Below are 121,589 nucleotides of genomic sequence, written 5' to 3'. Positions count from 1 at the left end.
AACACAAGAATCCCATTTACACGGCTGTTGAACGTCTCACTCCAGTTTGAAAATCTGTCATTTAAACTTGGAAACAAAGTTTAATGAGGACATGCCCTTTTTAAAATTAGCATTAGATATTCCTTGTGACATAAAATTAACATTTAAAGCTGCAGTATGTCATAATTCTTATTTATTTATTTGATTTAGATTTTTTAAGGAAAGGCAAGTTTATATAGCACATTTCAATGGTAATTCAAATTGCTTTACATAAACAGGAATAAAAGAGACAAGTATAAGAAAACAAAATCAAATAATAAAAGTGACTAAAACAGATAAAAATGTGTTAAAACGGTTTATAAAAGAACGAAAAAGAAAAGAAAGACATAATAGTGCGATCTGTCAGACGTAGCACAGTGCTCATTCAGTAAAGGCACAGCTAAACAGATGTGTTTTCAGTCTTGATTTGAACATGCCCAATGTTGGAGCACATCTGATCATTTCTGGAAGCTGATTCCAGCAGCGGGGGGCGCAGTAGCTGAGGGCAGATTCACCATATGCTTTGACTGAACTTTTGGAATTTCTAATTTACTTGTTCTAAGTGATCTGTTAGATTTGTATTCAGTGAGCATATCTGTAATGTATTAAGGTCCTAGTCAGGCCATTTAGTGATTTACAGACAAGTAATACTATTTTAAAATATATTCTGAATGTAACTGGGAGCCAGTGTAAAAACCTGAGGACAGGTGTGATGCAGTGGCGTTTTTAGTTTAAATGGCACCCTGGGTGACCACCCCCTGCCCAAAAAAAAAACAAAAAAACAAAAAAACTAGAACCATATAGAAACAATGTGGTTGACTTTTTATTACACCCACTGGAACATGTAATTGTTTCAAACAAACAATTCATACTGCATACAAACAAACTGAAATGTTACTAATATTTCACTACATCTGGACCTTTCATGCCTTTTTTTTTTGCTGCATTATATCATCATATAGTCCATTAAATGAACCCAGGGGCATTTCTAGACACAATGGCCATGTCCCCACTACCCAAAAACATATATTTTAATGATTTATTTATTATAATATAAATCTATTTATTTTCTTATACTTTATACTTATACATTATTACAAATAAATACAATTATTATTATACAATTATTATTCTAAAGGCTAAATAACAGAAATCAATCCTAAATGTAACTGGAAAATGCTAAGATCACTTTAGCAAGAAATTAGCAAGAAATCTTTTGCATGAATATTAATGACAATACTATAGAATACAAAAAAAAAAATATGTTTTATGTAATTATCTGTTGTCTTAGACCTGACTCATGGCTGAGAATGATTTACTTCCCTGACTCACCATCTCTCCTTTCTGCTTCATAGCCATGATTAGTCAAAATAAGATCATAATCTAATTATAACGTTAGTTTTGTTGACTCGCAAAACTCGCTGTGTACTGCCACCTCTGCATAAAAGTTACTCCGGTTTCACAGCGCATAAGCGGTGTGCATTTTATCGGCGTACATATGAACAACCTGTATTCGGAGCAGAGAAGTTAGGCAGTTTTCTGCGCACATTGCTTTCACCAGCGTTGTTTCGGTTGCACATAAAGAATAACAAATTTGCACGTACAAAAGACGGCAAATGTGAATGGCCCCTAACATCTTTATTCAGGGATTACCACTCTAAATTAATACACTTTCATAAAGTAAATCGTTTTTACTAGGGCTCGTCTCCCCGTGCCGCCCCGAGCATGATGTTTGTTTCATTACATCTGTACCCTTAGTAGACTACATCACATGCAAGGTAACAGCTTTCCAGCTTTCTTCAAAATATCTTCTTTTGTGTTCAACAGAAGAAAGAAATTCATAAAGGTTTGGAACCAGTTGAGTGTTAATAGAAAGTGAGTTATTTTTCATTTTAGGGTGAACTATCCCTTTAACAAGTTTAGAATAAATTAGCAATATCATTTGCATAGTTTCGACTTGATAAATCGTTACATTGTCACTACTTGCAGCGTCGTTTTTTTTTTTTTTTTTTTTTTTGGTCAGTGAATCACAAAATGATTTAAATATTCGCCTAAAAATATTCTACACAATGTTTCATGCATCAAATTACCCCAGCAGAAGCCTTATTTCTGATACTGTGGAGAGGAAACTGTTTACCATAAATTTCCAAAAGCAGGAGTTTCGAAAGTTCACAGAAAGGATGAGTCTTTCCATGGGAATCCCTCATTACTCATGAAGTGACTCTCATATACACACCCAGACTGGACCAGTCAGACCCGAAGAGCGATACACTTTTGCTCATTCAGTGACTCAAACATCAAAACTCAACGGCTGTTTTTTTTTTTTTTAACTGAATTCATCACATTCCATAAATTCGCTAAATTTCCTGACCCGGTAGCATTTTGTGACCCAAAATACATGGTAACAGTGAGTAACGAAACTAGATTATCAGGTTTGATCAGACAGGTTTATATGGCAAGCTATTTTAACATTTAAAAAAAAAAAAAAAAAAAAAAAAAAAGAGTACCCGTTTTCATGATACTATGGTGCTTGTTCTTCAGGTACTAGGACACTTTGTATTGTTTTAGAAGTAGCTGCAGCATTGTTTTGAGGCCATTCTGGTATTTAAAAAAAAAAAAAAAAACAGAGAGAGAGAGAGAGGGAGAGAAAAGGTTCTACTCGAAGACAATAATTCTTACTAGTAATTATTACAAAGGTAGTTGTGTCAACTGGGTGGTGCAGTGTGTAACGCTGTCACCTCACAGCAAGAAGGACACTGGTCCGAGCCCCGGCTAGGTCAGTTGGCATCTCTGACTGAAGTTTGCATGTTCTCCCCATGTTCGCGTGGGTTTCTTCTGGGCAGTGTTGCCAGATATGTTTTCCAGCCCAAAAGCTGTCCAAAACCCACCTAACGCACAAAAAATGCCCAAAATATTAGAATATTGTATTTAATTTCAATTTATTTAAATCTAAATTAACCTAGTTATTTTAACTGTCACAATTTTTTAAACAACACCAGCATTTACAGAACCACAACATCATCGGATCACATCGAAACACTGCCCCCCTCTCACCCACACATTGCCCTTATTGCTGTGTAGATTATACTACCTATTAGAGTATTTTGCTTTCGAAATGGGGTATGAATCTGTCCCATTTGGAGTTTTACATTCTTTTATATGTAGAAAATAGTTTGGTGCTGCTTGTCAATCAGACAGCACTTCTATGTTTGTTCTTGCTGTCAATTGTGGAAAAAAAAAAACAATCAATAAGTGCCATGATAATCGCTTTGAGTTTATCTGCATGCACTGCGTGATGTGCATGCACGCGAAGAGAGTCAGATTTGTCCGGGGAGTCAGATATTAAAACAATTTTCCTTCACCTCCTCTTGCCCACGCCATTTGCAATATGCACTAGTCACTACTAACTGAATGGAGTAGGAGCACACAGTTATATTTTGTAAAAAAATAAAAAAAAATTGCATATAAAATTTGTTTCAAAATCACCAAAATTTTTTCAAACCGCCTGTGCCATTTGGTTGGAAACCTCCCTATCTGGCAACACTGCCTCCGGGTGCTCCAGTTCATAGGTGAATTGGGTAAGCTAAATTGTCCATAGTGTATGTGTGTATATCCTGGTCATCCAGGTTGGGGGTTGAGCGTTGGACTAACGACCCACCTCGTAAAAATTTGATGTAACGAAACACCAACATGGTACACGCAAATATCAACTTTGATATACATAGCCCAGGGAGTAAGTTAGTTGTGTCAACTAGTAGTACCTAATAAAGAATAACTTGTATCTGCACTCACATTTAGCAGACACTTTTGTCCAAAGCGACTTACAATTCAAGAGGCATTCAGCGAATAAACAAGAAAAAAAAGTGCGTAATTCTACAAATGAACTGTTTAATGAAGTGTTAGAGTAAGAAGAGGGAGTGTTTTTTTTTTTTTTTAAAGAGAGAGAAGGGTGTTTCTACAGGTAGTTTGTCAAGCCCACTCATAAACGCACAATCATTTTAGAGATGGAGTGTTTGTACGAAAATATTTGGTGCAAATCTGTAAAAACTGCTGCAAGGGTCAGTTAGTGTCAGAGAGATGAACAAGTGTGTTTTCTACAGGTGGTTTGTCAAGTCCACTCACTTCTGAGGCACACTCAGATTTCTATTAAGTTTTGAGTTTGTTGTGTGGTGTGGTTAAGGGAAGAGAAGATTATTATTATTGTACTGTACCTTAAATAGGTATTCTACTAATTTCTAATGTAGGGATGCTCACTTAGGTTAATTTTGCATACCGACAACCGTCACTCGTTAACCGAATATTAATGGTTAACTGGTCAGATTAATATTTAATTATTATTTAATTAAATAAACAATTGATGTGTCTATTTTGTGTCTGACACATTAAATATTGCATTTGAAAATACTGATTTTAACATGTCAACAACAGCATACAGAACATCAGAACATCTTCAAGCACCTGCAGCGTTTCTAACAGCATAGAAAAACAGAATAAACTAAATAAAAAGAATCAAATAAATAGTCCTGCCCTAGATATTTTGCACTTAAACGACAAGTTTAGATTACAAAACGAAAACACTGACTGAATCCTTTTTTAAGAACTGGTATATGCTGTTTGTCCAATCATGTCTTTTTTTTTCTTCCGTCAAATAAAAATAGCAGTCAAATCGATCACTCCACAGAAAATCCGCCTCTGCTTTTATTTGATTTAAGAACTGATGTACGCTTTTTCCGCTCAGAGTTTACTTTATTTCAAGTGCGAGCACACAGCATACAACGGCAAAAAACGCGAGGCGTGCAGGGCATCGCGAAACACTCACAGCCGTTAGTAAACCATTCAAAAGATGCCCCTCTCAACACAAAAAGCGTGTTCACTGTGATCGGCCCCTGATGCACCCAAACTTAAAAAAATAATAATAATAAAAATAAAAATAAATTATATATATATAATATTTTTTAAATCATTTAACTGACTTTACCATTCTTCAGTTAAAAACGCACCCTTTCAGTTAACTAAAACAGTATATTCAACTGGTACGAGTATCAAGTGAGCACTAGTATCTACAAAACTATTATGCAATGTTATAAAAATATGTATGAGTCATAACTGGGATTCTTACTAGTCAAAACTCAACAGTGGACATCTCAGTGACAATAATACAAAACTGAAATTTAATCAACAAGTAATATCTATTGAATAGGTACTAATATGCAAGGAGGAAAAAAAATTAATAGGAACTAGTATCTAATAAAGGAGTACTAGTTTCTTATTTACTACTAGTGTGAAAATGTACCAGTATATTTTACTTACTAGTACTTAAATTTAGAATGTTGCTAAAGAATAAGCACTAGTAGCTAACGAGCAAGTATTAAATAGGAAACTACTAGTATCTAAAACATACGGTTTGTTAAAACAAACATTTAGTAGCACGAGAATAGATTAAAAAATTATATAGGTGTCAATTTCAAATTGTTTTTCAGTCATCTTCCACCTGTAGAAAAGACATTCCTTTATTGCATTGTCACTCAGTAACTCGTTGGATTGCAAAAAATGAAGCACACAAAATGAGCAAAATCTGTTTGATTATATGTGAAATAATACTTAATCATAAAACAAAACATTTCAGTATAGCAAGTTTAAAGTGTCAGAATTATGCTTAAAATATTGTTTACATTCAAATCACTATATTATAAAGCATGTATAATTTTGACTGTTAGTCTATTTCAATATCAAGCTTTTACATTACATTTTAAAACAGACAAACTGAACTCTAACACCAAAAGCATCTAAACGTGTGTGTGTGTGTGTGCGTGTGTGTGTGTGTGTGTGTGTGTGTGTGTTCATTAGTTTGTTTAGAGCACACATTCTTCAGTGTAGCTCTTACCAACAGGAACAGACAGACACCAGGTGTCAGTTGGTGTACAGAATGTATTCGAGAAAGGTTTCAGGATACACTCGAGTGGAATTGTTGGCAGGAGTCCATCATAAGCTCACTGTAGGAACAAATGTGTCAAACAAGTAGGAATGGTGAAAGCATCTCTTTTAAAGGTGGTTTAATGTTGACATATACAACCACAAAATGGCTAAATTGTGAGAAATCGTTGCGAAATTACAAAGATCTGAAATAGACTACAAATATCCTTTAGAAAAAACATCACCTAATAAAACATACAGCCAGCTTCGGCATGACCACATGCCAAAAATATACATTTTTTTAGTTGGTGTGTGTGTGTGTGTTGTTTTCATGAATATACATTTTTACATTCCATTTGAGAAGTTCAGAATTGCTCTCAACTTTGAGCTGCCCTCTCCAAAATGATAACCTTACGATTCATATATATATATGTGTGTACAACCATTGTCATAACATACAGCAGATCCAAATGTTCTAAAAACACAGTATAAAACTATAACTTACATTTCTTGTTGACGATTGGAGTACAAGGATGCTTTTACAGCACGATTGAAAAAGAGATTCGCAAGATATGAATTAATCCAAGCCTTCTCTCATTTTGACTCAATAAAAATTCAAGTTCATTAATCTGTGCTCTTGATGGCCATGTCTTTATTTTAAATCCAATAAAAAGGGTGGAAGATCATTTGGCAGGAACGCTTTGGTTGGTCTTTTTTTGTACCTGGTTATTGTTTGGAAGCCCTGTAAAGATTTTAAGGCATTAAAGGGAAATGCAAGAAATAAATATTTAAAGAGAGTTCTGTTAGAGCTCGCTCTTCATTCAAGATGCATGTCTTACGGTGTGAAGAATTCAATTTAACGCCCCGTTCAAGTTCAGTTCTTCAGTTGTGTGTGTCTGGCCTCAAAATCTGAAGACATTAGGCACATATTAGTCAATGAAAGCAGAGAATGTGTGGAAAATTGGAGAGGGGAAGCTTCAGTTCATCCATAAGTTTGTAATGGTCACCAAAATTTGTGTCCCAGTGCTCTGACCATAAAAAAAGCCACATCCGGCTACCAACACTTCTTCATCTAAGTTCTTGCCAATCCATCAGACAAGTAAGAGCTTTATAGGACAAGTTTCCTCCGATACGTGCCCATCAGAGAGGGAGCTGTTGTTCAGTGTTGAGTATGTGTGTGAATGGGGCTTACGAGGATCTGGGTTAACACCAGTCGGCGATGTAGTCAAAGTCTGCAAACATGTCCTGTTCGCCGAGCGTCAGAATCCTGGGCTCTCGAGGGGGAGTCAGTATTGGTGCCTCTGAGGTGAATTCATCGTCAAAGTTGCTAACATCCTCGCGGCTTGTGATGGTCGGCACAAACGGAGGCTGGATCTTCTTTGCCAGCAGTCCTGACCAATCCATATCCTGAGGGAGGATGAATAGAAGCGTGGTAAGGACTTTATCAATGACATGCGAATGTGCTGCAGAAAGAAAAAAAAAACGATGTAAAACAGATGGCCTACTCTGAAGAACGGATGCCTCTTTACTTCCTCCGCATCTCGTTCTCCTGCGCCAAGACGCCGCTCTGGATTTCGCCTTAACAGCTGGATAAGGAAGAGAATGTTTAGAAACATTAGTTAGCTGGATAATTCATCTGAGAACATACGAGTGGGATTACAAAAGAGAAGCATCTTTTCTAAGAGAGCCGTGTTGGGATTTTAAGGATTGTCATAAAGAATAAGATGAGGTGTAGTTTGGGACAATGGTTAAGAGCAGAGCAGGACACGTCCAAACATACCCTTCTCATTATGGAAATGGCTTCTGTGGAGAGATACTTGGGATAGCGAACTTCATCATTAACTATACTGTCAAACACCTCCTCTTCATCATCACCAGGGAAAGGGGACTGAGAATTAAGAAAGAAATGACCGGTTATCACACAATCTCTCAAAGTCATTTACTTTACTTTTTTAGTACAGAGGTATCTTTGACACTGGCATAAAACATATAAATACAATATACATATACTTATATGTCTCTAAAACACCACCCCAATTTGAAAAAGGTCAAAAACTAATTGTGAATATGCATACAAATCCACACTAAACCTGCAAAACACCCCAATTAAGGATTTGGTTCAAATAGCCACTGCCAATGGAATACATGACCATTTTTTATACTACTACTTTTTAACTAACGCTTAGCTTAATTTATTTTATTTTTAGAATAATTATAACATTAATTAAATAATTGTAATATTACAGATAAGTAAATATCAAAAACATAAAATGTTTTGAAACAATATATATATATATATATATATATATATATATATTTTTTTTTTTTATTTATTTATTTTTTTTACATGCACATGACTAAACAATAGTCTATCAGCATCATAGGACAAAAAAATAATTTTATTTCAGTGATTGTAGTTAAAAGAACAGTTCAACTTTTTTTGTTTGTTTGTTTTAAGTCACCTAGAATTTAACAATTGAGTTTTACCATTTTTAATCCATTTAGCCAATCTCCTGGTCTGTTGGGAGCACTTTTAGCTGTTATTGCTCAAAAAAAAAAAAGGTTTTGATAATTTGGTCACTTTATTTTGATGGTCCGTTTGTTACATTACATCTACATGCCAACTAATTCTCATTAGATTATAAGTAGACTGTTAGGTTGGGGTTAGTGTAAGTTGACATGTACTTGCAAAGTTTTTTTATAGTCAGTTAAATGTCTGTTGAAGGAGCAGTATCAACAGATATTAAGCAGACAGTCTACTAATACTCAAATGGATCATCAAAATAAAGTGTTACCAATAATTTAAAGCTTAGCCCTTCTGTAGTTACATTGTGTACTAAGAACAACAAAGTTCTTATTTTCTAGGTCGATATGTCAAGGAACTATATTCTTATTTTGGCGTAATAGTCAAGGAACTTTGCTTCCGCACTATAGCTCCACTAGGCAAAATGATATTATGCAGCACCTAAAACTAGTCTCCAGCTAGGCAAGCAGGTAACAATGCTGCATAATGTCATTGCTGCCATACAAATGGCTGCCGCAGGTGCAAAGCGTGAATGACTTGGACTACAGATTCAAGAAAAATAAAGGTTCTATATAAAAAAAATTTGCCTACATGACTGACCTGTGGGTGAGTATACAATTTTGGGGTGAACTACTGTACCCCTTTAAAGGCCTTTAAATTATGTTAAATCTAGCTTTATCTCATCTAGCTTTATATATTGTTAGTTTAGCATCTGCTAAATCATCTGATCTACTGCAGATAGGAATATTTAGACATTCATGACTATAGTTGCAGATGCTGTCAAACTGCTCTTGAGGGTTCACAGACTATGGCAAGCCATTTAAACATTTAATCTAGTAGTATTATTAGGGTTGAGCGATGGCAACCAATTTGGCATTGTACGATGTTTAATGTGAAACATCGCGATAGACAATGGCATTGTTGACGTAGGCGGCGGTAAATGTATTATTTATGAGTAATTAATTAATTAATAACAAATTAATTATTTGTAGCCTACCGTTTCAACTACCTGACCCGCATGGTCTTTGTTTTACCCATAACCAAATCATAAATAAATAAATCCACAAAGTTACACACAAATTAACACCTGTCAATTACTTTTTCCGCTGGACTCTGGCATGAATAGGCAGAGTGATCTGTGGCGTTATAATGGCGTCCACAAACTTGGTTGCTAAAAATGGTGCACAACCAACAGGAACCAACCAACAGTATTTGAGGTTTATTATGAAATTACTAAGTACAAGAGTAAAGGTGAAAGATTCAAGAAGTGTACTGATGCTGTGACACGTTACCTGATAGATTCAAAAGACAGAAGAGTTGTTAGATAGAGACAAGATTAATTAAATATCACGTTTAACAACTGTAGTGAGACACCATCCAGCGGTACATCCTTGATAAACTGTCCAACATGCGCTGCTCTCTGGGGTTTTGTGCTCAAAAGCACCCGCTGACTGCTGGAGCTCAGATGCACCTGTATGCTGCAGCACATGACAGTGTCCGTGTGTGTGTGTGTGTGTGGTCACGTGATGTGCATTTTTTTAGCAGTATAGTGTGGAAGGAGGGCTTTTCAGAAATGCTAGATGAAACGCCAGTGTGGATGTGCATCGTTTTTGTTCTAATATATCGTGATTATTATCGGTCATCGTAATGGACGATGGCATCGTCTATCGACCCAACCCTAGTATCTTTTTCACTATGCTACTTGTACTTAAAGATACTAGTATCACTTCATTAAGAATCAGTATCTCCAGTAACCTCTCATTATGTACTATTACCTTTTTAAAAGATCTTATTAGTTCCTATTTATTAGATATTGATAGCTTCTCAAAAATACCACATGAGCTCCAAATGTGCAATTGCAAGATTAAAACAAACATGCAATCTAACACACACAGATTGTGTCTGTCCCTGATCATACCTCTCCAACCAGCATCTCAAAGATGAGCACTCCAAGACCCCACCAGTCCACCGCTCGAGTGTATGACGTCTCAGTTAAAACTTCAGGTGCCAAAAACTCAGGAGTGCCACAGAACGTACTAGTACGGTCTTTAAAGCCCATTCCTGCATGACAGATGCAAAAAGTTACACTCGCAGCACTGATAAACAATTCTCAGAATCAAGGGTAACATAAATCCATTATCTACCTTCTTTGCAGAGACCGAAATCTGCAATTTTGACATATCCCTCAGTGTCTAGCAAAAGGTTATCTAGCTTCAAATCCCTGTAGAAGAAAGTCCACAATAGTCACATGCAGTTCATAAAACATTTGTAATGCCTTCTTTTTTGCATTCTGGAGTGACACGTACCTGTACACAATTTTATGGTCATGCAGAAACTGCAGCCCAAGGACGACACAAGCAGCATAAAAACTGAAGACATATAAATATTAGATTACAATCTGAAATTATGTTTTTATTAAGAGAGAATCAATGGCTGCATTTACACTGCAAATATCTTATTACAGTTTACAGAAATCTCTAATGAATAATCTTCAGTCATTCACTATGAGTGCCACAACTGACCCTTGAATTGTGGACGGACTTTCATTAATTTATTTATCTAAAAGTCAGCAAAAATACATCCAACATCAATCAATTAGACAGAATAAATTAATTAAATACTGCAATCATATACAAAATTTTAAAAGTATTCCACATCATCTAGTGAAGTTTTTTCCCCTCTCCGCTGTCGCCACTGGCTTACATGGTTTGGGATCTGTAGAGCTGCACATCGTTGGATTTGCTCTTCAGTGTTTGGACTCTCAGTAGTGATTTTTAAACCACACTGAACTGAACTGAACTTAAACACTGAAAATTGAACTACACTGTTCCAATTTACTATGACCTTTTATGTAAAGCTGCTTTGACAAAATCTACATTGTAAAAGCGCTATACAAATAAAGGTGAATTGAACATCTAAATACAGATAAATAAATGGGCTCTCGTGCAGATTTTTGTTTACACGTGTAATAAATGCTGATCTGTGTTAGATGTGACCAAAACATGGACTTTTATGTGCCAGCATCAACACAGCCAATTGTTTTAAATACAATTGATAGCTAGTATGTAATAATAAATGTATAAATAGTTAAACTAGCACAAATTTGCAATATTTTAACAATTATAACACATTCATTCCTTTTTGTGTGTATTTTTTAATTGGGTTATATTTTATTTATAACTATATTTTTATCCATTCATGAAATTACAAAAGCTTATTTATTATGTTAGGTTTTTATAGTGTTTGTTTGATGTTCTTTTATGTTCTTGCTGGATCCGATGTAACATGATTTTGTTCTGCATTGTGATGTTTTGAATGACAACAATAAAGGAAACTGAAACTGAACAGAAAACTTTAAAGCATCCCACATCTAAATACAGACAAATAAATAAATTGGCTCTCATGCAGATTTTTGTTTACACATGTGTAACAAATTCTGATCTGTGTCAGATGTGACCAAAACATGGGCTTTCATGTGCCAGCATAAACACAGCCAATTGTGTGAACATGTCAGCAGCAGCAGCAGCAGAAGTACAAAAGCATATACGAGTTACTCACACAGAGCGCGTTTCAGAAAACACATCTGCATGGATGTGCATCATCAGGTCTCCTCCAGCTGCGTACTCCATGACAAAACACACATGCTCCTTGGTCTGGAAACAAGCAAAGAGGTTCACCAGGAACGGATGCCGAACACTGTTCACAGTCTCGAAGATCCTCTTCTCGCACATCAGGCTGTGGAGAGATAATAATAGATAGTGTAAACTGACAAGTCCATTTATCTGAGTGAACAAAAAGTAATGCTTCACCTTATATCTTTATAAGCATATGGATTAGGTCAGATTTTAAAACTCAACCAAGGAATCGTGCTTATTGAGGATCATTTAGGAGAATAGTTACTAATCAAATACACAAGAGTTAACCAAAGAAATATTTTTGTTATTTTGAAATATTTATAGGAGCATTAATTATATAAGTACAGATCATTATAAATAAAAATAAAAATGGATAATATCTGTTGGTAAATGTATCCCTTTATCAGGCAGAGAAACAGGAGATAACTTTACTGACACTGATATACTGACAACTACATATAAATCCTCATAAAAACTCAGAAGTCTTGCAATAGCAGTAGTAACAGCATACAATTATAACAGCAGTAACACAGTTTGCCTAAAGAGTATTCCAATGAGTGCTCTTTAAATAGTTAATATTATACTAAAATGCATGCAATAAGGTTCATACAGTGCATTCAGAAAGTACTTATAGCGCTTCACTTTTTCCACTTTTTTTTGTTAGAGCCTTATCCTAAAATGGATTAAATTCATTTATTTTCTTAAAATTCTACACACTATACCCCATATTGACAATGTGAAAAAAAAAGATTTTTAGAAATTGTTGCAAATAGACTCAAAATAAAAAAACCTGAAAAATCACATGTACATAAGTATTTACAGACTTTGCTCAATACTTTGTTTATGCACCTTTGGCAGCAATTACAGCCTTGAGTCTTTTTCAATATGATGCCACAAGCTTGGCACACCTGCCTTTGGGAATTTTTGCCCATTGCTCTTTGCATTACCTCTCAAGCTTTATCAGGTTGGATGGGAAGCGACAGTGTACAGCCATTTTCAGATCTCTCCAGAGATGTTCAATAGGATTTAGTTCTGGGCTCTGGCTGGGCCACTCAAGGACATTCACTGAGTTGTTGTGAAGCCACTCCATTAATATTTTGGCGGTGTGCTTTGGGTCATACGTAACGCCTCGCATTCACTCCAAAGAGTTCAATTAACTAAAGGCTGATTTCTGCTTCTGCATCAAGCACACGCGTATGCTATGGTGCAGCCCCATAGTATGCGCATGGACGCATAGCCCTCGCTGTGGCCATCGGCAACGCTGATGCGCGAACCTCAAAAAATGTAACTACACATCGCAACAACACGTAGCGCAAGCTCTGTGATTGGTCGACTTGGTACGTGAAAGGCATGAACCGTAGGTCACACTGATCACTATAACCAAGGCTTAAGGCCCTTCTCCCCCCATCACTCAGCTTAGATGGCCAGCCAGCTCTAGGAAGGGTCCTGGTGGCTCCAAACATCTTCCACTTATGGATGATGGAGGCCACTGTGCTCATTGGAACTTTCAGAGCAGCAGATATGTTTCTGTAACCTTCCTCAGCCTTGTGCCTTTATCCCAGCCTTGGTCTACAGACAATTCCTTTGTCTTCATGCTCAGTTTGTGCTTCGACATGCACTGTCAACCCTGGGATCTTATATAGACAGGTATATGCCTTTTCAAATCAGGTCCAATCACCTGAATTTACCACAGGTGAACTCCAATTAAGCTGCTGAAACATCTCAAGAATAATCAAGTGGAAACTGAATGTACCTGAGCTCAATTTAAAACTTCACGGCAAAGGCTGTGAATACTTATGTACATGTGATTTTTCAGTTTTTTTTTTTTTTTTTTTTTAATTTGCAACAATTTCAAAGAATCTTTTTCACATTGTCATTATGGGGTATTGTGTGTGGGATTTTGAGGAAATTAATGAGGCTGTAACACAAAAAAAAATGTGGAAAAAGTGAAGCGCTATGAATACTTTCCAGATGCACTGTATATAGTTTACAGTTAAGCAAAATGTATATCAGTAAGAAAACTAATACAATTCATTAAAAAAAAAAAAAAGATTTTTTTTTGCCACAAGAACTGCAGGCAAGGTATTTATGCAAAAACTGTCTATATTCAAAGTACAGTTGTGTTAAAAGCGTTGTGGCTCCAGCATGTCTAGAGTACAGCTCTGACTCTTCTCTGCCTTTAATAATAACAGGAAGTAAAACAGTAGCAGAATAGTCCCCGCTGTATACAATTACTGATGCCTCTACAAATGCTTCAAAACATCCGCAAGAATATTATACAGCTCATTTATTCCACATAAACACGTGCGCAGAGCCTTTACCTGTCCACTTCATCCCTTGCAACGATGTCGCCTTTTTTCAAAGCTTTAATGGCAAACATTTCTCCAGTGGTTTTGTAATCGGCGAGTAAAACCTGTTGAATAAATAAAAGTTATGAGATAATGAAAGTGACTCACACAAACTGGCAGTATGTAGCGATAATCTAAAATACTATCTATGCAAATGGTCAAATGTATGGGGCATTTGCATACTTGTAGAGCTTGCCTTTTTGTACGCATGAAAACATGACGTTTACCTTTCCAAAGTGGCCACGTCCCAGAACGGCTACACATTTAAAATCTGACAAACTGAACTGAACTTCCTCTTCTTCCCTGAAGGCACACACACACACGATACACAATGTAAGATAATACTGTATGTATTTGTTAATTTATTAATGTATGTTAACTATACAGTATTTTGAATTATTGACATTTTTTTATTTATTTAGGTCATACATGTTTAAGTTCATTTAAGTTCAAATGACTTGTACAATCGATTCAATTCAACATGAAAATGGCACATGCATTCCAGTGTATTACTATATGCATTACAATATGCATGTTTAAACAGTATCATCATGGTAATGGGAAAGAGAATACCTTATTTCAGTTTTTCGCTGAATTTCAGTCAGTTCCAAGCCAGGCTGCTCATGTTCAACCAGACTGTCATAATCTGGTTTTGCTACTGTGTTGTTCAGGAAGTCAAAGGTCGCGAGGGCATCCTGTAAGCAAGAGGCACTTAAGAGTCTTTCCAAACCAGTGCAAGACATCTCCTCTTACTGAAACTACTGGACTTACAGGGACAGTTCAGCCAAAAAATGAAGATTTGTCACCGTTTCCATCCTCTAATTACTGACTTTCTCATCAAATATGTTGTGGATTTTGTTGCAATTATTCTGAATGGTAGTTATAGACAGTCAAGGTCCAAAAACAATAAAAAAATAAAATAAATAAATAAAACATGATTTAAAGGGGATCCATTATGCAAAAATCTATTTTATTCTGTTTAAACAGATGTGTGACAACAGTGTGTGAATATATGTTGTTTAATTTATTTTCATTTATGTGGAGTAAGAGGGTTTAAAACTTAGTTAAGGTTATATAATATAATATAATATAATATAATGAAATATAATATAATATAATATAATATAATATGGTTGTATAAATTATTTAGATAGATTGTTGATTATTAGATGAGTGTCAGCCTGATTGGATTGAACTTTACTTTGACAACTTTTAAAATTAAGACCTAAAGTGATTTAAAACCTACAACACAATATTTTTTTCACAATAAGGCCTAATTTTTTAAAAATTTTTTATTTAAGACATTTTAAGACTTAAGACCCCGCGGACACCCTGTTAAACTTTTAGGTTTAAATCAACATGAAGGTAAATAAATGATGAAATCTTCAGTCAAACTGTCCTTTAATACAACTAGAATCCTTTACCTGCACCTCTTTCCCATCTGAGATCTTATCCGGTGGAGCGGTTTCCCCAATCTCCACTTCAATAGAGTTTCGTTTTGAGGGCGGTGTGACTGCTTTATCGAAGTCTAATTTGGTCACAGTGGGGTCGCTGAGGGAGAGAAGACAAATCACATAAGTTTTGACAACATGCCAGTTTCCATTTTAAACAGTTCAGCAGCCTTGTTTGGGGGTCTGGAGCTTTACGCAGCATGCAACAGCTACTTTATTAAATGCCTACACTGGGTTACGAATCAAGAATGTCAAGTTATCTCATTATCTAAATATAGAGCACCAATTACGTTCCCAGACAGATTAGTCATTGTTTATCAAAGACTGCAGAATCATTTAAGATCTTTACGCTACTAGATGTTATTTTAGGAAGCGAGTGTGTGTGGATGAGCTGGAGTGAATGTAAAGACTTGTGCACCTGGGTAGAGAGTGGGCATCTGGGTGGCCCATAGGTGCTGTTTCATGGCTCAACGCTGAACCCAGATCAGCCGCCTGAGGACTGAATGAGGTATTAATTGACGGAATGGCTCTTCTCACCAACCTGCCCCAGGTGGCGATGTTGATGTTCATCTGAGGGGCGCGCAGGAACGTTTTACCTGAGAGGAACAAGGTTTATGCATGAGATAAAAGAAAGCAGAAGTTTGATGCCAATATTATTAGGTATTAAAGACCATATATCCCATAGTGGGAAAGGAATTTATATGATCTACGATAAATTCAATTCAGGTTCATTTGTATAGCGCTTTTCACAATAATTATTGTTTCAAAGCAACTTTATAAAGTGTAAATTATTGTATTACAATCAAAATCAGAGTTAAGATTAAGGTTATTATCATAATTTTTTTTGTTACTAATAAGTAGGGCCAGACAGAATCTGTTGACATTTTTTAGCTATTTCTGCAGATAATTTTTTTAAAAGTCTGCGGATTTATGCTGAATGATTTTAGGAGTATCATAACTAAAAACTTCATATATAAAAAAAAAAATAATACCTTTTAAACTTTTATTTAATGTTTACAATGCAAATCCAATTAGATCCGCATTATTTGGTAAATAAAGCAAGTCTCTCATATAATATATCTACTAAAAGACAGAAAATATTACTTTACAAACTGGATTGTACATAAATCATATGGACATTTTAATATTACTATTATTATATCACAATACTTTGTGAAATTTATTTAAAAACTGAATAAATATACATTTACATAAAAAACAATACATGGACTCAATAATGGGCTAAAAATCTGTGGATTTCTGCGCGCGCAGATTCCATGTGGGCCTACTAATAACTTTAATTAACTAGCAACTAATACCCTTCAACAGTCACAGTTATATAGTAATTATAGTTCACCTGCAGTTATAATAAACCAATCACAAGCAAAGTTCAATAGATTAAAGCAAAGTTCAATACAATGGAACAAATAATAAAAGTGAAGTTTTCTGGTATGGTCTAAGAATATTCAGGTAGAGAAATTTAATAAATCACGGTAAAAAACACTGTATGGTCTTCATTGAATAAATAATGTAATATTATGTATAATTATTAAAGTTACAAATGGTACAATTTATTGTGCCTGTATGTTTTGTTCCCTTGAAAAACTCACAGGCCTTAAAACCACATGCAGATGATAAACTTTCACTCCATAATGTTTAAACTGCAGTGATGATACAAACTAAACATTTTAGACACAATATAGTCTGTATTATTTTTGTTTCATCAATGAACTTATTTGAAATAAAGCTGCAGACAGGGACTTGCCATCAACTACAGGCAGTTTAATCACATATATCAATCACAAGCCTAAACAATAGCATAAAATTATTTTTATATAATTATTTTCAAAGATTTCCAAAAATAGAGATATAATTGCTTGCTAGTAAAACAAAACACTACTGCAGACATGCTCTACAGCTGTACCAAAGAGTTTTATTTGACTTCATTTCCTCATTTTAGCAACAATCTGAAACAACGTAGTATGTAAACCTAGATGATGCAACTCCAGAATGCACTGTGACAAGCAATCATTACAGACAGTTTAATTAAAATGCTTAAAGACATTAATGCTACATAAATCGATGACTTGATAGGATTTATGAACAACTTGAATAGACTTGTTTAGTGTATATTTGGTGTTAGTTAATCCACACTGTTCAGAGTACTATAATCTGAACAGATTTATGAAAACATGTTTTTTTTTTCCATTCATTCATTTTTAGCTTGATAAATTTATCATATGCGTGAAAGCGGTTAACAATAAGCTATGATGTTTATTTGCTGATTTGGAGTGCGAAATGTAAGCAGGTTAACAAGTCAGCATACATTCATTTGGTTTTCCTTGGTTCTTTGATTATGTACGTTTGTTTTGTTTGTTTGTTTGTTTTTAAAGACTTTGTTTATCATAATTTGTAAATAGCCAAGACAAATTGTAAATTATTCATTACTTTGCTATAATTATTTATGTAATATTTAGCTTGGTGACCCTGGTCATTTCTGCTGGATTTTACATAGGCAATAATTATTTTTTGTATGTTTTCTAAATGGTGCATTCTTATCCTTAAAAAAGTGATTCAGCATCTCTACTATTTAAACATGCAATTTGTGAAAATCTGATCAAATTTAAAACTTATAACCATCAAAAATCACCATATTTCCAGCTCATGTGAATGAATGTGCATGTAATCACTTATGAGCAGGGCCAGACAGAATCTGCAGTCATTTTTTTTTACAATCAAAATAAAATAAAATAAAATAAAATAAAATAAAATAAAATAAAATAAAAATAAAATAAATATATTTTTTAATGAATTTAAAAAAATATTCAATTCAATTCAATTCACCTTTATTTGTATAGCGCTTATACAATGTAGATTGTGTCAAAGCAGCTTCACATAAAAGGTCACAGTAAATTGGAACAGTGTAATTCAGTTTGTAGTGTTTAAGTTAAGTTCAGTTTAGCTCAGTTCAGTGTGGTTTAATAATCACTACTGAGAGTCCAAATACTGAAGAGCAAATCCAACGATGTGCAGCTCTACAGATCCCAAACCATGTAAGCCAGTGGCGAGTTTACAAATATATGTAAAAAAACCCCTGCAGATTTACGCAGAATGATTGATGAATGAGTGTATGAGCTAAAATCCTAAAACATAAAATAAAATAAAAAAGAATTTAAGGTTTACAATTAAAATCCAATAAGAATCACTTGTTTGGTAAATTAAGCTACAGCATATCTCATATAATACATCCAGTAAAAGACCGAAAGTATTACTATACAACTTGTATCGAACATAAATTATCTTTTAATAACAACACTGAGATTCATATAAAAAAATTGAATAATAATTATTTACATACATTTACATAAGGGATTTTTAGATTTTAGATTTCTAAAAATTTGAACGTTCTCAGCATAAACGAGTACACCCGCTTTGGAAAGTGAATATTTGTATCCATTTCTCAGTGAACATAGCCGATCATTTTTGGTTTTATTAAACAGTTATATTCAATCAAATAGAGTTTGGTCATCTAATAGCTTTAAGAATAGAAAGATAATATATTAAAAGTCAAACGTTATTGCAAAAAAATACATTTTGTATATTTTTATGTTTCACTAGATTTTTCCAGTTTATTGAAATGTTATTTAATATTTTCCCCCAACATATTCCTCTCGAGTGTACAAATTATAAACTGTGATGTAATTATGATTAATATTTTGTTTCAGCTCTAGTTAATGATTAATCTAATGTATATGCACAAATATATTATTGTAAAGCATCTTATAGAAAGTATGAATTGACAAAGAGACGTCTATAGGGTGTGTATTCATTTATGCTGAGCACTGTATGAGGTTCCATTACTTTCTGAAAAGGCTCCTCTAATGTAGGGAGTAGGCTGTTCATGAGATTCTGGAACTCAGCCTAAGTCTCTAGACCAGCAATCCTCCTCCTCCTTTGTCTATAAACGGTTCAAAGGAGTTCAAACAAGAAGGTCAAAGTTCATTCTGACATCACTGTGTAAACACTGGCCCCACAGAAGTGCAATATTGAACCACAGAACTGTGTCAAGAGTAGCCTGCTCGATCTAATCTGTTTGAGAGAACATGTCAACCCTTCTCAACACCGAGGCACATTTGCCACTTCATAATCTTACCTTGCTGTTTGGAGAAGATTTTCTTTTGTCTTTGTAGTTTGGGTCGCCTCTCAATGACTGGGTTAAAAAATGTAACCTGCATCCAAAAGGTGGAAATAATCTTAATAAAAATGTCCTCAACAAGGCCATCAATCTTATATAATGCATGTTGGTTGGTGAAGAAAAAAATTAAGCACCTCGGCAAACAGTGTTCCTTGAGGTTCCAGGTAGAGGCACATGCCATGCCGCTGGTTATCCAGGAAGTCCTCCAGACGTAAAAACTTCACTGCACACAGCGAGCGCCAGTCTCTCCAGTACACAGCAATTTCCAGCTCACGAGACTACAGGCCAACCAAAACAAAAACAGAACAATTAATACAAATCAAAAGCACGTAGCTGCTTTTGAACGCAAATAGTTTGCAAAGTTTGTCAATTGGAAAAATAATGATATGATATGATATGATATGATATGATATGATATGATATGATATTTGGGAACAGAACCAACAAAATTATGATGATTCCAGAAAGGGTCACATGACACTGATGACTGGAAAAATGGCAGTAAAAAAACAAGCAAACAAACAAACAAACAAACAAAAAATAAATTAAATATATATTTAATATATATTAAATGGAAAACATTATTAATATAATATTCTACTAGTTTACTATTCTATAATAAAGGTTATAGAAAATATTTATTTATTCATTTATATATTTATAATTAATTGAATAAATACATCCTTGTGGAACAGTGAAGACATTTTAATAAATAAATAAATAAAGACAGGGTAAATAAATAAATAAATAAATAAAGTTTTCTTTATTCAGTCTATCAGGCCAATTAATAGTATAAGGAAAAATGGTTTATTGCCAGTTAAACATTAAAAGGTGTGATTAATGATCAATAATAATAGTAAAGCAAAACAAACAAACAAAATATAAAAGTAAAACAATCATGTTTCTCAAAAATAAATAAATTAACTTTAAACTATTTAAATAAACACTTTAGAAAAATGAATTAAATTTGTATTTAAAATGAATAGATAGAAAGCTTAAATAAATGTACATGTCAAGTTTCAGATGTCATTTTTATTATTGAATTAATTTAGATTTAACATTGTGTTTTATTCATATTCTAATTCCCCCAAAATAACACAGTACAGGATTTCATATCAATTCATAAACAGTAAAAAAGCTGCCAGACGAGCTAAAGTTGAACATTTTAGAACAGAACACCCTGCCGTTCACGCAGCGAGCAATAATCTGCATTATGAGCAACAGTAAGAGTGAAGCTTGCCCCCTTATGAGTACTATTACACTTCACAGCCAAAGGTTTGACATTTACAGACCTTTTACAGGTCTTTTTAGAGTCTGTCTGCCATTGCACAACTGCTGATTAGAGCTCTCACGTTGCCTGCCATGAGATTAAACGCTTAGGCCGTCGCACAGCCAAAAGCAAGTCCAAACCCACAGACGTGTGTTTGTAAGTTCATTCAATAATCAACTATCATAAATTAAAAAGACAATTTAATAACAGAGCCAGCAGCCCTACAGGAATCGCTAATAAAGTAACTGAACTATTTCCAATGTTTTCCCTAAGGAGTCAATTATTTCACATTTATTTAACCCTTGTCCATCAAGAAGAAACATGAGCCCCTCCATCAGAAGAAAAAATAAAGAGTGTCTGAAAGGAACAACTGAATCAACATATTTATTAATGTGGACAAAGAAAGATATGTTACAAAATAAACTATAAATAATAAGAAACTAATGCTAAAGGGATAGCTCATACCACAAACGTACGTATTTACGTCATCATTTACACATCTCCACTTGTTGCAAATGGTTTTGTTTCCTTCTCTGTGAAACTCAAAAGAAGATATTTTGAAGAAGGTTGGAAACTGGTAGCAATTGACCGGCACAGTATTTTTGTTTTCCTGCTACAGAAGTCAATGGCTATTGGGTTTCAATTTTCTTCAAACTATCTACTTTTGTGTTCTGCAGGAAAAAAAAATAATCGTATTTAGATTTTAAACCACTTTAAGGTGAGTACATAGTGAGCAATGCCGACTTCAGACTGCTAGATTTTTAAAGTAGTCGTTTCACAGATGTTTTCACACTGCATGACTATCTGGTCTAGCATTTTGTCCCTGCTTTGTTTACACTGCAGGATGGATCAGCAACAGGGGGTTTCACACTGCATGATATTACAATAGAAAAAGGGCAGACGACTTTGTCTTGGTCCCCAAACTACAGTACATCTCTCACAACCAAACACATGCAAGAAGTGCATCATGCACAAATCAATGCACACTCGCCGACAGGTCTAGATATTTAGCATGCCAAATATCTAACAGGTGTCGTCGACTCATCTGCAATTCTCTCAGATCGTGTCTTTGATAGTTCATACTGTGTGATTGTTACTCGCGTGAACGAGCACCAATTTGCCTGTGATTTCAGGCATTTGGTGAGTCAAAATTGGGGCTAAAATCATGCAGTCTGAACTCGGCATAAAGTTTCAGATTTGGGTGAACTAGCCCTTTAATTGCAAACATACTAGAAAGTAAACTGTTACACTGGATGCTGAAGGCTATAATGAAGATCAAATTCCAGTTTCAGTTCTCAGGTGCTCTTTTACCCTACTCTACAGATGAAACAAATGACAGATTTATGGAGAATACTCCTGGTTAGTTCTTGGATGGGAATGGTTTTAACCTAACCTAACCTTCACACTGTAGAAGAATGAAAAACAATTGTAATAGAAATTTGGATGATGAAAACCTCAACATACTGTGAAAAATAAACATAAATGGGCTATTTTATGGAGTAAGCTGAAATCATTTGTGAACTCTGAAAAGTAAAAATGCTAAAATAGATATATAATACATTTCAGTCATGTTAAATCCAATGCGAGTGTGCATGGTAGGGCTGTGAGATTAATTGAAATTGTATAGAAAACAAAAATCATGAACAAGATAAAGTATTATTGATTATTATTTAATTTGCCCAAAAGATGTGTTGCAATGTAATTGTAATGAAATCACTTAATTAAGGCCCAATCCCAATTCTACCCCTTAGCCCTTCCCCTTACCTCTAACCCTCGTTTTGCGCGTTCACGTGAAGAGGTAGGGGTGTCCCAATTCTCTTTAACTTGAGGAATTAGGGCTAAAGGGAAGGGGTAGATAGCCCTTCGAATGGAGATTTTTCAGGACCACACTCAAAACCAAGTGGTAAGAAAATTTCCCAGAATACACCAGCCACAACAGCAGCATGGCTTCACCCGGAAGTAAGGAGATCCACAATTTAGTATAGTATTTTTGTCATTATTACGAATTTTTACGACAAGCAAGCATATGTTTTAATACATTCATAATGGCGTTCGTGTTTTACCGTCATGCTTTTAAAAAAACTAAATTTCACTATCCATAATAATAACTCCTGTATAGTATTCCCACAACATTCTGACACTCAATGACACTCAAACACCCTGTCAGAAAAGTCTAGTAGCTGGGAATGGGCTTTTTACAAAGTCTACTATAATGTTAATGTTGTTTTTCTTGTGTTTACATAGATGAACATGGCCACGGTGTAAATGCACAGTACAGTTACGATCTTATTGCCACATTATATCATTATGATAACATGATATTGTTGCCTTCAGTGATTTCCTGAAGATAAATATCAATAAATAACACAACTGGAATAACTACAGCAGTCGTGATCATCAATCTCATATGAAGCATGAGATTATGATGACATATGATGACGTGTGCAGGTGTTGTAGAGGTGTCCCATTTCTTAGGGGTAAATTTTGAAGCCCTTCCCCTTCATACTCTGTTTTAAGGGCCAAGGGGGAGAAGAAGGAGTAGGGGTACAAAAATAGAATTGGGATCGGCCTAAATGCACACAAAGACATGATATCAGAGTGAAAAAGCAAACATTTTACAAGATAAAAAATATATTAAAATAGTTTAAAGAATGTTGGTTAACAATACCCATTAACTTACGATAATATTATATGGAACTTAACTGTCTGAATATTGAAATTCTTCAAAATATAACATAATAATATTTCTGTTCAACAGAAGAAAGAAACTTGCATAAGTTTGGAACAAGCAGAGGGTGAGAAAATAAATGATTGGGTGAACTAACACTAAGCTTTGTTATCAGCAAGTTGTCTAATATTTGTTACTACATTCATACATTTGCCAAAATATATTTGCCAAAAGTTTTATTGGCATACGGTAACAACAAGACATTAGAGGAGATCAGGCTAGTGTTTTTGACCAGTTTTCTTTACATTTTTATTTCTATTGCTCTGTTCTCTGATTTCTTTTTATTTTCTCAGCACTGTATATCAGCATTCAGGTTTTGTAAGAGTTACAAAATTGCATTCTTAAATGTACAGACAGTCAGGTGAACAAATTTCGCTCATGCACAATTCTGTCTTGTAAATTTCGAGTCCCTTGACAAAAAAAAGGAATAAACGAAACTAAGTTTGTTCTGCAAGAGTGTGACTCAAACATAAAGCCATCATAGAACAGGAATTATATACAGAATGTACATACAGTATATGCGAGCGCAGAGATTACAGATGACTTCTGATCTGCCTTGTGAGACTTTCCATTAGAACTGGGTAAAATCTGGGATTAACATTTCAAAAGTTAATTGAGAGAGGCTGGAATTGAGAGCATGTGTGCATATGTGTGCCCATCTACTCATATGTTGGAGGGGATTATGGGATAAGGCTGTGGTTTGACAAGTGTGCTTTTTGAAATTTTTCATGCATTACCCGGTCAAGTTCCAGCGTGAACTTCTGGTCCCAAGATTGGTTGCTAACTGGCTTCCAATGGGTCTGTCCCACAACTGTGTTGTCCAGCTTCAGAACGGCACTGATTTCATCTGCCATACCAGCACAAAAAAAAGAAAGAAAGAAATAAAGAACAGATACATTTATTAGGGATACATTTATTAGGGATTACTTAATACATTTACTTAATGCAATCTTGTAATCTGTAATCTAATACTTTTTAATTCAAGTATGAAACATTAAAGCTAAATCCTGGTACTGTGTATGCGATTAAATTAAGTTAATTAATTTCTGTAGAACAAGTACTTTGAATTAAATCTCAAGAATTTGAATTAAACTTAAAAAGATAAATAAATTAACATTTTAATTGTGAATTGTGAATTTAATCTGAAAGCCCTACATACAATATATAAACTATAATAATGAAAACCTATATGGTAAGCTTCATGTATTGTAATGGTAACACTTTACAATAAGGTTATATTAATTAATATTAATAAATGTATTTACTAACACAAACAAACAATGCATTTACTATATTATTTATTAGTCTTTGCTAATGTTAATGAAAAATAGTATGTTAAGTCATTGTTAGTTCATGTAAACTAACTCTGCATTAACTAATGATAACAAGCATGAATTTGGATTTTAATAATGCATTAGTAAATGTTGAAGTGTGATCAAAAATGCTGTACAAGAATTGTTCATTATTAGTTTGTTAAATGATAAAACATTGTAGTGTGACCAGTTTAATTGAATTACTTTTTAAATAAGGATTTCTGCTCAGTAATATTGCATTAATTTTAATTACAAAAAATACAGTAAACACTTTTATTTTACAGCAATATTACAGAATAATTATTTTCTAGCTCAATACATTTAAATAAAAATAAACTAAAAACACTTTCTGGCTTGTCAACTGGCAGTCACTTAAGCCAAATGCAGTCAGCAGGATATTTCTTGGCTAAAATCCGGTGGTTCCATGAGCCAGAGATCATTAGAACAAAAAGAGGTATGCAGTTAAAATGTTTGCTAGCTAGAATTAACAATTTTTTTCCAGTATAGCCTATATTAGATAGCATAAGAGTTCACTGACAGAATTGAAAATGTACCTAATTAAGTTTCGAGCATACTGACTGATAAGTTCTGAATAACTTTTACTTTCTGCAACCATTATTTAACCATGTATTTGGACTCTTAGATCTGTGTAAATTAATACCGTTTCAATTACTGTTGTATTACTGTCATGATCTAACGAAAAAGACTGAGCAGGCCCTTGGAAAAAAATAAGCAAATCAATGCATAAAATCATTAAATCAATTTATTTGATTCATTTCAGGCTTTAGTAGTGTGTCTAAAACATATGTGAAAAAAATACAGCTTCTGTTTGTCTGCCTAGTGCTCATTATAGGTTATGGAGATTCAGCTTTTTAGTCAGTGAAAGTCTCAGTAGCATTCCATCCAAAGATATGAATTAGTCTTATGCGCAAAACTAGAATATTACACGAAAGATTTCTGAATAAAGCAAGTTTTCCATCCGATGAGTCAAAGAGAACAAAATTGGCACTTTCTGATAAACTGGTGTAAAAAAATAAATAAATAAAAAAGAAAAATGGAATTTGCTGTGGTAGGAGAAGCCACTTTTTTCTAATAAATTACCACTGCATCAAAAGATGAAACGCAATGAATGTGCGGTGGCTTATGAAGGTGCAAGAGTGCTCTTTGGTAGCCTACACTCTTAAGACAATTCTGTGAGTCTTTGGCTGCAGGATTGTAGTATCACCAAAACAACATTTCAAATGTTGTACAATGTGTGTTGGTCGCTGGTTTGTTCATTAAAGCCGTCCCATCAAACCCATTTTTTGTCCCATTATTATGCCCATTTTGACTTTTTTGATGCATATGCTGAAATTTATTTGGCAAACCTTGTAGTATAAGCAAATATATTTTTCTTAATGTATAAAAATGTATTCTACTTAGTTGTGTGCATACATTTTTATGCACATTTTGAAAATTGATGTGCATCTTCATGTTTCTATAAAGCATTATTTCAGGCGACATTCCAAAATCCACAGAATAATAGGTGGATAGAAACATAGCGAGTTTTATATTAAAAGTGTTATAAATAAAGAGTCACTTTAAAAATAACATTCAAGATATCTCAATGCAGATTACATGTGTCAACTCATATTGTTTGATTTGTTCCTAAGTTCTGATGTTAACTTCGGACATCGGCATATAAAAGAAATGCAAAGCCACTCAACTGGACAGATCATCAGACTTTGAGAGGGTTCTGCTGCTGCCAGATTTGTTCTTGTTTCCTCGGCTCATAAATGAAGAGCGTGCTTCACTAGGGCTCCAGCCGGGCAGAGAAACAGATGCTGTCTTCGAGCGACCCGGGACGTTCTCCAGAAGGTCCTGACAGCCCATGAGCCTCACGTCTAATGTGCCTGTGGATTTACAACAGAAACCCTGCTCAGAGCCAAAACTCTGCATGATTCGAGATGTAAATCACCAAACACATCCATTCTGATTAACACAAGATAATAAGTGTGCAAACAATTACAAGTGTCTATTTCAAGACACAAGCGATGGTTACAAAGCCTTATATGGAAAGCACTATGGGTCTATAATGGCAACGTAAGCCCTCTCGTTCTCCTTCAGGGTGAAGGTCAAAGTTGTGTGTGATAAAGCTAAGGGTGGGGGAGGGTCTGCTGAGGCTGTGTGTGTTGACAATGTGAAAAGACGAATGTAGTTTCTACATGCCTATAGCAGACAGCTGTTGTTCACCCTGCTAAAATAGGGCTGAGTGTACAGCACCATGTGTTGGTACAAAAGAATACAGGGCCTGTTCACACTGGACGCTGAAGTGAACGTGCAGAGAACAGATTATAAATTAAAAATGCATTAATGAATCCATTCACAGAAACAAAACAATTATTTTATTAATGAGGTATGTTTTCTATCAACAGGTAGACAAAACTAGACATCCTGTGCAATGCAAGTGTGTGACAAATGTACTCCAATACTGTTGGGGGCACCATTTAAAAAGAACCCATTAATGAACTGTAAAGAAGAAACTTCTTATTGGCTTAAACCATGGTCACACTGGACTTTTTGTTCATTTGACTTCCCTTCATATACATATGAATTTCGAATTTTGTGGTAGAAAACAGATCAAATATGTTCAAGTAAGATTAACTCTGACTTGCATATTTGAACAAACACAGAAATTGCACATATTAGCAGTTCTGTTTTATCCTGCCGCTTTGTGAAGCACCGTCACAGATTTAGCATGCTCCAAGTCTGGCTGACTTGGTTAAGCAAAAGTATCCAGAAAATACTATCAAGGTAGTATGAAGCTAAGTAGACTGATTGATTTCTTTGCTTCATACTACCTGGATAGCAGAACGACAGTGCTGAAGCAATTGCTATTGAGAGACTAATGCGACGCAGCCCAAAAAAGAAACAAATCTTTTATTATACCAGTCGATCTCTTCAGTTCTTTTGGTTCTGATAATGTGGGGAAGAAACAACACTGTTTTATCAAATTAAATACATTTTAGGGTTCAGTTATAATGCTGCTCTGTGCAGTCTAATAAAACGCACAACATATTAAAGCGTCTTTGGTGTTTCTCTGTATTCTATATAACTAAAAAGGAAAATGGAGGGTGTGTGATGTCATTAGCATGCCGACACAGGACCATTACATTCATTCAAACTACTTATTTCTCTGGATTAGAACATTCTTTAAAATGTTTAAGATAGTAAAAATACAAAAGTCAGCAATGTATGTAGCACTTTTCTAGTGTTTTTTGAATATTTTAATCAACAAATCTTACAAATTGTGCCTATATTTTCAGCTATTACACATTAAATCAATGAACATGCATAGAGAACATCAAATTTTATTAATTTTATATGCTTGACACAAAAACTAATTGGTAAGCTCAAACATATTTGATCAACAAAACAAACAAACAAAAAAAACTTTAGTTCTTACTCAAAACTATTCTTTTGAACTTCTACTGGTCATATTAATTTTCTTTGAATTTATGTTAATAAAACATAAAATTGCTCAGTCAATAAGGTTGTAAAAAGTGCATTTCTTTTACAAGACATAAGAACATTTTAAGTATTAAGGCATAATATAGTTCTATGTAAATTGACTTTCAAAGGAGTGAACAAAATCTCTCAGGATTCATTAAACATATGCTGATTTGTGTTTTGAACACACCAATCGTTTCTTTGATAATTCACCAGTTCATCGGTCCTTCTACTATGGCTGTTTACAAAACTTGAAATAATAATTGTTTTACTTTATGAATGCCAGATAATTTTTTAAAAATCCATCACGAACTGCACTGGAATACATTTGATTTTAATTCGGCCTAATAAATACTAAGTATAAATGGTTTTAAGATTTACTTCACGTTGGCGCAATAGCCTAGTGGTTAACACGTTGACATATGGTGCAGTAGCACGTCAGGGCATCCCGAGTTCGAATCCCGGCTCGAGGACATTTCCCTACCCTACCACACCACCCCCCCCCCCCCTCTCTCCATCTTTGCTTCCTGTCTTCCAAGTGTGAACAGGTTTTAGGCTATCATTTCTAAAACCCAGCTGAAATGGTACCAGTAAACAACAAGTCTTCAAATCCCCTGGTCTATCATGTGACAGTGCAGTATGTGTGTTTGTTACCGGTTAGGGCAGCAGGTTTGGCCACAGTGCTGTACTGGTTGCTGGTGGACATGATGCTTTGGCGGGGACTGTTAGGAGGGGAGGCCACCATTGCTAACTCCTCCATAATCAGATTGCCCTTTGGATGATTTTTGGGCAGTTCACTGAGCCTCTGCTCCAGAGAAAACTTCAGCAGGTCCAGCTTCTGACTAGACTCATTCAAGCGGGCTTGAGCCTGCAAGACAAAGATTGAGTGCTTACAAATATATACAGACATACAGTGCTCAGCATATATAAGGTCACCCCTCACAAATCTATCTTCTGAATTAATATTTTTAAAGGGAAGCTATTCAATATTATATTTGTGCATATATAATCTGGAGCTTATCTAACAAAATAAGTTACGATAACTGTCCAAAAACGAGTACACCAAAATTTATGTTAAAGAAAAATATTAAATCCAAATTAAGAAAAGAGTAAATTTTAGTTTTAGTTGTATTTTGTAGGTTGTAACTTTGTTTTTGCAATATTTTGCTTGAATTTAATTGTTTACCTTTCAATTTGTAAATATGTTTGGTGACTAAAATATTATTTGAATAAATATATCTGTTTAATAAATCTGTTTTGCTTAAATACACCAAAAATACATTGCCTATACTCACTGAGAAATGAATAAAAATATTCATGTTCAAAATGGGGTGTACTCAATTATGCTGACCACTGTAAATCTGGATGCAGACAACAAAATCTCCAAAGAAATGCTTTAAAAGTAAAGGTTTGGAAACTGTAATGGAGAAAAACGGTGGTACATGTATGGACATATGCCACAGTTCAACACACTCATTATTAACTTGAGAGCCTCAGAGATCAGGGATTCAAATTTCACTGGTGACAAATGCTGTTGGATAAGAAATGGTATCAGATAGCTATCTCCTTCTTAGTTTTGTAGAAGACACTCATGTATGCAATTCGGAATTAATTTTTACTTGTCTGACAACAATTAAAAGGAAAATCTAGACTATTCATTCATTTGATTAATTAATGACATTAACTCATTTATATATTTAATGAAAAATAATAATAATGTTTAACACAACACTTATTTAAGATGAAAACAAAACATTACTTTTTTGTGTTTTACATGAAAATACTAGTTCATGCTAAAATCCAATAGGTCTTTTTGAATTCACGAGTGAAAATAAAACAAAACAAACATTTTTCTCTCTGAGGTTTCTCTCACATATCCACTATTCTTATACACTAAACATTTATTTCTGTCTATCTGTATGCACGTAAACAGTAAGAATGTGGCTTACTGTAATTCCAATAAGTTATGTAAGCATTTCACTGCATTTCATACAGTGTATGACTCTGTATGTGACCGACAGAATTTGAATATGAAAATGTACAGCTATTGAAATAGGTCCCCCCCCTCCAAAAATACTACAATATCTATAGATTTTTTCATGGTCTTTATTGATGTTCTGCACAGATGCTCCACCCCACAAAATCAACCAAGACTTTTTTTTACCTTGTTCTACCAGTTGTGCAATAGGATCATTCGCAAATATGCAATGATTCAGCAACTGTCTAATTTACTGCCATCATGTGTTGCTAGCATGATATTTTCACCCTGTATGTAGACTTTGAAAACCGACAAAGAAAACTGTTTTCTGTCACGTAGGACACTAATATTTTCACTGTTGCATCCCAAAACGAAATAATTTAAACACATTTTAATATAAAACCGCTATTTATAAACTGTATTACTCTCACAATAATAAAACAAATTACAAGAGAAAGAACGTTTAAGCATTCTGTGCCATATCACAATAATGGTGCACAATGAGAAAAGCAGTAAACATTTGCTGCTTCAGGCAACAAAAGCCATTCGAAGCACACAGTTAAATAAGTAACTGGATTAAACCGCTATACAGACAGAAAGGCATATGTACAGAACACCAAATAAAAAACTGTGATGATTTAGCATTAGACTGACCTCCGAATGAGCTTTCTTCTCTGTCACCTTTCCTGTTCCCAACAGCTTCATCACATTTTTGGCACCATCGGCCACAGCAGACTCTATCCGGAAGTGATGTCGCAGCTCCTCTATCCTCAGGTCCAAAGGGCTGATGATGGGCTTGCTTGTAGTCACTGCCAACATCAGATTTGTGATTTAATATCAAAAAGTTAAACTGCGTCTGAGGAGTCATTTACACCATTTTTTTAACTGTGCTTTATAATGAAAACGCTCCTTGTCCAGACTGTTTTATGGTGTTTCAGAAAAATGATCTCAAGTCTACACTTTTACAGGTTAAATCAGTGGTTCCCAAAATAGGGATTGTGACCCCCCGTGGGTGGTGGGGGGTGCTTGGTGATTTAAAAAAAGTCAAATAAATTTTATTAAACTATTACCATATTTTAACCATATGCCACAGAAGAAAATATTTTCAGATTTTAATAGTAAAAAACAACATGCAAATGAAAAGCCATCAGTAGGCCCACACGGAATCTGCGCACGCAGAATTCCACAGATTTCCAGCCCACCATTAATTCTGTTTATTTCCTTGAGTAAATGTGTGTAAATCTATATTTATTCAGTTTTTTTAATTAATTAAAGTAATATTTTCGACTAATATGAAAATGTTCATCTGATTTATGTACAAAGCAGTTTGTAAAGTAATATTTTCTAAGATATTATATGAGAGACTTGCTTTATTTACCAAATAAGTGGATCTAATTGGATTTGCATTTTAAACATTAAATAAAAGTTAAAAAGATATTATTTTTTATTTCACATATTAAGGTTTTAGTTATGATACTCCCAAAATAATTCCGCTGAAATCCGCAGAGTTTTACCAAAAGTCTCAGCAGAAATAGCAAAAAACGTCCGCAGATTCCGTCTGGCCCTAGCCATCAGCCTTTAAATTATAATTTTTCATAGGATCTTTGTGTTTACGTTAGATTAACAACACAGCAGTAGCATAAGCTGCATCAGATTGATTTTATAGCATCAGGATAAACTTTGACACCTTTATGGCAATCAAATACATTAAAAATAAATACAGGACACAACTGATTATTGAGAATGATCTCTGAGTGGCGGTCTCCAATATCAAACCAAGAATAGACTTGTACTGAAAACACTGTGTCCACCAGTCTCTTTAGTTGAGGTTAAAAATTAAATTAAACCAATTAATAAATGACTACAAAAATGATCTGGTTGTCAGACTAACACTTTTTTGTGTTGTCAATATGCTCGTGTTTATATTGGCCTATTGGTGTGCGCAATGCTTGTATATTTATAACCACGTCAGACGAACTTGGGGGTCGCGAGTCATTGGCAATGTTATTTTAGGGGTCGTGGGCTGAAAAGTTTGGGAACCCCTGGCCTAAATCACGTGATGCCTGACCATATACTCTCACTGGGCGTTTGCATATGAAATGGATGACCAATTTTTGGGAATACATGAAAATGAAAGTATGGACACAGAACAGGACTTTCAAATGTTCCTGAATTAATATAGAAGTAGTCTAAACATGACAAGCCAGTGCTCTTTTTACTTGGTTATCAAATACATATGACAAATGAACTATTCAATTTATAAAGCAAAAAAGTATATTGCAGAACAGTAAGTATATTGTTCATTTTCAACAAAACTGTCTGGCACAGCCTGATCTCACAGCATTTATATTTCATCACTGTCTGAATTTGCTCATTTTAGTTCCATTTAGTCAACTGCCTTCCACTATATAGAGATTAGTGAATGAGTTTTCATATACAGCATTACAGTGCAAAGCATTTAGCTGTTATTAAAGAGGAAATCAGCTAGACCACATACCATCATTGTTCTCGTAGTTTATCTCGCTGGTCTGGCTGGCTTTGAGGATCTGCATTCGAATGAACTCTATCTTTGTCTTGCTGTCCTGAAGCATCTGCTGAGCTGCTGCAAGGAGTTTGCGGTCCTACAAACGAAGCCACAAGAGGAGAACAACAACAGGGTTCAGAAGGTTCAGAAAAGAAAAGGAGGAATGAAGCATGCACTAAAAGATCTTTATAACAAAGTGTTTTAAAATGCAAATCCATAGATCATAAACCATCAAACATGAATAAAAATGAATATAGAGTAGAAACAGAATTATTCATTCAACAAAAATGCTGTATTAGGAGTAGTAGGGTTGGGCGATGTCAACCAATTTGGTATTGTACGTTAATATCGCGATGGACGATGGCATTGTCGTCATAGGCAGCGGTGAATTAATAATTTATGATTAATTAATTAATTGATAACGATAACTACCTGACCCACATGGTCTTTGCTTTACCCATAACCAAATTATAAATAAATAAAGATAACTTACACACATATTACCACCTGTCATGAATATGCAGGCATGAACACACAGAGGCATGAATACGCAGAGTGATGTGTCATTTTAATGGCGTCGACAAACTTAGATGGTAAAAAAAGGTGCACAACCAACAGCAACCAACCAACGGTATCTGAGGTTTCCAATAAAATTACTAAGTACAAGCGTGAAAGCAAAAGATTGCAGCCGTGTACTGACGCTGTGACACGTATAGGTTCAAAAGACAGAAGAGTCGTTACATAGAGGCAAGATTAATTAAATATCATGTTTAACAGCTATAGTGAGACGCCATCCAGCAGTACATGACAAACTGTCGGACATGCTCTGGGGTTTTGTGCTCAAAGCACCCGCTGACTGCCTGAAGCTCAGACATGCTCATATGCTGCAGCGCATGCCAGAATGTGTGTGTGTGGTCACGTGATGTGCGTGGTATAGTGTGGACTGAGGATTTTTCAGAAACGCTAGATGAAACGCCAATGTGGACATGGATTGTTTTAGTTTTAAAATGCTATTTTAAAACTAAGATGTATTAGTGTAAACGGGGCCTGTGTGTATTTTTCACGAGCGGGTTGGTGCTGCGATGAGGGAAGTGTGAAGGATCGCGTTGCCGGCTCAGCATTGTGATGTCTACCTGCCATCGGCGATGGCATCGTCTATCGACCCAACCCTATTGAGTAGTTTTTTAAAAAGTGCTTCACGTCATTTCACAAATGAAGATATTTTATATATATATATATATATATATATATATATATATATATATATATATATATATATATATATATATATATATATATATATATATATAGATAGATATATATAGATAGATAGATAAAGTTATAAATGAAGATAAACAAGATGTCACTCCATTAAAGTTCCACTCTGTCTGATGCTTTAAAATGTTTGTAAACAAATGTGTTGCATTCAAGTTTTCTGACAACATAAAGACCTTATACGACGAACAAATTTTCATCAAATTTCATTTTTATAATTATTTTTTTCTGGAAACAATGATTAGCATGTAATTGTTCACAGAGTACTTGATTCGTGAGAGTCAATGATGTTCATTTTTGTTTCACTGAGCTTGTTGATCATAAAAAGTCTCCGTGTATTTCCAGAAGATTTGAATTAAACCATGTGATTCACACTTTTCATCTAATTATCAATATTGTAAAAGTTTTGGGTGATATTTAAAACTTTTTCAAATGAAAGACAGGAATCTCCAAGTAAGTGATTAAAATGACCTGCATTTGTTTATTGAGGATGAAGTCTCATGGATTTGCAATGACAAAGGTGAGTAAATGACAGAATGTTCATTTTAGGGTGAACTAACCCTATTAATTTCACACATTTTATTTATTTAAAGTTATTAAAGCATGCAAAATTCATATTCCATGACCACATTATTTTTTTCCTCCTTGCTGCTGGTTAGAAGTGTAAAGGAATGTTTGCTAGTCACACCAAGTATTCAGATCCAGACAGAGTGGCCCAGGAGTCTCTAAGGACTGAACTTCCTGTAAGCAACCATTAGAGGCTGACGTTACCTTAGAGGCCTTTCCTCCGGATGTCTAAAGCAGCTGGGAACCTGCATGCAGGACTCAACACTTGAATAAAACAGCCAATTCTTGACTGACCGGACAAAATTGCACCCACATATTTATGTTTTCAAAACAATCCATCATCAAACTATTTGTTTACTTCAAAATGAAATGTCTGTTATTATTTACTCGCCCTCATGCCATTCCAAACCAACAAGAAACTCTTCAAAAGATGACCTCTAAGCCAATATATCACTAAAACGTTTTTGTGAGCAGACTTATTATGAAACTTAGTTGTCACACATTTCATCTTTCCCGAATTAGTCGCTCCTAGTAAGTCATGTGTAAAAAACAAAACAAAAACACTCAATGGTAACCAATCTTGTCAACATATTGACAAAGAAAGCTACTATGCAAAAACATTTCCGTATCAATCAAGTGTCAGTGATAGAGATGACGGACCTAAAAATGTGATTTACTCTAGTTTGAGCAAGAAAGTTTCCTGAATGACCATTTGCTGTTAAAACAAGCAAAACACTTACAGAAGTGTACCACATAATTGCACAATCAGTGTTTAAACCACAGATAAATGTCAATAAAATAGCTTGTAAACAATGTCACATACACTTTACATTAAATCACAGAACGCCATGCATAACTAATTGGTTAACAACAATAAAGGAGCATTTGCTGAACGTATTTTATATTTATTACATTTTTGTATTATTTGTTATTGGCCTCTTGTTTATTGATCTAATATTAAAGATAAACACCATTTATATCTATATATTTTAAATACAAATGCATAGACACAGAAAAGAAATTCTGACACCACCAAATCCATTAATATTGGTTTTAATCCACATATAAACCTTGATCAGTGAACATAATTAATTCAACCAAATCAGCTTGACACATGGAAACACCATCAAGCAAACATGTTTGAGCTTCCTTGACCAAATTCGATGCTTAAATGTGAATAAAAGCGTCAACTAATTTGATCTTTTACTAAAGTAAATCATGTCTTTTGAAAACTGTTAAATTAATTAATACAGATTTGCCTTTTGATCTCTTTATGAGTGTTTAAAACATCAGAGTTTTTGATGTATACAGTGGTAAAAAAATATATGTAATCACTTAATATTATACAAAAATATTTTGAGTTCTGAAGCTAAACCGTTCTGAGTTTCAAAATGTGACAATGAACCATCCAGTCACATGTGAATGCTAAAAAGTAAGTAAAATACATTAGCAAAATCTTTGAAAAAAAAAAAGGCAGGAATGTCAACTCTGAAACAATGTGGGCATGTCCGCTGGCTAGAATCGCTTAAACCACGCCCACTGGAAAGTGTCCATCTCTCGACTGACAAATGCCGCTACTATAACAATAGGTTAATACATGCTTAATACATTAGCTTATACAGTCATACATGTTTGAATGCACTCAAATAGACAATAACAGTCAGTCAGCATGGATACGGTTTCATTTTACACTGTGGTGCTCATAACGGAACTCTCTGGAATGCAAGTGTAATGTAAACAGTAATATGGACGAGGATCAGATTTTACTGTTTTTGGGGAGTCCTTTATTCTGATACTTACTTAGCTGAACATCAATAAAATAAAATAAAATAAAATAAATAAATAAATCAATAAATAAATGTCATGATTTTGGTTGCCTAGCCAGCTATGGAGTGCCCTAGCTGTTCTGCACATTTCAGAATGGTTGTCAATCCGTGCGAGAATGATTTATGTTCAACTTAAACCATACCTGACTGATCTTAGAAAAGTTTGGCACAATATTGGAAAAGAGGCCATGTTATATTGTTACCATCTTAGCCCCCGCAAAAACAGTTAACAATTTAACAGCACAATTCTGTTCAACATACTTCAAAATCTATGTAATGTGTTTCAGCAATAGATTGCAACACATTTATAATGATTTCAAATACATTTAACATGTGTTTAGAAACATTTCTCAGAATTCTCTTTATTCAGACATTGAGGGTGAATAAATGACATCATTAACATTTTGTAGTACAACTAACACTTAAAACAATTGTAAAAGTTTAAGATGTCTAAGAATTAAAAGTAAATTATTTTTATTGTCTGCCAGTCACAAGTTGTACAAAAAACCCCAAATTGGCCTTTACATTTCTTGAACAGAAGAGTCACGTGCCAAAAGAATGGCAGGACTATCACTTCATAAGAATGAGCCAAATGAAGTCATGTGCCTCGATGCTGACTATGTTTTCATGACAGCTTTTTGGAGAACACTAAACTGCTCATACATCTGGAAACAAGTCAGACTGCCTCTTTCTGTCTCCCTGTGTTTATCACTCCATATATTTCCCCCCCAAACAACCATGCTGATTTAACAGAACTCCTTTGTCAGTCCAAGATGCTAATTTTAGCCGCGGAGCCTCTTTAATTAACTGAGTCGCTCTTGATAAAAGGGAGGAAAGGAGGGTCAGACGCTCAAGACCAAAGTCAAGCCAAACCATGAGAGAGATTCTGCTGATACTACATGTATGTATCGAGACACAGTACATGTAGAGTAAGCCAGAACTGAAGAATGATTTCCTGAGGGCGGAGAAACATAACTGAACTGTTCTATTCCAGTTCTCCTTAATGTCAGCTACACCCAAGGGGGTTACAACCATGACATTGGCATATGTGTACAAACGAGTCTGGTCTGAGTTCCTTTACCACTTTTGGAAAAGAAAAGAAGATTTCACCTAATTTTAGAGGACATGTTTGAGAACATCTGTTTTCATTTCTGAGGATGAATCTTCTCCCACAAGATCTTTAAGAGATCAAACAGCTTATCTTCTTTGGGAGTTTAGGGTATTATGTGTTATTCAAAGCTGACGTGTATTTGTAAAACTGTTTTTTCCTGTGCCAGCATAATATGTAGAGGTTACATGTTTAACACTTAAAGGCTGATTTCATTTAGATGGAGGAAAAAAAGTAAACACTGTGGCTTCATCAAAACATTTTAAACAGCCCAAAACTGAACATAGGCTCAAGCGGTGGAGTGAGTTTGAGGCAAAAATGTCTGTGTTTGTTTAAAAAAATAAAATAAAAATAAAAAGTTTAACAAAAGAATTGTGAAAATTAAATAAAAACAGCTAAATAAAATAAAAACAGAGATAAAACTAAACAAAATGACAAACAAACTTGAATAAAAAACAAATAATAAAAATAAATCTTAAAATCGAAAACAAACAAGGAAAGAATTTAAATCAACACAAAATAACAAAAATAAATAATAAAATGACCAAAATCTCTAAAAACAAAATGAACAGAAAAAACAGAAAAATTAAACAATTGAAAACAACAAAAATAAAATTCAAATGAAAACAAAGAAACAAACTAAACAAATTAAAAACAAAACAAATTAAAAAAAAAAACTCAAAAAAATAAAATAAAATAAAACCTATGAAAACCTAAACAAACTTAAAAGGACACAAATAAAACATGATAAAAAAAACAAAAGCTATACAGAAAAACAGACAGATAAACTAAAAAAAGAGAAAAAAAAAAAAAAGAAAAGAAAAAAAGCACATTCTTTCCAGATAATTTATATCCACGTAAATGACTGTCCTTATCAACAGCAAACATATTAGTCTACAAAACCAACACACCACTGTTCCACTAAAGACTGGTTATTACCTTGGAAGAGCCGTTGGAATACATCTGTATCATATTTTCCGCTCCTTGTTTGACTTTGAGCTCGATGTCAGCCTGTTTTTTCAGAGCGGCCAGACGATTGCTGTTGGTTGACATCCGGGTTTCACTCTTGGGGGTGTCTGGAGTTAGTGGGTACTCTGATATTGAACAAACACAAAAACAACATCAAAGAGTTAATAAAACAGTAAAACAACAATACATAGAGCATTTTTGGAATGCTGGAGGAAACGTATACAAGATTAGCGCAAGAAAAATCACATTGTTCCTTTAGGGCAGCAAATGCTAAATGCAGGAGAGCTAGAATGACCATACTCTGAATTATCTGAAGAGTAGTATTGAGACCAGATTCATTAACAGCTCGATTTGGCGCAAGTTGTCTTTTTGGCAACAAAACAGTACTGCCAGATTAAAGTGTAGTTCTTATTATAAAAAACAACGTCTTGGTTTGTGGTGTAGAAATAAAACTGACACCTCAGACTAAAACTTTGGCAATAAAATCAGCCATAAAAAAAAACAGTTTATTGTGTACAGTCATTATCTATCTATGACTAAATAAATGTTTTGCTCTGGAGTTATTTCTTAAGGTATATTATATAACATAAAGAACATTTAACCTCCGAGCCAAAAGCACAACTTGTTAAAACTTGTATCCAAATATTATGAGGGAGATTTTGATCTAACTTTAGCATTTGATGAGTTGTAAAATAAACACAATTGACAATGATATAATGACACCCAGAGAAGGACTTGTGCAGGCAGGAAAAATGCTAATGTTCTCTCAGGTGACAGTGTGCCAGTTTCTCAAAGACTCTCTGTGAGAACAACTAGGCCATCATGGAAAGGCTTGCACAAGATTGAGCAAACACAAACAAAAAACTCTTGAGGCAAAAAAAAAAAAAATGAAAGAAGGGGGCAAAACTGGATTCTCTGTTTTTTTTATATATGTTTATCTTTACCTTAATTAGCCACACTGAAATTCTAAAAAAAATCTAAATCACATCTAATATTAGGTGAAGTTAAAAATACTTAAAACTTTTTTTTTTTTTATAAATAACAAATTGATATTTTGTCACTGTGGAACTCACAAACACATGCAAACAATCCTACTGTACACTTCAGGTTTGTTTTATGAATAGCTGAGGTTCAGAATGATGAGATCATCTACTCAAGTTCTGACAAGAAAACTTTAACACAAATTATACACCTGTGAAGGTTTCTGACAGCTGTCATGACATATAGACATATAGAATCTATACATTAATTTAAATGATAACTAAATTCTAATTAATAAAAATATTTAATACCACTAACATAAAACTCAACATGACATGCATCAATCAATGCACTATTTTAATAACCATACCAAAAACCTCACTATTAGATGAGATGTGGATGTTTCCTTATATCAATCAAGAAGTTATATAAACTACTGGGAAGGGCACAATAACTTTTTTTTGTAACAAATGTTTTTAAAATTGATTATGCCACTCATATACTCCTAGTATATGACAATAGCATATGACAATATACATCATATACAAATTTAGTATTGCAGAAATAAAGAGCACTTTAAAGAATACAGGACAATTTTATTGTTAATATGTAAACATTAGAATTTGAAGGTGAAAAATATCCTAAACAAATGAATAATTTAACAAATTAAACATTTAATAAAGTCATTTAAACTTTTAAATTGTCTCACGCAGAGACTATTTTAATTTATAGGCAGATTCTGCGAAAAGAACAGCAACATGTTTATCATCTGGGGCAGGATCTTTCTTTGTGTTTAATGGTTGCAAAGCTTTCGTTCTTTTTTTGTCAGAACACATGACTATTTAAAGTGTCCCTATCATGGATTTTTTTATATAAATTTTCATGCAATATGTAACAGCTTGAGGTGAAAGCATCCAGTTTTACATCTAAATGCACAGTGTATGAAGTTCTTGACTTTTTAAAAGAAAGAGTGGACTCAGAGTTGTTAATATGAATTGCCATCCAACTAGATCTTTACTAGATTCCTTGCGACCCAAATCTTGTGTGCGCAGACCCTGGAAAATTTGACCCCCCTCACTTCAAACAGTATAGCAGAACACAAGGGGTGGGATTAAAGTATGACCTTATTTATGACAAAAGATGCACTGAGAGAAAATCATTTTATTGCCTAAAGTTCATTCATTCATTTACTTCGGTTTAGTCCCTTTATTCATCAGGGGTCGCCACAGCAGAATAAACTGCCAACTTATCCAGCACATGTTTTACACAGCGGATGCCCTTCCAACTGCAACCCAGTACTGGGAGACATCCATACATTTACCTATAGAGCATGTCTTTGGACTGTGGGGGAAACTGGAGCACATAGAGGAAACCCACGCAAACACGGGGAGAACATGCAAACTACATACAGAAATGCCAACTAACCAAGCTGGGATTCGAACCACTGACCTTCTTGCTGTGAGGTCACAGTGCTTATCACTAAGCCACCGAGCCACCCATTGCCTAAAGTTGAGGCTGTAAAATATAGCATGCAAAATTACGTATTTAGTTGTGTGTGCTTGCTTAGTGCAGCTTGTAGGTCTCTGGTTGACCTGTTACAGCAGCTTTCACACTGGACACGGAAAGAGACGTGATATGATTTCAATGGCTTGGACATGTCAACCAAAGCTCTCACGCAGGAGAACAAACCTATGACCAGTTTACACTGCCATTGTTGAATAATACTGAATGATTGTCTTGAGTTATTACTTAGAGTTATGAAGAATAGAGCAACAGGCTGGTGTACAAATTGCAGTGCTTTATCAAATGTTCCTGCATCAGGCTCACACATATACTGTACCCCGCCTGCTTTTTTCAACACATTGTTTTTGACACATGCTGCATGCAATAGACCAATTACAACAGAATGGCTCATCGTACTAACCACCACAGATTAGCATCACTCAAATGAGGGGTCTGGTATAAAGTGACAGTGAACAAACCATACGGGAGTCAGTGAGAAAATAAGATAAATGATATGCATACGATTATGTGCATACATATAACAACTAAAGCAAACATAATCAGTACTGACGCTTGCAGGGCTGTCTTATTGAACACTAACCAATGAAATTAAATCTCTGCCAGCCATCACTCCACGATTAGCTAGATTACACAGTTATAGTTTGATTATGAAACAGGTTTGTTATTAAAAACAGGTTCATATTATGGCTGCACGATATTGGAAAAATATGACATTGCGATATTTTATTTTTCTGCGATTTATAATGCGATATGAATACAATTTTGGCAGAATTCTATTTAAAGCTATAAGAAGCTCTATTGGGAGTAAATAATTAACTTTGATTGGAATAATACTAGAGGAGAGAAAATATTGCAAGACTAAATAAATAAGATAAAAGTGAAGTAGTCAGAAATTCAGGTGCAGTAATACGATATGATTTGATATTATCATATTTTGCCTCCGATAATGAAACATCACGATATAATCACAAAAAAAATTCACAATATATCATGATATTTGTAAATGAAGAGGGAAAAATGCAACAAATAGTTATAAGATGTATTTCTATTATTAACAGAACATTTATTTCTTAGAGTTGCAACATTGATATATGTTTGATCCACCATAATGATAAGTGCCACCTCATGCATATCGCTATTTTGTCCTGCCCCTATTGAATAATCAAACATAATGTAAAATGTAAACACTGTGCATTCTTCATTGCTGTGCTTTAGATAATGCAGATGCTGGCTATTGCGAATGCACACATTGTGATATTGATGCTGAAACAATATATTGTGCAGCCCTAGTATAAATCTGATCATTTGCTTAGATTAATTTATTTCTCATCATCTTGTGGGAACATGAATACAAATGACTCTTCCACAGAGAAGCCAATGCTCTTTAACACTGACATGTTAGGAATTGCCATTTGTGTAAAAAAGATTTTAAAAAAGTAAAGGCTTACAGTGCCTTCATGTAGTGATTTTGTACATTGACTTTCACTTTTTAAAAGTCTAAAGCCAAAAAGAAACGAAAACATAAGCAGAAATATTTCACAATGATTTGTGTTGTTCTTTAGAAAGTGCTTAGGTTAGACATATTAAACTAAAAGTGTGACAGTGGATAATCAATTACTTAAGTTTGCCCAATTCAGCATGTAGAACAAAAACTGTAGTGACAAAACTAAGCAAATGACACAAGTCAAGAGGCAACACAAAAACTGGATGTCCACTAAATATTTCTAAGTGAAAAAGACTATCAGACAACATTTACATTAATTAATCCCTCTCTTTTTATTGTAAATAAGTTCAAGCACACAAAACTACCACACATCCCTAGCAGCAAGTACTGTGATAATTGTATGTATAAGTTTATGATTTGTATGTGTGTAGCACTAGTTCCGGTTTCACTTTGTGAAATGTGAATACAGACTACTGCAACCTACAGGAATGTCCTGGTCTTTAAATATAAACACATTTGATTTTGAACCAAGCGATTTACAATCACACACAAGTCAAAACTGATTACATTTGTAATAATAACTTTGCATGATTTTATCCAAGAATGTGATGTAAAGATAATTGATCTAGGCTGTGCATTGAGAAATGAATTACTGCAATGTCATGGGCTCAATAATCTTAATAGTGACAATAATAACAATAAAATAAGCAAACCGACAAGGAGTCAAACAGCATGTGATGACTTTTACTGTAAAAAAAAAAAAAAACTGGTATTGTTTCATTTATATATTTGGTCATTTTTATTTGTACTTGTATTGAAGATTAAACAAAAATCCAGTAGAGTTGATGGGAATTCCTCATCTAATTATACTGAGATTTAGGATATTCAGAATAACCTTATCTAGAACAGAGACTCCTATTTGTAAACACATGAAACTTCCTGAAGTTTGGTGAGTGAATCACAGGATCATGAATAAAACAAACCAACTGGCCCAGAGACATTCTATGCATTTCATAAACATGCAAGCAAACTCACTACAATCTGCAATCTACAATTTATAATTTATACGATCTGAAAAGTTCTAAAGAAAGAAAGAAAGAAAGAAAGAGCAGGGTTCCATAAAACTAATTGTTGTCCCAATAAAATTAAAGTTAACGTAACAAATCCAAGTGGATTGAACATAAAACAACTACTGTACGTTGTCCAAAATAGAAGTGTTGTTTCAAGTGTTGTTTCAAGAAGAATTGTGTTGTTTCAGCTCACTTTAAAGAAAGAAAGAGAAAAAAAGATAAAGAGGAAAACAAAGAAAGAGTAAGAGGGAGAGAGAAAGAAGAATACAATTCAGTGATTTTTTTTATTAAGTGTTTGTGGAACCAGGAAAAGCATCAGATTTGTCATGGGTGTCCCACTACTAATGCCAGGAAAGACACACTTCCTGTCCTAATTCTCCTCTAATCCCTCCATCACCCTCCCCCTCGTGAAGATGACCAGGTTGCTTTTGTACGAGCAATAAAAACACACATCCAAATGCACCACACTGGAAACACACCTTGAATCCTCTGAGGCCAAATACAAGCTTGTTTATGCCTTTCACTTGTTTGTTTGTTCATTCAGTTATAATAAGAAAAACATTACTAAAACAGGAATTTCAATGTAATATGCTAATGACAATGCTAAATTAAGAAGATAACTTGTGAATCATGTATGATTTGATATTCTTTAGATCTGAAATTGATGTGAAATTGAAATAATTCTGATGACCTTTCTCAAATGACGATAATCATCATTCGTAATCACAACTATGATGCAAAGCAAAATTATTGTGATATTGTTTACCCATTATTTAGAGTGACTGAAACACAACTAAAATATCATGTTTTTGTTGACTAGAATTATGATTCCTATGTCAACCAAAACTTGACTAAAAAACAGAATATCCTGACTAAACATTATAAAACCAAAAAATAAATCAAATTTAAATACGATTCAGATCAAAGGCCAGATTAGCTAACAGATTTGGTCAATGTAAAACTATAGTCAACATTTATTTAAGACATGCAGAGAAAAGCTAGAAATGAAAAGATGTTGAACCTTTTCTGAAGGAGACATTTTACATGTTTGTAAAAGTTTCCCTTTAAGTGGCAAAACTTATGTAAGGAAAGAACTAAAATGAATAATGCAATGTGTGATAAACATGTATAAAGTGTTTACCACGGGTAATATGATGCTTGATATTTAACTTATCAACTAAAGTTTGACTAAACCATTATCTCATCATTTAAAAACACACTAAGTCACTGATACAACAAAAAAAAAATCACATTAAAAGAATAGTCCACGCAAAATTGTTCCTAGCATTTATGAATTACTTTCTTCTGTTAAACACAAACCAATATATTCTGAAAAAAACATTGGTAAAAAAGCAGTCACTGAAACTAGGCCTGTCACAATAATCAATATTTCGACTTATCGTGCAATAGTTGGAACTTAATATTTTGTTGAGCATAACATTAAAGCCATTTTACAATAACATTTACATTCCACCTCACAGATGACAAAGTTTAAACGTGAGAATTTACCTAATAGAACATTATGTATAACAGGACATTTACCTTTTTAACATCAAATTATAGAATAAATAACCTTAAGAATGATAAATATTTTAAAGTCTTTATGGCTATTTAAAGTATTTATGGTTATTATTATGCTGTTATATAATCATTACATAATCAATGGCATAAAAGGATCTCAAAAATGCAATAATATAGCTTATGGCAACAATTTCTGTGACAATATATCTCACAACAAAAGATCCTTATTGTGACAGGCCTGATTGAAACATCCAACAGAAGAAACAAACAAACTATGGAAGGCAAAGGCTGTTTGTTTTTTTTTACATTCTTCAGTATATTTTCCTTTGTGTTCACCAAAAAAAAAGGAAACAAACAGGATTGGAACAAGCAGAAGATGAGTAAACATATTTTTTATTTATTTAATTTATAATTATTTTAAGAATAATAAAAAATTATCTTTTTAATTTCACTTAAAGAATTGAAACTTTTTAAAGAGCATACATTATCACAAAAAATGAATATTCAAACTAACATTACAGCACAAAAGCAGTGTCTTGAGATTGAAAAGCAGTGTCGGGAAAGAAACTATGTCATTTTTTTCAACCACAAGGTCACAGAAAAAGAAACCAGTTGGTTTTATTGCAGTTGACAACGATTACAATGAAGATTTTAAATAAGATTGTGGGTGTCATCCAGATCTCCTAACATTCAGATGGGCTTTGGGTCATTAGCAGATTCAAAGCCTTGTGCTTTTTTTTTTGTCCAAAAATCCTTAAATTGTGTGAATTGTGGTCTTTAAAATGATTTTAAAGCTGCGGATCAAGTCAGGGCCTTTCTGAATCAACAACAGCAGGTATATCACACAGGACATAAACAGCAGTAAGATGCCAGTCACACACAACACATCTTGAATCTAATAATTGCAAGGCGGAGCACTCAGGAATGTGTTTTTTGCTCTTTAAAACACCACCTCCACTATCTTGGCTTTAAAAAAAAAATGTCATGCAAACTTGCTACTGTAAACAGAAGCCTGCAATGTTTGTCCTACATCTGAGTTCTGATTGGTTCACTGCTTTGGAACTGACATTGATGAATGACACTGTGTAAAAGTTGAAATTCTTTTAGCACTAGAATTACAGAGGCAATTTTTACAATTGAATAGCTTTGTTGAAATAAAACACACACATTATTTATATATATATATATATATATATATATATATATATATATATATATATGTATGTATGTATGTATGTATGTATGTATATGTAATTCCCTGACTTTTACTAAATGTGTATATTACATTCTAATGTTATTTTACTAAAATTACAACACAAAATTCTGACTTTTTCTCGACCTAGAACTACGATAGTGATCAAAATAACCGCTTGCAATTCAGTGTCAGCTACTTTTCCCTTGTGACTAAATATGCGTGCCACTGTTGCCTAGCAACTTCCTGATAACAAAAACTTTCTGTTAGCAAAAACATAACTTTACCTCAGACATTGTGAAATGAAAAGGAAAGTGAGGCGTCAACATAAGTGGGTTGTCTAATGTAGCCTAACTATACATTCATAGGCTATATTCCCAAATAAATAGTATTTAGTAAAATATAATATAGAATTATGGTGATGACTACAGTAAATATGACAGACATTCAAAGCTTAACTTTAATATCTCAATAGAAGGTTTGAATGTAAATCTGATATAACAATATGACATCTGATATGAGAACTGTCAGAATGTCTGCTGTGGTAATTCTAGTTACAGAATTCTGGTAGTTCCAGTGTCAACTTGATACAGTTTCTAAAAATGTGGCACTTTTGCATGACATGCATATCTGCAGAATCACCAGTATAAAATCATTACTCTATTCGGCAGGTATGTGGTCACAGGCTGGCTGTCTAGTGCCTCTGGAGAATATTAAATTGACTAAAACTGACATCATGTTGCAGTTTTAAAACGTGAAATGTGGGGGGTAATATTTTAGCCTTCTGAATTCATTTTAATTTTAGTCGACTTAACTTTTAGCTCACTAAATCTTCTCTAGACTAAAATCTATCCAGTTTAGGTAAATTTGTATATAATTTAACTATGCATATCTCTAACATTTTAAGTTTATGATATACTCTAGATCGGCGACACAGTGGCGCAGTAGGTAGTGCTGTCGCCTCACAGCAAGAAGGTCGCTGGTTCGAGCCTCGGCTGGGTCAGTTGGCTGTGTGGAGTTCGCATGTTCTCTCTGCGTTCACGTGGGTTTCCTTTGGGTGCTTCCTCCGGGTGCTCCGGTTTCCCCACAGTCCAAAGACAAGTGGTACAGGTGAATTGGGTAGGCTAAATTGTCTGTAGTGTATGAGCGTGAATGAGTGTGTGTGGATGTTTCCCAGAGATGGGTTGCGGCTGGAAGGGCATCCACTGCGTAAAACAAATGCTGGATAAGTTGGCGGTTCATTCCGCTGTGGCGACCCCAGATTAATAAAGAGAATAAGCCGACAAGAAAATGAATGATATACTCTAGGAGAGAGCAAATTAATTATTATATGAACATATTAGGAGTTGGACAATACAGGTTAAAAATGAATGTGCCAATAATAGGCTTTACTGATCTATGACCTTACATTTAAGCACTGACATAGAAGCCTGCTCATTCACAAACAAACAACTAAAACTGTGTTCTCACCTAACACTGATGCAAAATAAGGATGTCAAAACAAGGATATTCATGAACTAGTAAATGTGTGCAACAGTTAAATCAAAACTGAAAGTAAGAGCGTGTTGTGGCGTGTTTACTGTATAAGACATTAAGGATTCTTTCAGTATAGAAGTGCATTGTGTGCGGTCCAATTTTAAATTCATTACCACTGTATAGCCAAAAAGCCGATCTTGAGGGTTAAGATCTTATCAGTAAGCGTGACTGATGGCATTTTAAAACAAATTTCACATTTACAAATGCAAGTTTACAAAAAGCAATCTTATCCTCATTGTGATAGAAAAAAAAGAGAATATATTTATAAAAATGTGATATCAAAATCCAAAAACAGAACGGCAGTTAAAACGGGGTAATATACGCTCCTCCTTTATCATTTTTTTTGCGAAAAAAAACATGCATCTATGCTAAAATTGCAGTTAATAATTTATGGAAATGGAAAATTTTAAAATACATCTAGAATATTTCATATTCATTGCAATTATTTATTCTTTCCTCACTTTTGTTTTATTATTTTATTTTATTATTTTTTGTTTTATACCAGTTAAGACATAGGACATATATTTGTTGTAAAATGAAACAGTATGTGGTAGTTCTTGTTAATAAAGCATTTATAAATAAAGAAAGCTCTTAGCTTTTCTTCTGCTCTTTTCTTTATATATAGTAACCGTTCACAAAGAGACGCACTGTAATATGTGTCATAACAGAAAATGCCACGAGCTTAACATAACACATATAGAGAGACTTCATCCATGTACGTCATATTGTTGCTTTGCATTCATTTATGATATAACTTGGGGGTCACATTAAATTATTGCAGCGTTATCAATACAAAAATTACAGGGAAATAAAAACACCCAGGCTAGTAAACATACGTTCCTCCTTCTAAAATTAGCTGGTGGTTCAAGTAAGTAACAGTTTCAAAACGTAAATGTGAGCCTCTTGTGTAAGCACAAATACTGTACAAAACCTTCTATTTTTGATAATCCTTTAAACCCCTGGCAAATCATTATCATTGTTCTTTGTTGTGGTGATTTTTTTTTTCAGCAATCTATTACAGTGTAGAGTAATACCCTTGGATAACTGTTGTTTTGGATACGAAGCCCTTGGTTGTACAACCACAGCAGAGCAAAAAAGGGCTGTGGTGGTAATAGTACCAAGGTCTTTGTCAGGTTGAAATAGTAATAACATGGTACTCTTCAATGCAAACTGCACTAGTGTTACTTACATGGAGTGCTGAAGAACCTTCCAAAAACATGGTATTATTATTATTATTATTTACTTTAGCCATTTTATTTTTGAAATCGGTCCACACCACAATGATATTTCTGATTTACAAATTTTAGACAAACCACAACATAAGTTAATATTAAAAGATTCAACCACTTGTTTGTCATTTAGGAAAACTTTTCTGATGTTCCAATTACATGATTGAGCATAAGTTTTTTTTTTATATACTGTCGTTTAATTATTTCAGTCTGTGTGAAAGAAAACGTATAAATATTATTACAAATTTTGTGCATGTATTCACTCTCAGACCATCTACGATGTAAATGATTTATTTTTTTTTGTGTATCATTAAACAATAATTTTGCCTGAAACCATGGTGCTTATCCTTAGAACGCAAATCAATGCAAATTTGTGTCAAAAAAATATACGCATAAAACAAAATTATTACCCATGGATCCTGGCAATATATTGAGGTCTTGTGAAGAAAAACTGAGAAAAATAAGAATCTGAGTTACATTGAACGTTTACAAAATAGACCACAATATTTTCCTTACTCCATGCCACAGCTTCAGCAAGTGTGTCAAAGAGATTATGCTCATGCTAGTCTGAAAGGAGATCATTATACATTTCTTGTATTTTCTTTTATTATTTTAACTATCAAAGTGCTGCCAGCTGCAGATTTGCATATTATGAATAAATAAAAAAAATAAAAATAAATAAATAAATAAAATAAATAAATAAATAATAATAAAAAAATAAAACCGTAGTGTTCTGCTGAAAAAAAATTAATTATTATTATTATTTTTTTAATTTAGATTGCCTGAGGGTGAGTAAATTAACAACAAATTAAAATTAGCAGCAAACCCAATTTTAGATGCCTTGGGATGAGCATTAATAATAAAATTTAATTCTTGGCTAAACCTTTAAGTAGCAGAAAACATCTCATGAAATCATTTATATTATTTGTTGGCCTAGTGCTATAACCTAATAATAAAACATGGTAATACATGTTAAAACATGGTGATTTTCTGAAATTTTGGCAACAATTAAAATAATAATAATAATAATAATAATAATATCTATATCTATATAGAAGTGATATGAATTTTGATGGAGGAATAAAACCAGCCATACCTACAACCTCCTCAGGGTCCTTCACCACTATGTGTGCGTTCAGTTCCTGAAGCTCCTGGTGCAGCTCCTCTACCTTCTTGTTAGACTTTTTCAGCATGTTGTCCACATACGCCAGACTCTTCTTATCAGTGGTGACCTTCCTCAGGTTCTCTGCTCCTTCTTTAATCTTCAGTTCTTTGCGGATCTCTCGCTTTATCTGGTCCTTGATCTCATCCAGGTTTTTTTGGACCATCGTGTCCGAGAAGTCCACGTTCTGGTCGAAATCCAGCCGTCCCGAAACCATCGGACCCCGAGCATCATTCTGAGTAGTGCGAGAGAGAAAAAGATAGCAGAAATGTTTACAATTATCCGAGGCATTCAATGACATGCAATGCATCCTGGAATGCAGCAACATTCTCAAGACACAACGCAATGGCAAATTCTCAGAGTAATAAGTGGTTTGCATTCTGTGAGTAATATCTTTCGATGCTGTAGAATGATGGGAATTCACTTTCGCATACACAGTGGTGGTGCATATAATGATCAGGTTCAGGTTGTTATGCAACGGAATAAAGCACTAGTTAATCAGCTTGAGGAGGCCCAGACATCTCACAAGAACAATGCAACACCTTCACACAAGCACAAGGGTCAATAAAAAAACAACAATGAACACACACACCACACCACACACAGTTTAATAAGTCCATAAAAACTTTTAGAAATATACTCAATTAATTATTTTTATTTATTTTGACATTTTATGACCGCCAGAGATGAAAATTAATGGTTTTATTTAAAAATTCTTCATTCTGTTGAACACTAAAGAATATACTATATTATGAAAGTCAATGGTGACAGGCTTCCAGCTTTCTTCAAAACATCTTTTTGTGGTCAACAGAAGAAAGAAAGTCCAACAGGTTTGGAACAAGAGGATGATGAGAAAACAATGGCAGAATATTTTGGTTAACTATACTTTTAAATACGTCACACTGAAGAAGAAAAAAGTAAATGACGTACAATGTACTCAAATATTTTCCAACTGATGAAACAAAATGGTATTTTTCATCTAAATTTGATTTCTTTGGTTTTGACTGTAATTCTTAAAAAATGTGAAATGTACTAGAATAAATGATGAAATGCATTTTAAAACATATTTACTCAAAAAAAGAGGAAACTTAATAGATAAATGCTTAGCTATGCTGATATTATTACTATCACTGTGTTACCAACGTGTTGCATTTAAAATGCTAATGTGTGCTAGCTAGGCCTGTCACAATCAATATTGACTTATCGCACAACACATGGACATGACCTCAATCATTTTTGGTGATACAATATATATCGCCCATTAGGCATGGGATGCTAAACGTTTTCAAGGTATACTGTGGTTTGGAAAAGTCAAGGTTTTAATACCGCCAACATTTTCTGTAATACCATCCCTAAGGTAAGTGTAAGATCTTTTATTTACATTTTGTCTTGTTTTTTAGAACAGTATCTCCAGCAGAAAAAATATCCAAATATGCCGTTTTAAATTGTACAGTAATCCGTGTTTTTGAAACAAATGAAGACAGCAGAAGTCAATGATGCATTTGAATTGTATAGCCTGAAATGTTTACTACTCCAAAATACCATAAATCGAATAGAATATATTGTTTTCAAAGGGGGAAAAGATTTTTGTTTTTTTACCCAGACATTTAAAAAGAATATATTTTAGAGCAGTGAGCACAATACTGTGATATTTTTATCCAAGGTTATCATACCGTCAGAATTTCATACCGGCCATACATAAAAACCAATTCTAGCTACATTTTAAATGATGTTCAACATCTCTATCTTTATTGGAGGTGTCAGTGTCAGTGTAGTTAAAAAAAATATCATAAAAAGATATCACAGCCTCTGTTACTTTTTACCTTGCGCATTTTGTTAACATTTATTATTACTTATTTAGAATATGCGTTTTCACATTCTGATTCTATTGCCTAATTATTAAATTGTTAAAATGACTATAATTAAATTAAATTTACTTAAGAATAAAATAGTATGTGTTCTTTGAGAAAGTATACTTGCATTGTGAATATATTACATTATATAATGAGTGGAATAAAATGGTCTTAAAATGACAATAATATTGTTTATTGCAATATATTTTGGTGAAATATATCGTACAATAAAAACTAGATATCTTGACAGGTCTCTACTATAGCCAATACAAAATATTAATTCATTCACGTGACATAGAAATATATAAAACACTAAATAAATGAATACTCTAAGGCAGAGATGCCCAAACTAGGGCCTGCGGGCCAAGCTGGCCCTTTGTATTCTTTGATTTGGCCCGCCAGAGGAAAAATGATTGGGAACGGTTGGGGAATGCCTTTAACAGAGATTCTCATTTCTATTTCAATGTAACCTTTTGTCTGTTTGTTTTATTGTTGAGCTACAAATAAACAAAATTAAATTAAATGTTTCAATAAAATGTTGTAAATTAAATAGATTTTTTTAAATGTACATAGTGTCACTTAACGCATAGGGGAAAAGCAGAAGACATTAGCATGCAAATCAAGGCAAAGTTTGTAAAAATAATATACATTTTCGAAAAATTAGAATGCATTAGTAAATACGTTTGAAGAAACATTTTCTTTTTCTTTTTAATTATTATTAAATAAATTAGAAAATTACCCATGGCAACTTTAATGTTATACAGTTTGCTATATTTACCTTCGGCCCACAGCTCTCAATCAAGCTTGGATTTTGGCCCTTCATAAGAAAATGTTTGGGCACCCCTGCTCTAAGAAATCACTTTAAGAGTGCTTAATTTAGTTACTTAAAACTGACTTCAAATATATACTGTGATGTGCTTTTGTCACAAGACCTATTGATTTGGGCATACACCATTTCTTTTGGTTAAAAAAAAAAACATTATCAATGAATAGAACTGAACTGACGCTTATCGAAATAGAGCTGAATAAATGCAACTATTGTCTTCATTAGAGCCGCTTAGTAGGAAACACATGGTTTCAAAACTGACAAATTTTGTAACATGATCTCCTTTTCATTACAAAGCTGCTTTGAAACAGTCTGTATTGTATAACACATAAAATAAATAGATGTGACCTTTCTATAAAAAACAAATGTAAAACAAAAAAAAATGCTACGACTATGCTAAACAATCATCTTGCATTAAAATGTATGCATGTCACTGACCACAAAACAAATTCAACCGTATTACACACATCAGAACAGGATATGTTTGTTAACTGAATGACTTCAGGACAAAATTGCTCTAATTTACAACCATTTACAAATTATTTACAACCATTAGGATGATTTGTTCTCATCCATCTGACAAAAGCCAGACACCAAAACAAGTTAAGCTGAGAATCATGTTCCACCTCGGGTCAGTCGAGTAAACAACCTTGCCAACCACAGCATAGCCTGCAGTTCTCAAAGTTCACACAAACATGCCCGCGTGGCGAATGAGAAGACCCCTCCTGAGAGAGATTTATGGACATACAGCATTCAGAGCATGTTATCAGCAGGGTGGGGTCAGAACACACAGAACACTGACTGAGGAGACCAACTGCTTCAAATCAACTAAATGTGGCCACACAGAGCGGAAAAAAGTGGTGTGATTTAAACTAGGGGCTTCCTGCAAAAAAAGAGGAGTATAAATGTCTGAAAGGTCAACACAAGCTTTATAGAGCAACAGTCCATAAATCGTGTAGCTATAGCCCTTATCCAGAAGATATAATGCCAGGATGAGGCTACTTCATTAATCTACATTTTTATTTCAAAACAGTCCACACAAGCAGAGCTATTCATTCACACTGAAACGGACTCGGAGTGGGCACTTTACCGGTAAAAAGTGAACAGAGAAATTCCAGCAATATAGATGTTTAAACATAAATTCAAAGAGAATGTATGTTAACAGCATAATCGAAACATCTGTTTACATTTTTTCAAAACAAAGCCAGAGAGTTAAGAAATCATCTGTGTCTAATATTCATCTGTAAGTGTGTTTTATAGTTTAAAACAAGATAAATAAACATTATATTACATACACAGCATTATATGGACAGTGTTGCCTCTAGGATTTTTTCCAGCTGTGGCAGCAGGCCTTTTTTACACAGATCTACTAACTACCTGTTGCGTTATTTCAATGACAAATGTCGTGAGCATAGTATTACGAGTCAAGATTGCATTTATGTAATAGCTTACAGCATGCGAATCTCTTTATTTGCGCGCCGATTTCCTCTGCTCGTGCACAAAACTTCTTGCGCGCCCTCAAATATGCACTGCTCAAGCGCAGATCTTCTTGTGCGCTCTCACATAAATGCTGCTGAAGTATGATTTAGTGCGTTTATGTAACGAGTATGTCTCCAACATTTAATAGATTTGCTAGGAATATTTATGAATATCTCCAATAGACCTGCAGAGCGGTATTAATGCGCCCTGAAGTAAAGTGAAACGGCTATACGTTGTGTTTGCTGGCCTCACGCAGTCAGTCAGTCAGCACGTAACCTTAAAGGGTTAAACAAATGACGCACAGCAGTACTACGGTCGGTTACAGAAAAGTTCACGCTGTTATAATTCACTTACCCTTTAATATGTTTTGGTGCGATTATCACCCGCTATTAAAAAAATAAAATGTTTTGAATGAGAAGCTGTAATGTAGCCGTGGCGGGATGAATTTTAACGTGGCGCCCCGCCATGGAAGAATGAATGTAGCAAACCATGATGGACATGACTAGGGCTGGACGATAAAAACGGTATTGGAATTCATTTACTGAACACCACTGTCAATAACGATAATATAAATGTAAAAAAAATAAAATAAAAAATAGTTCCATATGAAGTTTCGGTATGAAGCTCTATAGCTTCATTAAAATGTGGCTGCTGAGCACACACCTTGGAAGGAATGCAAATAAGCCTTGGGTGTAAGTTTGCCATTTCCAATGCAACAAGGTGCACCTAGATAATGCCATGTGCGCACCGCGATTCATGCAAGTAGAACAAACCAATCTGCTTCACACTTCATATGCAATATACACATTTCAGTAATGGTACAAAAGCACACCCAAACACTGCAGTGTTTCTTCATTTTCTCTATAAACTTGTATCAGAGCTGCAGCAATGGTTTGTCCGTTTGTCATCCTCTGAGAAAATGGTTGATGGTTGCCTAGTTACAGAAAGATGGCAGGGGAGCATGAGTGCAGAGCACAAAGCCCATTGAAAATGGTCAAGAAAACTCACGAGTTTTGGGTTGTCGTCACCACTTCAGGTCAAAATAACAAAACACGTGAAAATGAGTGCCGTATAGCAGCAGTGAGGAGATTGTAAAAAAAAGAGATGTAAGGATGTCGCCAGAGTGGCTTTTTTTTTTTTTTTTCCCATCCCAGCCACTAACACCCATCTGAAAGATTTTTTTTTTTTTTTTTTAGCATAGGGGTAATGTGGATCCAACTTCATAATTTGTAATGTTGTTGCAATGTGTATTTGAATAATGATGGTTAGTTCCTTTACTTTTTGATTTGATTTATCATAATTTGCTTTGTTTACAGAGTTTGAGATTTAATCAATGTATCATTATTATTCACACCTTAAAGTTTGCTTTGATTGCTCAGCATTTACACTAATATTGCACACACTTTGTAACACCTGCTTATTTTATCATAGAGATGAAACCTTTTTGTTTAAATAAATGACTATTAAAACTATTTGCCTTAGAAATGTTGGTAAATTAAAATAAAGTGGTTAAAAATATGATATTTTTAACCCTAATATCCCTGAATGTACTGTTAAAAATAATATTCAATAATTACCAATACCAAATGATATGGAACATGATAATTTTGCTGTATCGCCCAGCCCTAGACGTGACCAAAAAACGTATGCGGATTTACAGTAAACAACATAATTTGTTGAAATTCTGTTATTAAACTGCACAATCCAAATGAAATATTGCTGTTGTTGTTTCTCTATATAACAAAAATGATTGCATTTATTTTGTTTGACATTTTTGCATTTATGAGAAATGCTTGATTATGGATGTGACATCTCTCCGTTAGGGATGTGACTGATGTGAAATTGCCAATTCTGTGACTGTAGTGAATCAAATAATATTGTTTTAAAACATTGACAGAGGGATTGAGAATTTGTACAGTACTGTAAAATACAAACTTATGGAAACAACTTAGAAAGGTTTTCGTTAATTTGGTGAAAACTTTTTTTTATTATTCTTTTAATTATTTATTCCATGGCAAGGTTGACATGTGCATGCAATTGCTCAATATATTATGTTATAAATAAAGTGAATATTATCATAAATCCAGATATTCATAATTTACAATTTGACATTTATTAGTGATCCACTGAACGTTCATCAAAAATAACAACATGTATGAATAAATACTCATATCTTCCAGACCTAAAATGCAAAAAAATTGCCTAAAATTATACTACTCTACAAAGCTCACTGAAATGATACAGAGAAACCAGATATAAAGTTCTCCTACACTTGTACTGTCAGATCACTTAATTTGCAAAATATCCCAAATGTCACAATCTGCGACTTTCTATCTTTACTGGAATGTAAAATGACAAATAAATATAAGAATCTCACAAGGCTAAAGGTGTCATTTTCAAAAACCACCAATTTCACAGGAAAAAAAAAAAGTATATGTGCAAATAAATACTGTAATGACTGCGTACCAGAAAATAGAGAACCAGTTGTGATGTAATAATGAACCAGTTGAAAATGAATTCAAATCATGATTCAGATGGATTAGAAGTTTATATGATTAAATCTTTAAGGAGAACTGACAATCTATTTAGACTATCTTCTTGCCTCTAAACAATGTATTAGTGTTGATAAGTCCACCACTGCTTATGCTGATCACAAGGGTTAAACGCCATACTTTGATAAATCGGATATATTACTTATATTCATGTAACTTATTTGATTTGGGCTTTGTTTTAAAATTTCAGTTATATTTCAATTTCAAAAAACAAATGTGCAGAAATAGCTTAAGAAAAGGGCAGCTTTTCATTAGCTGTAGCCTATGATGTCTTCAATCTCATTTGGTGAAAAATAAAAATAAATAGTCACGAGAAAATTGAACTGAAAAATCAAAATTGTGAATCGATTTATGAGATGAGAGAGCGGTTACATTCCTAAGAACCAGTTCTTACCAAGAAACCGATTCTAGATGTGCAAGAACAGTGCACTGGGAGCAATAATATATTCAGACGTCTCTCAAAACAGTATTCAATCCACACACTACGTAACTGCCTGAAGTTTTAGCCACAGAACTCTGAGTTTGCATCTTTGCTGAAAATGTAATATGAATGTCACAACTACACGTGTTGTTTTCAAATACCACAACTTTCACAGTCCCCACAGCAATCTTAAGAAATTGAGCCAAAATACAAAGAATCTTCAACAAGCTTCCATTTCACAGGTCAAAAAAATTTGTAAGAATTGTTAACAAATGCAACGTCATGGTACTTGGTAATTGATCAATATATTGATTATGCGTTTGATTAATGGCATAGACAAAATTTGGTGCCGATTCTTCCTATTTTCAGTTGTTACATCCTCCCCAATGAAGTCCAATGAAAACAAATAGTGACACATCTGTGTTTGCTTGCGCTATACATTATGTGTTATGTGTTATAAAGCTTCATTAAAATAAAACCACTACATTTTAAAAAGCAAGAGCAGTACAAACGTTTATCTAAATATAGTAACTATAGGCATCTTTACACATTAAAGTGGCACAGAACAAAACTGAAGCAGCATAAAATAAAATAAAACTTATTTACACAAAACGTTTAATACAGAATAGCATCTTTACACTGAACTCTGAGCAGACACCGACCCACTCTGAGGTCCCCTTAAATCAACTGTGTAAAGATGCCTTATTACATTTATACTCAAGTGCAGTATATTCTTTACAGTTAATGCTCTCATCTGTCTGTAACTGTAAAAAAAAAAAAAATACATTAAATAGGCTGTTTCAGAATTGATTTTGGCTTTCTGAATTAAAACAGTGTCAACTTACTGAAATGTTACCCAAAAAAATCCTAATAATCACATGACAAAAAAGTAAAATCAAACATGTATTAAATGTGTACCAAAACAATATAGTTCTTACCACAAAACTGATGATTCCAGCTGTGCACAAAGAGCTCAACATTGTTCCGTCTTAATAGCAAAAAAAAATGCCTCAGGCTGTCATAGGGATTCGGATGTCTCTTGAAACATTACCACTCAAACAGTAAAACTGTAAAGCAGCAGCAAGCTCTTCTTAAAGAGCAGCCAGTGGATATGTGCAAACCAGTCCAGTGTTTAAGCTAGTTTTGGCAACGAGGAGTTCCAATCAAGGTAATCCTGACGTCGGATAAGCCGTTTGTTAAGCAATTGGTGAATGACGGCGACTCAGGCTGAGGTCACGGTGGTCTTAAAATAATGAGGGTCAAAGACATCAGTCCTGCTGCAATTCTAGCTGCCTTCAAAAAAATAAAAATCTCTCAAATTCAACAAAACAACAAATTACTACTTTAAATACAGCCACATGACAATGCTGCGTATTAAGCAAATCATTTCTAGAAAAAATTAGAAAAGAAATCAACAGTGCCTTATGCAGTGCTCTCTGCCACTCAAAAGAATGCATGTTAATGCCAGTTTTATGAAATACACCAGAAAACAGGGCTTTTGTCTATCAATAACACAAGACTGTATGAAGCATACCAAGCAGCTTTCTGTTGGTCAATGCAGTAATGTGACTAATTAGACTGTTACAACATTTATGTGTGGAAATCTTGGTGAAAGCTAATTTTGCAATTGTTTAATAAATTGAATTAATTAAAATAACAATAATCTGTCCAATATTTGTAAGTGTAAACAAATGACTAACACAATTTCACAAAACACATGACTTTTTTTTTCACCCGCTAGCTCGTGACCACTTACATTTTGTTACAACCCTTTCTTCTCATTCCATTAGGTGTCAAAACATGAAGATGCTGAATAAGCCTCTGTAATGTGACTTACAAGTGAGTGCAAAACAGTGAATGAAAAGAATGGGAATTGCGACCATCATTAAATCGATGGGTTCTGGGTATAGAGCATCTAATGCGAGTTCAGACTGCATGATTTTAGCCCCAAATTTGACTCGCTGCAGGTTTTGAGAAACAGCCGATAAATGGCTGAAATCACAGGCAAATTGGTGCTCGTTCACATGAGTCACAATCATGCAGTATGAACTTTCAAAGACGCGATCTGAGAGAATCATCGATGAGTTGCCGATACCCAACTTATATTTGGCATGCTAAATATCTGGAACCTGTCAGCAATTCAACATTATGCCATGTAAAATGAGTTTTGATTGAAAATAACATCTGCGATTAGTTACAGCCAATGAAAGAGCAGCATCCACTAGTGAAGGTATCTGCAGGCCAACGGGAGGTTGGGGGAGAATTTAAAAGTGCTTCTTTTCAGTGTATTTGGACCAAACAAATGGAGGGAAAACTAGTGGAAATTTGGCAGGAGCACCCGTGTCTGTCCAACATCTGAGCAATATCACAACCAGGTCAAAAAAAAGAGAGAAAAAACAAACAAACAAACAAAAAAGTTTAAAAGAAATTGCTAATTCCTTTAAAACCTAAGTGAGCAAAATAAGCCCATTTTCTACCCCACTAAAGGCTTCTTTCTTATGTAGTTAATAACAAAATATATACCTCCCATTGTTTCCATGTCACTTTGCGTGTGTGTTTGCTTGTGAGACGTAGTTTGTGGACTGAGACAAAGGGCCCTACCATACACCTGGCGCAATGTGGCGCAAGGCATGACGCAATTGTTTTTATGTTTTTTTTATCAATTGTTATTTGCTAGTTTCAGCTGAATGCAAGGGTCATTTTGACGTTTTGCACCACGCTGTTTACATAGCAAATGCATTTTAGCTCATATGTGCGCCCATAGGCATTCTGGTCTAAAAAAAGAGGTGTGTTAAGACGCATTGCTGGCACATTGCTATTTTTAGGAACTAAAATAGACTGCACAATAGACCAGTTGAGAGCAGGTCTAAAGTCCAGCACAGAGCGCGTTAGTTGTGCGCCTCGCTTAAACATTGCTTAATACACACAAGATGTAGAGCAATCCACAAATATCTTTACAACTGAAAAAGAAATAAAGGAATAAAATATTACAAAAATTATTATTTACTACATAAATATAAAAACTACTGCTTTCATGCCTTCATCTCGGGGGGCTTTTTTAGTTTATTCATGAAAATTTGCTTTTGTATAATGTTATTATTAATAGCAGTATTATTTATTATATGCATATTCATATTTGTTTTATTAAAAACATACTTAGATTTGCCCACCTGTCAGGTTTTGGACGTATGGGCATAGCATGTGTATTTGGAAATAACTTTTTTTTTTTTTGACCACACTTTGTTATTAAGGTTCATTTATTCATTTGCTGGAAATTATAACTGAATTTAGAAATGGTCTTGAAACAAATTTTTCCGCTTAAACAAATTAATTATGTAGGCTAATGGATGCTGTGCTTCTAACACGTTTCCTTATTCACGAAAGAGAGTGAAAGTAAAGAATGAGGAGACTCATTCTCACGCTGCAGATTGTTTGTTTAACTGTTTTCTTGCTAGTGAAGCGTTCAGTTTTTCCACTTATAAAGTCCGCCACGTAAATAGGAAATGTGTTATGGCGCGACACAACTGACTCTTAAAGGGAATAGGAGATAAGACTCTGATTGGTTTATTCTTAAAACACATCTATAACTCATTAAAAGAATAAAGCTCAACCCTGTTAGACCATGTGCTATGGCGCAAAGCAGATTTTTCCGCCCTAATAGTAAAAGTGGATTCTGACACGCCCTTAATGCTTTTGCGCCCTGCACTTTGGACTTTGCGCCTAGATCGTTAAAACAGAGCCCAAAGTTGTCAGCGATTCTGCAGTCATTCAGTGTAAAACCTCCTGTCGCCGATCCATCTTGCAGTGACAACACTGCAGTGATGGAATTCTACCGCAGAAAGTCATGCAGTGTAAAATCATCTGTGACGCGACTACTTTGGAAACCATGCAGTTTGAACTCAGCATAAGTGTGAATACCTTGCTCAACTCTTTGGGGTTCTCTGATCAAATCACTATCTGATTGCCAAAATGGTTCCATTTACATTTGGCCATATAAATGTGTCTCCAAAATATAATAAGATTCTGATCTTTAAATCCTGTGCTACTTGCAAATTTAACTATGGTATGTCAATTAAAGCACCAGATACACATTTAATTTCTTTTTCTTGTTTTTGTACAGAAACACACGCACATCTATATATATATATATATATATATATATATATATATATATATATATATATATATATATATATATATATATATATATATATATATATATATATATATATATATATATATATATATATATGTGTATGTGTGTATGTGTGTATGTGTGTATGTATGTATGTATGTATATATATATGGAAAAGAATATCAGTTTACAATAAACTGATATCCAATTTCTAGGATTTATTGGTGATAATAGACAGGATTATTGCCTTTTCAGCTTATAAGTAGAGGACTGAAACTAGCCAGACAATAATGTGTGAATTGCTGAGTGGGCAAAAAATAAATAAATAAATAAAAAAAATAAAAAATAAATAAAAAAAGTTTTTTTTTGCTTTTATTCTTGCCATAATAAAAAATATAATTGTAGAGCAACCCATTTTCTCTTGTCATTGATATTTAACTTTAATAGGTAGAGCTGTCCGAGATATGTACAAAGACAAGTAACGCATCAAAGTTTTTAAAAAAAAATCTTGAATGGCTATTAAACTTTATAATCATTCATTTATTTTATTGTCAGCTTGGTCCCTTTATTAATCTGGGGTCACCACAGCGGAATGAATCGCCAACTATTCCAGCAGATGTTTTACGCAGCAGATACACAGCTGCAACCCATCATTGGGAAACACCCATACATTCTAGCATTCACACACATACACTACGGACAATTTAGCTTACCCAATTCACCTAAAGTACATGTTTTTGGACTTGTAGAGGAAACCAACGCCAACACAGGGAGACCATGCAAACTTCACACAGAAACGCCAACTTACCCAGCCGAGGCTCGAACCAGTGACCTTCTTGCTGTGAGGCAAGAGCGCTACCCACTGCGCCACCCAGTTGTCCAACTTTGTAAACATTATAATAAATTATAAAAATAATTTTAAAAAATTTAGTTTTAAAATCTTGAACAACATTAATTATTTGACGTAGTTTCGGAAACTTCCTACTTCTCTGTTTATCTGTCTGACTTTACGGTGGGTTTCTTTTGACCGGCCCCTATCATTTTAAAGAAAATCACAACGCCGAATGCATCAAGTATAAAAGCCTCGTCCGTTTCGTGAGGTGCGCGCACAGTCAGTGGAGGTGCGCGATGCGGTGCCAGGCGAAAGTATAAATTAGCCTTAAGATGTTTGTTTGGTTTTTCTGTAGTTCAATGGTGCATCTTACCTGTGTTTAGTACTGTCCAATTTACAAGATTTTATTTTACCACAAATTTTGTGATTTTGCATTTTTCTCTTGCACGTTTTTGATATTGTGATATAGGTCTTAAATTTCTTAAATTTAATACTTAATGGTCTTAAAAAGGTCTTAAAAAGTCTTAAATTTGACATTATGATATTTGCAGAAAACCTGTTACAAGACTTCAGTCTCTAATCTGAAAAAACACATTATGGTAAGACATATGACTTCATTTGTGTGATATTTAATTGATTTATTAATATGTTTAGGCACAAGGCAGTGTTGTTCTGTGGTTTCTGACGGTTTGTTTGCACGATTAGGTAATTAGCAAAGTTTCTCCATTATTTCTACGTTTTTTCTAATCAAATCATCTGTTGATTGTACAGATAAGAGAGGCATCATTTGAAAGTTTAGAGTCTATTTTTATTTGTGTATATTTCTGTTGTCTTTATACTCACAAAAGCAAAACATTGTTTTTGTAAAATAATCGCGGCACACTATTGATAAGATAATCATCACAAGAACATGTAAATCCATCAACATTGTAATACAGACTGTATTAATTTATTATGGATAAGTTAATACTGTTTAGAAAGTTACAAAAGTGTTTTCATAAAACACAATGGTAAGAAGACTTACAAATTTTTGTGAGGTTGTTGGTTCAAGCCCCTGCTGAGTCAGAGTAAGTTTCCTCTGGGTGCTCCGGTTTTGATTCGAATAAAAACCACACCTGACAATTCATGTAATGCTGTTTACACGGTTTCAAAAGTGTTTATAGTATCGTTAAAGGTGTTATGTAAAATGTGTTTTATTGCCTGGATCTTGTCTGATTCAGCAATTATGGAAAATTCCACCAATACCACCAGCTAAAAAACTAATTTGTACTCCGAGTAGTTTTTATGAAGAGTAATTTGTACTTTTACTTGTAACTGAGTATAATTTCAGCAATATAACAGTACTTGTAATTGAGTACAAATGTTTAGTACTCTTTCCACCACTGATACACAAACACAACACACAAATGCATATTATTCAACATACAAATGATTTTAAATGTAGGCTAGAGGAGGCTTTCTACTTCACTCTTGTTGCAGTAAAACATATGCAGAAATTACTCTCAGCAGAGCACGTTAAACAATTCTTTTTAAAATAATGAAATGCAGGGAGTATTTAAAACTTAAGAGTAAAGGATTAAACCATATTCCATAATGATCACACTGTTTGGTCAGTAGCCATGATTTGGATTTTTCATGGTGCACTGACCACACCCCCTTTATCCTGGTTCTATAGTGCAGTGCTACATTTAGGACAACTTTGTAAATACTGCACACAGGACAAATTGCATTCAGCCATCAAAACAATCTTTAAGAATGAACAAATTGACATTAAAAGAGTTCACCTCATAATGACAATGGTTTGACTAAATGCATAATATAATACAATCATTGAATCTATGATAAAGTTAGTCATTTATTGATTTTATAACTTACATATTTAACAATCCAATGAAAGATGAACAAATGGCATGGCAGGATTAAAAGCAGCTTTCAGCAATTGTTCGAACTTGTAAAGATGATATTTGCACTCGTGCGATCCCCTTTTGAGCTGGTCTCCTCCACAATAAACTAATTGACTGCGATGAAGAGAGTGGAGTTACTGAGAACATGCAGTCATGGAGGAGATGATTTTTGGTGTGGCAGGCCACCATGGCAGAATAAATATAGCAGAATAGCAGACCAACTTGTGATTTGATTGACAAAAAAAAAAAACATAGTGACATAGTGAGGGAGAGACAGGGAAACTTCTGTGGAGTGCCTTTAAAAGCTTTGGCTGGCTGAACATGGAAAGTAATGCAGCAAGCAGAAGTGCCAGGAATTAATACTTAGGTAAGACAATGTGAAGAACATGAGTCAGTGACTGGTGCAGGGTGGGCATCATAACATACTGTACACAAATGTACATTCAAAAGAAAAGGAAGAAATTAAGAATAAAAGTACAAGGCCGCGACTCACACTTGGGTTTTTCCTCCTGTAATAAATGCCCCACCCTGCGAGAAAGACCTGGCTGTGAAACAAATCCACTCAAGGAGAACACAGTGGCCACATTGCATAACAAACTCACTCCCACACAGCGGACAGCAGGTTGCCACATGGCTTCTGACACAATGGTGCTAGAAAGACCTTTAGACACTTTACCTGTAGACAAGACAAGGTTTCAGACAAGTGAGAAATGCTGCTTTTTCCAAACATGCATTTCTGCTGCAGTTAACCATGCTTCAATGTGGGTGGGACCAAAAATGTATTATTCTAGTTTAGCCAAAACAATCAATCCATCCATCCATTCATCTATCCATCAATAATCAGCTTATATAATAATTTAATAAGGATAGTCATGGTTTTAAGTTCACATATTTTGTTTGTGTGAGGAGTAAAAACAAATAAAAATATGAAACTTTACTGTATTTCTAAAATTATTATTGGTAATAAAAGTATTATTATAAAAGCAGATTTCCCTTGTCCAATTCCTTTTTCAGACTTTTGTACAGACATACATTGTATGCATTCTTGGCTTAGGCTGTTTTTAAACTTGCATTTCTATTAATATCAGGATTACATCAAATCAACTGAAAAAAATATACAATGACATAAATAATTGACATTTCCAGTACTAGCTCTATAATTTCCAAATTTTGATGAATATGCAGCCTGAATTGCAAAATCCAGATATGGTAAAGCATAAAATGTCACTGAATTTGACATACTTTAAAAAAAAATGCTGTATAAAGTGTGAATATTAAAGTACAAAAATATTGAATGAATGGCAGTTGCTCAGGGAGGTCAATGAGATGCACTATACAATAGTGGACAATATATGCAAACATTAAGCAAGACTGAAATCAGCATTGCAGAGTGATCCTTTCATTTTAAAAGTTCCTCCCTAAAAATTACCATAACTTTACTATAATCACAATATTTCCTTGAGCAGGGGTTTTCAAAGGGGGTCTAGGCAGGCATTCCCGGGGGTCTGCAAGGGAGAACTAGGAGCCATTTGAAATAGTAGTGTGAAAAAGCACGGAATCTTTTTAAAACACATTAATCTATTTTTTAATAAATTAAAATAGGATTAATCTAATAATCAACCAATTTGACACAATAAATGAATAAAAGATTTGTTTAAACAGACAAAATACATGGAAACTAGATAATAATAATAATAATAATAATAATAATAATAATAATAATGATAATAATAATAATAATAATGATAATAATAATAATAAATGATTAAAATGGCAATTTTATTAAACTAAACAACAACAAAAAACAACGAAACAATGAAAACATTTAATTTAAGAATTCTAAATATTTGACAAGTTCTATTTTACAATCATTGCAAATTGTGCCTAATTTTGTTAATGTAATTTGTTAGTTCATGCAAATGAAAATTAATATATGCTAACAATGAAAACGTTCCAATGAGAACCACGATCAAAAAATCTATTAAAATGTTAATCAGAAAAAAGTTATTTAAATATTTACAACATGACAAAATGTGTAATCCATTTCAATAATTTGTCATATTTTATTTTACGTTCTATAAGCCATGAGTTTAGATTTACTACTGTGATTGCAAAGACGACTTAAGTGAGTTAAGAGAACAGCCACAACATCTAAAGCCCTCAGCCGAGCTACGCTAGGCCTCCATGACATCATCGATGACCGGTCAGTTCTCCGAGACTCCACCCACTATAGAGAGTCATGAATGAGCTTAGAGCCAATGAGTGTTTGTGCATCATCCTTTGGGCTTTATCTCTGAGCTCATCCTATTACGGCTTTACCGTGACTCTCAGGACCCACAGCAGTGAAAAGATTCTCCTCACACCCACTGCCTAATCTGCTCCATTACCTCTAGTACAGCTGCAGTGCATTCACACTCATGGCAAACACATAAAACAATGGACCTTGTGCTCCGTGACGATTCACTGAGGAAATGTCTTATAAAGGGTGCTTAATAGCAGTGGTTTACAACAATGTTTTTGGAGTATCGCCAACACTGCACATTTAACGTGTCCCAATAGTATGATGTAATATAATATAATATAATATAATATAATATAATATAATATCAGCTCATTAATAGAGACTACAAATCCTAAAATGGGTAAACCAGACAAAGGAGAAATAGAAAATGTTTATATAACTAGATAAAAATGATGACAATAGGTGACTTGCCATGCAAAATTGAGACAGAGCCACACACAAACTTTACTAAAGGCGTTGTTTTAAAAAAAGTAAATAAATAGTATGTTAATAACCTGCTTTGGTTATAATTGGTGATCATATTACATGTTGTCATAATGGCTGTTCCTGTTTCACTGGACTGCTCTTGAAGGCCTGTGACTTACTGCCAAACAGTGGTTAAATATTCAATTTTAGGAAAATTATAATAAAGGTAATTAACATTATTTATGAAATAGCATATGAATTAATTGCAGGGCTGCAGACTGCAAGGAAGCTGTTCTTTTACATATAATAATAATAATAAACTTTTTTTTCCCTATCAGTCAGACTTAATATGTTCAGATTGCACAATTTGTATTGTTAGTTACAACAATGACTGCCAGATTATGCAATTTTGTTCCACTTCAATCTTGTTCATCAAGTTTATTAAAAGATTACAAATATTTTACTGCAATCACACATTTTGCTAATTAGTTTACATAGGCTAGATTTGTCTGCATATGTTTACTTTGGACCTTCTTCTTATAGACCATTTGCTGTATTCAGCGGTATAATTTTTATACATATTTAATGATTTCTCTTTATATTATAGGCCTGTTGAATATTGAATGGGAAGATTTTGTAGAGGAGTGCATCTGCAGAAAATATAATCGACTAACTAGCAGCATAGACAAATACAGTATAGCAACGGTATAAATGAGGGAGTCTAACAGTATTCAGGCACAGAAATAAAATGATCAAATGATTAAAGTTGCATAGTCTTCATTTATACATTATTAATTAAAATAGATTTTTGTTAAAGCTACAAAATGCAATAATCAAACCAAATGCTTTAAACTCGTTTCAAATGCTTACACAGTCACAGGCCTTAAACACACACAACTAATAAACTTCCAAGTTTTTTATGGTTGAACTGAAATGACTCCACAATTGTACCTGCTCAAATATAGCCCTGATTCCACATTACAGATCCTGCGATGTGAATAATGCGCATTCACACATTGTGATATTGATGCTAAAATACTATATTGTGCAGCCCTACTAAATATATACTAAAATGTAACCCCTTTTTAGCATCTTCAAGATGAACTGGAACGGTATTTAAATACCATTTCAATAACAACAAAGCCGTTCAAACTTTTTCTGCTTGGTTTCCATTATCAAAGAGCCACACATCATGAATGTCTGTAATGGGCTATTGAGTATTTCCTACATGTCAGTTTCTCCTGTATTCAGGTATGCCTGTTTTCAGAACAAAAACAGTAGTTAAAGGTCCCATAAAGTGCTTTGAAATGTGCATTGTTAATTTTATGTTTGACGGAATCTCTACTGAAAACTGAAGAGAGGCTTGGGACAGAAAAAGTTCCTCCACAATAGCATTTTAGCCAACAGCATTTCGTTTATCACAGCTCTGTCAGTAAGGGTTACGTCAAATAAAAAGCAAATGGGTAGCGTCTTGAAGGGGACAGGGCATGTCATACTAGAGAGAATTTGATTGGTCAAGATTTGATGAGAAACTGAAGTGTGAGGTGACGTGAAAAAAAAAATCATTGATCTGTTTAACCGGAAATGACAAACTGCAAGCTTTGGATGTTTATCAGTTTTAGATTTTCACAAATGATCACTGTTCTGGAGAACACTATCTAAAAGAGATCCTTGAAACTAACATCCCAAAAAAAACTTTGTTTTAATTTTACGCAAACTTTAAGTAAATTCATTCTGTGCTTGTAAGATGCGCTTTAGGAGCAACAGAAGTGCACTGAAAAAATTATTCAAAGATGATTCCTTGGATTTACTCAATTTTTTTACGTTAAGTGGTTGTAAACTATTTATTTGGGCTGAATTTAAACAAACAAATTAAGTTGAACATTATTAAATTTAATTTGTTTGTTTAATTTCAACACAAAAAAATTGTTTGCAACAGTTTTGCATGCAACACTTTCTCTCAGTGTGGTTTCCCAAAAACGACAGTAAACAAAGCAGCACTGTGCTCACAAACGCTAACATTAAATTAAATGAAACTTTCAGTAGATGGCCATTTATCTTTAAAAATAAAAACATTTAATAGGTAACGCAGATCATTGTAAATGTGAACATAACATGTAATTTGTTAGTTTACATGCTAATTCAAGTACTCACTGGGCTATATTGCCTCGGTTATCAACTAGGCATGGGACAATAACCATTTTCAAGGTATACCGCGGTTTGGAAAAGTCAAGGTTTTAAAACTGCCAAAATTTTCTGCAATACCGTTCCTAAAGTATGTGTAATATTTTTTTATTTACAAATTTTTTTGTTTGTTTTTTAGAACAACAATAACTCCAGCAGAGATATCCAAAGATGCTGTTTTAAATTGTAAAGAAACCTGTGTTTGACTAATAAAGACAGCAGAAGTCAATGATTCATTTTTAATATTTAGCTTGACACGTTTACTGCTCCAAAATATTTTAAATGTTTCACAAAATAAAATATATTGTGTTTAAAGGGGAAAAAAGCTTTAGTTTTTTTTTTACCCAGAAATTTAAAAAGAACATATTTCAGAGCAGTAATCACAATACCGTGAAACTTTTATCGAAGGCTATCATACAGTCAGAATCTATGCCTACTATCGACCACACACAATTATCTTTTTTTTCTGTCACAGTTGTGCCTCAATGACACATCTTACAGGCAAATGTACTTCCAGTATATTTCTAGTAGTATCCATAAATCTAAAACGCATTATTTAATTTCATGTGCAGCACAGTCCTCAAGCTACAATCAAAATTTCTAATGCTTGATTTCCACTTTCCATTTTGTTTGAGCAGTATGGTTCAGTATAGTACAGTATGATTCAGTACAGGTCACACTGAACGAATCATGGGTCAGTATAATGGTATGATAACCTTGGATAAAAATAACCCACAAAAAGCCCATTTGAACGGTATAAACGTTATAACGGTTAGAAACGATATAACAGACTTTTTTGCGGTTTTAAAACCTTGACTTTTCCAAACTATGGTAAACCTTAAAACCGGTTATCGTCCCATGCCTACACTAAACAGGTTTGCGTTTTCACTGCCAACAGTACCCTAAGCTTAGTAGGCATGGTGTACATGAGAAAGTGGCGACTGATGTCATTCTCACTCAAAGAAGAAAGCAGGTCGTTTACATATTGCATTTTTGCGAACTCAAGTCCATTAATCTAAATGCAGACAATAGAAGCATGAGAGAGAAAAAAAAGAGAAACACTCTTTCCCCACAAAATTATGCTGTACATGAACATCCATGTAAACAACAGTAGAGGACATAAAACAGATATTATTTTTGCTTCTTGGAATGTGGTAGTTTGTTTGAGCATGATTCACTGCTGTGCACACCATCGTATCATTATGTTGTCGTACATTGCCTGTACATAAATGGCACTTCCTGTGCTTCTGTTCCCCTTAATGTTGCACGTGCAAATGATAAATCTCTGTAAATCAATAGAATTCAGCATTTATGGTTTGCCATTATGGTTCTTCTAACAGTGAAAATGATCCACCATCTGCAGAACTTGGTGCCACCAGTGTCACTGGATTTAAATGTTAGTCTAGAATCCTGAATAGAGATGCACCAATTGATGAACCACAGACTGGTCACATTCCAACACCTGAATTGCACTCAAGTAATGTGGCAAATTTCACCAAAAAAATCTCTATTTGACAGCATAACTGTATGAGAACCAGTGTCAGAAATGAACTGGTGTCCAGGCATTTTATCCTACCAATCAGATGATGCTACCAACACTTTTGGATTGGTTCTGAGGTTGGGGTGAGGGATTAGGTAGGTTAGGGTGATATTACAGCTTCATATCCCACTACTCTACATTAAAATTTACATTGGTAGCAAATCTGATAGGTAGCATATTGCGTCTGCAAAATGTGCTACATACTTTTTGAATGGGAGGTAGAACAATCTGACAAAGTAGGACAAATCGACAGAACACCGGGCATGAGGCAGAGATAACCCAAAAAGGTATTGCACAGCTAAACTATTATGGGTGAAATGAAGGAAGCCAAATGTGATAAAGAATACAAATTGACAAAATGTCATTTGTGGCATTACATTTCGATCTACAGAACTTAGAACATTACATTTTTTGGATATAACCAAATTACAAACATTTCTGTTGAACACTGTAACAAGTGAAAATTAGGGCTGCACAATATATTGTTTCAGCACTGATATCGCAATGTGAGTGTATATTGCAATAGTAACACCGCATTATATGCAATGTTAAATTGAGATTATAGTCTACACATGAGATTTGTGGCATCATTGCAGAGTAAAACTTATCATTTGCATGCGTTTTAAAGGCATTTCAAGAAAGTTTAAAGCATTCGACCACAATAACTTAAAACATTTTTAAGTCTGAGGAAACATTTTACTGATTTATTAATACAGTGAAGTCTAAATGGTGTTATTTAACTGAATGCGGTTTAACTCTATGGGAAACAATAAAGCATTGTATATTTGTTTGTCTTTTTGCTCTATTGTAATTATTCTTGCGATTTTTATACACTATGCACACCCTTACAAAATAAACCCTACCAATCAAATTAAGGATTCTTTTCACAGATAGAGTTATTCAAGCCATTTGGTGAAACTGTATTCATATCACTACATATATTGCAGCAAAACAAAATATTACAATGTCAGATTTTTTCCAATATTGTGCAGCTCTACTGAGAATCATTACATAATCAACGGTAAAAATGTGTAATGTATCTCTCAAATTCTCTTGTCACATTGTTTTTAAACAAAGCATGCATTTATTTAACAACTTAAGCGACTATAACCAGAGTCTGTCCACAACAGCCTAATTTCATGGCTAGACATTCGCTCTGTGTAACCAGAATAAGGCGTGCTGCTTCTCAAAATGCAAAAACTTTTGCTGTACTGAACAAGAGAGGCACAGTACACACACATATTAGGCAATGTTTAATTACAGCTTATGTCCAGTTTGTCTTGTAGGCTTTATAATAAAGCAAAATATCTTCATATGAATGAGGTTTTCCAATGTTTTTAATATCCTATTAAAATCACTCACAATAATACAACACTATTAAATATAATATTAGTAAAGTATTATTGTAAATAATATTACTAAAGTCAAATCATGTGGTTTATCTGATAAAAAGTTTAAAACAAAGGAAACAATGTTTCACATATAATATTAAGAAAAGTATTTGCACACAGTTAGTGAACAAAATTATTTTGGCATCAATTTTTACCTAAATAGATCTAAAATTTAATAAAACTTGGGAATTTATTTTACTTTTTTAAATATTTACCAACAAAACTTCATGCCTGAACCCCTAAATATTAAAGCTTCTTATATTTAACAAGCTTTCCATGTATTTAAAACTATCATCTTTTATGTAATTTAATGCAGGCATCATAATTGGGATATCTCATCTTTGACTCATGTAGATACACAATCTTCAATTATTTCAGGTGCAGAAGTAGTTTACTCATTTGTTCCACAATGACATGGAATGGAAACAAAAACCCTGTAACTTACATCAGATCTGGCATTTACCAATACAGAAGTGTATTCACCAACTTCTTTATCATAACTTCCTTTCTGCAAACTACGGCCAGAGCACAACAGAATAAAACACAAAACCACAAGTGCAAAACAATTCCATGTGCCATTATTGCCAGTAGAAAATAATAATTAAAGTACTTATAATACAGCAGTGGCATTCATGAGATCAATTAATGCAAAACTATGTAAAATAGAAATCAGTTTCAACAATTTTAACTATTTGAATAATTGATTCCTTATAACTTAAATAATCAAACAAAAGCCCTATTCATAATAATAGGGATAAAAGGAAAACCAAAAATTGAAGTCAAATTACTTGTTACTACTATTACTACTAGCTGCTACTACTAACAATAATAATATTTTGTAGACTCCTTGGTTGTTTATTGGCACCTTTCTTTTAAAACTAATTCGTAAAGAACAAAAAAGAACTAGTTTCTCCTTCTGTCAGCTCTTCAAATACCCTCCCACCCAAAGACTGTGGTTTCTAAGCCAGTGCCTCTCTCTTGTTTCACTAATTCTGTGATTTGGCTCCAGATAAGAGCTATGCACCAGAAGATACCTGCCCCACACTTCAGCCAAAACCAACCTGTCGGAGTCCCTCTGAACATTCAGACTGAGTGTATCAGTTAACTTGTTGGGTTTCAGTTGTGCCTCACTGCAATTAGGTGGGGAGGAGACACCACACAAACACAGCAATCAAACTACTCTCTCTCAAAGACAAAAAAAAAAAATTACGAATTAAAAAAAAAAAATTCCATGATGCACCTCTTTTATTTAGCAATTTTTTTTTTTTTAAATACTACACTGTATTGTTTTGCACATTATTTAATTTTCTGAAATCTGGCCATTTTTGTTTAAATATTATGCCAGTTATTTATTTATTTATTTATTATTTTGTATGATACCTCACTTGTATGATTAATGGTGTTATTGCTTTATACTTGTTTGTGCATCTTGATGCTAGAACAATATATATATATATATATATATATATATATATATATATATATATATATATATATATATATATATATATATATATATATATATATATATATATATATATATATATATACACACACATATATGAGAGAGAGAGAGAGAGAGAGAGAGAGAGAGAGAGAGAGAGAGAGAGAGAGAGAGAGAGAGAGAGAGAGAGATATTAGGTATCTGTTCACTTGGGATTCATAGTGACGGAATTAGCAAATATCCAAAAAAAAAATAAATAAATAAATTTTAAATAAAAAATAGAAAAAGCTGGGCTAAACAGTCTTGCTGTCTGATGCATGCGATAAAATCTTTATTTTAAGAAAAATCACAAAGAACTAAAATGTGAAAAATTTGTCAAAACGTTGCCTGAGATTACTCCCTCTCCATCTCAAACACAAACCAGGACTAAATAAGGAGATGCTTTTCTGATGCTATTATAAAAATTAAAAAAATAACAACAACAGGTAAGCCTACGTGTTAATGTACCCATCTTGTGACATCATGTATTTTGGTTCACTTAAGTGTCTTTGGTCTGTGTTGTTGTGTTTACGTTTTAGTTTAACTGCACCAGAGTTTGTTCGGAAGTGTACTGATGCCCATCTTTTCAGTTGTCTTGGTCCACTAGTTCCTATCAAGGGTCCACACTTGTCAATTGAATGACACTAAGAGAAATCGCACCAGAGATAAATGTAATCAAGAGTGGAAACATCCTTAATCAATACATGTAAAGCATTAAAAACACAATGATTTAAAGCACCCAAAAATGTTTAATCCCTAAACAGATCCTAATCAGACACAAGCACATGACCAATTTTGTGAAAACCATCAAATTAAGCAAAAGCGGTCCTAAAACCCTTATATAAGACAAAATATCCATTTACATGTCTGACCTTCTATTTGCCAAAGCCTTGTTTTGTACTGTTTGTTCATTCCCAAGAAACCAAAAAAAAAAAAAAAAAAAAATAGCTACACGTTGTTCAGTGCTTGCTTTTGACGTGTAGTCATTTGTTGATGACGTCAAGTTCATCATCATTTTAAACGAAAGGAAAAGCAGGCAAACAAAAAATGACATTGCTTCACACAAGTGTTTCAGGGAGTTGCCAGGGTGGAATAGTTCAGGATATGTTACTAATAATAGATTTTACTCCAGATTTTCCCCTCACCACACAAGAAAAAAAGAGAGGTTCTGCTACATGTATTTCGTGTTTGTCAAACGTTTATACTCGTTTAATTTCTACGGTTGAGTGAACAAAATTATATTATTAGTCCATTTTGCACGAAGAAAGCCCTTTAGCTTTCAAACAATCCGCATAGCATTTATTACAGTAAATATGCAGTTGAGGAAACAAAGTAACATCATGACCGCGTCAGTTACAAGAGCTATGCGAACAAGCACAAACGTTGCACGACTGGCTTTCTTCGTATAAATACGATCACGTTTCATGTATAATGCACTCTATTTGCAGTAAACATGATAGTTTAGCTATGGACTGGGTTTGAAGCAACAGTTGGTTTCTGTGTCAATATTTCTAGGCCACATTTAACCCTTTCAGACACAGTTAAAAGTCACTATCCCAATCCTAAAGTCGAATGTTGACATTTTAAAGTCGTGTCCGGACGAAAACATGGAAGTCGCGATTAAAGTGTGTTGATGGTGTCGAAGCGCGCGGTTAGTAAACATTAGATAAAACAAGTCTCACCTGCACGGAATCGGCCGCCATCTTGCCTCTTAATAACTTTGAATCAAACTCAAGGGAGCAAAAAGGAGGAATTTCAGTAAGAAGTTAAACCTCTCCGCTCCTCTCCAAGTTAGCACGTATATCTTCCTGAGACTGAGGAAAACACATCGGATCCACGACTAATGCTATTCCACAGCGCAGCCGGTAAACTTTCCAATTCCCATGACGCTGCCGAAATATCCTTGTTTGATATATAGGAACGCAGCTGTGTAAAAGTCGAAAAGTTTCAAGAAATCAGTGCGATGGTTTTCCGTGACAGATCCACGCAGAGGGACGTGGAAATGCGGCTGTTTTGAATGCGTGTATTGTTGAACACGCTCCTCTCCTCTGCTCTCCCAGCTGGAGTCAAATCCTACACTTCCAGTCATGTGATCAGAAACTCTATGCAAGCATTTTCCCATGAGTGATCCATGTTCACTGCCAAATATAGAGTTTAAATCATTCTTGTATATTTACTAGAGCGTTGTATCGGATTACATCACCGCGTTACGCTGAATAATTATAAAAACACATCAAACGGTAATTATACATTAGTGGAATTACATTTTTAGCACAATACTGATACTAGGTGGGGCTCAGTTTTTTTTCTTTTTCCCTGTAAGCTTCAACCTGTCAGAATGAATAGGTAGTTAGTTAACATAGATTTATGGGTCAAAGATCAAATGTAAAAACGTGATTTAAAGAAGATTTTTTTGTATAAAATTTTTATCAGGCTTAAAAAAAACTATTTTTTGTTACATTAAAAAACTCTATTTAAGGGTCACAGTGCAGCCCATAAATACTTTAAACTAGTTTTTAATGTTTTACTTTTGTTGATTTTAATTTTAAGATTTTTTTTTATTAAAATTATGATTATTATTTTTTTTTTTTACAGTTTTACGTTTTAAAAAATTATAATAACTTAATTTGGCCCTGTAGTCTTTTTTTAAATAATATGTAGATTAATATGTATTTAATTTAATATTTAGAGATCATAATAAGTATGTTATTTATTTTATATAAATAGATTTCACTAAATGACAATTCATGTAATTGCGTGCGATTTTGGCATTTTATTTCCAGGTTTTTTGAAACTTTAAATTTGTCTCTTTTGCGTTTATTATTTCTGTATGTGTAAAATTCACTTTGACATTTTAATTTCACATGGAAACCAAAATTGTTTGCCAAATAAAAAATAATAAATAAATAAATAATAATGATGATAATAATAATAATAATAATAATAATAATAATAATAATAACAACAACAATATATTGCTGATAATATAATATAAAATAAAATAAAATAATATAATATAATATAATATAATATAATATAATATAATATAATATAATATAATATAATAAAATATAATATAATATAATACAATATAATATAATATAATATAATATAATATAATATAATATAATATAATATAATATAATATAATATAATATAATACAATATAATATAATATAATATAATATAATATAATATAATAAAATATAATATAATATAATACAATATAATATAATATAATATAATAATGCTTCATTATTATTATAATTATTAATTGCAATAAATATATTAATTTAAATAGTAATAATAATAACAATAGTAATAATAATAATAATAATAGGCTACAATATCACATATCACATTTAAAGCATTGTTATTATTTATCTCCCTGTAACCTAAATGTCTTTCACCAACAACAAAACAACAGTACTTCTGTTCTGCAGATGATTTTTAAAGCCAAGACACGAATATGTAAATCATTTGGCCTGACAGCTGCAGAGGGAGCTAAGACAAACTATAATACACACATTGTAACTGTGAACTCTGATCTTTATTCATTCTTCTTTTTCAAGTTTTCTCAGATTTCTCTCTCCTTTTTCTTAAATCCAACAATGACATTTTATATTTTATTCATAAAACCATCTATTTTTAAATCTAGCATTGGTTTTTGAATGGGAATTTGCTTCACCTCCAGTTTGAAACCTTTATAACCACCGCTGGCTTTCTGACCGCAGCTTCCAAAGAGCCAAAAGCTTGAAACTTCCTGTGGTAACAATTGGACTTCCTGTGTTAGAGCATGTGTTTCTCTATCATACTTGATAATCTGCTGTTGCTTTAATAATAGGTTACACCAATACTCTCAGCACAGGGTACTGAACATCATACAAAAGTGTAAAAATGACAATATAGCATCCCAAAAGTTTCTCATTTCGAATGATGGCAACATACATTGGATTTCAGTGGGAGTTTTGTTCCATCATTTTCGTTACTTTAAAACTGCTGTTCTGATAAGATAAATGTTTAAGATGCTTTTATCTGCTTTATGGAGAAGAGAATATTACCATAAAAGCATAAATGCAATATTAGCTCTGTGCAATCACATGGGAAACCAGTAATACCAGTCTCTGGGGCAATAAGGTTAATAATAGCAATTGATTTTTTGTGTGTGTATGTTGCAATGGGAGCAGGCAGCCCAATGCGTCATATGTGATGGACATATGTGAGATAAATAAATATGGACTTATGCAAAGCAAATGTGATTGATATATAGACTATATAAATAAACAATGAATTTTTTTTCTCTTAAAGTAATAAAAAATTAAAGTGTATGTCAAACTATTGAGATTCTTTTTTAAAGACTACCGTTGAGGATAATGAAAAAAATAAATAAATAAAAATGTTTAATAATATAATAATACACAGTGTTATTCATTCATTCATTCATTTAGTCCCTTTATTCCTCAGGGGTCGCCACAGCGGAATGAACCACCAACTTATCCAGCATATGTTTTACACAACGAATGCCCTTCCAGCTGCAACCTTGGGAAACATCCATGCACACTCCTTCACACAAAAACACTACAGCCAGTTTAGTTTATTCAGTTCACCTGTATGTCTTTTGACTGTGGGAGAAACCGGAGCACTTGGAGGAAACCCAAACAAACATGAGGAGAACATGCAAACTCCACACAGAAATGCCAACTGACACAGCTGGGACTTGAACGGCGACGGTGCCAACCAATGACTGATGCTAACCACTGAGCCACCGTGTTGCCCCCGTAGTGTTGTTGTTGTTGTTATTATTATTATTATTAAAATGCAGTATAATTATAATAATAATAATAAAGATAATAAAAATCTATAGCATCACGGTGATGAAGTGGGTAGCACGATTGCCTCACAACAAGGCGGGTCAGTTGGCATTTCTGTGTGGAGTTTGCAAGTTCTCCGTGTTCACGTGGGTTTCCTCTGGAGCTAAATTGGCTTTAGTGTACATCTGTGAAAGAGTGTGTATGGGTGTTTTCCAGTGTTGGGTTGCGGCTAGAAGGGCATCCGCTGCGTAAATCATATGCTGGATAAGTTGGCAGTTCATTCCGCGGTGGTGACTCCTAAATGATAAAGGAACTAAGCCGAAAAGAAAATGAATGAATGAATTAATAGAAATATTAATTATTTAATATTTCTATAATTCTATTAAAACAGCTAAAATAACACAGGAGACAGAGTGTTTATTATCTTTTTCCTCCACACACCTAGATAGGCGCACCAAAATCCGACAGAAGTTAGTATTTAAAAATTAACAGCAATTGTGTAAATGCCCTCAAAATAATGGCCATTTCCTAGTGGATGTGGGAGATATAACCCGAGTGCTATTAAACTGCACAGCGGCACGTGCATTGACTGTAAACACTGCTGAATTCAGTATACATCTGTTTTAATTTCAGTTTTGGCAAAAGCTGTTCTAGAAAGTAAGCTACAGCACATTCGCTTTGGAAGACCAACTACACACCTCCACTCGTCTAGGTATTGACCTGTGTTTGTACTCCATCTAGTGGTCAACTATAATATAGTAAGAAGAAGAAAAAGAAAGAAAGAAAGAAAGAAAGAAAGAAAGAAAGAAAGAAAGAAAGAAAGAAAGAATTACTTATAAATACACATTTGGAAAAAAGTTGTGACTAACATGGATGCATTTTTCAGAACATGTTGTAACTTTTAATCAAGTGTGACAGGAAGACAGTATAAACTACTAAATAATTACATAAAAAATAAAAAAAAATTAACAAAAATAAACAAAAAACAAGCAAATAAATATATATAAAACTAAATATTATGTATATTATAAGGCATTGATAACTTCCACTCTATTATGTGAATATATCCAGTGCACATATTCAGCTTGATAACATAATAAGCACAATTAATTGACAGTGATGAGAAAATTATACGTAAGACAGCCTCCGATCAGAGCAAATTTTGTGGAAATTCTGTGCACAGGATATTGGTGACACCAGAATAAAAAAAATATTTATGAATTTGAAGTGAATGATGAGAGATACATTTATTTGTTTAGCAGAGAATTCTTAAAATATATACATTTTAATCTGTTTCTAATATTATTTGTTGTGATTCTTTTAAAATATATTTTTTTTAATGTGAAGCACTGTGAATTACCATTGAGTATAATGAACTAGAAAAATAAACTTCCCATATTTTGCCTTATGACTTTAAAAAAATATTATTTATATCTTTAGCAATAATGCACTTATTTTTGTTTGCATGTTCTCCCTGTGTTCATGTGGGTTTCCTCCAGGTGCTCTTGTTTCCCCCACAGTCCAAAGACATGCAGCACAGGTGAATTGGGTAGGCTAAATTGTCTGTATATGAGTGTGAATGAGAGTGTATGGATGTTTCCCAGAGATGGGTTGCAGCTGGAAGGGCATCTGCTGCATAAAAACATATGCTGGATAAGTTGGCGGTTCATTCCGCTGTGGTGACCCCAGATTATTAAAGGGACTAAGCCGAAAAGAAAACGAATGAATGAATTGATTCAAGTTGTGTACTTTTTGGAAAGTTTTAGATTTTTTAAAAACATAATTCCTTTTCTTTTTTACACAGTGTGGGTAGTTATTTTTAAAAGTCTATATTACAGCCTTAAGCCTAAGTCTTACCCTTAAAAAAGCTAAAATAACATAATGTATACATACTTTCACATTACGTTCCTTAAAAAGTCATGCATTTTGACTCAAGATTAATTCATTACTTTCACTTTTAAAATATATATGTTAAGCTGCCTTGACACAGTTGCAAAAAGTGCTATAGAAATAGAGATTAATCATACTTGACTGACTTTATTTACCTTTGGCTTCACATAATTACATCAACATCCATCACTTATATCATAAAAAATAATAATAATAATAATAACAAAAAAACAAGTCACACAAATACATTCAATATCATCACATTAATCACATTAAAAACTCGATTAACCCTATTCATACTTAAAGCCTTATCCCTTTAAATTCCAGTATGGATATAATTGTTATTCTCCGTTCATACCACAGGGGGAGCTAAAAGATTTCAGAAGGGAACAAAACAAACCAAATCCTCCTCAACCCCCCTTCTAAAATCTAAGCACAGACACTTAATTAAGACAAAGCTGATGCCCACACTCAGCCTACACATATAAAATAATGACGTATCTGTACTGAGCAATTAAAGGCATTCATCATGGTCAATTACAGTAAAAAAAAGAGCCAGAGATGCATTTGTGCTGCAATGTATACACCTCTGAACTTGCGCCACATAGTTTTAGAGATTGAGATTTTTAAAGGCTGAAATGCATTTTCATTTCTATTCAAATAGGTTTTGGGAATGCCTTTTACATTTATTTTTTAATTATTATTATTTAATTCTACAGATGGCAAATAATTGTAATGATCCCGGATTAATTCTGCATCTGGTAAAGAGCTGAAACGACATTACAAAAAAAAAAAAAAAATAAAAAACAGAGGACAAAATACCAGTTCAAGCCACAGCAGGTGTTGACCATTTATTTAGACTTTTTTATAACCATGTTGCCCAACTTAATTATCCATAGCTTATCCCAGATATCCATTTTTATAGACATTCAAACCGCTTGCTGTTTTCAGTCCTTAATCCCCTGTGAATGTGCAGTGAGGGATCAACTTTAAAACATGACAGCTGTCAATGTCAGGGTTAAAGAGAGGAGCACCTAATTTAATCTCCATATTAACCAGAGCAAATAACAAATGTAAATAATTACCCGTGTCACCTTCGATGCTCATAAATAAGGTAATTAAACTCTGGCTTAGCAGGTAAAGCTCCATGTTCATGTTTCCTTTTACCTGCAAGGTAAGATATTTCTGATTTGAATGAGTTAATAAAATAATTTCATTTTTTTTCAGACTGACAAAGAAAAAACTTTAGATTATATATTAACATTTATTTTGACAATCTTTACATAAAGCCTAAAATGTTAGGATGCAGCTTTTCTTTAAAAATGTTTGTATTTAAAAAAAATATGTCACAACTATAGTCTGTTTTTGTTACATTTAGATGTATTACAGTTTTTTTCTCAATTGCTTTGGCTCAATTATCGATTTAAATTTTTATTTTTCAAAACAATAAGTTTAGATCTCTGAACTTGCTTTGGCTCATTTGTGCAAACATTAAGTACAATTTTCTGTAGAATGGACAAAAACTAATTGCACATTTCTTGTTGATCAAATCTGATGAGTAGAGTCTCATTCAAACTGTCAAACTTTTCACAACTTCTCGATAATTTTTCATTGTGTAAGCCATCACCTTCAAAACTATTTACTCACTTATTAAACATTTGTATATGCACAAATTTACTCTATCAATATCTGAAATTGACATTGTTTGCAATATATATATATATATATATATATATATATATATATATATATATATATATATATATATATATATATATACAGTTGAAATCTAATCAGATCAAGAAAAAATTCTCATTATGTCTGATAATATATTTCTTTTCTGGAGAAAGTCTTATTAGTTTTATTTAGACTAGAATAAAAGTGGTTTTTAATAAAAAAAAAAAAACATTTTAAATTATTAGCCCATTTAAGCTATATATTTTCCGATATTCTACAGAACAAACCATCGTTATACAATAACTTGCCTAATTACCCTAACCTGCCTAGTTAACCTAATTAACCTAGTTAAGCCTTTGTCACTTTAAGCCTGTAGAAGTGTCTTGAAAAATATCTAGTCAAATATTATTTACTGTTATCATGGTAACGATCAAATAAATCCGTTATTGGAGATAAATTATTGAAACTATTATGTTTAGAAATGTGTTGAAAAAATCTTCTCTCTATTAAACAGCAATTTGGGGAATACACAGGAGGGCTAATAATTCAGGGGGTTTAATAATTATGACTTCAACTGTATATATATGTTTATATATATATTTATACAGCACTATCACTACATTCACAATCCTGAACTGCAGCATCATGCTTGTAGAAGAAAAATTGGAAGTATAATCTCTGGTGGGCATCACGGTGGGGCAGTGGGTAGCATGATCGCTTCAAAGCAAGAAGGTTGCTGGTTCGAGCCTCGGCTGGGTCAGTTGGCATTTCTGTGTGTAGTTTGCATGTTCTCCCCGTGTTCGCGTGGATTTTCTACGGGTGCTCTGGTTCCCCCCACAAGTCTAAAGACATGTGGTAAACTTAATTGTCTGTAGTGTGTGTGTGTGAATGAGTGTGAATGGATGTTTCCCAGTGATGGGTTGCAGCTGGAAGGGCATCCGCTGCGTAAAACATGTACTAAATAAGTTGGTGGTCCATTCTGCTGTGGCAACTCAAGATTAAAAAAGGGACTAAGCCGAAAAGAAAATGAATGAATGAATAATCTCTGGCAAGGCCAACAAAAGTGACAGAATGTGCACCAAGAATTTTTTTTTCATGGATGATACTTTCTATTTTATTTTTGTTTTTGTATATTTGTGGTAACATAAGAAATATGAAATATACAATAGAGTAATTGGACAAAGCACTTTGCATGTACATTTGTACACAAATACTGTAAATGTACTGTATAAATACAAATGTTCATATATATGTATATATTTATGTACTCCTCTCAACAAATATCGGATTTTTTTAAACCTTAATTTCCCTGGTTGATTGTCATGGTGATAAACAACGAAAAAACAACTAAAATTACCTAGTCCTAGACTAAAATGTAAGTGTGAGCTGTTTCAACTGAAATAAAATTGCACTGGTCGATTTTTAAATATATTAGTGCCTTTGTTTTGTCTCAAGATGTACACCAGTAATGTTTTTTTCTAAGCATGTTTATGAAAATTACTTAAATGTCATAATTGAACTATGGCCTAATCCTGGCTTGTCTAAGCCCTGTCTGTGAAACCGGGCCTTTTTGTTTTGGTGACCTTGGCCAATATACTCACACAATAACTTGGCTTTGAAGCATGAATGAAATGTTTTAGGGAAGTAACTACATTTTGCAGACATACAAGAAAGTTCTGAAAATCCAGCAAAAAGTTTTGAGATGTGCACTCACAGTAGAGAATATTAAGACTGTGTTGAAAAATGTGCCAAAGCAATTGAGAAAAACTGTAAATGACATCATTAAACATTATGATATATACACACATACTGTAAACAATTTGGGTTTGTCCATATCATATTTCATGCTGTAGATATCCGCTCAAATAATTACTGCTAATGTACACTACCGGTCAAAAGTTTGGGGTCAGTAGGATTTTTAAATGTTTTAAAAAGGTTACACTGCTCACCAAGGCTGCATTTATTTAATCAAAATTACAGTACAAATTGTAAAATTGTGAAATGTTATTGCACTGTAAAATACCTGTTCAAAAGTAGTTTATAATTTAATTTAATAATTTATTCCAGTGATTTTAAAGATTAATTTTCAGCTTATTACTACAGTCTTCAGAGTCACATGATCCTTCAGAAATCACTCTAATATTAATTAAGGACCAAGCACCAATGGTGCGTAGACACCTATTGTATCTGTTCTGATTTAGTTAAAAACATTCTTTTTTTAACTCCTCAATCTTCAGCAAATTTGACTCGGATCATCTTCAGACCATGTAGACCAAAAGTTATTGAATTCACGTTGATAGACAAATCTGTTGTCTTTTAGCACATGTGCAAACTTGATGTAAGGCTGTTGGATGACATTACAGCCTGAATCACTGTGATCTAGTCCTGACATTGACCAAACTACATCAGTTTGCACCACCTTCTGGGTAAAATTGACAAACAATTAAATTCTATCAATAGAAATCATCCAAAATTTATCAAATGACTTTTGAATAGTTTTGTCTATTGTCATGTGACACGACTTCCTGTCCAACATCTTGAATTAGTTTGAAAATCTGTTGTTTTGAACTCTCCATAGATCATTAGCCCAATCTCCACCAAATTAGGCTCAGTACATGCTGCCAAAAAGTTATAGAATTTTCCCGCTACTCTGTAGCTTGTTGTCATGTTTGTTTATGATGTGGTCGCTGGGCTGCTTGACCTCAATAATTGCTGCTTGAAGCTATATTTATTATTGTTATTATTTTTATTAATATTATAATTATTAATGGCATTATTAATAAAAACAATAATTACTGGAGTATTAATTTAATTTGAAACTACAATAAGAAAGCAGTTATTTAAAATTGTAATAAATATATAGCAATTAAACTTTTTATTTTATTTTTTTACATTTAATTAATGCTGCCTTGATGAACAGAATAATTTTGTTTAAAAAAAGAAAAACTGACCCCAAACTTTTGACTGGTAGTCTATATATAAACAATGCTGGATTATTTCATCCCAAATGTTGGGTTAAATTTTGTTCAATAATTAATTTAATTTAATAAATTAACGCAGCCCGAAATTGACCCAAATTTGGGATATAACCGAAAATAGGAAATAACCCAGCATTTTTTTTCCAAAATGTACAAAGACAAAAAAATAATTTTTTAACAGAATTCTTATGTTGTATATTTAATTTAAAGTTACAGTAAATAAGACAGACAGACAGACAGACAGACAGATAGATATATAGACAGACAGATAGATAGACAGACAGACAGACAAAATGCAGGCTTCCACACTATTCCTTCATGTTGTCCCAACACAAATCGATTAAGTTAACTTAACAAATTGAAGTGGATTGAACATTAATTAAGTTGTCCCAAAGCATCTCAAGAATTGTGCTATTTCAGCTCATTTTAAATAAAACCTTTGAACAAACAGCATTTTTAGTGTAGATCATCATATAATTTGCTTTATTTTATGTGATGCAACAAACAAAAGAATACAATCATCATCTCAGTTTGTTGAAATTTTTTTAAAAGCTTTTTACAAAACCACACAAAAGTGTTAGAGAACACAGTACATTTGAGCCATGTGTTTTGAGCTGGATTTCTGTGTGTTGTTTGTCACTGACGCATCTGTTGTTCAGCAGGATGAATGCTTTCCTTGGGTGGCCTGACTAAGCTATTGTTGTTCTGATCTTGCAGTTTTGTATGTGGCGTATTTGAAACAGTTGACAACGCAATTTGTAATCACAGATTTCTCTTCTCTTTCCTCGGTGTGAAGCAGATGGCAGTAGTTATGTTTATCAAGTGCACGAACATGTTGTGACATTCATGAGTTCTAGCTTACAGATCGGCCACCTGAGCCGTGACGCACACAACACACCTCATGTTTATACACACTGAGCCGACTCAGACCACCAAAATATGCATCAAATATTTAGACTGAGGCAGATCTGTTTCAATGTGTTCAGCTGCCAAGGGAATTAATGCATTTTGATGTTTTCCATGCTGAGGTGAACCTCTGCACGGACTGCTCTCTTAAAAAAAGAAGAAGAAAAGTTTGTTTGGCGTGTTTAATTTGGCGTCAGTGGATGCACTTTGATTATGTAATAAAAATGTTGTAAACAACATTGCTTTTACAGTTATATGCTTTCTTTACATTTCCATTAATATGCAGACTTCAGCTCAGCTTAACAACTAAATGGTAACTAGCTAAAATAATTTATGTTTTATCATATTTTTTTCAATTAACCTTTATTTTATTTCAGGAATACATTTTTAATGGTTTTATATATTTTTTTACTAATTAATTAATAATTTATATTAACTTAATTAATAAAATAATTACTTTAAAGCTTCATTAAGTACACTCTCAGAAAAAAGGTACACGGTGGTACTAATAATATTCCTTAAGGAACAGTTTTGTACCTTTGTAAAAGTTGTACCTTAAACGGTACAGAAAAATGATACTTTTCTGTACCTATTATGGTACAAATAAAATTGAGGTACACAATTGTTCTCATAAAAAAGGTACATACAGTAAATATTGGACAACTCCTTCGTTATTACAATATCTATGAAAATAAATATTACTGTAAAGGCAAAGAGATTTTATTAATAATATTGAACCATCATTTAAAAGCGTTTGTTTAAAGAAACATTATTACCATATTAAGTTCTATAATACAAAAAAAAAAAAAACTGGTAAAACAAAACTATAGGTATTGTAAACTAAACATTTAAGGCATTTATAATAAATATTTGGTAAGCATTTTCTGATAAATACATTTTCATTATTGATATTCACACCTTTTGGCATTTGTTTTCCACCACGCACGTGAGCTGGCAAAAGTCCTGCATATGCAAAGTGTTCATGCAGACATTTTAGTATTGTAAAACTAATCAAACATTGTGCTCATCTTGTTACAATACTTTTGCATAATTCTATTTCTATTTTAAAATTAAGTTCATTAAATTAAACTTTTAAGTGATTACAAAGATTTTGTGTGTAAATTGGAGAAAAAAATGGTACATGGGAGAATGTGTTTCTGTAACATTTTTGTAAAGTGTTGTGAAATATTTAGCAAAAAATAGACCTTTTGATTTATGTTAAAGTATGATTTATTCTTTATTGTAAATGAAAAAGGTGCATTTACACAAAAAGAAAATTAAAAAATATTGTTTGAAAATGTAATTGATGATTTATATTTACTGAAAATAAATTGACGATATAGCAAAATACTTTTTTTTGTAAATAGTTCTTGAAGGAACACATTTGACACTGTTAAGGTACAAAGTATCTTGTCGCTGTAGTGTTACCTTCATGGATCAGATTTGTACCTTTGATGAAGGTATAATGTCGTATTTGCAGGTTTTAAAAACTAAAGGTACATTTTGGTTTCACATGGTACAAATCATGCCCTTAAACTGCAATGGTACAAATGTGTTTCTTTGTCTTAAGGTACAATTCTGTTCCATAAAAAGGCACTGCCCCAGTTACAAGGGTTTGTAACTTCTTTGGTACAACATTGTACCTTTTTTTGAGAGTTTTGGAAGTTTTAGCAATTTGCATTGGTTTGTTTTTATAGTCTCTCTGTCTCTCTGTATATACACTCTATATACAGTTGAAGTCAAAATTATTAGCCCTCTTTGATTTTTTTTTTCTTTTTTAAATATTTCCCAAATGATGTTTAACAGAGCAAAAACACTTTTCACAATATGTCTGATAAATTTTTTTCTTCTGGAGAAAGTCTTATTTGTTTTATTTCAGCTAGGATAAAAGCAGTTTTAATTTTTTTTTAATTCATTTTAAGGTCAAAATTATTAGCTCCTTTAAGCTAATTTTTTTTCCCGATAGACTACAGAACAAACCATCGTTATACAATGACTTGCCTAGTTAACCTAATTAACCTAGTTAAGCCTTTAAATGCCACTTTAAGCTGTATAGAAGTGTCTTGAAAATTATCTAGTAAAATATTATGTACTGTCGTCATGGCAAAGATAAAATAAATCAGTTATTAGAAATGAGTTATTAAAACAATTATGTTTAGAAAAATGTTGAAAAAAATCTTCTCTCCGTTAAACAGAAATTGGGGAAAAAAAATAAACAGGGGGGCTAATAATTCAGGGGGCTAATAGTTCTGACTTAAACTGTACGTATGTGTATATTATATAAGCTGTATAAAATTGGTCAAGTAGATTTATATGGGTTCAAGTGCAAAAACTTCTAAGTGTCATCTGAATTTGTATTTCATTTTTCTCAGCCTCCTATGTCTTGATTCAGTAATTTCACTTTTATAGCGAAGAATGGATTATCTTATTAGATTATAATTTTGTTATCGCTTTTAACTCTTCAAATATATATGTATATATATATATATATATATATATATATATATATATATATATATATATATATATATATATAATTTCTGTTTAATCTCTAGAGGGCGCTATTGTACAGTAAGTCCGTGTTAAAATGCTTTATATTTCAGAGAGAACATCTTTGGAAGGACATATAAGAACAAACAATATAATGCTCCCCAGGTTTTGAAAAGCTTTCATAATTGCCAGACTCACCAAACAAACACCATACAGGCTATTGTTGTTCTTCTTTCAAGAGACAGAACAATTCTACATGTAGGCCTACTATAGTATAGTCCAACTGAAAGTGAAAAATCCAAGTGAGAAGATCTGCTAGACATGCAGGGGGTTGAACACCGAACCCCAATGATGTCCATTCTCTCACAAGCCATATGGCACACACACACACACACACACACACGCCTCCAATAGCAGCTCGGTATGGCGCTCGCTGGCGAACATCTTGCCGGACACATAATTAATTTGCCCCGGCGTCTGCCATTTATTTTCCAACCTACATTTTGTTAATTGGACAGAGGAGGTTAAAATCAAATTATGTCTCCTGCTATGCTCGAGTCCGCTAATTGTACGGAATTTATTATTATTATTTTTGCAGGAAAGACTGACTGGCGGGAATATGAAGTCATGAGTGATCTTTGCCGGGTGCTTGAGGGAGATTGTTGTCATTAAATAAGAGAAAGTGTCATTCATTCCTATGTGTGCTTTGTGCGCAGATGAACCTCACAGATGTTCATGGCCTTTATTAATAAACTAATGAGTAGAGGGATTATAGTGCTAATGATGTCAAAGGTGTTAATGCCACAATGGACAGGCTCGAGGTCAGCAGCGCCTGCAGAAATAACAGCAGAGAGGCCTGGAGAACAAGAGTCCATCACTGCCTTGAGGAATCTGTGTATTCATGTGATTTATATATAGCAACAAGCTTTAATGAACCAATTTATTAGGGCATAACATAAACAGAGTAGTGTAATATACATAGGATTACTTTTTTGTGTTTGATAAATTTTGATTTTATGCTTTTAAAAGGCTTTTATGGTCAAAGACGCTGCATTTGTTTGATAAAAAAAAAACAGTAATGTTGTGAAATATGTATTTTTGTTGTAATCAAATGTAAAAGGCCTATATATCCTAAAATGTAATTTATTCTTATGACAGCAAATCTGAATTTTGAGCATCTTTACTATAGTATTCAGTGTCACATTCATCACTTAAATAATTAGATTTGGTGCTCAAGAAATATTTTTTATGAATAATCTGAAAGCAGGTGTGCTGCTTTTTGTAATGACCATTAGCCTATTATTGTTGTTCTTGTTGTTGATGACTATCTTTACCGCCTTATACATAATACCTTAAAAAGTTCAATAATAATACTAATAATAATACATCTTAGATTATTTATATTTGATATCATCATGATATTTCAAAGATTCATATAGTTGCAAATGATTTTGCCATTTTGAAACTTTGTCTTTCGTTTTGTATAATTTAGGTTTCATGTTTAATTAAAAAAATCTTTTTTCTTTGCATAATTAGGTGTAATTATATCAGCCATCAAAACATAAAAAACAAGATAATTAAAACAAATTAAACATTTTCACATCTCAAACAAAATAGCTTTAACTTTTGTCTTAATTTATTTGTACTCAAATCTACTTATAATGACAGCTGTATATAATACTACTACTACTAATAATAATATGAATACCACAACAGAATGAACCGCCAACTTATCCAGCATATGTTTTATGCAGCTGATGCCCTTCCAGCTGCAACCCAACACTGGGAAACACCCACACACTCTTGCACACATACACATACAGCCAATTCAGCTTATTCAATTCACCTGTATTGCATGTCTTTGGACTGTGGGGAATCTGAAGCACCTGGGGGAAACCCACGCAAACACAGGGAGAACATGTAAACTCCACACAGAAATGCCAACTGACCCAGCTGGGGCTCGAACCAGCAACCTTTTTGCTTTGAGGTGATTGCGCTACGCACTGCACCACCGTGCTGCCCTCATATTTTCATTTGGTGCTCAAGAAATATTTTTTATGAATAATCTGAAAGCAGGTGTGTTGCTTTTTGTAATGACCTTTATAAATATTGTTATTATTATTATTGTTAATGTTCTTGTTGCTGATGAATATCTTTACTGCGTTATACACTACATCTTGAAGATTATTTATATTTGTTGTATATTTAATATTATCATATATTTCAAAGATTCATATCATTGCAAATGATTTAGCCATTTTGAAACTTTGTCTTTCTTTTTATGTAATTTATGTTTCATGTTTCTTTACAATTTAACTTATCTTTGCAAAGTGGTATGCCAACTATCAAAAAAATAAATAAATAATAAAAAACTAAATATTTTAACATCTCAGACAAAAGATCTTGAACTTTTGTCTAAATCTATTTGTATCTAAACTTACTTATAATGACGGCTGTATATAATAACAATAAAAAAAATAATAATAATAATTTATTATTATTAGGCTATTATTATTATTATTATTATTATTATTATTATTATTATTATTATTATTATTATTACTATTATTATTCAGTTATACTCTCCTTAAATATTTACATTTGTCCAAATGATTACCTATTAAAATGTTTGCTGTTTGTTTAAACTACTTATTTAAAACAAGCTAAAACAACACAATTCTTGATTCTATGTTCAATCCACTTAAATTTATAAAAACTAATTAGGCAACTTGATTCTTTCATGTTGTCCCAACACATATCAATTGTATGGAACCCATCTTTTTTTTACAGTGTAGGGGCTTTTAACTTTTTCTTAACACAGACTATTTAGAAGTTAACCTGAGCTCATCTTTTCGTGAGTTAAAATCCAAATGACTGTTTAACAATTCCACCAATTCATTTCCATTAGTATTTCATCTCTGAAGAAAGAACTGAGTGACATTACAATATCACCTGGAACGTCTTCAACTGTTGATTCATTTCTCTCTGAACCTCTGCGTTTTAGAAGAGAATTGGGTGCAATTGTCACATCGATATCTTTATTAATATCTCAAGGAACTGATGTGGGCTTATTGAACATCTGAAACACTGTTAAATATATTGTCACAGCAAACCGCAGACTGGCGATCAGTGGGAGGCAGAAAGTGAAAGATTTTATTTTTCTTCTGAAGTCTAATTCTCCCATTTCTGACTCACAGAGCAGCTCTGAATGTGTGTTTCTATGTTCATCGCATATAGTGCGTGTTTAAGCACTTGGGCGAATGGCAACTGAGAACTCACACATTCAGAGTGCTCTCATCGCCCATCTGTTGTTTTTTTCATTTGTTGTCTTTTTGATTATAGGGTGGAGAGAGGAGGAGGAGGTTTGATATCTGATAATAAACGCATAATTCAACTTTATTGCTATTGCAACAATTAATGGTAATTTCAGCACTTAATTACAAATGATGATGAATAAAAATGACATTCAAATAGTAATGTTCTTGCAGGGAGAGTTAATTAAAAATAATATATTAAGATAAATATCAATTTAAATGTAATACAATGAAAAATAACAGTAAAGAAAATCCACTGGAAATATTTCTCTTTCTTTACTTTACTTTACTTTACATACATTACCAAAACATAAAGAAAATAAATACTAACAAATACAAGCAAAGACTGTAAACAGGAAACATTTCACATTTCTTGAAGGAATGTGCATTTTACCAAAACATAAACAATTAAATAATAACAAATAAAATACTTTTATTTTTCTGACAGTATATTAATGTCATAATTTTGTCTTAATCCTTCAAAAACAACAGCAGTTTGACATACATTTAATAATAAATGCAAATGATAATGATAATATTTGTATTATTATTTAGATAAATCACTTTATTTATAATAAATTAATTAATATAAATCACTTAATATAATCACAAATAATGTTAAATAAAATGATGTTAGAATATTCTTGCAATATACAGTGATTAAAAATAATACATTAAAAAATCATGCCTCACAGCAAGAAGGTTGCTGGTTCGAGTCTAAGCTGGGTCAGTTGGCATTTCTGTGTGGAGTTTGCATGTTCTCCCCGTGTTCACATGGGTTTCCTCCAGGGGCTCCGGTTTCCCCCACAAGTCCAAAGACTTGCGGCATAGGTGAATTGGGTGAGCTAAATTGTCTGTAGTCTATCTGTGTGAATGAGTGTGCATGGATGTTTCCCAGTGATAGGTGGTGACCCCAGATTAATAAAGGGATTAAGGCGAAAAAAAAAAAAAGAAAGAATAAGTGAAAAATCAAAATAGCTCTTAAGGTGATGGATAATGACAAACTAAAGGGCAATATGCTCCTAATTTCAATTCACGTTCAGTCTCTGTCATTCAGTAATATGTCATGAATTTAATCAAGCTAATTGACTATTAAAGACAGACTTAATTATGATTATAAAAGAGAAAATATACGACTGTTCTTGCTTTTCATTCTTGGTAAACATTAGTGATGAGCACAGTTATTATGTAAATGATAGCAGTAGTGTCAGATTCTTGACTAAGAGAGGGAGAGAGAGAAAAACACTTGTCGAGTCATATTTCCTTTAGCATTCACACAGGAGGTCGGTGTGGCCCATTGCTTCATGTTGTGTTTCTTATCGGATTGAAAGAAAGATATATGTGGAATTTAGAAACAATTGTTATTAGTGACACCAGTGGTTGTTATGTGAACTGCAGCCAGCAACTTTGTACAAAATAATAAACATGAGACCAGTGTTGGGAAAGTTACTTACAAAAACAAATCGAAAAAATAAAAAAAAATATTTAATACTAATTACATAATTACATTTTTATATAAAAATACTTTTATAACTGCTTTGTCTGAAATCTAACTTAATTACACTAAGTAGGCTTATTTAATTAATTAATTTCAATACTAAAAATCCATATAAATATGAACACAGACGATAGCAATTGAACTCTTAATTCTTTAAATATAAGACAAACACGACCCTTTTAACACTTAAAACATGTAAAACATGATATGCATTAAAACACAAAACATTTTAAAGTACTGACAACATATTTCAGAGATGCCATATTGACAAAAAAAATCCTAAACATCTGTGCAGTCATCTTGATAAGTGTAACCTTCTTCAGTAGAGCAACAGAAGTATTCAGCAAAATATTTATGAAAAAGATTCATCTGCATCTCTGAAATGATTTATACAACTGTTGAGTTTATGTACAGTATTTAAGGCAACACCATGATAATCAACTGCACTGCTATACACAAAGTTTTTATTTTCATTTGTTTATTTTTTATAAAAGTAAAAGAAGCTGCAAATATTAGTGATATGTGCTGGGTAGTAACGGATTATGCGTAATGTGGATTGCATAATTAAAAAAAATAAAGCAGGCCTAATTGTAATTAGATTATATATTACATTTTTAAAGTACTCCTAAGCAGATTACAGTTAGCCTACTTTATATTAATTGCTAGATTACATAGTATAATTTATAGTTTTGATCATTGTTTTAATCATATTTAATGGGATCCATTAATTATGGGTTCAAGAAAAATATTTATATTTTTGGTTTTGAAATGTTTTGTTACCTTTTTTTTTAATTGTTATGTTTGAATTAATTTTTAATTTAAAATGTTAAATTCCCAAGCCCCCATTTAGGAAAATCTAAAGTGTTTAATGCACTTCATATTGCTGATGACAAAGAATTAAATGTATTTTCTTTCTACAAAAAGTAGTCGGGGTGTCATTTAGCTGTTGCAAACAACAACAACAACAATTTGTGCATTTTATTTGTAATTATGGACTACAGTTTATAAGTAATTTACCCAGCACAGTGATACACTATAACAAAATTCCAGATACTCTCCTCACTGAGAACGGCATTTAGATAAATATGTAAATGTGTGCAATGCACCTTCATCTCAGTAACAAAATAAATACACAAGAAAAAGGACAGTGGTGAGAAAACAGCAGTTATAAAAAGCACCTCATCTCAGTGAAATGGATGTTTAACTCTGCCATTCACCAGCAGTGTGTCATCAGATGGCATATAATTAAAGCATGGTGTAAAAACCATATCTTTTTAATTTTTCTTTTAAAAACATCCTTCCTATGGAGTCCTTTCCATAGGAAATCAATCTGAAGGCCTGCCAAAACCCCTTTTAAGTAAAAAAAATATATATATTTTCATGTTTTATTATTCACACATTGGTGCAAAATAATAACAATTCCTATATTTTTTTAATTCTATTATGAAATATTAGGGATACAGAAATAATGTTCTATTACACTAAATCATTGTTTTATACTTTGTCCATGATTTTCAATCATTCACCATGTCAAACCACTTTTAAATCACTGAGAGTGTGTGGTAGTCATATAAAATCATCTTTATTGCTAATAAAATATCACACAAACAGTAATCCGGTTTCTAATAACCGAAATTAGTTTCCATTTCATCACGCACTGAATCATTTAAGGAACCAGCCTGGAGTTGGGGACAATATCTACTGCAAACCCCCACATAAACAGACAAAAAAGCCTCAGGCTCCCTCATTTGTTTCCAAGGTAGGCCACACCGCGGCTAATTTAAGCGAGAGGTACGCTGGAGGTGGAATATGAAACGGGAAAGGGCCTAATGAGGCTTTAAACCACGGGCCGGTACGCGAGGGGTTAACGACATTACAAATTACGGCAGCGGAAAGTTGGTCGTGTTCCTCCGGGCGGCGGCACCGCCAGACAGCGCGAGCGCAGCAGCTGCGCGCGGAGGGGCGGCTCGCGGAGGGCAGCGTGCCCAGCGCAACGGTCCCCGGCGTTGTTAATCACGCGCTTCCCGCCCTCTCTCTCCTCACTGTGCTGATTTGCAAGAGCAGATTAATCAGAGCGCGGGGGCCTTGATGAAATTTTGCTGTTATTGTGCCCAATTTTAGCAACATCTTTTATTATCTTCATTATTCATTTATGGGGGAGGGGTGTGCTGCATGGGGATGACGGTGTGGTGAGGGGGGACCAGTGTCAATTATGCAAATGACATTTGCATGTTTTTTTTTTTTTTTTTTTTTTTTTTTTTTTTTTGCAGATTACTTTATTCGCTCGACATTGTTTGTGTGAATTTAATTATTAAATATTATTACGCTCACGTTTCCGTCAATTTTCCGAGGCTTGGTTTCAACTTGATTTCTCCTCCAGCTGCTCATCTCTTCGATCTGTGCCAAAATCAAAGTGGCTCGGCTACAATAGGGCCAAATAAACTCCCCTCTATTTAATAAGGATGAAGTTATTCCCTTGTTCTCATCTGCGAGCTCAAAGCAATGATGGGGAGAAATGCGCTGCATATTCATTTTAATGAGAATAAATTGAATTTAAGTTTGCTCAGAATTGACTGCAATTAGACTCAGCCTTAATGACAAATTAATCTTTTTCTCTTTTAGTCACTGGAATTTGTTTTTCAAAGCCTTTCTGTGGCAGCAACAGAAGGGTGCTCAACAAAGAATACCAATTTCAGCTAGATCCTAAAGATGATACTGAAATTAAAGCTTCATATTTAGCACACTTGAATTTAGCACACACAGTATCTAGACATTTTATTTATTTATTGGTTTATTTTTTTTCTACTGTCATATTTCCACACAGACAAGTGATAAAAAAACTGTCAACTGGTTGGTTAAATATTAACATTACTGATATTTAATAATAATAATTTAACCTACAATTTAAAGTTTGAAAGTGTGTTAAATCAAAAGATTGTTGGAGGGATGTTACGTTTCCTTATACTGTTCTTAGTTTTTTTAAGTGATTGAGAAAGAGAGGGCAGACATATGCTGTGATCTGCTTTGATTACTACACCATCTTCTAAAAATGGTTAGTACATTCTGATTGGCATTCAGAGCAGCAGACAGAAGTGAGTGAAATAGAGATCCTCTTAGATTTGGTGGTTTTTATTGAGGGAACATAGAGCTCTTTTCTAATATCCCTGGCTTCAGCTGTGTGGACTTGAGTAGAGGATAAACGTATATATGTTCTCACCTAAGCTTATCAGAAAGGTTAATGAGCAGGTATAGCATGCTTCTCTGATGAGCTAATCAAGAACATTTTCTACCGGATATACTGTTTCCTGTCTCAGCCATTTTTCAGCAAAGATTTCACTCAACATTTTAGAAAGTTTAAACTTCTTGTGGACACAGTGATGGTATTGAAGACATAGTGTGCTTTCACATCTGTTGTTCGGGTTATTTGGTCCGGACCAAGGGCAACAAATGTTACATTTGAGCATTTCTCTGCCGTTTTGGGTCCTTTACACCCCACACTGATTGCTTTGCTCCGAACCAGTTGAAAAGGACCAAAATGCAGTCATGTGACTAAATCCACATCACTCATTGGCCAGATGTTATTGAATGTATTTCTTAAACTGCTTTTTGATTGGTCAGAATTAACATGTCATAGTATACTATATAGTTTGTAAACATCACTTTAGGCAAACTATACATTTTGAGAATAAAGCGCAGCTGTGGCTGGAAAACAATATTTTAATGCACTGCAATCAGCGAAGGCGTTAGGAGGAGGCGTGAATTAATTTTCCGGAAATACTACCAACGATCCATCAGGTAATGTTTTTTCCTCTCTCTTTCTGCTTAAAACTGTTGGTAAAGCGCTGTCAACAAGTATTTTTCCTCCAAACACCATGAAATGGGACAGCACATCGGACTAATCCAAAAGGCACAGTACTTTTTGCGGTTGGATCTGTTTTAGTTCGGATCATATTCTCACCACAAACGAACCGCTCCAGGGTTCGTTTGAAAGTGTACAGAGACCACCTCTTCAAGAAAGTCTCGGTACGCTTTTTGGTCTGCTTTGGGTGCGTACTTGAGTGCAATTGCTACAATTACACCTGCCCAAACGAACCGCACCAAGAGGGAAAATTAACTCTTGTGCAATTCAACCGAACTAAATAATGCAGGTGTGAAAGCACCCTTACATTGCCTCTCTTGTTACTTTTTGACTGGAAATTACACCATAAATGTGGCATTGTATCCGTATATTGTATTCTGAGTTGTGTTAATGTAAAAATTGCAAACGTAACTTACAGAGTGCAACCGCTTGACATCTAGCTCTGCAAACCTAAAATAATGGCAGTCCCAATAGTCCAAAATGAATGTGGATTTTTTGAATAACATTAAATTTTCAAGGATTTTTCACTGCATATTTCAGAAAGGGACATCATTAATGTTGCATTAAGCCATACAAGTATTAATACCTCAGATAGTCTTTAAGAAAAAAAATTCATTTCAAGAGATATTTATTGTAAGTTTCTTTGGGGAAACAAAAGCAGTTCTTCTATGGCATTGCTGTGAAACCCCCTTTCAGAAGCTTTACTCTTAAGGGTGAACTTTGCTTGATCATTCATGTGTTTGGATCTCATAAATCTAATATTTGCAGATGTGCTTGAAGGCAGTATATGTGCATGCGTGTGTGAGACACAGATTCCACCTCTGCTGCTTCAGGCATCAATTCTCAATGCTGGTCATGTGCATGCTTGCTTTGGAAAAGGGTGAGGGTCCGTGGGAGCCTGCCACATGGACTTAGTAAGGGGGGGTGATGCGAAAAGTGTGTCCTAGGGCACCCTCTTCCCATTCCTCTAATTACTCATTAACATTAACCCACCTTGTGGCACGCTGCTATTTCTGCCGCAGTCGGGGCACACACTTGCATGTCCTCCCCATTTCCCCGAGTTGTGCACTGCTTGTCCTGAACCAATGGAGCCTGCCCTCACTGCCACATCCTTGTCTTTGGCTGGGAGGAACAGCTGTCTACACTAACAAGGCCATCGCCATCGCGTCAACAAAACGACACAGTGGCTTACGAGTGAGCAAGACCGCCACTTGGACTCCATGAGGCCCCGGGACACGTAAACAATGTCTTAATGAGAATGTGTGCCATTACAGTAATTAACACAGCTCAACGTCAAGCCACTGTCAGATCTCCAGACTTTCAGGAAGGTTTTGTGTTACACAGAAGCAGACACAGTTAAACCTCCACCAAGAGACCCCCTTTTTTTCTTGAAGCGTCTGCTGGACCGAGGCTATGAATTTGCGGAATGGACAATGAATGTTTTCTCATGAAACAGAGCCTGGGAAGTGAGTGTTATTTGAACATGGTGTATTGAACTCTTCTAATTATGTGACATGCATATTGTGGGCTGATATGAACCAGCTATATTTGTTTAATTAGCATTGTGCCAGGAGTAATGAAAGCTATGAATCATAGGTTAAGTATATGTGTACATATTAAACCGCAGCAGTGCAAACATAGAATTACACCAGTGTTTTCACAGTAATACCTTTTACATGGGTTGGTGCCGACAAGAGTTAGTGAGAAAAGAAAAACTTTCTCCCTGGAGTCTATACCCTGCTATAAGTGTAGTAAAAGTTAGCTTGTGTGTGAAGCTTCAGCTAAAGGCAATGATATACTTGAAATGAGAAAAAGGCACTGTAACTGGTTTTATGTAAAAAGCTTCACTGGTTTTCTTGTTTAATACTGTAAAGTTGCTGGCTTTAAAATAATCTACTGTATAAAGTAGGGATGCATCAAATTTTTGACCGCTGAAACTTATAGTACAAAAATGGCATTTTCAGTTTTCGTCTGAAAGAAAATCAAAAAAGAGAGTTGAAAGAAGCATTTTGTCTTTAAAGCGAACGCTACGGGTGGTATGACGCCATTCCTTTTCGCGCTAACCAGCTACCTCCGTGTGGAAGGCTTTTCCGCTGTTACTAGTTTGTTCGATAGCTTGACATGTACATCGGCGAACTTGAGATGCAGACCGGAGTTGACAGTGACGATGAGGTTTGAGTCTGGTGAAGAACGGTTCCAAAAAGCAGGTCAGACAAAAATAGAAGCCAAAAAATGAAATAAACAAGTAATTAACGGTGATAACGTGGTAAAATCTGAAAAAGTGGTAAAAATCAAGGTTTTTCTTTTTCTGGGTTGCTTTTCAAAAAACTGGTTGGGTAAAGGGAAGGGAGTGGGTGGGTCATTCTGTGCTTTTTAAAATACTATTGGTTGGGTTTAGGGAAGGAGTATCGGTTGTTCCGTCTGTCAGTCAGTGAGTCAGTCAACAGCCACCTCTGGTGGATTTATGTAAGAAGAGCAGGCACGAATGGCACTCACGAAAGAAATTTAAGATCTAAAAAGTATACACAGCGGCCTCTGGCAGATTCGCTAAAACAAAAACTGCAAAAAAATGTAGCTCCCGTGACGCATTTTGCTCAGAAATGTTTATAGGGGTATGTAATCAGAATGAGTCTGGGTTGGAAAAAAGTTATGCGGCTTTGCACTGCACATCAGTGTTCAGCGTGTTTGTTTCACTCTTCTTCTAGTTGTAGTCATTGCACTGTATTTCAAATGATACAGAAAGCTCTGCACTACACTGAAAAAAATTATTCAAAGATGATTCCTTGGATTTACTCAATTTTTTTTACGTTGAGGGGTTGTAAACAATTTATTTGGGCTGAATTTAAACAAACAAATTAAGTTGAACATTATTAAATTTAATTTGTTTAAATTCAACACAAATAAATTGTTTGCAACAGTTTTGCATGCAAAACTTTGTTCAGTGTATAAAACCCATTTATTAATGGCTTTTGCTGTGGAAGAATGGTTTGTTGTGCCAACCAAAAGCGCAAGAGCAGCAGAGAGAGCTGTCAAGTAGCTTATGCATGTGCCTTGGTCAAACTTGAAAATAGCTTAATTTTCCATTCCGTGGAGCATGTATTACTCTAGTACATCAAAAAGTCAGCTTAAGTAATGCGCTGACAGAACATTTCTATGTAGTATAATAGTTCCTGCTGCTTGTCATAGCAGTACTGTGCTACCATGGCAACACTGGTAAAATGACACCCCTTAAACTATAATTATAATATAATAACTTCATTCATTCATTCATTCATTTCTTTTCGGCTTAGTCCCTTTATAATAACCTAATTGAAATTTTAAAAGATCACTTACTCATCTTCGGCTTATTCTACTTCATCAGGTGAGAACCACCAATTACTCTTGCATATATTTTACTGGTGGATGCCCTTTCTTCTGCAACCCAGCCCAGAGAGTACAACCTGCAGTGTGGACCCTTACACACACACACACACACACTCAATTTATTTAGTTAGTTTATTCAAGTCACTTATACCGCATATCTTTGGACTGTGGGGGAAACCGGAGGACCTGAAGGAAACTGACAAAGACATGAGAAGACAATGCAAACTCCACACAGAAAGGCCGGGGCTCAAACCATCAACTTTCCTGCTGTGAGACAACTGTGCTAACCACTTAACCAACAAACTGCCTTCCAACAAAATTACTTTACATAACTTAATAAAAAAATGCATAATTATTACAAAGAATTTTCAGTTTTGATTTTCAGCCGTGCATCCAGAATTTTCATGTTTAGTTTCAGACCAGAATTTTCATTTTATTACATTCCTTATATAACATGGTATGTAAATAAGTGGTGTGATGAAGAGATCTTGTATGTTGTGATTTTTATTTTATTTATTTAATTTATAATTAAGTTTGGGTCAAATTGGCTCAAGGTGATACATTGAATTTATACTTCTGTGTCCCCACAGCATATCCCCTGCACATAGCCAACACTATTGTTAGCATTTATGCTTCAGAATTCTCTTTGTGCTGAGAAAGTGGAATTCTGACTATAACACTTCCAAAACACTAGTAGGCAGTGGAGTTTCTATTTTACACACTGTGTTTTTTCAGTAGAAATGCATGCGATGCTACTGTAGCAGTAGCTCAAACTCACACTCATTCAAGGAAGAGGTGGGAATTAGTGATCGTTTCACAACTTTAATCATAAAAAATAATCACAAAGTAAAAGAATCCTCTTCATACATGAGTCTTGTTAATTACTCATGGTCACGTGATCAAATCCATGGTCGTCGCCTTTTTCAAGTTGACCAATCACAGATCTCATGCAGTTACATTATTTTGAAAGGAGCATATCAGAGTCAGCATCAAGGTATAGTGTGACTGTGTGAAGGCTACGCTCGACCTATTGTGTGCAATTTGCTCAGAAGAATTAACTGGCAGGTTGCAATCAAGTGCTCACAGAAAATATCAGTTTTTAGGACTAGGTGCACAGGGTGTAGACTCATAACAGCGAGTGGAATTAGGAGCTTGTATGTCTACTTCCGAAAGTCTTGAACTTGTGAGCTGCAACCTGTAGCCATTAGACAGAGAGAGAGAGAGAGAGAGAGAGAGAGAGAGTCACTAATTAGTGCTGTACTGTAAAAACAGCTTTTCCCACAGTCGCACACAACCTCAGCTACTGAAATAAAACCTAATAATGTACCTTACTCTTGATTGATGACTTCTACCTTCTCTCTGAGCATTCGTGTATTCTGGAACGTTTGTAATTAGCAATGAATTATGGGGCTTAGCGATGGAATAAAGTTGGTGAGCGAGGAAAAGGAAGGGATAAACTGGAACTTGTGTAATTAAGATTCAATACAGTGGCCTGGATAGTTTTGTTTTGTTCTGCATTATTCTAATTACCGAATCCTCACTATGAGATGTAGTGAATTTGATTATAAGTGTAGTGCATTAGCAACCAACGCTGTGCAAATTCATTAATTGTGAACTGAAAGCTTAACAGGTGCACCTGGTAAAGAAAAACGGCAGCTGGATTAAAAATAACAATGAAACGGATGGAGAAAAGGTGTTACCTTCCCTATTAGTGTCTTTAGTAACGTTGCTTGCACAAATATAGAGATGCATTGAAATGCCGAAGTCATAGCGCTTATGTACAGGAGGCTTGCGTTAATGAGTCATTGTAGGGCTATATTATGTTTAATTAGCTTCTTTATATAATGAGGTGTTCATTTCTAATGAAGGGAATTCGCTGTGAGTGGCACATCTGCAAGAATAACTCATGCAATCAGCAATGCTCGGACCAATGCAACTGCAAATGAGACTCGCTTAGGCTGAAATGAATTACATCTCTGCGCTTTCTCAGAAACTCCATTAATTAGCTCTCCTGACATCAAGGTCTTTTTCTTAATTTCATGTACCATTAGCATAATAAACACAATTCGAGTTAGCACAATGCGTTTAATGGATGCTATTTATTTTACTCTATTATTTAAAGGTCTGGTAATAGGAGGAAGAGACATAAATTTAGTCGTATGGCCCCTTTATGAGGAATTCCCCTCAGAGCCTTGTACCATCACAGATGTTCGTTAAAGCTCGGTCGCATACATTTGGCCGGTGTTTGTCGACTTCATTAATTTGTGGAAAGGAAAGGGCTGTAATTTCAGACCGTATTGGGCAACGTAACCCTATTTCTGAAAGGCTTTCACATTCATTACAAACAGACATTTGTTCCCACCAGTGCAATATTGTTGGCCTAATGTTTGTATGCCTAATGTTTGGTTGTAAAAAGGGGATGGGTCAATGATGTGATATCATTTTTTGTCTGATCAATTAGTTTAATAGGAAATACATTAAAATGCAATTTACACAGAGATTTTTTTGTGCATGTGTGTGTATGTGTGTGTGTGTGCTGTTTTATCTATTACTATTTTTTAATTAACAGTGGGACCAAGTTGATAAAAGTAAATCTACAATTTTTTGAAGTTATTTTCAGAAATACACAACAACTAAAAAAGATAATCTGTTTTATGTGGCGAGTGTCACAAAATATGAATGGAGATGCAGAAAAAAAAGAATAAATGACTATATATATATATATATATATATATATATATATATATATATATATATATATATACACACTTGAAGTCAGAATTATTAGCCCATCTTTGAATTGTTTTATCTGTATTGAATGTAACTTTAAGCTGTATAGAAGTGTCTTAAAGAATATCTAGTAAAATATTATTTACTGTCATCAAGAAATATATATTATATATATATATATATATATATATATATATATTATATATATATATATATATATATATATATATATATATATATATATATATATATATATATATATATATATATATATATATATTAGCATGCTTAGCTGTGTTTTCAGTTCTGTCTCCCACAAAAAAAAAAAAAAAAAACTCAATAAAAAAGCATCACTGCATATATAATAGTGATACAGAATACAATGACACCAAAAAACATATTTTAAAAACCTAAATATCATGGTGAATAAAACTGGTGTTTTACATAGTGCTCAGAATATATGAGTACACCCCTCACAAATCTATATTTTAAATTCATATTTTTAATAGGAAGCTATACAATATTATATTTATGCATATACATTAGATTAGTCAGTACAGAAGCCAAATCTGGAGCTTATCTAACAAAATAACTTACGATAACGTAAGTTACCAAAAGCTAGTACAGCCAAATTTATGTTATGGAAAAATATAAAATACAAATGTAAAGAAAAAGGAAAAATCAAGAGAAACAAAACAAAACAAACAAACAAAAAAACAATTTAAAAATTTTGTTGAAATTTTGTAGGTTGTAATTTTTTGCTTGAAGTTAATTGTATTATCTTTCACTTCCTAAAAATGTTTGGTGTCAAAAATAATATTTTAATAAATATATCTGTTTAATAAATCTGTTTTGTTTAAATGCACCAAAATACATTGCCTATATTCACTGAGAAATTGATAAAAATATTCATTTTCAAAATGGGGTGTACTCAATTATGCTGAGCACTGTATATATCAGTTAATTGTTGGTGATTAAGATAGGCCTATTGCTTTTTTATTTTATTGCTAAATTTACATTGGGTTGTTCAGTGCAATATCTCTGTTGATATACAATGTACTGGAATTTTCTTTAAGACAATTTTTCAGGTTTTTTGTTACAGTGCAGTGTAGACATGTTAGCTTACATGATAAAAGTCATAGAAAATTGAACTCCACCAAACCCATTTCATTCCTTCCACCTTTCTTCTTTTCTTTCTTAAAAAACCCACCTTCATTAAAACAATACAGGATATTTAATTCCTTGCAGTGAATCAATAGTGACCTTCTAAAGGGCTGATGTGGAGGTGAGCCATGATTAGAGTTATAGTGGAGGACAGGTACATCATTATCTCATTGAGTCTTCTGCACTCGCTGCTTGCACAAGCGTCTTCCAGCTCCGGCTGCACGGCTGTTCAGCACTTACTCTCCTCTTAGGACCCAGGACAGACTTAATCATCAGTATTCCACCAGCGGGAACTGCCCTCCAGTTCTCTTCCCGTCTATTAGAGATCCGGCTTCTGCCCCATGGTAATGTACTAGTCCTCACTAGACTCCTACTGTAAATGAACTGCCCTAATGTGGAGGAGGACTCACCAGCTCCATGTAGGAAATGGTATAAATTAGGCCAGGTGAGGACAAGACACAACTTGTATTTATAGAATACTTTATGATTTCCAATTTGGTCTGACAGTTTGTTCTATGCAGCTCCTCATTGCCATTCGGGGTTTATTAGTAGACAGTGTGTCCGTGCGTTTTACATAGTCGGGCAAAGACAAGCCGAGAGTTAAGGGTATGGTGGAGCGCTAATGGGAGTCTATTCGCTCTCAACTAGCCAACTTTCTTTATGAATGATGTATGTCAGACTGAAAATATTTCAAGTGTTACCTTTGTTACCGGGAACAGTGCTTCACCCAACTTCACAATGCATAAAATAGTTTTCTGTCCAGTTATTTTAGATAGAAAAATAGGCAATGTGTGCACATAGGTACTTAAAGGGATAGTTCACCTAAAAATGAAAATTCCCTGTTAATTTTCTCAGCCTCAGGCCAAGTTGTAGATGAATTTTTTTTACTTCATTAGGACAGTATAGAAGATTTGTTTTTAGCTGAAACCAATGTATTCTGGGATACATATAATTTAAGTTAGTGGGTGCCATTACTTTCACATTCAAAAAAATATATATAAAAAAAATACATGCAAATTGTAATCCATGGCTCCTGGTGATGCACTGAAGACTTATGAAACAATCTTTCAGAGCAATAAACTGACCATTATTTACAACTTTATTATCTATTATTTACAGGCTGGGCCAACAGCTCTTTGCTTGTACACTAAAGCAGTGCCAACCCTGTTCCTGAAGACACACAAACAATATAAATTTTTTAGCCTCTTCCTAATCAAACACATCTGAATAAACTCATCAGAACATTAGAAGAGACTGAAATGAATGGGGCTGATGGGGAGACATCCAAAATGTGCTGTTGGTGTGTCTTCAGGAAAAGGGTTGGGAAGCACTACACTAAAGTGTGCACTGTGAGCTTCTTGTCTCATAATGACATATTTGTGTGAGTGCAAAATCACACATGAGCTGATGCACTTGGGTTTGTTTACCACTAGTGTTAGTATAAGTACTGAAAAAAATTATACTCATGTAAAAGTACCTTTACTTGACAAAAATAAAGTGCAGTTAGAGTTAAAGTATCTGTTCTAAATACTACTCAAAGATTAAGTAAGAAGCAGCCCATCTAAAGGTACTCCAGAGAAATAAGCTGTAAGTTTCAAATAAAAAAAGTACTTTACATCAGTGCCATTTACTTTCAAAGGTGTTTCAAAAGTTTTTTTTTTTTTTTTTGTGCCATTGGTGAAATATAAATATAAATGGGAGATTAATTTAATGTGAGAACACATTACTTTAAAATATGTTGGCACTAAATAGATGTGTTTTGTGAATGTATTTGAAAACTTTACATTCTGTAGTGCATTTAGTTATTGTTTAAGGCAGGGGTGTCCAAACTCAGTCCTGGAGGGCTGGTGTCCTGGAGAGTTTAGCTCCAACCCTAACCAAACCCACCTAAAACAGCTGATCAAGCTCTTACAAGATATACTAGAAACTTCCTGAAGGTGTGTTGAAGCAAGTTGGAGCTAAACTCAGCAGGACAGCAGCCCTCTAGGACCGAACATTGGAACCAGGACCCCTGGTTTAAGGCCGTTTCCATGTCCATGTCTTGAGGTTGGTCTGTTTTCTAAATTCAATTTTACTAGACTGGAATCACAAGATTATTCCTCTTATTCCTCCAATAACAATAAGATCAATTTTGAACATGCAAATAAATGCTTTTTCTGTGTAAATATTTTACAGTATACAGTTTATTGATTCTCACCTTCTCACATGTTTTAATGTGTCTCTCTAAAAACAAACCCAAATCAAAAAAGTTGGGACAGTATGGAAAACACATAAAATAAAGCAAGACATGATTTCTACATTTACTTTGACTTGTTCTTCATTGGAGACAAAACAACAAAAATGATCATTTACCATTTTGTAATATTATCAATCCTTTTCACAACACTTAAAAGATGTTTAGGTACTGAGGACACCAAGTGATGAAGTGTTTCAAGTGTAATTTTGTCTCGTTCTTCCTGCAAACAAGTCTTAAGGTGGGCAACACATTCTCTATTGGAGACAGGTCGGGACTGCAGGCAGGCCAGTCATGTACCTGTATCCTCTTCCTCTGCAGCAACACTTTGTAATGAGTGCAGAATGTGGTTTTGCATTGTCTTGTTGAAATATGCATGAGCGTCCCTGGAAAAGAAGGCAGCATGTTGGGTTCCAAAATCTCAACGTACTTTTCAGCATCAGTCCTGCCATCACAGAAGGTGCAAGTTACCTTTGCCAAGGGCATTGACAAAACCCCATACCATGACAGACCCTGGATTTTAGACTTGTTGCTGGTAACATTCTGGATGATAGGTCTCAAATTTGTTCCTGGAGGGATGCAGCTCTGCACAATTTTGCTCTAACCCTAATTAAACAGACCTGATCCAACTAAACAAAGTGTTCAAGTTTGCTTGAAACTATTAAGCATGTGTGGGTTGGAGCTAAACTGTGCAGAGCTGCGGCCCTACAGGACAATTTGAGACCATTTGTCTGGATGATCCTTTTCTTCTTTGGTTCGGAGCTCACGGCATTCATTTCTCCCCAAAAAATACCTGAACTGATTCATCCGAACACAGTACGTTTCCACTGTGTGATGGTCCCGGTTGCCTCCAAGCCCAGAAAAGTCAACGGTGCTTCTGGACACTGTTAACATAGGGCTTCCTTTTGGCGCATTACAGTTTCAACTGACATTTGTAGATGAAACTACATATTGTGGTAGTTGACTAAGGTTTGCCAAAGTAGTCCTGAGCCCATGTGGTGATATCACAGAGATCCTGATTGTTCAGCTTAGGCTTGCACCCTTGTCTTGTACACACTAAAATTCCTTGATTCCTTAAATCTTTAAATTATGTTATGCACTGTTTAATGTGAAATATCCAAATGTCTTCCTATCTTTCTTTGAGGAACATTGGCAAACTGGTGTTCCTCGGCCTATCTTTGCTCCTAAAGGACTAGACGTTTCTTGGATGCTGCTTTTGTACCAAACTATAATTACATTCACCTGTTGACATCACCTGTTTCAAATCACATTATTTAACTAAACGTATCTGATTACTAGCCCTAAATTGCTCCTGTCCCAACTTTTTTGTAATGTGTTACAGGTCTGAATGACAGGAAAGCATGTATAATTTTGAAATGAACTTGACCAGACAACACATAAAATATGTTGTGTTCATATTGTCTGCAATGACATACAAGTCAAAGTGAATTTGGAAACCACTACTTTATTTTGCATTTTCCATGCTGTCCCATCTTTTTCTGATTTGGGGTTGTACTACATATTACAATATGTGCATTACACATCTACATTATCTGTACGATTTAAGCATTGTTTTGGTGTTCCATATTTGCACAAATGAAAAATAAAGTGTAAATTTGTAATTTCATTTCATTCATTGTAATTTGAACAATAAACAATATCAGTCCTTAAACTCACTAAGTATTTATTTCTTAATTATTTGTGTATTACTAGTATTATTAGTTTTATATTGTTTTATTTTATTTGTGTTCTCATTAACTTATGTATTATTCTAACTATAGGGCGACACGATGGCCCAGTGGTTAGCACTGTCACTTCACAGCCAGAAGGTCGCTGTTTCGAGTTCTGGCTGGGTCAGTTGGAATTTCTGTGTGCAGTCTGCATGTTCTCTCTGTGTTCGTGTGGGTTTCCTCCGGGTGCTCTGGTTTCCCCCACAGTCCAAAGACCAGTGCTATAGGTAAATTGAATAAACTAATTTGGGCGCAGTGTATGTGTGTGAATAAGTGTGTATGGATGTATCGCAGCACTGGGTTGCAGCTGGAAAAGCATCTGCTGTGTAAAAACATATGCTGGATAAGTTGGCAGTTCATTCCGCTGTGGCAACCCCTGATGAATAAAGGAACTAAGTCAAAGAAAAATGATTGAATGAATGAATTATAACTATGTATACACATTATTTACATAAATCATTTGATTATATTTTATGACTAAAATGCGATTATAGACTAGTTTTAGTTGCACAAATTTTTGTGGAAAATTACTAACCACAGTCTCTTTTCCCTTTAACGGTAACCCTTTAATTTGATGGTCCATTTGAGTATTAGTAGACTGTTTGCTTAATATCTGCTAATACTGCTCCTTCAACAGATGATATAGATTAAATGACTATAAAAAGCTTTGCAAGTACATGTCAACTTACACTAACCATAACCCCCACCTAACAGTCTGCTTATAATCTAATGAGAATTAGTTGACATGTAGATGCAATGTAACAAATGGACCATCCAAAAAAAGTGACCTATTTAACTTTGATTATATTTGATACTTACTTAATACATACTGTTAAGCTGCATGTGTTGTATGCAAAAAAATTGAAGTAGAATTTTTGTCATTAATGTTTCGATTATAGCCAAGTTTGATTTACACAAATGCAAATTTGTTAAATCTGCACAAGCTTTGTACAATTAAAAATCTCATTTAGGTCTTTAAAGCTTGAATCCAGTAAAACTGTCTAAATTGTTTGCAATATGTATGTATGAACCTCCCCTAAAAAAGTTTTGAGTTTATTTTGTTTTTGGTATTCATGGGTATAGTTGAGCGCTAATGGGAATGTAATCGCTCTGATCAAGCATTTTCCATCCAGTAATTTTAGCTAGAAAAAAAGAGACTTTTTGCCCCACATATTCCAGGAATGTCAGCACAGAGGGATGAATAATAGATTATGTCCTGTCCTGAGCTCTTATCAGTTTGCTCTAAATCTTTGCGTCCATCTTGGCCTCTAGATTTTGTCCCGTTTCCTGTGACACAAAGCCTTTTTGACCAGAATCAATTATCTGTGGCTAGCTGGGGTGCTGTCTCATTAGGGGCAGGTTGGGTTTCCCCGAAGCTCTGCTGGTCATCCAGTGGCGCCATGCGCACATGGCTGATGACTGGAGATCGATTGGCCTGTAACCTGAATGCTGTTTGTTTTGGTGTACCGTTTGCCATGCTCACAATGGCTCATGCATCGCAGCAGGCTTACGCACGACTCACATGGGAGAGAAAGTCACACAGCATCATAATGGATGCCAATGGGCTTTCTGGCTGACATTTGAAAATTACAATCGTGTGTCCTGAAATGCTGGAATAAAATGCCACAAGCTGATTAAGATTCGATAAAGCAACTAGTCAGATGTTTTAATTTGGTTAATTGAATTATTTGTTTAAACTATGTGTTCATGAATTACAGTTCTGGTGCCATATTGAAACTATTACCCTAAATATACAATTTTCTTTGTAATATAGCCTAAAATTGTGTGTGAGTTAACAGACCGCCTGGGAAGGTGCATACCTCATTTTGCCTGGCAAGCAAGAGAGTGAAAATGTTGTTTTTAAAAGTTTGAAGACATGCCTGAAGTAAAGTTATGTTTGTGTTTGTGGAAAAGGCACTGTAACAAACAGCAGACACTGGTATTGGTCAATTTGGCTATTCATCTATTGTAGGTTTTGTCATTTTAATAAAATATCAATGATAAAATGCAATATACACACATTTAGGAAAGGTCAGGGTAGTTATATGGGTTTTGTTTCAACAAAGTTATTAAATTACAGAATTTAACATGACTGACTCTGTTCAAAAGAGCTTATAATAAATGCTATCCTTTGGTAGGAATAGGCAACATCAATTATTTTCTTTCTGATCCAATCCCAAGTATTGTACAATACTTTTCAAGACATGTATGTTTGATACCAATACCAATACTTCAATTACATATTTTATAGTGATTTAATAATGTTATTTATTGTTTTTAATTATTATTATTACATAAAACAGACATAATTACTTTTTACATTTATTAAAATCACAAAACATTATTTATTAAAGAACAACAAATTGCACAAACCTTGTTTAATTTAAAAAAGATTTTAAAATAAAAAATGACAGTTGACACTTTCCTTTTGAGCCTGTTTTTTTATGCTCAGTGGTGTACTGTTTTATGACAAGTGTCACACAAAGCCTTGTCATTATTAAACAGAGTAAAATAATTCCAGATCAATCCTTATGTGCTGTTGGGGATGTTTTCATCCACTTTGGGGTGATTTTGAGTGTTTCAGCTAGCAGAATGATTTTTGGTGACAAATTTTATTTTGACACATATTTTGAGAAAATGCTTTGAACATTCATTTACTCATTCACTCATTCATTTTTCTTTTCGGCTTAGTTTATTTATTAATCTGGGTTCGTCACAGCAGAATGAACCGCCGACTTATCCAGCATATATTTTACGCAGCGGATGCCCTTCCAGCTGCAACCCATCACTGGGAAACATCCATAATCACTCAATCACACACATACACTACGGATAATTTAGCTTACCCAATTCACCTGTACTGCATGTCTTTGGACTTGTGGGGAAACCTGAGCACCTGGAGGAAACTCATGCCAACACAGGGAGAACACAAACTCCACACAGAAATCCCAACTGATCGAGGCCGAGGCTTGAATCAGCCACCTTCTTGCTGTGAGGCGGTGGTGTTACCCACTGCGCCACCGTGACGCCCAGGGATGAACACATCCACTAAATTAAACTGCTGTAAAAGTCCATCAAATAAATATATACATTTTTTTTGCATAAATCTGTTAATCAACCTCAGTCCTGATCAAACTACTAAATTGCTTAGAAAATTTACAGGAATCTAACTCTTTTATTGCTAAATTCATAAATGATATCACTGATTTGGTAAAATAAATAAATAAAAATAAATAAATAAATAAATAAATAAATAAAAACACAAAATGACATATTTTCAATATAATTTATTTATTTTTTTTACATTTTATTAAAGTCTTGGACATGTGAAACAACATTGCCTTTGATGCATTGTTTTTGACTGATTTTCAATTGTTCTCCCTAATTTACTGTTGGTGGCTGTTTTTGCCCCATTGACTTCCATTATTTTTTTATGGAAAATTATTATTCCATTACATTTTTTTATTACAAAACCATGACACCCCAGCAAACATTGGTCGGACGACGACGTGCTTTCCCCGGCCAAAAGATGTCGCTCCGCGACGGCATCAATTGTGTACTGATGGTCTGAAAGCGACGTGCTTTCCACAGCCAAAATTCGTCGCGACCGCATGGCACCAATGCACAACATGTCCTAAAATGCATTAATATATGCTTGTATACATTTAAACATGTCTATTTATATTGGGGTTGCGTGTATTTACGATTTTATGTACATGTAGTTTAATATATACTATGTCCTGATTAAGTCCACAAATGACGTCCTTTACACGTGCATTTATAGTCCATCATATACCCTTGCTGAAATTATGAAATATTAAAAAGTATTGCACTTACATCTGGGTATACACTTAATATATGTGTGTCCCAAGTGGGTACGTGGACAGATTTCAGGCATCTAAACTCATTAAAAACAGATTTATCTTTATGAAATACAGAAATCACTTTTATTTACATCTTGTCAACTGACCAATTACATTCATAAAGTGTCCTGTGCGGTGAAAGGATAGTAAAGTCACTGTTTCTAAAACCATAATGCAATATTATTGTTATGAAGCGGACAGGAGACAGAGGTAAGGAAACGTTAGGGTGTTTATTAAATGACAACAAGGAGCACATGAAGGATAGCCAGGAGGATCAGGAATGATGTTGGGGTCTTTTCCTCCGTGGCTGGGTAACAGGAATACACGAGGATGGACAGCACACACCAGATACAGCTGACAGAGGATGACACAGACTTGGAAGGACTGGAAGACAGGACGATTCGGGAGGACCAGGAAGACTAGGAGGAATACAAAGAGAACAGGTAAGTAAATCGTTTGTTTTAGCTGAGGATGACTACGCTGAGTGGTCGCTCAGTTGTCCGCTTTCGTCGAGACGAGCCCGGACAATGAGCGACTGGAGTGCTGTGCTTTTATCTGGTGCTCGTGAATGTGATGCAGCTGTGTGCTCATTAGAAGTCAGGTGATGGTGATCTTCGTGAGTGGGGGTCGTGAGAGCCTGACCAATCCATGACAGTACCCCCCTCCCCAGGGCCCGCTCCTGAGGGCCGACACCTCCGACGCCGTGGTGGTCTCCCTCTGCCTCTAGGCGCTGGGAACTCAGGGTGGCTCTCATGAAACTCCACCATGAGACTAGGATCGAGAATATCAGCTCTGGGAACCCATGTCCTTTCTTCGGGGCCGTACCCTTCCCAGTCCACCAGGTACTCCAACTGGCCACCACGACGTCGGGAACGCAAGATCTCCTTCACTGCGTAGACGGCTCCTTCTTCTAGGAGCAGTGGAGGAGGGGGTTCCTCTTCGTGGTCAGGCTCTGTGGAGGGAAGAACAGGATCGTGATAGGGTTTCAGGAGTGATACGTGGAATGTAGGGTGAATACGGTAGTGAGAGGGTAATTGTAGTTTGTAGGTGACGGGGTTAACCTGTTCCACGATGGTGAAGGGACCAACAAATCGGGGACTTAACTTGCGAGAGGGCAGTCGCATGCGTATGTCCCGGGTGGATAGCCACACCTTTTGTCCGGGTGTGTATCTGGGTTCTTCAGACCTTCTCCTATCGGCGGTTACCTTGCTTCGACGGACTGCCCTCTGCAGATGTTGATGAGCCTCGTCCCAGACTCTCTCGCTCTCCCGGAACCAGTGATCCACTGCGGGGACATCAGATGGTTCGCCATCCCAGGGAAAGAGCGGTGGTTGGAAGCCCAGGACGCACTGGAATGGCGTGAGTCCGGTGGAGGGTTGCCGCAGTGAATTTTGGGCATATTCTGCCCAGCCCAAATACTGGCTCCAGGAGTTCTGGTGACCACTGCAGAAGGTCCTCAGGAACCGTCCCACCTCCTGAATCTTCCTCTCTGTCTGCCCGTTGGTTTGGGGATGATATCCAGAAGAGAGGCTGACGGCCACACCTAGGAGCTTGAAGAAGGCTTTCCATAGACGTGAGATGAACTGTGGACCTCTGTCCGACACAATATCTTCTGGAATACCAAATGACCTGAAGACTTGATTAAAGATATTGTCGGCAGTTTCAAAGGCTGTGGGAAGACCTTTCAGAGGGATTAGTTTGACAAACTTTGAGAATCTATCTACTATGACTAGAATACAGGTATTACCTTCTGACGAAGGGAGGTCAGTGATAAAGTCCACTCCTAGGTGTGACCAGGGACGGTTCGGAATCGGCAAGGGATGGAGCTTTCCAGCGGGTAGATGACGTGGGCTCTTGGATTGGGCACAGTCCTTACAGCCCTGAACATATTGCCTCACATCCCTTGCCATGTTTGGCCACCAGAATCGTTGGGATACTAGCGAGAGAGTATTGTTGATCCCTGGATGTCCAGTGCCTAGCGAGGTATGTAAGGAGTGGATCAGATCTACCCGGTGTTCAGGTGGTATGAACTGCCGATGAGGAGGGCATCCCGGCGGAGCAGGGGCTTCCGGAGTGGCAACGACTGGAGGAGCGTTCCAGGTGATCGGACAAATGGAGATGTGTTCGGGAAGAATCTTCGTTGGGAGTTCTTCATGATCGTGATGCTCGTGTAAACGAGAGAGAGCGTCTGCTCTTAGATTCTTGGGTCCTGGACGATAGGAAATGGAGAAATCAAAACGTGAGAAGAAAAGTGACCATCTGGCTTGACGTGGACATAGTCTCTTGGCCTCTTTGATGTATTGGAGGTTTTTGTGATCTGTGATCACCTGGAACGGATGTTTGGCTCCCTCCAACCAGTGACGCCACTCCTCCAAGGCTAGCTTGATTGCTAGAAGCTCCCTGTCTCCTATGCTGTAATTCTGCTCCGCCGGGCTCAACTTCCGAGAGAAATAGGCACAGGGATGCAGTCGGGGCGGTGTATCATGATGTTGAGATAATACTGCCCCGACGCCGGTGGTGGATGCGTCCACTTCCACCACGAAAGGAAGATTTGGGTCAGGATGAGTCAGGAGTGGGGCCCTTGTGAACTCCTTCTTAAGAAGGCGGAAGGCTGCGGCTGCTTCTTTGGTCCACTCCAGTCCTTTGGGTTTACCCTTGAGGAGATTAGTGAGAGGTGATGTAATCCTGCTGTAGTCCTTGATAAACCGTCTATAAAAGTTAGCAAACCCAAGAAACCTCTGGAGCTCCTTAATGGAAGTGGGTTCTGACCAGGATAGAACAGCCTCAATTTTCTTCCCATCCATACGTATACCGGTTTGGTCAATGATGTATCCCAAGAAATGAATCGACTTCTGGTGGAATGAGCATTTCTCCGCTTTGAGGTAGAGGTGATGTTCTCTCAATGTGTGTAGGACCTCCGCAACGTGTTGGCGATGTTCGGCCTCACTCCGGGAGTAAATGAGGATGTCATCTATGTACACTATTACACAGTGGTGAAGAAACTCACGGAGGACTTCATGAATGAAGTTTTGGAATACGGAGGGGGCGTTGACCAGACCGTAAGGCATGACCTCATATTCATAGTGGCCAGTAGGGGTCACGAATGCTGTCTTCCATTGGTCCCCCTCACGTATTCTTATCAGATTATACGCGCTGCGGAGGTCCAATTTAGTGAAGACTTTAGCTTCTCGGAGCTGTTCCAAAGCGGCTGGTACCAGAGGAAGGGGATATCGGTATTTTACTGTACCGTTATTTAGGACCCTGTAGTCGATGCATGGACGCAGCCCTCCGTCCTTCTTGGCCACAAAGAAGAAGCTTGAGGCGGCTGGTGATTTTGAGTGACGTATGTACCCCTGACTCAGAGCTTCCCTTATGTAATCTTCCATTGCCTGATTCTCTGGAAGCGAGAGCGGGTAGATCCTACCTCTTGGCAACTGGGCATCTGGAACTAGGTCGATCGCGCAGTCCCATGGCCGATGCGGCGGTAGCTGGGAAGCTCTCTTGGGGCAGAAGACATCATGAAAGGAGCTGTACTCCTTAGGAATGTGGATAGACTGCTTCTCAGGAGGGCTCTCGACCGATGTTGCAAACAAAGAAATGGGGTTCCGACCTTGAAGAGGGAGATTTGGAAAACAGGCAGGTGTACATCCAGATCCCCATTTCTTTATCTCTCCTGTGCCCCAAGAGATGATGGGATCGTGCTTCACCAGCCACGGGCGCCCTAGAATGATGTCCATATTTGCACCCTCCAGAACCAGAAATTGAATCCTCTCTTGATGTAACAACCCCACTTGAAGAAGGATGTCTTCGCATTGTCGATGGATACGGGTCGAAGATCGAGTGCACTGGGTTATCGGTTGTATCTGGTATATATGCGAGGACGCCTCAGTACGGAGGTGGAGTTGACGACAGAGGGATTGGGAGATGAAGTTCCCTGCTGACCCGGAGTCGATGAGGGCTGTGACAAGGAGAGAAATAGAGGCAGTAGTTATTTGTACGGTGGTAGTAAGTGGTTTACATTGTTCAATATTCGTACTGAATACACTCACTGAAGTCCGAATGGGACGAAGGGGACACTCCATACGGGTGTGTCCACTGACACCGCAGTATAGACACAGACCCCGGGTCAGCCTCCTCTGTCGTTCCGCTGATGTCAGTCTTCCAGACTCTATTATCATGGGTTCTGGTTCTGGAGAGGCTGTTGACTCAGGCGATTGGAGGAGTGCAGACGAGGGGGTGATGGTGTCCTGTTGATAGGAACGGAGACGATCGGAACATCGGAGAGAATGTTGGATGAATCTCTCCAGACCCATTGTATCATCTAATGTGGCCAGTTGGATTCGGAGAGTGGGTTCCAAGCCGAGCCGGTACGTGGTCAACAACGATCTCTCATTCCATCCACTTGCAGCTGCTAGAGTGCGAAACCGGAGAGCATATTCCTGTGTAGATAGAGTACCTTGCTTTAGATGATACAGCTGCTCTCCAGCGGCTACTTCCCCATCAGAACGTCCAAACACCTCTTTGAAATACTCCGTGAAGGTAGTGATGGAATTCATGACCGGCCCGGCTTGGTTCCAGATCGTCTCAGCCCATTTAAGTGCAGGTCCAGAGAGTAGAGATACGATGTAGGCGATCTTCGACTTATCTGTGGGATATAGAGAAGGTTGCATTTCGAATATGAGGGAACATTGTAACAGAAAACCATTGCACTCCCCCGCTCCGCCTGAGTAGGGCGCTGGTCGGGCCATGGGACTGGAAGGAAGGGCCGAAGAAGAAACTGTGGAGGCGGAAGTGCTCGGTGCTGGTGGTGCGTTGGAAAGTGGAGCTGGTGGCTGTAGAATCCGCTTCAACTGGTCCACCAGCTCTTGAAGGTGATCGGGGGTGCTCATGTTGTCGTCGTTAATGGTCCGGGCTTCTGTTATGAAGCGGACAGGAGACAGAGGTAAGGAAACGTTAGGGTGTTTATTAAATGACAACAAGGAGCACATGAAGGATAGCCAGGAGGATCAGGAATGATGTTGGGGTCTTTTCCTCCGTGGCTGGGTAACAGGAATACACGAGGATGGACAGCACACACCAGATACAGCTGACAGAGGATGACACAGACTTGGAAGGACTGGAAGACAGGACGATTCGGGAGGACCAGGAAGACTAGGAGGAATACAAAGAGAACAGGTAAGTAAATCGTTTGTTTTAGCTGAGGATGACTACGCTGAGTGGTCGCTCAGTTGTCCGCTTTCGTCGAGACGAGCCCGGACAATGAGCGACTGGAGTGCTGTGCTTTTATCTGGTGCTCGTGAATGTGATGCAGCTGTGTGCTCATTAGAAGTCAGGTGATGGTGATCTTCGTGAGTGGGGGTCGTGAGAGCCTGACCAATCCATGACAATTATTTATTTTTTGCACCTAACGCTAATAAATCTCGCGATATGACTAACATAATCCCGCGGCCGCGGGATTCTAGGGCGCTGTTTTCAAATGTAATTTTCTTCCGGTTTTTTCCAGCACCACGAGAACATGAGGACGCGGCAAAAAGTTGGACAATGATCACAAGACTCCTACCGTGTAAGTACAGTTTGTATTCGTTTAATAACATTATTGAGTTTTACACGAAGGAACTGAAATAAATGATGCACATTGCCAGTAGCGATGTGGAGTTGCTTTGATTAGGCTAAAATTAGCCGTTATGCTAAAAGTAAGTCGCGTTTGAGCAATATGTCATGTTATTACAGGAATCTGGCCCAGTTTATCAGGGGTTCCCTACACTGGTCCTCGAAGACAGCTGGTCAACATGTTTTCCAGCATCTCTGCCCATCATCCACCTGCTGTGTGTTCAGTCAGAGCTGAAAATGACCATTTCAGGTGAGTTTGGAGTGGAATGGTGTATAAATAAAACAATTTAATAATGATAATAATGCACGAATTTGTTAGAAAAGCTAACAAAAAGCTATATAGTATCATTCTATTGTAGATATGTCTCCAGCATTTATTACCATACCAGTATTAATGATTTAGTTTAGCCTACATTAATAGGCTGTCATTAACAATAAGAGCAAAACTTATGATCATGTATATAAAAAAGTTATTTACATAATATTTTACACTAACATAAAATGGTAAATATATGCATGTAGGTGTTATTAGCTCATGTGGAGATTTAACAGGTAAAGTCTAACCACTTTTCTTTTAACTGCTCCTGTAAAATAGTTTTTGTACTGTATTTAAACTGCATTAAGGTTCAAATTTGTCTTGCAGGGTGAATAACAGTCAGTCATCTGTCAGACAGAATTCAATACTCTTTCTCCAGGCCAACTGTAAGAATCATATAAGGCTTTGCATTTATTTATTTACTGTTCATTAAATAATTTCATTATTACCTTTCTCACTGTTGTTTTGTTTGTCTGTAGAATTGTCTCCAGTGCAAATGATCCTTTGTCATCCCACTCCCTGAGGACACTCCAGAGTAGGTGAGAAACTTGTTGAATGCTTAAAAGTGTATTTAGGTGTATAATGTGTATGAGTTCACATTTGCAAACCTAGAGCTAGTTTTTATACCTGTGGTGAGTATTGTGATCTTATTACTGCGTATCCTGATAAACGCTTTAGTAAATAATTGCAACTAGAAACGTCAACGTCATCATAAGCCTGATGTTAGCTGCTGCTCTGTTACAGTAATTGTCATTGTGGACTCCAGCAGGTCTACATGTTCTGTTAAGAGACTGGATTCTGAGAGTGAGATCCTGTGAAGTGTTCATCAAAGCTGAAGAGAAGAACTGCATCTGTGTAAGTTTGAAATGTGAAAGAATGTGTGTCTCTGTCTGTCTGGATCGCTCTGACTGTGATTTTGGTGTCACATTTAGGTTCAGCAACTGTCCGGAGTTGGTGGATGTTCTGTCCGAGCCAATTTAAAAGATTGATAAACAGGTACATATTTATCTTACATTGTTTGTGTTTATTTCTGCACAAGATTTCAGGAAAATATGTTTTACTACCCCAACAATTAACCCCGTATGTTATATTATTTAAACTATAGATTTCATCTGTTATTCATCATTGTACGTCTCCTTATAGACATGCCTAATGTTCAGATGTTTTAAAATGTTTGTACAGACTCAGGCTGTCAAGCAGACTAAAAATATTAAATTATAATTTTAGTGTAAGCCATGAATGACAGTCTTTGCTTGTCACAAAACTGTGGATGTGTGGATATGGGCAGTTGTAAAATGATGAGTAGTAGGGAATGTGTATGTATTGACATTAGATACTGCTCGGCGCATTGCTGTTCATTCACAAAACATGACAGTAATTCTTGATATATTGTACGTTTTTAGTTGTAGGATAATACAAAATCATATTCTCCTCCCTCAGATGCTGTGAAGTGAGTCCAGATGCTACAGACACAGAAAAAGATGCCGCAATGGAGGAACACATCAAGCACCTTCCAGGAAGAGCTGAAGAATATTAGAAATAAAGACTCTAAAATAACATTTCACTTGTGTTGTCCATATTTCTGTGTTGTTGCTTTGTTTATTCTTATTAGATGTGTCTGTTTAACAGTGATGTACATCTGTTACTATGTTACTATATGCACAATAAATAATTTGCTTAATCGTAACACTATTGCATCCTTACATAATGTATTAATTATGATTTACACGTGATTACAATGCTATAAAGACGTTCAGGTATAACTGGTCTGAAATTGGACCTGATTGCATTTCACAGCTTTAAATAATAAGTTAGATTGTTTTATATGTATAATTAGGCTATTAAAACACTTATAAAGAAATAACACGTTTTAAAAACAACCAGAAAACGTCCAGAACATGACATATTTCGACGTGCAGGGACCGTGTAGAAAAGACGCGCGATTCACGGCCAGAAGACGTAAAAGACGTCGGTTGGATTTTCATTTTGGCACTACTTTTCAACCAGGATGCAACGTGGCGGAGCGACGTCTTTTCAACGGTAATCGGACGTCCAAATGTTTGCTGGGACCATATGATCATACATTTTTAATTGTTGGTGGTTTTCCCTGTTGGGAAGAGGTAAAACCTGTCATTTTTACTTTTGAGCATCAACTGGCACCATCAACCCTTTAGATAGGCCTGTGGAAAAAAGCAGTTTCTGGAGTTTATATGGAGTATAACAGCAAATTAAAGCGTGTGTATGTGTGTCTGTGAGCATGTGAGAGTGGCCTTTGTGCACTTACCTTGATGTGTTTGAGAAAATCTCAGCTCTCAGAACTACATGGAGTAAATAAAAACAAAGACTGTGTATTTATGCACCATCAGATGTGGTTATAATGGAAGTCAATATGGCGAAAACAGCCACCAACAGTAAATTAGGGAGAAAAAATGAAAATCTAACAATGCATCAAAGCCAATGTTGTTACTAATCGTTCACATCTCCAAGACTGTGATAAAATGTAAAAAAAATCCAGTCCACAATTACTTTTCATATTTAAAATACGTCACTTTGTGTGGCTTTTCACCAAATCAGTGACACCATTTGTGAATTTGGCAATCAAAGAGTTAAAATCCTGTCATTTTTAAAAAACATTTAATAGTTTTGATTACGACTGAGGTTGATTAATCGATTTAAGCAAAATTTCTTTCACAGCAGTTTAATTCAGTGGATGTTTTCATCCGGAACATAAAAAAAGGGTAGTAAATTTGAACAGTGCACAAGGGTTATGCTTCTTTTTCGCTTAATCAAGATAACCACGGCCTTGTGCTGGATGTGAGTGTTGTGTGTGTGCTTTAAAATTATGTTTCTGTGAGCAAACACTAACTCATTAATGGAAATACAGTGGAAGAATATTATAGTATTATAATGTTATACTCTTATTAAGATATTAAAACCAGTGATCACTCATTGAGAAAAAAACATTGAAAAGATCGATACTTCTATTTATGTATTGATCCTTTTGATAAATTGCCAGTATTGACAATATCAATACTTTAGGATCGACCTGCCCACCCCCTA

At 34.7% G+C, this 121,589-nt stretch overlaps 1 protein-coding gene and 1 long non-coding RNA gene across 4 annotated transcripts; one reads left to right on the top strand and one right to left on the bottom strand.

The window, feature by feature from the left end:
* Nucleotides 1-5,928: 5,928 nt before the first annotated feature.
* Nucleotides 5,929-76,277, bottom strand: pkn2b (protein kinase N2b). The gene is made up of 22 exons (XM_056459794.1): nt 75,780-76,277; nt 50,725-51,025; nt 39,102-39,256; nt 33,360-33,483; nt 31,517-31,671; nt 29,539-29,752; nt 27,102-27,287; nt 24,820-24,929; nt 20,219-20,362; nt 20,043-20,118; nt 16,308-16,485; nt 15,863-15,989; nt 15,012-15,133; nt 14,666-14,741; nt 14,412-14,503; nt 12,014-12,190; nt 10,762-10,824; nt 10,600-10,676; nt 10,374-10,516; nt 7,712-7,819; nt 7,437-7,517; nt 5,929-7,338 (listed from the first exon to the last, which is right to left on the bottom strand). The coding sequence occupies exons 1-22, from the start codon at nt 75,798-75,800 to the stop codon at nt 7,135-7,137; spliced, it is 2,934 nt and encodes a 977-aa protein (XP_056315769.1). The 5' UTR covers nt 75,801-76,277; the 3' UTR covers nt 5,929-7,134.
* Nucleotides 76,278-118,101: 41,824 nt separating this feature from the next.
* Nucleotides 118,102-120,088, top strand: LOC130230081 (uncharacterized). 3 transcript variants are annotated; one of them, XR_008837909.1, is made up of 7 exons: nt 118,102-118,166; nt 118,334-118,463; nt 118,857-118,915; nt 119,009-119,068; nt 119,299-119,384; nt 119,462-119,525; nt 119,970-120,088. It is a non-coding gene; the product is annotated as an uncharacterized LOC130230081 (long non-coding RNA). The 3 variants fall into 3 exon arrangements; XR_008837908.1 differs by having other exon boundaries at nt 119,296-119,384; XR_008837907.1 differs by having other exon boundaries at nt 119,274-119,384.
* Nucleotides 120,089-121,589: the final 1,501 nt, after the last annotated feature.

The sequence above is a fragment of the Danio aesculapii genome, chromosome 6 (assembly GCF_903798145.1).
Source record: "Danio aesculapii chromosome 6, fDanAes4.1, whole genome shotgun sequence".
NCBI lineage: Eukaryota > Metazoa > Chordata > Actinopteri > Cypriniformes > Danionidae > Danio > Danio aesculapii.
This window is presented reverse-complemented; position numbering and strand designations above follow the sequence as displayed.

Bases quoted from the DNA above. Each gene is read 5' to 3' on its own strand.
- pkn2b (XM_056459794.1), bottom strand. From the start codon at position 75,800: ATGGCGGCCGATTCCGTGCAG. The intron at 14,742-15,011 runs GTATTCTCTTTC...GTGTGCCTTCAG, and splicing joins CAGCGAAAAACTGAAATAAG to GGAAGAAGAGGAAGTTCAGT. The intron at 12,191-14,411 runs GTAAAGGCTCTG...ATCTCTCCACAG, and splicing joins GCAAGGGATGAAGTGGACAG to CCTGATGTGCGAGAAGAGGA.